This window comes from Mesocricetus auratus, unplaced genomic scaffold (assembly GCF_017639785.1).
Source record: "Mesocricetus auratus isolate SY011 unplaced genomic scaffold, BCM_Maur_2.0 Super-Scaffold_100009, whole genome shotgun sequence".
In the NCBI taxonomy this organism is placed as follows: Eukaryota; Metazoa; Chordata; class Mammalia; order Rodentia; family Cricetidae; genus Mesocricetus; species Mesocricetus auratus.
The window spans coordinates 79477008-79621186 of NW_024429193.1; the positions used below are offsets into that span (position 1 = coordinate 79477008).

A 144179-nucleotide genomic window follows, 5' to 3' on the forward strand; every position below is an offset into this window, starting at 1 on the left:
GAAGCATGCCAAAATGAATTTGCAATTTCATTATAATTTAAAATTGTCATAGTCATAGATTAATGTTATTATGATCAGATTTTCTAGGAATCTATTCTTGAACTTGTCTTACATAAAACAATACTATTATTTTATAATTCTTCTTGTGGTCATTTTATGTGGGAACACCAGACCTTGAGCAGAGACCCACTTCCCCTTCTGCCTGGGAGTAGGCAGCTGTAAGACAATGTTTACTAAAAACATGTTTACTAAAAACGATACAATGCCCGGGGCAATAAGTTCCTGGAAAAGGCCTTCCCACGGAAACCGCCCTGACCTCGACCTTGTCCAAAGACTAACCGCACCTTCAAACCCACACACATCCACCTCTGGTGTCATAGCAGAACCAGCCAGGGGAGAGGAGAGAGCAGAAGCTTCTCTGGTGGGAGCCTTTCTTAGGAAGTTTTCTTGAGCCTTTTTGGGGCCTGCTTAAAGTTTTCTTTACATCATTGAACAAGTCTCTGTGTTGTCAATCCCCGACACCCTCTGCACGTTCTCGGACACAGGCCGCACAGCAGACGTGAAAATTTTATACATGATTCTTTGCTCTTCATAACCCAAACCAATGTAGTACAGTTTAAGTAGCAGGGTGACGATGGGATGGCGTCAAGAAATGATACAGAGACTCTTAGGCTTCCTGCTTTTGTAGAGGATCAGAGTTACATCATCAGTCACCTGGTAATATAGCTCACAACTTCCTGTAATAATTCTAGCCCTAAGGCATTGTAATACCCTCTTCTAGCCTCTGGGGGTACCCATAGTCACACATGTATACAAGCACAGGGAGAGAGAGAGAGAGAGAGAGAGAGAGAGAGAGAGAGAGAGAGAGAGAGAGAGAGAGAACAGAAGAGAATTTAAGAATCTAGGAGTGAATATGAGCAAATCTTTAGGAAAATTTTCCACAAATATCATTCTTTCATTTGTGTTTCCCTCCTTCCCTTCACCTGTACTTACTTTTTTCCCTTTTATCCATTTTTTAAAAAGATCTTTTTAATCTCACTTGTTAGAACATTGCTACCTCAACAATCTCTCCCAGACTCAATTCCACCTTCTCAGAAGAAATAATCTGCATGAAAATCTGAATAGTAGAGTGTGGACACCTATCCAGAAAGCCCTGATGAGGAAGAGTCTGACCACCAAGAGCCAGAGCAGATTGGCTGCCATCTATAGCAGGTTTGTGAGAGTATTGCTGTTCATGGCAACTCATTACAGGTTCTTCAGTGGAAGTAAGAAATGAAAAGCTTATATTACATTTGAGGCTACAATGATCAACAAAGTGTTTCCCTTTGTAGCTGATTTTTCTGAAGATGCTATCATCAGGATTATAGCTTCAAACTGCCTAGATTCATTTACACAAACAATTGAAACAATTGATGCATTCACAAGACTGGCTTAGCGATTCATGCTTTTTATTTTCTTTTTTTCCTTCTGGATCCTTTCTGTGACCACTCAGTGATGCATTTGCTTGTATGCATTGAAAGTATGAGTGACAACTGAGGAGAGTTGAGGATTAAAGTAATGAATTTGTAGCTAAACACGAAAGGTTCTCCTATTTCAGTGCAGAGCTGAAAAGCACAAGCACAGATAAAATAATTGAGACAGGTTTATTACCTGCATCATGCAAAGAAAGAGTAAATACTTCCTTCAGGGAGCCCAAACGTATCCACATAGGAAATACATATCGAGGAAGCACATTAGAGCAAGCTTGGCTCAAAATCACAGAGAACATTTCTGAAAGTGCCCAAGAACCTTCCTAGGTGTGCCTAGTGTTGGAAAGATTGGGAAGTTATGAAGGTGATAGAATGGGAAGCTATGCATATGGTTCAGGTTACTTTATATAAAAATATTTTAGTTTAAACTAAAGAAAAAGTCATGACCATGTACATCAGTATTGGAGTTTGCCATTAGCTTCAATTGCTTCCCCCAGCTGGTAACCCATTAAGCCATACTGTTAGCCATATTTCTGAACGATTTAAAGTAAGGTCTTTAGAAGAAAGACTGGTTTGAAACTAGTGTGTTGAGGTACATGTCTTTCTTAATGACATAACCATATAGTCATTTAATGTTTATACGAGAATTTTAAATCTTCTTTTATCTTCAGTAAGTGTGTGTTGAAGACACTTTAGTGCGTATTGCAAGCCCTCATCATTTTCCAGCTATCTAGACCTATATTTTATTTCTATTACTGCCTATTCATACCACAAAAATAAGTTATGTCAAGGGAAATTAATTCCCCTTCCTCAGTGGGGCCCACTGTATGCAAACTTGTTCATTTTCCTGTGGTCTTTGGATTGGTTGTCAGTACTGTATCCTCAGTTAAGCAAGCTATCAGATTCAGAGACTGGTAGTTTTGGTTGCAGTACCTGGCCAACCACATTTCTTTGATCTTCAAGATTTGCTGAGAGTTTACAGTCTTGGTTATGTGGCCTCTGCCTTCTGCATGGCTTTATTGTGGACTTAGGCCATTTTTACTTTGGACTAATATAAGTATCTTTTAAGCTTTCATGTTGCCCTCTATTTTTGTTTTTATGTATCAGGACATCACCAAACAAAGAAACAATCAAAACCCTCATATGCTTCTGTGAGAATAATGAGGTAAATACCTTTCAGATTTAGGATGACTGGAAGGTTCCATTGCAAATAAGGTGCTTTTGAATTTGATCTAAGTACAGATTGTTGCTGTTATCTATCTGACATATAAACTGATTTTGACTATCCATAAATCCCACTATATGCTACTAATGCTTTTATGTAATCATACAATGCTTCTATGTCTCATAATTGTAAGACTTGATGCACAGCATAGTAAATGTAGATTCTCATTTGAGCTCTTCCAGAGTGTAAATAGTGTCCTTTTCCTTCTTTACATCTATGTTAGGGAGGTGCCTGCAACAGAACAAGTGTTGACTATTACTGCTTAAACAGAAGTGTATATGTTCAAAAGATTCTGTATTTTTTATTCAACTTGGCAAGCATTATATGCACTTCAGAAATTGAACGTATGTTCTAACGTTCCTTCTCCTCTTGTAGAACATCAGTAATAATTGCCTTGTGTTGCAGAAATTTATTTGCTGCAGAATTCTATGCCATGGCTGACATATAGAATTTATAATTTTGAGAACAGTTTTTTTTAAATGAGCCACAAGGTTTTCTTTTTTAATATTTTTATCTTTTTTGAACTTATAATTACATAAACTCTCCCTTGTCTTTCTTCTCTCTGAACCCTCCTGTTCACCATTCCTTGCTCTTTCAAATTCCTGGCTCCTTTTTTTGTTGTTATCCTCAATTGTTTTATAAAAATACATGTTTTAAATAAAATGTATTCCAATTATGGATACCCTCAAATCCAAGCCTTTCTCCCTCCCTCCCTCCCTTCCTCTCTTCCTTCTTCCCTCTCCCCTTTTTTCTTTTTCTTTCTTATTTTGTTATAAAACAAACAGGTATAAAACTAAGCCCTAAATGGATGTTTCCTTCAAATCCCTCCCTTTAGGTCTAGGGAACCCAGGGAAGAAGAAGTGGAAAGAGTGTAAAAGAGAGAAGGGACAGGGGACACTAAGAAAAAACGAGGGCCTCTAAATCAGTATAATCAAAGCTCATACGAAGTCACAGAGACAGAGGCAGCAAGAACAGGTACTTTGCATATAAATTGTGTCTTCCAGCTTAGTGTTTTTGTATTTTGGTACATAGGACAGTAGATAATCAGCAAACATTTGTTGAAGACTTGAATATGTAAACTAGTGAATGAATAATGTTGAAAATAATAATAATAATAATAATAATAATAATAATAATAATAGTAGTAGTAGTAGTGTTGAAAATACCTTTGCTGGTGATTTGAGGAGCATTTGGTTATAGAAAGGACACAGTGAACAAGAAACCTAGAAGTTTTATATGGACACATAATATCCATTGTTTTACCAGGTTTAAAGAAAGGATTTGGTGAAGTCATATTATTGAATCTGCAATAGCAACTACCAATGTGACACTACTATTTTTATTGATTATAAGTACTTACTATGGGTCTATCTTGGATCTACAGACTTAATATGCTTTGTGTTGTTTAGTTTATTTAATACACTACAAGATGTATGGACTAGGGTACTGGTAATTTTTTTTTTGGCTAGTTAGACCAGTTAGTCTCTACCATGTATTAAGGTGAAATAGCAAATAAATTTTATAGGATTATACTTAAAATTCAAGTATATCTAACTCCAAAACCAGTTGCATACCTTCTCTTAGCCAGAATGTTTGTATTTTTACCAAGTTTGCAAATAGAAAACTGAATTCTTTCTCAAATGGAGGCAGGCAGGTACAGGAGAGCAATGGTGCAGAGGTTACCATAGTAACATTAATGGGTAAAACTACTTGTCTAATACTATGATGAATGCAGTATAGCTAAGTGTACATGCTTATATGGAAGCTGACTGCAGACTCAATCACATTTTCTACCTGTAGTCTATCAATACAAGCATTTAATAAAAAAAAGAAAATTATTTAGAAGCCAAAAACAAAATAATATCACTACAGCGCTATCTCTGCTCAGAACAAAAATGTCTGAGTAGTACAGACACTTTGGAAGTAGTCTAGAAGTTTCTCAAACAAAACTAGAAATAGAGCTACCATGTTGCTGAGTCATTCACTCCGGGCTAAAGCAAAGAACGCAAGGTCCGACTGCAGAGATGCTTCTGCATCAGAGTTCGTTTCTGCTCTGTTCACAATAGCTAGATAAGAGAAATAGCCTAGATCTCAATCAATTGATGGGTGGCAGTCCATGTTCATTGTGGGGTTTTACGCAGTTGCAAATAAAAAGTATGCATCAGGACTGGAAAAACATTACACTCAATCAGTTAACCCAGGTCCAGACAGACAAAGGCAGTGTGCTCTCTCATATATTGTTCCTAGGTTCAATCTTCAGTTTCATATGTGTAACTTGGAGTATCTCTGGGAGCCAAGAAAAATGTAAATATAAAAGTTTAAGTATGAAGAAGAGTAGAGAGGACCTGATGGAGAAAAGGAGGCTTATGAGAGTGTTAATCAAAATAAAAGGTATATGAAAAGCAATATGGAAGCCTATTACCTTAGAATCCAATAAAATAATATTAAAATGATTATGATGATTATTAGACCATACAAGTATGCATAATGCTGCTTCTAGTCATCAGTTACCTGGCACAAAACCTGATGGCTGGTATGGGCTGTGTTTTTATGACCATTGCCAGTCAGGGAGATCCCAGATGCCCTCACAAATACATACCCTATTGCTCTTTCTCTTTGTTGATAAGATCCTTGTCTTAGTTTAGTTTTCTGTTACTGTGAAGAGACACTGTGACCATGGAAACTCTTATAAAGGGAAACATGTAATTGGGGCTAAACACATCAGAGGTTTAGTCCAGTATCATCATGGCAGGAAGCATGGTGGCATGTAAGCCAATACGGTGCTGGAGAAGGAGCCAAGCATTCTACATGTGGACCAACAGGCAGCAGGAAGAGAGGAGAGACACTGGGTCTTGTTTGAGCATCTGGAACCTCAACAACAACTCCCAGTTACACACTTCTTCCAACAAAGCCACACCTACTCCAACAAGGCTATACCTCTTAATAGTGCCACTCCCTACATGCCTATGCGGGACATTTTTACTCAAACCAACACAATCCTATTCCTGCAGATATGGCACATCTTGATTGCATGATACAGATATATAGAGAAACAAACTTAGTTGGAAGCTTCCTGCCAGCTGGCTAGCTTTCAGAGTCCTGTCCAGTACTATGAAGGCTAGTGGGAAGAAAAAGCAAGGACAGACTTACTCAGCTCTAAACTCTGTTCCTGACATTATCAACCTGATCATCAAGATATACCTGTCTGTTTAACAGGGATGTGATGGTTACAGGGATAACTAACAACTTTCTGGTTAAATTTGAGACTAGCTTCTCAGGAGGCAACCCATGTCTGGTACTGTAAACCCAATAAAACACATGGCTTGGACCATTGTAGACTTTAGGGGGAACGTAATACTGCCTAGTTAAATTGATGTAGTGCCAGACTTCCTGGTAAATACCCGTTTTATTTTCCTGTAGATGAATGCTCCTCTCAGCCTAAATCTCTTTCCAGTGAACAGCAGTGGATTCCAAGACTCACAGCTGCTCAACCTGCTGGGAGTAAGTGACACAGAAATACTCAGACCTAAAGAAAGTATTTGTGCCACTTCCTGGAAGGCTCAGAGGATGTGGCGGAAGAAAGGACTGGAAGAGTGTAAGATCATAAGAATGGTTTGTAACACCATCTTCTGGGCCTGACAAAGTCCTTCACTGTAATCATCAACACACAACAGCTGTGATTATCTGGATATAGGGCTGCACAAAACTGGCCCTGTCAACAGTCAGTCATGGAGAGAGAAGAGTTCAAGGGCCTTACCCCTCCTACCTTACGCATTAGCTGCTAAGATTCTGGGAGGAAGGCAGTCATTGTCTTTAGTTTTGTGCTCACTGGTGAGCCCACCAAGCACCAAAGGGTAATATCAAACCTATAGACACACAAATAAACTCACTTGTCCAAAAACAACAACAACAAAAAAGCACTTGAATGTAGATAGCAAAAGGGTTCGTAGGAGGCATTGGCAGGGAAAGGAGGGAGATAATTAGACTGTGTTATTCACAGGGTATGAAATTGTCAACTTAAAAACATTTGAATATATGAGTCATCTGTGTGTATACATGTGCTATCTTTATAAATAGGTCTAAAATATACAGACTTATGGATTAAATATTTGGTATCTAGGGAGTTCTGTACTTGCCAAGAGAGCTGGATTCTTGTCCTAATTTCTTGTCATCCTTGTGAAAGCAGTAAAACATTATACATGGTTGAGGGGATTACTGAAATTAAACAGCTAGAGTTAATTTGTGGGTCTATTTGCTAGCTTTGTAATTTGGTGTGAATTACTTAAATTCCCTGTGTCCAATTTTCACACATAAATTGGGGTGTTATGAGGATGAGCTGAGTGGTACATGGAGGAATCTTTGATCTGTACTTGCAGTGCGGTAGCGGGTCAGTGGCTCAGTAATTGTAGCTCAGCCCAGGCTGAGGCCGACTGAGCAATCTCCCCAAGACACACGTGTTGAATTTCCTTGCAGTTTCCTTCCCAGGATCTCACGCATTATGGACTCTCTTCCTCCCTCTGCAGGTGGACAGCGGCAGTACCAAACCCTAGTATTCTTGTTGCTATGGGTACCGATGTAACGCGGTAACCAAGGGGACCAAGGCGGAAGCTCCAGGCGGCGTTGGCAGCACCTGCTGCAGGAAGGGTCGCAGGTGAGTTGGAGGACTAACTAGGCACACAGCGAGTGAAGTGTGAAGGGTCTTGGGGTGTAGAGTCGGGCGATCTAGGCGGTGCAGTCCGTGGAGCAGCAGGTGAGAGAGGAGACCCTGCCAGTTTGGAAGGAAGGCCCATCGGTCCTTCGAGGAGGTATTTGCTGGACCTTTGCCATATCTGACTCCTGATACAGCTTAACTTCCAGACACAGCTTTGATTCAAGAGTTACGTGTTTCAAAATAAAGCACTTTGGTCAATGATGTCAGTGCAGATAAGAACCAAGCATGAGGTCCAGATAGAGAAAACCCAGCCTCCATCCTGTTACAGCATCCCCAAGCTCCCTCTTTTCAAATGCTAGTCTCTTTTGTCCTTTGAAGTCACTGGTGACCTGTGAAACATGTAGCTACAGGGGAAACCATCCCACATTGTTTTTGCTTTCAGCATTCTTTCTGCCTGTCCTTGTTTAGTCACTTCTCTCTTGAAATCCATTCCTCTCCAGTAAAAGTTGGCAGAGTAGGAGTGCCTGGTTCCAGAAATATCTGAGGTAGTGGATGTTTTAGGTTTTTTTTCTTTTTCTTTTATCTTTTAAAACCAAATTAGACAGGAACAGAGACTTTGGCCGGTAATGTTAAAATACTTTTTGTAAGTGAAGCTGTATAGGATTAAAACTGTAAATTCTTTGCCTATGGTAATCGCACCTCCTTTCCTGATCTGGTTGCTTAACCTTACAGGCTACAAAGAAGCTGACCCTGACCCCCATAACACTGGTAGGTGTCTTACACAGGAACGACCTGGAATTACTTTCCCCCTTACCTTCCTTCAGGACACTTCAAATTTCCTGAAGCTGTTTTCTTTGCTTTTTGTGTGTTTTTATTTCCTTCATCAGCACAAATATTCATAGAGGATTCATGTAATACCTGATCGCTTTGTTCTTTTGTACTCCATACTATACATAGAGATATTTCATAGAAATTTGTTGATTGCCATTCCATATTTTGTAGTAGATGTGTAAAAACACAAACATATGTTGTGGGTGAACTTTTTTCCCCTAGATAAGATTGTGTAATAAGTTCAATGTAATAGAGGAATGAAATTTTACAACTTAGTATGTTGTTATCCACACTGTCAGATATGCAGGAACTTTGACAATTGAAGGAGATGCAAAGATTTATGAAAAAATGCCACCCATATATGTTCACAGCTTAGAAAATGGCACATATTTAAGCAATTGTGGAAAATAGAGATAATAATAGTAAGTTAACTTCATACACAGTTTCCAAAGGAGGAGATTTTCTTTTCTTTTCTTTTTTTTGTTTTTATGGAGGAAACAGTAAGAGAGTCGGCCTTCAAACTGCTCCATGAATAGAATAATGGAAAAATAGAACAAGAGACTAGGAAGAAGGAGATGCCTACTAGAAAACCTTAATCTTAAATGCCAGGCAGAATACTTAGGTTCATAATTTTTATGTATAGAGGACTCATTAAAATCTTTATTTGTGTGTGTGTGTGTGTGTGTGTGTGTGTGTGTTTGTATGTGTTGCATGGGAGGCCAGAAAATGAGTGCAGAGAAGGTTTCCTCATTTTACCATGTGGATTCCTAGACTTGGATTTAGACTTTTAAGATTGTTGGCAAGAACTTCTAACTGCCGAGGCATCTTGCTGGCCATAGAGAACTAGAGAAGCAACTGGATACCAGAAAAAGTATTCAGTGGTATTTCAACTGTGTCACTAAAACAGTTTTAAAATATGTAATCTTCTAATGTATGAAGGGTGATGACTGGGAGAGAGGAAATAATATTTACCAAGAAAATCTTGGACTTATTTAGGTATTTAGATTATTATTAATTTGACTCAATTGTGTTGAGTGTATAGAACTGTAACTAGATTTAAAGTCTTAAGAGCAGCTGACAGGTCTAGCATTAGAACAAGGAATAGAAGAGTAGTTCTGATGCCTTTACCATCTTCACATGCTTAAGGTTCTAATGCCTAAAACTTCTTGGGAAAACAGTAACTGTGGATCATATGAAAAAATATTAAAGTTGTAATTTAAAGATGCAACAATTTCATTGTTGCTTATAATTTTTTTCTTCCTTTTTTAAATTTAAGTTAGAAACAAGCTTGCTTCACATGTCAATCCCAGCTCCCTCTCTCTCCCCTCCTCCCGCGCCCTCCCCACCAGGCCCCTCATTCCTCCACCCAATCTCCATTCTGATCCCCAGTGAGGGTGAGGTCCTCCATGGAGGATCTCCGGAGTCTTTCATTTCATCCAGGGCAGGGCCTAGGCCTTCCCCCAAGAGTCAGAGGCTGCTTATAATTATATAAATATTTTATTTGATACTGAATTAATAATTATTGTTTCTTTCCCATTGTGTTTTTCATAGATTTCAAAGGCAGCTAGAGAAGAGCTTATGTCCACAAAGTCCTCATTTTTTAAAAGGGTCTTTTGACTTTGAATCAGGTCTAATGTAAGATTAAGTATCTTAAATTCAGTATTTTTTCTCATCATTTTAAATTTGAAAGTGTCCTAAAAGGCTATCTTACTTCGATATCTAAATACAAACATTCCCAGTTGTTTAGAAAAGAAATGGCATCCAGAATGAAATATTGGGCTAAGTATGATCTGCTTAGAACCACGAAGGCTTGCCTCATCAGATATTCTGAGGGGATAAAAGGCTGCCAAAGGCTTGCAGTTGGACTACCTGACTGATGTCAGGGCCTCTAGTGGGAAAACACGATGTGCATTTACTTAATTTACTGCTCACACACAGGATCTCAGGTTGATGATCATGTATGATCGCTTCATACCGTAAACTTTTTAAAGATTGGACAGACAGAAATTAGGTGTTAACATGAGATATGCTGAAATTGAAATTTAATATTACCTTAGAACTTTGAACCAAGTGTTTTCCCATGCAAGTACTAATCAGGCCCAACCTTGCTTAGCTTCCAAGATCAGGGGGGTGTGACTGTAGAAATTGTTCTCTAATTAACTTAATTTTTATTTAACATTTCTTTCATGAATCTCAGATTTCCATGTACTGTATCACCAAATGACCTAAAAGTCTTTAACGCTCCCCAAAGAATCTAATGGTTAGAAACTTTAAAAAATATGTTCTAAAGTAAAAAAAGAAAGAAAGAAAAATCAACCTCAGTTCTTGGCTCTTAAATTTTAGGATATATGGTTATCTGAGTCATTAGGGGAATGAACTAACCCCCATAACAGTCTCAGTTATGGCAGGCTGTGTTCACTCTTGCTCTTCTGGCCATATACAGTCAAGGACAGCTATGGGCATAGTCACAAACTGTAAGCTTACTTTAACCATTATGAGTTTTTGAGTTTCACCGTTATTGAGTGTTAACTTTTTGGGTTATGACATCATCTCTCAAGTTCAAAAGTCTGACAAATCTGATATAGTTTTTCTCAAATTTCTCATTCTACCATTGAAACAGTGCTAAGTTCCTTGGAAACTTGGGCTAACTCTTAGTACCTTTTTTTAAAGCTTCATAGGTCCTCATACATTCCTTTCTTCCATTCTGTGGTAGCGAAGTAATTGGATTTCTTTCCTAAAATGGCAATGTTTGTAGAAACAATATTAGATTGTAGTAGTAAGTCTGGCACCATATTGGATGCATATATGTTAGTGAAAATTGTTCTAGAAGACAGAAAATTATGTAAACAATCAACTGGGTAAACAAAATAATGTGAGGTAGCTTATAATCACCTGTAACTTCAGGTCAAGGATATTTGAACATATGTGGTGCACATACATAAATACATACACTCAGACACATATATAAAATAAATGCACAAGTAAACAAATATTTAGGAAAAAAGAAGTTATTTGTATCATATAATTTAATTTGTGCCTCAAGCTTTATGTTTTGCTACTTATGATTCAGACATTGCTGTAGTTTTGCCGTCTTGAGAAAGATGACTAATTCTCTGTTGGCTTTACCCAAAGAAAAAGGGAGAATAGCATGACTCACCATCATAATCTTTCATTTTTATGCATACAATAAATTGGCTTACGTGCATGACTTGATAAACATTTAATTGAAAAGGAGCTTCACTAACTACATTCAGTAAAGTGGAGTGCCCTCTGAATAAGACTGTTTATTGGCTAAATCGCATTATCCTCAGAGCTATAAATCTGAATCACCTCATTCTAATGAGATTTACAGGCCTTTCTTTCATCCTTTGTATGGATAGAATCAATCCTTGTGTAGAAGTCAACCTTCCTGTGTATGCACATGCATGGAGAGCCACATCACATAAAGATCCAAATGTGCAAAGGAAGTTTGGACAATGGATAATTTTTGATTAACTGGGAATATTAACTCTGGAGATCCTCTCTGTTCTCTTTTGGATGGTAATTATGAAAGTTTAGGCTTTTATGAAGTTATCAAGTGAGGAGAGGGGGCCAGGAGTCTGGTTTCCTGATTAATATCAGAAGCAGAGATGAACTTTATCTTACTATTTGGGAATATTTCTGAAAGAATGTTTTACACCTCCCACCCCGTGTGTGTGTGTGTGTGTGTGTGTGTGTGTGTGTGTGTGTGTGTGTGTGTGTGTGCACTCACTCATGTCGATTATAATTCACTATCACTTCCCACCTTGAAGAAACAACTCTCACTGAACTTGCAGCTCAGCCAGTGATACTCCAGCATCCTGTCTCAGCCCCATCCTGAGCCCCAGCATTGGTGTAACAGATATCTGCCACTGTCATTTACATGGGTACTGGAGAATGAAAAGGAGGGCCTCATGCTTACTCAGCAAATACTTTATGGGATGAGCCATCTCTCCAGTGTCCCCTGGAGATACTTAAAAGTTAGCTTTTGTAGCCTATACTTGATAAAAATTGACAAAGCTACTTCCCAAAGAGCTGTTTCTTAAAGGTGGAAGAGTAGATAAGCATTCCAATTGCAAATGCTGTGTCTTTTTCCTCAAAAGCAACCCAGATATTTGTTTTTCATTGCTGAGATACCTTTAGATACATGACCCTTACTTTATCTTTGAGAGACAAGACTTTTGGTGCCTGAGTGGGAGTCAGGTGCTTTTACTAGAAGCTTTCTTTGGTCAGAATGTCCCATAGTCCCTCAATATTGTAATCGTTCTGTGGGCTTTCCCTAGTCAGAGTCTCTCAGATGTAGACACCATGTTTGTTTTGTTTTGGCCAGTGCAGTTTTGTTACACAGGGGCTATGTGGAACAGCTAGAATTATTTCTGTTCATTGAAATTATAAATATACTCACTATGTAGTATAACAGCCAAAATTTTGTGATTTTATCTCTGTACTGAAACGTTCAAATTATTTCCTTCACACTTAGTGACTTTTTCTTATGTATTTGTTGGCTATTTGTATGTCTTATTTTCAGAGTGTTCAGATATTTCTCATTTTAAAATTGGATATAATTGTTATCTTTTGAGTGGTGGGATTTCCTTGTATATTTTGAACACTGATCCCTAATCAGGTAGTTGCAGGTACTCTCTTCCGTTATGTATTTATGTTTCAAGTTAAATTTATTCATGTTTTACACCCTGACCACAGTTTCCCCACCCATCTCTCTTCCCCTTCCCTCCCTCCACTTCCTGTCTGCCTCACCCGCCCAATCCACTCCTCTGCTTCTGTTCAGAAAGGGGCAGGCCTCCTGTGGCTTTCCACAAAGCATGGCAATACCAAGTCGAGGTAGGACAAGCTCCTCCTCTTGTATTAAGGCTGGAGAAGACAAGCCAGCTAGGTAGCCGGAATTAGCCATCTTCTATAATCAGATTGCTAACTACTCTTAGTTGTCGTAAGAGAGCTTTTACCTGGTGACTGATGGAAGCAGATGCAGAGATCCTCCACCAAGCACTGGACCGAGCTCAGAGAATCCTGTTGAAGAGAGGGAGGAAGGATTGTCTATGCCTGCCATAGTGGTGGTGGTGGTGAAGGTCATCACAAGGGAACCCACATAAACAACTAACCTCGGCTCCTAGGAGCTCCCAGACTCTGGAGAATTTCTTGTTTTTAACTGAGATAGAATCAAATAGACCTTTGGGGTTGTTGGGTGTGCGACTTACTCTGTAGACAGTTTTAAGAGAAACTTCTTTGTCATGAGTAGTCATACTATTGAGATTCCAAGACAGTTTTGTAGAGGCAGAAGCTGACAAATTGACTTGTGTGGATTTCCATGTGTGAATGAAAATTTCTGTATTGGTACCATCCATAACTTTTGAGCAAACTTTCCAGATTTATCTTCTCTATTCCTCTTAAAAATTTTCATCAATTCTTTCTGGCTGAAGATTCAATTCTCCTTGCTTGAACCAGGCATTGAATTCTACTCACTGAGCTGGGGTTGAAATTCAGTGCTAAGACTCATTTTCTCACACACCCAAGTCCTATAAAACATAGATTTCTGACTCTGAAAAACAAGCTCCTAAGCTTCGGCCTCTCTCTGCAGCCAAGCTGACACTCTCTCCCCACACTCTGCTCATTATTCGAATTGGACCTGTCAATAGTCTCATTCAAGAACTTAGTCTCTTTTCCTCTGATCTACAAGCCCTTCTGCTTCAAAGCTTCACTTAAATGCTAGCCAGCCTGAATTCTTTCCTGTATCACATCTATAAGGTTTGTAGCCCTTACTATTTCTCCTTTGTTATATGGCTTTTATATGCAAGTTTATATGCTGTTTTTGACTTTAAACTATTCTAGCTCAGAAACAAATCTCCTCAGGCCTTGACTCTTTTTACCTCTCAGTACAATGCCATGAATATATTAGAATCCTAGTACATATTTACTGGTGTACAGGGCACACAGCACTAAATAATTTGGACATTTAGGACTATGGCCACTTCGATATTTTTAAAAGAGCTTCTGAGATTTAAAGTAATTTTTTAAAAGATTTTTTAAAATGTAAATTGGGAACAAGCTTACTTCACATGTCAATCCCAGCTCCCTCTCCCTCTCCTCCTCCCCCTCGTCCCCCATCAGTCACCCTAGCCCTCCACCCAATCCCCACTCTGTTCCCCAGGGAGAGTGAGGCTCTCCATGGGGCATCTCCAGAGTCTGTCATTTCATTCAGGGCAGGGCCTAGGCCCTCCACCAATAATCCAGGCTGAGAGAGCATCCCTCATTGTGGGATTTTTTTTATGATAGGATCTTATAGCACTCTTTGGCTTTGAACTCACTGTATAACTTTTGATGGCCTTGAAGTTCTGATTTTCTTGCTCCCACCTTCTGAATGTATACAAAACACACCTGTTAAATGTCATGCGTGGGCACAAATCCAGAGCTTTATGCATGACAGGCAACAGTTTTTCATTGAGATACATCTGTAGTCTTAGATTCGACAATTTTTATTGATATGAAATATAGCAGTGGTGCATATGATTATGTAGTTCAGTATTGCAGAGTAAGATGTTTTAAAATCACGAATAATTTACTTTTGTCATTAACTCTGAGTTAATGAAAATATCTTTGAATTTATTTTTCATTGGAAACTTGTTTTTGAAATATTCTTATTTTCAGTTTCACCCAAAGACTATCATTAAAGTTTCTTACGTATGTGAGACTATCAGAATATCTCTAGGCAATTATTACACACCTTAATTCTTGTGTTACATAATTATATATATACATATATATATATATTTGAGCTGTGACTAAATGGTTCTTTTCATTCTTTAGTATATTAAGCATGTTTATTATTTTAAAATAGGACTAAATATTTGAAAAGGAGTTATGCTTTAGGTTGGAGAGAGCACTGACTTCACTTCTAAAGGTCCTGAGTTCAATTCTGAGCAACCACAAGGTAGCTCACACCATCTGTAATGATGGCTTGCAAGCATACAAGCAGGGAGAACACTGTGTACATAATAAATAAATAAATGAGTCAATAAATCTTTTTTAAAAAGGTGAGAACTATTTAGACACTCTGAATATGGGCAAGAGTTATGTGACTTGATCTGTTGGGGCAGGAGGGGCATGTGGGCAGTGGCACCAGGACCTACCCCAGGGCCATGGATTGGCCTTTTGGAACCCATTCCCTATGGTGGAATACCTTGCTCAGCCTTGATACAGGGGGGAGGGGCTTAGTCCTGCCTCAACTTGGTGTGTCAGACTTTGTTGACTCCCCAAGGAAGGCCTTACTCCCTCTGAGGAGTGGGAGGGGGGATGAAAGGGTAAGAGCTGGTGGGGCAGGGAAGGAAGGGGAAACTGTAGTTGGTGCGTAAAATAAAAAATAAACTTTTTAAAATAAAAAATGAAAGGAAAAAGAGTTATGTATTGTGAAAATGCAAATACATTTCAAGAAATGCTTATGTAAGTGATTGATCACTGTGGAAACATTGTATACAAACTAATGTAACCATGGCATCACTAAATGATATTGTTTTAAGGCACTGTGATCAAATACAATTTCTGTTCTTGAACAAATGCTGGAATGAGATACATTACTTTTTCAACCTTTGTAACCTCTTTACCATATAAACAACCAGAATACATGCTTACTTGTTGCAAGGACTAGATTTTTTACTTTCAATTAAATATTTTTCAATTTTCTCTTTTTCAAATGCAGGGACTTTCGATGCTGCCTAGTCTGACAGAGTTCCTATGTACTCTAGGCTGACTTTGAAGTTGATTTCAGATGTTTGCCATCATGCTTGTCTTAGTCTGTTATTTACAGAGATATCAGTAAAAATGTTATATGTATTTGTCGTATATATAAGCACACATATATCTAATGTGCACAAATGTTTGTGTTAGGTGGTCAGGCTTTGGTGCTTTTTCATCCTGAAGATGTTGATTTGGGAAGTTTTCCTGAGAGTTGGGCTCCTGGCTCAGAAAGCATGTGCTTTGCATTTCTGAAGCATGAGCATGGATCTCCAGCACTGTCCAAACAAAGCAAAATGACAAAGACATTTTCCTGAATTACGTGTGACTTAGAATTTGTAACTGCTTTAACTCTGGGGTTACTGTTTCTGTCATTTTTCAGAAGTCTTCTGAAGCGGTGATAATCTTAAGACAACATTCAGAGACAAACAATCATGAACACCAAAGATTTTGTAGTTATACCCTGGGGAAAACCTGGAAATTCTGTAAAATTAAAATATAAGTAAGTACAGACATATTTTTAAAGTAAAATAGTTGCTAAAGTTTTACATGCTGTAATTTTTTTAAACAAGAGAAGGGTAAAAGTCAAATTTTATAAATTTTCATTTCCATTTTCTCACATTGATGTGTTTTCGTATTATAGACAGCAAGTTTATAAACTATTTTCATATTATGGAACTTAAATTTATAAACTATTATATTATTAAAATGATAGTCATTTTATCACTTTAATGATAAAGTCATTTTAATGATACAGTTTGCAAATTTGAAGTGTATAATAATTTTCAAAATTAGAACTAAAACTACTATTGTTAACAAAAATTGAATGTAAAGTTATAAATGAAAGTTGGCTATTGAAGCAGCATAAGGGAAGGTTAAATTTTGTGACATTTCTTCAGGGTTACAGATTTCAAAAGAAGTTGAATTGAAGGGTCAGTTTGGGTCAGAGATCTTTGAACATGGACACTATGCTCAACATTCCAGGAATGGCAAGGAATCTTCTAAATAAGCTTGGAAATCCATTCTGGTATTATGGGCGTCAATTCTGAGCATCCTCAGTATTTTATGACATTCCACGAGTGTTCAAAGCATGTGCTCAGAGTTCCCCTTGGAGATCACCTAGTCATTGGAAATCTTCTTCAATACTACTAATAGTCAGCCAGGATGTGCTTGGACCATGCCACCCATTTAAAATGTTAGTTTCCGCATTTCTTAGTTCAAATCAATGGTCCTATAATTATTTGGTACCTTCAGAGCTTTTCATGAATTACACTTTCTTCACTTCAAAGGCCTTGGATATGAAAATTATTATAGAAACTGAAACAATGTTATGTGAGCACAGGATGGTACCATATTTAGATCTATTGCTTTGGTGGTTATGAAAGCTGCCAAATTGTGAGTGTTGCTTTTTTGACTTCTTGAAACAAAAAAAGGATGTGTGTATTTTGTTGCATGTTTCATCTCTGTGTCTATACCTGCAAACCATTTGTTGAACCACTGTCTTATCAGTGGCATACATACTCTGAGAGCAATTTGTGGCTACAAAGGGAAGAAACCAGAAGCTTTCTCTTACGGTAACTTGCTGTGGAGACGGTTTATAATTACACTGACAGCCTAGTGTGGTATGTGATGTGGCATGTAAGCCAGGGGCCTGGGAGAACATCATCTAAGTGGGCAGAAATGTGCAGATACTCAAGTGCTATAGCAATGATACAGATCCTTTGGTAGTCATTGGATGAAACCATAGCACTGTAACCCTGGCTGTTCAAGTCACTAGTCTAGGGTTGTTTTAGAGTTCTCTTTTGTACCCTCCTTGGTTAGTCCTCTATTTCCCATCAGCCTATGAATTCAATTAATTCTATTTTCTTATTTTTATCAAATGCTCCAGTTTTGCTTGACATTGTCTCTCCTTAGATAATCGTAGTCACCACAGTTTGGCTTATTGGTGCCGTGTCTTAGCTGTCTGTCCTGCTTCTAAGCCTTCCTCCTTCTAATGTGAGTTTTCCTTGTGCAACAGAATGATCTTTCTAAACACAAGTGTGGTCAAGTGTCTTGAAATCCTGAAGTGATGCTCATTGTTCATAGAAGACAACTCCCAAGTGCTGATCACACTTTCAGGGGTCTTTATGATCTGACCACCAGCCACTCACTCAGCAGGCCCACTTCTCTTTTCTTATCTTACACTAAGTGAGTTGGAGTAGAGAGCTTGTAGCTCCTTGACTCACATGCTGTCTTCTCTTTCCTCTGTCCACACTTTTCTTTCTTCTTGGACTTCTGTTCCTACCACCTTCCGTTCATTAGACAAATGCTCTAATCCTTTATCTCTTAGCTCCTTTAACCCAAGAAATGTCCTTAGTCTGAAGTCAAGGGTGTATGTACTCTCTGTCCTTAGGCTTGGGCAGTCCAGCTGTTCCTTCCCTCAGTAACAGCATAGTGATAGCATGCCTCTACGAATTTGCTGCTTGTCTGTATCCCTTCTGAATTGCAGGATGCATGTGTCTTGCTGTTTGCCATTCCTCACAGTTCCTGTGTGGCATAGGGTGAACCTTACCTTTTGGATGTAGTTAAAGTAACAAGTCATTCCCTCTATACTTAAGTCAGTTCCTCTGGACCCTTTGCCAGTTACTTTGAGATATTGCCCTTGGTTGTTGCCACCTGTGGACAAAAGTTTGGTGCATTTGCTTTTTACTGAAGGATTTTCAACACTGTACACTAAATCTCCATTATTCCTTAGTTTGGGTCAGAGCATAATATTCACAATGATGTAGGGAAAGTTTTAAATTTGAAATAAATAATGAAATCTAGACATTTGTGTTGGCTTCTGGCTGTAGAAACAGAAGAAAGACAATAAATAAGTAAATAAACAAATAAGCAAATAAATAAATAAGAAAACGGAGAGATATGGATGGTGCCTGAGGAATGATAGTCAGGTTATCCTCTGACCTCCACATGCAGGCAGAAAGATGTGCATGTACATTCTTTGTCTCCTCCCACAAACAAATACACACACACACACAAACACACACACACACACACAAACACACACACACACCTTTTGTAGGTAGTCTTCTGCAGCAAAATATTAATAGGTGTTTTATTCCAAAGACATATAAATCTGCCCTGATGTTCACTTTCAGAGCTTTTTATATATGGCATAAAGAGATGCTTACTGAAGGTTTCAAGGTGCTGGTTCAACAGAATGAGCTTATGTAGGAAGAAAACACTTGTTTTAGTCTGAGGATATGATTCAGTGATAAAGTGCTTATCTAGCAGGTACAAGGTCCCAGGCTTAATCTCCCTGCGTTAAATGGATGACTGGAAGAGTGATGATAATTTTAAGTACTATTCTGTGAACCATGTGATACAGTAAAAGTGGGTGTAAAAATTATGATTTTCTTCTATTTGTCACAGATAATTCTGTATATATACGGCATGGCTCATGTGTAAAGCAAACGATGCCTTTAAGCATTCAGATTTGAAGAGACACATTGTTTAAAGACAATATTAAGAACAGAAAAATACTTTAAAAACATGCTTCAAGAAGTGCATGGAAAGCCTATGAACTAAGTTGTTGGTTAAGCCTTACTGTTAGCAACAATCTAAGAGCAGAGCTTTCTCTGACATTTGCTTGGTGCGAGGTTTATTTGTTTGATCTAAATGACCGTTCAAATTTTGTATCTTTAGACATGCTCAGGAACTTCAAATGGAGAAAATCCAGCTAGAGCTAGAGAACCAAAAGATGGAACAGATGTTACGAGATTTCCAGTCCACATGGAAAAAGGGAAAGGAAGAAATTAAGTGAGTGAACACTTCAGAGAATTTAGTGTAAGCATAATATTCCGTAACATTATACTGATTTAATTGTGCAATCAGTTGAACCGAATTATATAAAAGCTGTTGTGTGTGACTTTGTTATTTTAGTAAAAACATTTGGTGGACTGATGATCCTTAGCTGTCCCTGAGGAATAAGGAATATTAATTTCCCTTTACTTTTGTTTTCAGTGTCGCTTACATGAAGCACACCACTTTTTAAAATTACCAGGGCTTCTCTTTCCTCTAGTTTACTAGCTTTTTTTTTTTTGCTTTTCCTAGTTCCTTATTAAGGTCCCCAGTGATGTATGGCCTGGAATGTACAGGAAAGCAATGAAAACTTGATTCTTTGCTATGAAACAATTGCAATCAAGACACCAGAAAAGCAATCTGATGTTTAGGGCATTTCTGTGTGGTGTAATTTTTAAGGGAGCAAGTGGGTCCTTGCACTATATCAGAATTCTTTAAAATATTTTTTAGCAAAAATAGATAATAATTTTATTATGTTGATGAAATCTTAATATTATGCTCATACATTGTCCTATGCTAATCTAATGTACTTATTAGAACACTAACAAATCAGGTGCTTCAAGAGGAACTGATAATTACATGATAAAAATCCAGTCCATTTCCTTACACCATTTAATGATTAAAACTCTTTTTTTTCTGGGCGTTGGTGGCACACACTTTTAATCCCAGCACTCAGGAGGCAGAGCCAGGTAGATTTCTGTGAGTTGAAGGCCAGCCTGGTCTACAGAGCAAGTTCCAGGACAGCCTCCAAAACAATACAGAGAAAACCCCCAAAACAAAAAAAAACCTCTTTTTTCCTGTAAATGTCTCATTTTTCTACAAATCTTTGTAGGAATATGTGGGTGTATTTGGTGTCCTTATAAATGGTATAATCTATAAGTTATGAAAAATAATTCACAACATAAAATTTTGGTCAGTGCTCCAGCCACATGGATACATACAGATTATTCCATTTTTCTTAGTGGCTTAAGTTTTCAGTATTTTGTGGCTATAGATGCCACCGTGGACCTGTGTACTTCAACATGTACTTTTGCTTTTATACCATCTTTGAATAAATTCCTCTCTCTGTCATTTTAGGTTCAGAAGCATGTTTATTTTAGATTGTCCTTAATATGGGCAAATTGCCTTACAGATGGATATCAGAAGTTTACAGTCCCCTAGCAAGCATTATACTACACATTTTGTATGTGTTTGGTTATTTTAAATACTACCATAATATTCATATAGTAAATTTAGCTCTGCTTGGTCTTCAAAGTGGTAACCATGCAATCTCCATGAAGTACTTCATCAATCATTGATGAAATTTCCAGTATATTTATTATAGTCTCAATTTATTCATTTTTAGAGTTCAATTCTTTAAGAAATTTATATGGCATCTATACATACTTCCTTTAATAGGTGGGGCACTGGTTTCATCAAAAGTTTTCAAATGTTTGTCATGAAGATGACTAGGTGTGTCTTGCTGTGTTTAATATTAATGACCAGTAGCAATTGCTTTCCCTTTCACTGATGTTTCCTTTTCCTTTACATTTTTATGTGGCTGTTAGTATATGCATGTGTGAGTGGACTCATGTTTGTGTGTGTATGTATGTGCATATATGTTTGTGTTCACCCATGTGGAAGTCAAAGGACAACCTTGGTGTCATTTCTCAAGAAAGGCTCATTTGTTCCTTTTGAGACACAGACTTGGATCTCACTAAGTCTACAGAGAGCTCTCCCAGAGATCCACCTGTCTCCACCTCCCTAGTATTGGTGCTGGAGATATACACCACCATGCCTGACCTGGTTTTAAAACTCTGTGCATGCCGGGCGGTAGTGGCGCACGCCTTTAATCCCAGCACTCGGGAGGCAGAGGCAGGAGGATTGCTGTGAGTTCGAGGCCAGGCTGGACCGACAGCCTCCAAAACAATACAGAGAAACCCTGTCTCATAAAAACAAAAAAAATATAAAATAAAACTCTGTGCATTAAACTCAAGCCCTCATGTTTATAAATCAATAGCCCCACTAACCAAACTACCTCACCAGTTCTAATTTTGCCTTTTTAATGAATGATAATTTTCATTTGAAAATCAGAGTTCTTGCAAGTGAGTTTTCTTTAGCTGATTTGCTGGATGGTCTTTTAGAACATTCTTCAACTTGAGTAAGATTGAAAAGAGGTAATATTCTCTTCTAAGGTTTCACAGATAGTGTCACAAACAAAAATGAAGACTTGATACTCATTGACCAGTAAAAGGGAGGTTCATGGTTCTAGTTTGGGGTTTATTATTTGTTATTTCTTTGACATTGGGAAAATTTTCTTTTTTTTTTAATTTTAATTTTAAATAGCTTGTTTTACATGTCAATCCCAGTTCCCTCTCTCTCCCCTCCTCCCGCACTCCCCTTCCACCCTCCCTCCCACCCTATTGCCAAATCCTTCCACATAGGGGATGTCTAGAGTCTATCATTTTACTCTTGGTAGGGTCAAGGCACTCCCCTAAGAGTCCAGGCTGAGAGAGCATCTCTCTTTGTGCTATAGGCACATGAAGACATTGGGAAAATTTTCTAATGGAACATGATTCATTAGTTTTGCACCCATAAAAATTTTTATTTTGTGAGGTTCAATGAACCCTACTTTGAAAACTGTAAAATTTATACTTGCCTTCTTTGTTCCGTGTTATTTACAATGTGTGAGTTTGTTTGAAATCTTTAGAAATCAATCATTTGACAGACCTAAAGTATATTAGGTGGTATTGATTGTTCTCTTTTATCCATCTTCATTTGTGAATACCTAATTTCAAAATTTTATGATCATCTGCAATATTTTCTAAAATTAGTTAAAGTCAGTTACTATAAAATGCTAGCAATGGGATTCTTCTTCTGTGTTTGAACATTTCACTTTCAGTCATCACTACACAAAACTATCAAATATGGAGAAGCGATATTTTAACCGATATACTGGTGATAAGCTAGGACATCATTGACATTTTATTTGCAGTTTGTAGTAGTTCATCATTCTAACACCCAAATTTCCATTTCCTGAATATAGAGAAATGTATTTGTTTTTGATTAAAAGAAGGGATGTTTTCAGTGTTTGCATTTTGTTTTATATCTATTGAAGGCCAAGTGGATATCACTGGAAATCTGGAAGTGTGGGCAAATTGGGTAACAAGTCACATATAACATCACAAAGCAAAGGGAATGGTACTAAGGTAAGAAAGAAGCCATTTTCTGAACAAGAGGACATGCATTATGTTTCAGGTTTTGCATTCTCTCTCATACTTAAGGATCCACTATTCTTGCATTAGTAACTTCTTTTTAGGTTCACCTAAAATGTTATTATGTGAGCCGGGAGGTGGTGGCACATGCCTTTAATCCCAGCACTCAAGAGGAAGAGGCAGGCAGATCTCTGTGAGTTTGAGACTGGGCTGGACCGACAGCCTCCAAAACAATACAGAGAAACCCTGTCTCGTAAAAACCAAAAAAAAATGTTATTTTGTGGTTGCGATTATTCAGATATGCTTTGTTTTTCATTCAGAATAATTTTTTAAATAAAATATTTCAGAAGGTTTTTTTGTTTGTGTTTTTTTCTGAAACAGAATTTCTGTCTGTAGCTTTTGAAGCCTGTCCTGAACTTGCTCTGTATATCAGGCTGGTCTTGAAACTCACAGAGATCCACCTGCCTCTGCCTCTGAAGTGCTTGGATTAAAGGTGTGTGTCACCACTGCTAGGCAAGAAGTTCCTTAAAAACTACTTCCCTGGTAAAGTTTGCATTTTGTCTGCCTCCAAACTCAAAACACATTTTCTCAATTCATTTGAAGTTTAAAGGATATAAAAATACAATTACCTAGTCCTATATTATGGTGAACATTAATAATATATGACAGAACAGTTGATGGGCTTTTGTCTTTACTTCATATTATTTCTTATTTCCTTAATACTGTTGTATTCTTCTTGAATAATAATTACTCATACACTCTTAGTCTCATGAATAATGACGTCCAAGAGAAAATCTGCATGGCAATCCCCAAGCTCAGATTTACTTTATCATTACTGTGCACTGTAAAGTCTAACATTGCATCATGTTTTTGATTGCAAGTAGGTAAGTGATTTTATGTAAGGAAAAGGTTTTCTCTGGATTTCTTTAGTGTAACATTCGTGACTTGGTGAATTTTAACTTGCACAGCATTTTATTTTTATATACCGACCATTAAACTTTCATCGGGTCATTTGGCACCAACAAATATCTTACTCGGCACTCCTGTACTTTTCAGCTAAAGAAAAAGCATTTCGTTGTGTAGTGCCGTCCCTTTGTGAGTCAGGTTTCTTTCATTTGGGGTTAAAAATTTATAAGCCACTTTTAAGTGATCATTATCTTCCCACAGTGCTGTCCTGTGATGCATTTTAGATGTCTGTAAATATGTTAAACATTTTGGCTGTGAGCCATCATGGAAGCTCACTCTTGTCTTCCCAGCACTCAAGAAGTTGAAGCAGGGGGATTGCTATGAGGCTGAGGTCAGCCTGAATAACGGTGCGAAACCCCAAGTCGAAAAGAAAAGAACAAAATGAAACAAAAAAAAATGCTAGCTGTGATCACCAAATTTGTGGTCATGAACTTGTATGCAATGGCATTTTTAAAGTGCAGTCTTGGACTTTTAGTGATTTACTCCTTGTTTCCAAGGAAATCCTAGTCTAATGTAAAAAAAATTAATGAAATATTTCTAGTAAAATCAATCTAAAATATTTTCAATAAACATTTTGTATATGAATATGAGTACTTGAGAAATGGCAGCTTACCTAGTGAGTTTATATAAGGACGTATTTGAAGAATAAATCAAAATCCTTACTTTCACAAACATCATAATTTTAAAAGAGGGTGGAAGGCATCTACCATATGAAAGACTAGGAGGGAGGTAGAGGCTTCCCAGTCTAGTCTCAGGTATTCTAATGCATTTCTCTTGAGCAGTCTTCTCTTCCCTTACAGAGCTTGCCCAGTGGGTTTGCAAAATTAAGAAGAATGATTTATGATGGTTTTTCTTTTCCAACTGACCATTTGTTTGTTACTAACAGAGTATTAAGGAAATAGGATGTACATATTAAATACAGCACAAATGAATAAATTTTGAACATGGATTTCCTATGTATATACTTATATTTATTTATGTGCATTCAAATTTATAGTACAAACATTATAATATTAACTGTGGAAATTGAAGGAATGATAAACTAAAGTGCAAATAGGTGGTTCTTTTCTACTTCCTAGTCACTTTGTGAGATGTGCTTGCTACTCTGGAGATCAGTGGGCACAAAAACATAGAAAGTTGCAGAGGTATAGAAGCCAGAGAAGGCTATAAAACTACCACAGAGGTCATATGGAAGAAGTCTGAATGAAAATGGTAACAGAAGAAATGTAAAGAGAAACACTGCACCAAAATACATGGGGAAAGAAAGAGGAAGACAAATGCACAATGGATACAACAGGATTTATAGAATAAGAGAGACTGAAGGAAGAAAGAAGAAATGCCTGTGGTATAAGTTTAGGATTTTGTTTAAAGTCTTATGTAATAGGTAAAGCTAAGTAAATGTATCCCTAAGAATTTGCATAAACAAGAGAGATGTGAAGACTAAAATGCTAGGAAAGCCTGTGTGTGGTGTACAGGAGCTCTCAAAATTTAATATTTACTCAGTATATTTTATGCCAGCCAACAGCTTATCTTAGTTGGCTTTTTATCTCATCAAGCACTTCTATCCTTCCCAAGAGTCAGTTTCTAATTGTGGTTTCACAGATGAAGTAATTTCACATCAGAGAAGTAAACTGATTTGCTCATTGTCAAGCACGAGGACCACAATTCTGCATGCACACTGTTAGCCTGGTTCTAAAATAATTTTCCTGTTTTCCAGTGAAGAGAGCCTGAGAATAAAAGAAGGGCAGGCGTGGAGCCAAAGACTTAGGATTTCTTAGAAGATTAAATGGAAGGAAAACCTTTTCAGAACACATATTGGATGCTAATGCCATCCAATGTGTTGTTGCCTTAAGAGACTTCACTTTAGAACAGTGATTATCAATAAGGCAATTTTGTTTCCCTGGAGACCTTTGGCAATAGCTGAAGATTTTTGCACTTGTTACCATCAAGGGAGTTTTCTTCTTGATTTTGGTGGAGACGTTGGGACCAAGGTTGCTGGTGAACTTTCTAGAGTGCAATGTACAACCTCTTGGTGTTAGTTTTGCTGTGACTGAGGGAACTCTATATTGGCCTTATAAATTAAAAATCTCACTTACATTATTTAGCTATCTCTTCAGTCTTAGGAAAGCCAACCACTTTGATGCTCTGCTATACATACATAAGACATTTATAACTTTTAGAGTTCTAAGAAAGGTAAGAGATGTTACATAAACCCAGTTTGAATTGTTACAATGTCTATATACAGAATATAATATTAAGAGGCTGGAGTTTAATTATTGAGCTACCATTAGATCAATGAAAAAGTATATTTCAAGGATTTAAAAATGAAAGAATGGGAGACAATGAGCACAAACTACTGTAGTGAACACAAGAGCAAGAACACATAAAGGTTCATTGGCATAAAGGAGGAGTTAAGTAGTTTGGGGTTTGGTGGACTCAAGTCAGCCAGTTATAGGCTAAGGAGTGGGAATGCAAGTAGGAGAGAAATTGAAGAAACAGATGACATAGTACCAGTGGTTGGGGCTGCGGTCGTTGAGAGGTGGTTCATTAAAGAAACCTTCATGAGGGACACATACACACACACGCACACACACACACACACACACACGCACATGCACGCACGCACGCAAGCACACACGCACACATACACATGCCAAATAACATGGGTGTAAATACATGCAAATTGTAGAGATCAGATTTGACAGGTGATACAGTACAATACTGCATACAACTGTCATGAGACATCAACACTCATGTGGAATGTGATGGCACCTGCTCAGGGGAAAGACTGGAAACAGCACTACCATGGCTTCTTGAGAGTGGAGGTTTGGAATAGCAGCTGTGGGAATCTTGACTGGGGTTCAGCAGTAAATGATTGAACTTACTGTTAAGAAGTCCTATGTGACCATGGGGCTGATTTGGGCATTTCAGGAAGCCCCTTAGCATTGTTTCATCACAATGGTAGGAAGAATGGGAAGACTGAGAGTAGAAGGAAAAGTGATCATATTTATCAGTGAGAACCTCTGTGTTTGGAATTTGGAAGATGTGGACATTTAGAATGATGTGTAGCTGCAAGGTTTGGTCAAAATGGTTGGACAGCTAGAGGCATTTAGATGTTCACAGCTGCCAGAGTGTTGGAAGATCTTCAGTGCTGAAATGGCATGAATTGAAGTATGGAGTAGATTCTGCTGTTTAGGTGGAAGAGGAACCTGGGCATTGATAAAGACAATACATCGGCAGTGGAGATCTTCAGTGGATGTGAATTTACTGAGTGATGATGATGGAATATCATTCTGGGTATAAGATGCAGATTTGCCTCCCTCTATGCCAGTGAGTAAGAGGGAAACAGTAACTGGTTGGTCTGGGGAAGTGGCTCAGTTGGAAAGTGCTTACTTAGCATGCAGGAGGCCCTGAGTTTAATCTCAGCACCTCATAAATGACATGATGGCTATCCATCACTTGGGAAATGGACTAAATGTTAGATCAGAAACTCAAGGTCATTTTCAGCTAAATTGTGAGTTGGAGATCAGTCTGCCCCAAACAAAAGAAAACAAAACAACAAACCCAGACCCTTAAAAAGGAACTCGTTTCTGTACATATTATTTTCGAGAAACTTTGACCCCCAAAGTGGGTTTCAGTTAATATGAACTTTGGGGTGACCACATTTAGGATAGACAGGAAGTACCATTAGTTAAGTTTTTATGGACCATAAGGAACTGATAGCAGAGATGGAATACTTCAGGAGTTGGGAATCACTGAAACAGTGCCCCTGGGGAACTTTGGACACTTGAAGGCACTGGTGGAAGGTTTCAGGTATTTGTTGTGTCTGAGGGACTTAGTCCACACCAGTTGTTCATACGTCAAGGATGGCAGAGCCAATTAAACCACCCTGGCATTGAGAAGCTCTTGTTCAATGCCTTCTGTCACAGCAATAATACAGTGGCTTTAGCATGTTAAATTATTGTTTCTGACACTCAGAATTGTGTAAACATGAGTGTGTACATTTGTATCCATTGTCTAACCCTACTTTATCTCTCAATCATTTTTTCAAACATAAAAATAAGATTTAAATGCAAAATTCAATTAAGCTGAAATTAGTAGCTTGTTTACTCAAATATTTTATGCAATTTGGATAACTTGAAGTAAATATGGATACATTTGTAGAACAAACTAATGTAACTCATAGTAATGAAAATTATAACTTCTCCTTAATATCTACTTTGTTTTCCTGACATACCTACTCATAAGGAACTCATAGCCAGGCTGATCACATTGCAGTTCAGAATTCAGTTGTGTCATTAAGGTAATCATACTGGAAAATTAAGTTACAGAAGGTGAGGTTAAATTATACTTAACTTGTATAACACTTCCAACTTAAAAAATAAAAGTGTGATTCTTATAAAAGTTGATTATTTCAATTCTATTTTCTTTCCTGCTGTGTTTGGTACAGAAACATCTGAGCAGCTATTTCAAAGAATATGAACAATAAGTGCATCTTTGAAGCAAAACCACAGAGAATAATTAGGCCTAAATATTCAAAGATGACTCCAGTTGGTACAGCCGTAGATATAGAGAAGACCATTGTTCTCATATCTTCACGTACAAATTGGGCAATTGAGCATGCAAATTGCAAATTGAAAGCTGGGCATGAATTGGCATTGTCTATGTAAATGCACACCATCCTCTGGGCTCACTGTGGGCTTTAAATGGTGGTTTTTAATAAGACCCAGGTGGATGTGTTCACTTGGCAGGTCTCTTTTGCTGCCTACAATGTTAAGATCTGAATGTTTCAAGGGATTGTTTACACTGAAAAACTCAGTGTTGCCTCTTCCATTCTCAAGTGTGTTTTAGCAGACACATAGCAAAGTCGGGAATCATAAATAACACATATGATGGGTAAGACCACAATGCTGAAATGTGGTTCTCTAAATTGTACAAATAGGACAATGCCATCGGCTTCTACAGTTATGTGAACAGAGTTGTGCAGTCAGAATTCAGTGTTGATTCAGTTTGCACAAACACCAGACAGTGTGCTTCAGAAGGAGGAAGAGACTTCTAACTCTCGACCGTATTTGAATGTTAGTGTTTCCTTAAAGTCAGTTAATGCTCACATATTGTCATTTTTGTTCTGCTCAAATCATATACTTTCATGAAACTTTGTATTATAAGAAAAATATCCCTGGTATTTTGTGTAAAATGTGCTCTACAAACTGGGCACGGTGCCTCATTCTTTGAATGTCAGCATTTAGAAGGGATACCCAAAGGATCATGAGTTAGAAGTTAGCCTGAGACACATAGTGAAACCCTGTATCAACAATAGAACACAATGGAAAATGGCTTATATTTACAATATTTATTAATTTTTCTTTTTAATGAAATTTAAAGTTTACATATGCATTTAATTATCTTTTAGTTTTATTCTCAAATAATTCATTTTATGCAAAATGCACCCAAAATGGTGCAGCTATCTAACATTTTGTTAATAACTACACTTTCTTTGGATAAGAGAAATAATGTGTATTTCATTAATGCAGCTCCCTGCTGGAAATGTGAAATTAAAGTTACTAAAGGAACAAAGTCAAGGTAAGCAGCATCCAGTATTATATACTAAAGATAAGGCTTTCATATATCATATACATTTGGATAGTGTCTCCACATATTTTAGATGTAAATTTCAGTATTGTGTAGAGTTGAATGTTCGGGTCAAGGGGGTCTAAGCAAAGCCGATAGAAGCGGGTGCATGTTGCCGTTGCTCATGGCATCTAGCATGGTTGCTACGGTTTCTGCAGTGAACTGACAGATCAGACTTCCCCGCATCCACTCACTATGCAGCCAGTGCTCCAGTGCTGTGAGAGCATTTGGAAAGGCTCGTGGTTTCGTTATATTTTTAACCAAGAAAGCAAACACTATGCTTTAAACTGATTATTCTGATTTGTTTTCCTTCTAGAACCAGCAAAACAAACAGTTAATTACAAAATGGCTCATTCTCTTGGAAGTGAAAAACCCAAGAACAAAAAGAAAGTTTGTGGACAGTGTGAGAGCAAAGCTGCTCTCCTTGTAAGTACAGCACAGTGCAAGCAGAATGGACTGATCCGGCCCCTTAGACACACCTCTCCCCACTGCACCTGTTCCCACAGCCACATGCTTACAGCAGGGTTTTTCTATTGGGCCACCCAGCAGCTCCCAATTCATGACAAGGAGACTTAATATTAGTTATAGATGCTAGGCCTTAGTTTAGGCTCTTTTCTTGCTTGCTCTTATAACTTAACCAGTTGGTCTTCATCTAGGTTTTGCCTTGGGCTTTTTATCTTTCTTTCTTTCCTTCTGTCTGTCTTTCATTGCTTCTGTGTCTGTCTCTGGCTGTTTCTTCCTGATTTCTGGGCATGTCTTCCTCTTTCTCCCTCACTCTGTCTTCTTCTCAAGCCTAGATTTCTCCTCCTAATTATTCTCTGTGCACGACAGCCCCACCTATCCCTCTCCTGCCTAGCAAGAAAGTGCCTTAGGCAGGCAAGGTGAAACAAATGAAACTCATCTTTACATAATTAAAGCAATGCAGTATAACCAAATGTAGCATGTTCTCATATCATTAAACAAATGCAGCATAAGCAAATGTAACACATCTTAACATAGATATTCCACAACATATGCTAGTCCTTTTTGTTACTTTTACTCTGTGTGCTGGCAGATAAGTTTAACATCTATACATATTCATGGAACATCAGCACCTCACACTTACTTGCATCATTTACAATCATATCCCCCCTCTTTTCCATCATGCTTGGCATCACACACACACATGCAACAAAACCTTTGTGTAAATACAATGTCCTGTCATGATTTTGAAAGGTTGGACACCTGACACTATTCCCCATATGTTTCTTTTTAGTAGTTTCATATCCTACATTTTGTACAAAACAGGAGTAAGTGGTTTACAATTTGGCTTTTGACGTATCAGCCAAGTTTACTTTTAGTAAATTCCCGAGGTCTGCAAATGACTTCCCACTTGTGGCCTATGCCACAAAGCTATGGATGGTTATAATTTGATGAAGTGCTTGCCATTGCATCTAACATATACAAAGCATACAATATCCAAAAGGTTTTGCCATTAGCTTGTCTCCTTATGATTTTATGCATTTAAAATATCGATAAAACCCAGAACGTCCAACATTTCAAAGGACATTTCAGTGGCTTCAGGCTATTTCTCTATGCTACAAGTAGAGAGGAAAGTTACATATTAATTTGGCATATGTGGATGATTTAATTAGATTGAAATGAGTTCCCCAAAACTAATACAGCTGATCTGGAATTTGCCAAATCAACCAAATAGTTTTAAAAATTGCACCCTGGTGTTTTGTCATTGAGGAAACTATGCAGTAAAATGGAATCCTTATCTGTGGTTTAGTATGTTTCTGCCAGTTGCACAAACTGCCTAAAAAGATTTTCCAGTTGGCAGTCATTTTAACCCAATTTAAATCCAAATATGCTTGTATAACAAAATCTGTGAGCTTACTTGGCAACTGCAGCTTTGATCTTCCAGTCTACAAATATCTGCTGGGCTGCTTTCATTAAACATCTGCTAATAAATACTTGGCTTAGAATTATATGCTGAACCTGATTTTCAGTTCCTTGATTCATGTTATGTGGTAGAAACTACCAATGGTTTATGAAAATTTAGAGATATATTAGCAGGTATGTTCAAGAAAACTGGGCAAAATACATTTTGAAATAGTAGTCAGTATAACTATACTATCATATAGATATGTGAAACTATATCTTTAACATTTATTTGGCACTGAAAATCGTGTAATTAAGGACTTTTTTTGCTATGATTTCTTAGCAAAAAGAGGTGTTTCTTTTTTCTGCTTAAATGAAAATTCCAGTTTCATGTTTTAAAATCACCCTTGAAAATGTATCAAATTAATAACAAACCATGAAGTCATCTGAAATATTTAATTTGTTGAAGAATTTATTAGTTTTTAACAAAGGATTCCTTTGTTATAGCAGACTTGAGGATCTGCCCGAATCTACAAGCTAATGGTGAAGTCACAATAGCATCTACATTGTATGACTCAAAACTCAAGTCTCCAACCATGATAAACATCGATGTTCACTTAACCATTGACCATTGAAAGCAGTATTAATTATTGCTTGACCTAGACCTTCTGACACACTCTCTGTTCTTCCATTATTTCCTTCTTCATGTTTCCAGTTATTGTTCTCATCCTGGGTCAAAGTGAAGGGTCTGAATTTACACTACAGCACACCGTACTGGGAAGGTGTTCAAGTGATGTTACAGCTGCATAATGACAACTTCAATCTTAGCAACGTCTCCAATCCTCTTCTCTTTACTTGCAGTGGTGCCTAACACCATCACGGGTACACGTACATTGCATACCCCGAGTTTGCACAGGTCGGTCACTGCAGTTCTGTACTACCTGGAAGCTTGAAGATAAACCGGGACCATCTGAGTGGCCAGAAGCAGCTCTATTACTTTTGCTTTCCTTTGCACACATTTCTGACAACATTTTCTAAACTCTATTTTAAGAATCACGGAGCAAAGAATACATTCATTAAACTATGTGGGACATTTTGGAAGCGACATTATATATTGTTTTCAATTAGTGTTAATGTGCATAAAGTTAAACCATGTTATAAAATGTGAGTTTTAATTTGTAATGCTTTATTTCCACCAGGTCAAGGAGTTTGACTAGGTGATATTAATTGTTTTATGGTTATTATGAAACAGAGCATGTATATATACATATAATATGTATATCCAACACTACCACAACGATTACACTTAGTTGTTCTGAGAGAAGTATTTCCTCACTGTTAAATGTTAGCATTTTGGCACCTTTCCATTCCAATGACATCTGTGTAATTGGAGGAATAAACACAAGGACATCAGAAAATCTTCATGCGAATTCTTTTCTGAAAGTGGAGTTGTCTTTGTGCTCTGTCATATATACATGTGTGTATCTTTAAAGGTATGCCTGGAATGTGGTGAAGATTATTGCTCAGGGTGCTTTGCTAAAATGCACCAGAAGGGGGCACTGAAGTTCCACAGAACAACTCTTTTACAGGTAGGACTCTTTCAAGAGTTTATTCCTAAAATGTTACAACATACATGCATTTAAACATATCTTATTATCTGAATTTCAGGAAATTTTCCGTTAATTTCTAAAATCTGGTTATATGCAGTCGGTCTTGACATGTCTTTTTAAAATTATTTCACTGAACTTTAATGCAGACTGTATTTTGTAATTAAATTTTTTAAAATATAGTCTCTCAAACACTTAGCTTGATTCCAGTATTCAGATTAGGCAGCTCTCTGTGACCTCACAATATTAAGATTAGATAATATTTTCATCTGTGAAAAATTTAAATTAATTGGTTTATTAAGTACCATTTCTAGCTAGTTTGTGTAAAGAGATTTGTTTTCTTGGGTGCTATGTAAACATTTATTCATCTTCACACATTATCACTTAGATAACCAAATCTCATGGGCCATCCTTTTCTTTCCACATGCTATGACCTTTTTTTTGTTCTATTAAATCTGTTGATTGGTTTGTAAGATGCCCCAGCTTTAGCCCTGATAAGTGCCTTTAAAACTTTTATACTTAAAGAATAAATATGGTTAGAATAGGATTTGGCATCCCACTAGTTACATTTAATGTTGCACTCATATGTCATAAATTTAAATCTTTTTATAGCAATTTATTCAAGGGTAATTTCTGGAGCACATTCAAGGAAGCTAGGTCAATGCTAGTCAGTGACATTACACAGATTAATGCTGCTAACATCTTGCTGGTAAGAACGCAGAAATAAAATTAGAAACAAAGGCCCAATGTAACAGTTAAAGACTTCAAAAGTCAAAGAGAATGTAAAAGACATGATCAAATTTGTGTTTGAAGACATCTTTGTGAGATGCAAATCTTTACATGTCCTCTCAACATAAATAGACTTAACTGCTAAAGATGCTGATCCATAATGATGAGGAATACAAAGCATCTAATAGACCTGCCTCATATCTTCAACATCATTTCTGTGTCTTTGTTTCTCCCGGGAACCCAAGTGCATTGGTTAGCCTATATTTTCTGGCCTAAGAGTCCTAGTGATCTTTTTTTTCTCCACCTCTCCAGTACCCACTTTAGAAATGCATTTCATTATGCCTGGCTTTTTATGTGCACGCTGGAGACTGAACTTAGTTCTGTGGCTTCCAAGGCAAGCATGCTATTCAAAGAGCTATCTCTACATTCCCAGACCATTACTTTTGATTTGCCACCCAGTTTTTAGAGCTTCCAAAGAGAAAAGACAGACGGACCATGGGGAAAAAAGCCACTCCTTTTTTTCTTAGAGTAATTTAATTGAATGCCACTATAAACAAAATTTTATAAAATGGAGTCTAATTGGTAAGATATAACTACTATAGACGGTAAATGTACAATGATCTCACTGTAAGTTCCTACTGGAAAGTTCCTAATGAATGGTTTATTCATTCTTTGTTTTTTTTTAATTTTTATCTTTTTTTAACTTTTTTATCATTTTAATTTTAAATAGCTTGCTTCACTTGTCAATCCCAGTTCCCTCTCCCTCCCCTCCTCCCGCACTCCCCCATCCCCCCATCCTCCCACTATATCCTCACTTCCTTCCACATAGGGGATATCCAGAGTGTGTCATTTCACTCAGGGCAGGGTCCAGGCACTCCCATAAGAGTCCAGGCTGAGAGAGCATCCCTCTTTGTGTTATGGACACACGAAGTTAGTTTGTATGCCAGGAATAAACACTGATCCACTGCCCAGGGCCCCATAGGTTGCCCAGGCCTCCCTCACTGACTCTCACATTCAGGAGTTCTGGGTCAGTCCATGCTGGCCTCCCAGCTGTCAGTCGGGGGCCAAGAGCTCTCCCCTGTTCAGATCAGCTGTCTCTGCTGGTTTTGCCAGCCCATTCTTTGCCAATTTGCTCATTGCTCCTCTCTCTCTGTCACTACGTTCCATGGGTTCAGTTCAGTGTTTAACTATGGGTGTTTGCCTCTGCTTCCCTCAGTCACTGGATGAAGGTTCTAGATGGTATATACTGTAGACGTCAAATTCATTATCAGGAATGGGCATTTAAGGTGGTCTCTCCACTATTGCTTAGCTTGCCAGTTGGTATCATCCCTTTAGATCACTAGAGGTCTCATTGGTGCCAGATCTCTCTTCTAACCTATGACTCCTACTATTATGGTATTTCTCATCCTGTTCTGCAGCTATTCTATGCCCCACTCAACCTTCCTGTTCCCCCATGAGCTACTCTCTCTTCCTCTTCCCCTCTCTCTTCTTCCCAGCTCCCAGTCCTCCCCTGACCTCTCGCCGTGTTCCCAACCTGCTCAAGAGATCTTGCCTCATTCCTCTTCTCTGGGGTACCATGCATATCTCTCTTAGGTTCTTTCCTGTTTCCCAGACTCTCTATCAGTGAAAGTGCAGACTGACACTATCCTGATCCATGTCTAAAATCCATATATGTGTGAGTACATACCATGTTTGTCTTTTTGTGACTAGGTTACCTCACTTGGGATGGTTTCTTTTAGTGCCATCCATTTGACAGCAAATTTCAAGATTCCATTGTTTTTTTCTAACGAGTAGTACTCCATTGTATAAATGTACTACATTTTCTCTGTCAATTCTTCAGTTGAGGGGCATCTAAGTTGCTTCCAGATTCTGGATATTACCAATAATGCTTCTATGAACATAGTGGAACAGATGTCCTTGTTGTATGAATTCACATCTTTTGGATATATGCCTAAGAGTGAAATTGCTGGGTCTTGTGGAAGATCGATTCCCATTTTCCTGAGGAATCTCCATACTGATTTCTAAAGTGGGTGTACGAGTTGGCACTCCAACCAGCAGTGGAGGAGTGGAGTGTCCCACTCTCTCTACATCCTCTCCAGCATAAATTGTTTTTGGTGTTTTTGATTTTAGCTATTCTGACAGGAGTAAGATGGTATCTCAGAGTTTGTTTTTTATTTGAATTTCCCAGATGGCTAAGGATGTTGAGCACTTTCTCAAGTGTCTCTCAGCCATTTTAGACACCGCTATTGATAATTCTCTAATTAGTTCTATAGCCCATTTTTTAATTGGATCCTTTGGTGTTTTGGAGACTTGCTTCTTGAGTTCTTTGTAAATTTTGGAGATCAGCCCTCTGTCAGATGTGGGGTTAGTGAATATATTTTCCCATTCTGTAAACTGCCTTTTTGTCTTGTTGACTGTGTCCTTTGCCTTACAGAAACTTCTTAGTTTTAGGAGGTCCCATTTGTTAATTGTTGATCTCAGTGTCTGTGATACTGGTGTTATGTTCAGGAAGCGGTCTCCTATACCGATTCGTTGAAGAATATCTCCCACTTTATTTTCTAAGAGTTTCAGTGTGGTTGGATTTATGTTGAGGTCTTTGATCCATTTGGACACAAGTTTTGAGCAAGGCAATAGACATGGATCTATCTGCAGTCTTCTGCATGCCAATATTCAGTTATGCCAGCAACATTTGTTGAAGATGCTTTCTTTTTTCCATTGTATAATTTTAGCTTCTTTGTCAAAAATCAAGTGTTCATAGGTGTGTGGCTTAAAATCAGGATTTTCAATTCGGTTCCATTGGTCTACCTGCGTATTTTTGTGCCAATACCAAGCTGTTTTCAGGATTATAGGTCTGTAATAGAGCTTGAAGTCAGATAGGGTGATGCCTCCTGAAGTTCTTTTATTGTGTAGGGTTGTTTTGGCTATCCTGGGCCATTTGTTTTTCTATATAAAGTTGATAATTGTTCTTTCAAGGTCTGTGAAGAATTGTGCCAGAATTTTGATAGGGATTCCATTGAATCTGTAGACTGCTTTTGGCAAGATTGCCATTTTTATCATGTTGACCCTACCAATCCAAGAGCATGGGAGATCTTTCCATTTTCTTGTATCCTCTTTGATTTCTTTCTTTAAAGACTCAAAGTTCTTGATATACAGGTCTTTCACTTCTTTGGTTAACATTATTCACAGATATTTGATGCTGTTTATGGCTATTATAAAGGGTGATGTTTCTCTTATTTCTTTCTCAGCCACTTCATCATATGTATATAATAGGACCATTGATTTTTTGAATTAACCTTGTATCCTGCCACTTCGCTGAAGGTGTTTATTAGCTCTAGGAGTTCCCTTGTGGAATTTTTCAGGAAACTTATGTAAACTATCATATCATCTGCAAATAGTGAAAACTTGACTTCTTCTTTTCCTATTTGTATCCCCTTGATCTCCTTTTGTTGTCTTATTGCTCTAGCTAGAACTTCAAGTACAATTTTGAAGAGATATGGAGAGAGTGGACAGCCTTGTCTTGTTCCTGATTTTAGAGGAATTGCGTTTTCTCTCCATTTAGTTTGATGTTAGCTGTTGGTTTACTGTATATTGCTTTTATTATGTTCAGGTATGTTCCTGTTATCCCTGATCTCTCTAGGACCTTTATCATGAAGGGGTGCTGGATTTTGTCAAAGGCTTTTTCAGCATCTAGTGAGATGATCATGTGGTTTTTCTTTCACAGTTTGTTTATATGGTGGATTACATTGATAGATTTTCTAATGTTGTACCATCCCTGCATTCCTGGGATGACGCCTACTTGATCATGGTGGATGATTTTTCTGATGTGTTCTTGAATCCGGTTTGCTAGTGTTTTATTGAGTATTTTTGCATCCATGGTCATGGGGAAAATTGGTCTATAGTTCTCTTTCTTGTGTCTTTGTGTGGCTTAGGTACCAAGGTAATTGTAGCCTCGTAAAAAGAGTTTGGCAGTGAGCCTTCTCCTTCTACTGTGTGGAATACTTTGAGGAGTATTGGAATTAGCTCTTATTTGAATTTCTCGTAGAATTCTGCACTGAAGCCATCTGGGCCTGGGCTTTTTTTGTTTGGGAGACTTTTGATGACTGCTTCTATTTCATTAAGGGTTATAGGTCTGTTTAGATTGTTTATCTGTTCTTGATTTAGTTTTGGCAAGTGATATATTTCTAGGAAATTGTCCATTTCCTTTAAAGTTTTGAATTTTGTGGAGTACAGATTTCCAAAGTATGCCCTGATGATTGTCTGGATTTCCTCTGTGTCTGTTATTATGTCCCCCTTTTCATTTCTGATTTTGTCAATTCTTTGGTTGACGACTGTATATCCTTTAATGACTCTTCAACACCTGAGATTCTCTCTTCTATCTTTTGTATTCTACTGCTGATATTTTCATCTGTAGTTCCTGATTGTTTACCCAGCTTTTCTATTTCCAGCATCCCCATGTTCTGTGTTTTCTTTATTGTTTCTATTTCAGAGTTCAATCCTTCAACTGTGTGAGTTGTTTCCTTCATTTTTTGGTTGTTTTCTCTTGGTACCATTTAGAGTCTTTGAGAGATTAGTTTATTTCTTGAATTTTTTGGTTCACCTTTTCCTCCAGTTCATGGATATTTTGTTTGTTTTTTCTTCTATTTCCTTAAGAGTTTTCCTCATTTCCTCTTTGAGGGTCTCTATCATCTTCATAAAATAATTTTTAAGGTCTGTCTCTTCTGCTTCATCTATGTAGTGCTTTTCAGGCCTTGCTGGTGTTGGGTCTCTAGATTCTGGTGGAGTCATGTTGGCCCTTCTATTGCTGTGTGAGCTCTTCTTCTGTCTTCTTCCCATCTCTTCTTCCAGTGGCTGCTGGTGGGGTCTTTCTGTCTCCACTGATCTCCTTCTTTCCTGAATCTGAACCCGGGGACACTGGTGGGTGGGGACTGAACATGGGGATGCCAATGGGTGGGGTCTGGAAGGACTGATGTCTTTCCTGTGTGGGCAGGTCCTCTGGGTATCAGGAGTGGGCCCCCAGAAGATTGAGCTGATGGGTGATTGGTGGGGATGGGCATGGCCCCAGGTGGATCCAAGCTCACCTGCAGCTGGAGGTTGGAGTCTGGAAGGACTGATGCCTTTCCTGTGTGGGTGGGTCTTCTGGATGCCAGGAGCAGGCCCAGAAAGATTGAGGGTTGGGCGTGGGCAGGGGGGGTGGTCCCAGGGGGCATTTCTTGTTTGTTGTTAATCACCACTCAGTGACTTGAAACATTCCATTACTTTAGAATGGAGAAAAAAGGGAGAGTGAATCACAGCTTCTCTCTTTAACAGTATCTGAGGTTCTTGGTGTATCCAAACTGACTTTTCTTTTCCTTTGTCTTCTCTTCTCACTTCTCCTCTGTTCCCTCCCCCTCCCACATCCTCCATAAGGCTTTGATATAACTTTCTGTGGATATGTGAATATAATGTAGGTCAAATCATACTTGCCAAAACCAACTCAAACTCGAGGGTAATTTCTGGACATTGAGTCTCTTTCTATTTCATATTAAGCTATAAAAATAACTGAAATGGATTCCATCATTTGATCTTTTTAGATTAGAATCGTATGAAATTCTAAATGTAGAATTCATCAATGAAGCATTTACTATGCACATATAAGGTATTATACATTTTTTAACTAGAATATACTTATTTTGAAATGTAAATTTCCTGTGGGCTCTATATTGCCTTTGTGGATAGTATTTGTAGCAATATGCAGGCTATTTTTCTCATTTTATTAATACATAATTTATAGACACCAGTAGCATATATTCAAGCTCATTTGATGTCTCTGTGTACTTGTGACTTGAGAAATACTGTTCAAATCAATCCAATAAATATATCAATCACTTCATCCACCATGTTTTTTCTTTTCCTTTTCTTTTTTTGTGATTCAAAAACACTTGAAATACTGCTGGCATTGCACTCTCTAGATTTGATTGTAGAGAAGGAAAGGTTGTCAAGCCACAAATAGTAAAATGATATTTAAACTCTTTGGGAATTTGAAATTTGAAGGTGACACATTTGTTTCTAAAGTTAGCACTGATAAATTTTATGTTGTATACAAATCAAGGAGTGTGAGACACAACCCCAACTTCTTGGAGGGTTTTGATGTATATAGAAGTACTGACAAATGACTACTGAGATCACATCCTTTTCTGAGTTCATGGCTTATCATTCCTATTACTCTTAAGTCTATTGTTATTGATTATGGCATGAGATGAGTCCTGAGAAGCCTTCTGGCTGGCTTACCTTCTGCATGCCTTCCTTCCTGCCTCCCTCCCTCCCTCCCTTCCTCCCTCCCTCCCTCCCTCTCCCTTTCTGACCCTCCTCCCTCTCTCTCCTGTCCTCCCTCCTTCCCTCCATCCATCCTTCCCTCCTTCCTTCTTTCTTTCTCTCTCCCTGTGTCTTCTCCCCTGTTGTTTCCTCTGCATTCATACTCCCCCCTTCTTTTTTCTGGGCCTTGACTCGCAATTGGTAAGTAATTTGAATATTTTTTCCTTTGTAGACCTTATTAATCAGAAATATTGTTTTATTTTTGGTATTCATCTATTTTTATAATGAACCCTTTCATGAGATTTCATTGACCACTGAATTTATATCTAATCTGAGAACTGGAGTAGACAGTTGATGAGAAAGAATTAAGTAGCATTATAGAAATAACATTGTTATCTAAGAAGAACACATTCCAGGCTAATGGCTATTTACCTTATTTTATATTATTTATTATGTGATAATTTTTTGTAGTTTTTATAGTATGTCACTAAATTTGATACCTTTAATCCATGTAAATCCTTGGTCTATAGACTAATGAGTCTTATGATTCGGTCATTACATACATTTTAAAAGACATTATCTAGTTTTACTTAAGAAAATCCCTACAATATAGAAATCAAGCTGGTTATTGCCATTTTCATGCTAACACAATTTTAAAAGGCACTCCATTTGATTTATAATTGATTTATGCTTGACAATGGTTGAAACATTTGGGGTTTCCATTCCTCTTTCAAGCCCTGTTAGTCTTGTGTAGAATAAAGTGTAAAGGCAGAGGAGCAATTGGAAACCATAAAAGTTCTATTTCTTTAATGAGAAAAATTGTCAATACCAAGACTTGAAGGTTTTTTTTTTCTAGATGAGAAATATGGTCTTAATATATCAAGCACTCATATTTTTTCTTAACAAAATATCCTCAGACACAGGAGAACACTAATCAGAGAGAATAGAAGGCTGCAAAAACACACAGAAGGCATTCTGCTGTGAAGTAAGCCATGCACAGGGGAGGGTGGATTAAGCAAATCATTAATAGATAGATTATAGTAGGTATCTTCTTTTAATTGGAATGGAGATTCTCTTAACTACAGAGTTGAAACCTCAGAAGCGGCGAGGTTGCAAATGAAAGAAGAGTCTATCCAGGCATAGTTTCAAATTGTCTTGTATGAGGCCTTCTCTCTCCAAGGGAAGGTGTGTTTCATAAGCATGGGTGTAATTAGTAATATATGCTTGTGTGAATGAACTTATGGGGAAATAACTGCTGAGTACATGAATCTCAGTACCAGAATACCACTTATGCTCGTTAACTTCACTATATTTTTGGTTATATATTTAAGTTGACAATGTCCATTATCAGATTTTTGGTTCATATTGTTACCATTCCATGATTGTTTAAATTATATATTTTGATATCATGATTAGTCATTTTGGCAAATATCATAATTACTTGAGTGGTCTTACCATGGCCATTTGCCATCCACTGCATATTATGAGTGTGCTGTGCGTGTCCACAGATTTTCTTATTTACAGCATAGGTGGTCTGTTCCCTGACTGCTGGAACACTGCTGCAGATAAGGGCATCACTGCGACCCTCTCCAGCAATTTTTCCTTCCCATAGTGTCTACCCCTTCTAACATTACTTCTAAGAGGTAGCCTGGTTTATTTGTATTCTGTTGATATCACAAGACACGACAGATGAGATAATTTATAGGGAATAAATATTAATTCAGATCAGAGTTTTGGAGACTGGAAGGCCCATAGTTGAGGGCCCGCATTTAGAAAGGGGGTCTTGCGGCAGGGAAGATACTGCAGAGATTTGAGGTTGTATAGACCATCACATGGTTAACAGGAACAGAAACAGACTTCCAAGATAAACCATTGATGCACCATTTGGTTAGTTATAATCATCAGGTAACGATCTCATTTGGTACCACATCTCAACATCTCACAAATAGGGTTTGCATTTCAGTGAATACTGAAAGGAGGTCTGCAGAACATGGCACATCACCCCCGAACCACAAATGTTCAAACAGCCTCCTTGTTTAACTCTGGTGGCCGTTACAAACACCACCCCCTTTTTCTTGTCCCAAATGCTCTTCCTAAAAGGAAAGTGGGAGGCGAATTAGCACAGAGGCCTGGAGCGAGGAGAGACTGCCATTCCTAGTCCTTTTCCCAGTCTGCCACGTATCACGTCATACCGAGCAAGTCGCTTTTTGTAGCTGGCATTGACATCAGCATTTTTCTTGCCCTGCTCTTCTTCCTTCCTTTGCCTAGAGTTAGTGTTTCCCGAGCACTACACTAAATCTCTGGAAGACAAATTTCATAATTATTTTTGGGGAAAACTTGGTTCATGACAATGTGAAATGCAGAGTAAACTCAGCCTGTTACTGGCTGAGTTTTAGGCAATGACAGAATTGTTAAAGGTCAGCGCATAGAAACCGAGAAGTCGGTATTGAAGTGCGAAGGTGTAAATAGGAACTGCAACTGTATTTCTGACAGAGTAAAAATTGCCATTGTGCCAAGGATGTTAAGACAAATTAACTTATTGCTGCTTCCTGGAATCCTTTGGAGGGTAGAAATTTCTCCGAGGGTTGAGGCATGAATTTCTAAATTGTAATGCATTCCGATCTGGACCCAAAATGGAACAGAGTTCAGGTCGGTCAGAGTCTTCACTTAAAGCAGCGGTTCCTAACTTTCCTAATGCTGCGACCCTTTAACACAGGTCCTCTTGCTGTGGGGACTCCCCAACCATAAAATTATTTCATTTCTACTTCCTAACTGTAATTTTGCTACTGATATGAGTCATGATATAAATACCTGATATGTAGGATATCTGATATGTGCCCCACAAAGGGGTCATGACCCACAGGTTGAGAATCACTGTTCTAAAGTCATCACTCAGGAAGAATGATGTAGATACGAGAAATTGCCCCTCAAAGGGAATCATCACATGTTCACTTGATCTTACAGTCAAATTACAAAATTATCCTGGAAATAACATAAATTGACTACTTATGAATATTAATGCTGTAATTCAGGGAAAAGTAAAACACTTAAAATATATGTAACAACTGAGTACCACCATATTTTCCTATTTCTTAGATATGAATAATGTTTATTCCTATACTGTAGTACTAAGTTCATTGCCCTTTAATATAATTATTGCTTTTACCAACTCAGTTAATGGTCTTTTAAAAATCATATTACTATTAGCCACTCGCTCTTCATGTCTTCTGATAAAACTCCTTCTCCGATAAGAAATATATCAGATTTCTTCATGCCTGCATTCCCAGTACCTGTATCTGGCCTTTCTAATTCAATTTTTAAGAGAATGAAAATGTAAATGGATCTGCAATGATATGATTAAATTCCCCAAATAATGTAAGCCTGTATTTTATGTGACAAACTTTTATGTTTCTCCATGTTATGAAAGCTAAAGAATTTATTAGCTAAAATTGGATAAAGAATATAACTTATGATAAAACTTTCCCTCTTATGTGTCAAATTTGGCCTTTGGTTAACTATGTAGTTCTTTCTTGGAAAAGTAGAAAACAGTGTCTATGAAGTGTATTTGCAGCAAATAGGAGCTCTCACAGGCAAGCTGTATTTTATCAGGAGAAACTGCAGATGACAGGTAAATGAGAGCTCCCTGCCTGCAGAGAGCTTTGTAACTGGCACATCCTCTGTGGGGTCTGCAGAGAGCTTTGTAACTGGTACATCCTCTGTGGGGTTTTACCACCCCTGGAGTGCAGATTCACTCCATGGAAAATAAGAACTGTAAGCCAGACATCTTATTCATATACTGTGTCTGGACCCCTACCAGGGCTCCTCCCAGAACAAATGCTAACACTGTCCCTCTGGCAAGCCAATATACCTGTTTCTGACTGGCTTGTTGTCTACAGAAGCTCATTCATAGTGTTGGAAGTCCGGCAGTCCATCTCAGGAAGAATGCTTGGTCAATATTCCACTTAAGTGTTTGATCATACATTCAGGAATTCAAAAATAGACTGAAGACCAATAAAATAATTTTTTTCTGGGAACAACTGATAGGATTGTTTTTCATAGAGAAGTCATAATTCATATACTTAGATGTGTTCATATAAGATATATGGCGCAGTGAATTTTAATGTTCTTGCTGATATGTGTAATTGTCGGTCTAATTAATGTTGAATATGAGTATCAGCCCAAAGTGTTTCTTTGTTGCTACAGTCATTCTCATGATATTTCTACTCATTCCCTATCTACTTTCTGTCTCTTACAGATTGGCCTCTTCTGCAACAGTATATAATTAGGGGTCAGTTTACCTTGCTTGTGTGATGTTTTAAGCATTAATTGTTGTTGTGTCAGTATTTTATTTGTTTATATGGTCAAGCAGCAGTGTTGTGTAACATGGCTGTAGCAGATTTTATTAATCCATTTATCATTGATGGGGTACCTGTGTTGCCTTCACATTTGGGGTTGTTAAGAATAATGTCATGAAATCTATTGAGTGCTTTTTAAATTTTTTTTGTTTGTTGGTTCTGTTTTACTTTTGTGTATATGTGTGTGTGGGCATGGGATGGCAGGGTACCTCTATACAGCTAAGTCTGGCCTTGAGCATGCAATTTTGCTGACTCAATGCCCTGTTTACGAGACTCACACATACGCACTTTATTGTCCAACTGTATGCAAGGTATTGCCTATATAGGTCTTTCTTTTTTTCCCTTGATTAGATCCCTACTACTGGAATTACTGGGTCATATGTGTCTGCATTTCTAATTGTTTCTACGGGTCCAGAGTGTTTGCCACTGTGGGTACAACATATTTCATTCCTATCAGCCACAGATTTAAGATCTGATTTTTCTATGGGGTAGACAAACTTGTCATTGATCTTTTAGTTGTAGCATCCTAGTGAGCATGATCCCACTCATGAGAACGATCCTAATAAGCAATATCTCCATTGTAGTTTTGCCTTGCACTTGCATGCCGCAAAAGGACCATGACTCTTTTCCAAGTGTGGTAATTGTCCTTTGTATATATTTCTTAAGGAAATGGAAATATGGGAAAACTCAAAACCATATAGGTCAGTGAAGTTACGTCTGTGATGACCTTCTCTGTGTGTATGTAATTTGTGTGTTGGTGTTTTGCTGTGGGTGTCTGCATGCACAGCACACATGTAGAGTTCATTGGACAGCCTTGCTTGTCAGTCCTCAAGAGGCATCCAACTTTTTTGAGACAGGGTCTCTCACTGGTTATGAAATTCATTACTCAGGCCACACTAGGTAATTCATGACCTCACAGGGATCCTTCTGTTTGCTCCCCTAGAGTTGGAACTACAATTGTACACCACTGCACCCCGCATCTACTCAGATTAGATGTGAGATGACTTTTGATCTTTGTTCTAAGAAAAGCTCTGGAAACTGGACACATAGGAAGAAGATTAAGTAGAGAAGACTTCACTTATCACTCAAGAGCATTAGAGGCTTAGAGAGTTTACTATGAAAAGAGTGAGGAAGCAACCAGTGTGGTATAAGAGGAGCCCTGCAGTTAAGCATAATGTAGAGAAGTCACAAACAAATTTCAGAAGGAGAAGAGAATGTTCCTTCATGCTTGTGCTGAGAGGATTTAAAAAAAATTTTTTTCAGGACAGGGTTTCTCTGTGCAGCCTTGGCTGTCCTGGAACTCACTCTTTAAGGATAGTCTAGCCTCAGACTGATAGAGACCTGTCTGCCTCTGCATCTTAAGTCTGAGATTAAAGACATGCATCATTAACACCTGGCTTAAGATAAAATCATATAAGCCAGCTAAATGACAGCACAAATATTTTTCTGCTCATAGACTGGGATATGTGCGTTAATCTTTATCTGTGCATATTAATTGCTTCTACAGTTTCAAACTTATCCTTATGCCTTTTATATTTAAAGCTTACAAAACAGTAATATTAATTATGAATTCAAAGAATTCTTTAAAACTATCTTTGTTTAGTAATATTTTTCATAGCTTTCTTGAGGTATAATTGTAATACAAAGTCTTCATGTATTTAGTGCATATATTTTGATGGATTTTGACATAATTATGTGACAATTATCATCACCTTAATTATGACAATAAACATATATATTACTTGTAAAAGTGTCTGATTCCCTTAATTTGTGTGTATTGGAGAAGATATTTAAATGGAGTTAAAGAAAAACGTGTTAGTGAATAAATTCATGGAACATATATTAGTCATGGTTCTCCAGATTCATAGAAGTTATGGAATGGATCAGACTCCCATATATGTGTGATTTACTGGAATGACTTACAGGCTACTGCAGTTCAACTAGTACAACAATGGCTAACTGTGAATGGAAAGTCAAAGTATCTGTTATTTTCTCAGTCTCACAAGGCTAGGTGTCTCAGCTGGTCTTTTGCATGCTGGAATCCAGAAGAAGTAGGTTCCAATTCCAGTGAGGGTGTGGATGCAGTAGCAAGCTGAGGAGAAGCAGGCAAAGAGCAATAGCTTCCTTCTTCTGTTTTCTTATATAGACTTCCAGCAGAAGGTATGGGCCAGAATAAGGTGTGTCTTACCACCTCAAAATTTGGATTAGAGGCATCTGTCTTCCTACGTCAAGATCCTAGTGCAACGGAAATTCCCAGGAATCTACTGGGGTGACCCTAGTGAATACTACTAGTGATGGGGTATATGGAATCTGAAACTAGCCATCTACTATAACCAGGCAAGGCTTCCAGTGGTGGGGCATCAACAGAACCACAGACCTTTGACCTACCATTTGTCCTTTCTGGAAGATGTGGCACATAACTTGCAGGAGGGTCCTACCAGTGACTTGTTCAACCTGCAGCCCATTCCATGAGAGTAAGTTCATATCTGATGCTGTCAGGATGGTCAGGGACCAGAAGCCAGATAGCCCAGACACCAAGATTAGAACCTAATATGACAGATCTCACATAAACATACCAAATCAGGTCAATGAAATGATTCCTACTGATACTTCGCTGTACTGACAGACCAGAGTCTAGCCCAGTTTTCATCAGAGAGGTTTTATCCTGCCACTGATGGGAACAGATGAAGAGACCCATAGCTCGACATTAGATGGAGTCCAGGGAATTCCATGGAAGAGAGGGAAGATTTGTAGGAGTCAGATGGGTGGGGGACCACAAGGTCATTGCCAATTGAATCAACTAAATCAGGGCTCACAGAGACTGGAGAGACAATCAGGGAGACTGTATGGGTCTGAGCTAGGATCTCTGTGTATGTTACAGTTTTGCAGCTTGGTTTTCTTGTGGGAGTCCCATCAGTGGCAGTGGAGAGTTGTTTCTCCTTTAACTGCTTTTGAGATCCTTCTTCTACTGGGTTGCCATGTTTATCCTTGATATGAAGGTATGCATCTACTCTTATTGTAACTCACTTTGCCGTATTTGATTAGTATCTGTGGGAGGCTTGCTTTTTCTCTGAAGGGAAACAGGAGTGGAGCTTGACAGAGGAGAGGGGGAGGACCAGGGAGGAGTGGAGGGAGAGGAAATTGTGTTTGAGATGTATGTATAAGAGAATAAAAAGTATGCACCTCCCAAAAGAAACGTAATTAAAAACCTGTGCCTTAAGAGGTGGATTAAAGGTGTGTGTCTTCATACTTCAAAGGACCAGACTAGGTGTGGGTTCACTCACTTCAAACCAAGTGGAAAATCTCTCACAGGTGTGCCCTCCATTTTTGGATTGTAGTTTATTCCAGATAAAATCAAGCAAACAACTAAGAATAGTCATCACAGAAGGTAAAATGTTACATAACTCTATTAATATGTGACAACTAAAATACACATATAGTTAGAATACAATAATAATTGCTAATGAGTAGACAGAGAAGGAAATCAGAGGTGGAGTTCAATTGAGTTCATAGATGAATGATTCTTGACACTGGATAGATAACTCAGCCATTAAGGATATTGGCAATACTATCAGATGACCCAGATTTAATTCTCAATACCCATAAGACAGCTCATAACTAATTGTAACTTCAGTTCTATGCAATATGACACCTTCTTCTGGCCTCTGATGGCAACAGGCAAACATGTTGTACAGACACATACACAGATAAAACCCCCCAAACACACAAAAGCGTAGTTAAAAATATTTTAAAACAATAGTAAGTTCTATTGTTCTAATGTTCATAAAAGTGTCTGTAGTAACAATAGAGCATTGTATACTGAGGCTTGTTTCTACAAGAATATAGCAACACATTTTGGACGACTTTTATAAAATAGTGAATGGAAGTTTCAGATTTTGATTTATTACATATTTAACAATATATACTCTTTCCTTGTTTGAAATTTTGGATAATAAACTATTATTTGGGAAATCTTCAATACCTAACCAAATATCTAACTTTTATTTGATGGCATAGTACTGACTATTCCAGGATCCTTTATAATTAGCAATTGCTAAGTACATTGTCTCCTGATTTTTCATGAGGTTTGACAAACTTTGCAGTTTCTTTGGATGAATTAGTTTATGCTCACTGCTTTTTACAGAAAAAAATTTCAGTGGTGATGCAAGTTTAATACTATATTTAAAACCCAAATATGACAGATTTCTTGATCATTCTTTGCTGGTGAATTTATTCTGCTTCGTCTGAAAAATCTGTTATTCAAATAATTGAATATGAAATCATTTGTTCTTCATGTAGCTCAAATATGAGTAATTACTGAAAGCAGCTAACTCAGCTGAATGCATTCATTATACATGTAATATTATCTGAAAACAACACTAAGTACTTGCTAAGATAATTGATATAGTGCATAATTATATGGCATCAAGACTGTAAATAGGTAGCAAGATTGCAGGTGTGAATTTCCTGCATTGCTTTCTTTTGGTTATCCTGGCTCACTTTAATGATTGCTCCTTCAGAAGAAATTCTTGATGCAATAAAAATTGAAAGGTACAATTATTTGGACACAAATCATGCTTTTTGTTTTCCTGAGACTGGCTGCTTTCATTCTTAGTAATACATTATATTTTGAGAATAACATTGACATGCCATATTTTCTTTTGCTAAAAAATTATTTTAAGTTGATGAGATGTGTTTCATTTAATATGTACTGTTATTTTAAGAGAGTATTATGTATCGAATCTGCATTAGATTCATTTGGCATTATTTACATGTTGTGTGGTGGATTACCAGACTCTTGATCATTTTGATTATCTCCTTAGTATATAGGAAAAATACTAATGCCTAAATCAACAATTAATAAAACCTGATAGTAACCAGGCAACCCTTTACAGGAAAGGAACATGTAAAAGTTTATGTTACTGGAAACTTCAGGCACATGATTTTTGTATTTCCAGAATTTGATTCCTATCTGGTTTATGGTTGGTGCAGAAAAGTTTTTCCATATTGGACTGTTCCATGCCTTATGCAGTTACCACATACTTTTTAGGAATATGATGAGTAGACAGCTTTTAAATGCAGTCTTTTATCTGTTTCTCTGCGTGTGTGTGTGTGTGTGTGTGTGAGAGAGAGAGAGAGAGAGAGAGAGAGAGAGGAGTGTGTTGTCTGAGTGAACTATGTGTTGTATGCTTATGCCTGTCCTCACGTGCAGAGGATGGAGAAGGATCCTGGGGGTGCAGCTCTATAACTGTTTTGACTCATTCTCAGGGTATCTCCCTGAATTCTGGACTAGGTGGGTGGGTGGTAACCTCCACCACTCATACTGTCACTGCCCTTCTGCAGTGCAAGGTTTATTGCAGGCATGCCTGTGAGGACACCTGTGTTTTTCTAAAGGTTTGAAGGACTTGGTCTTAAGATCTTCATGCTTATATAACATGAACTCTTTCTCCGCTGAGCTCTCTTTTTTGTCCCCCACAAATACAGATTGTGCAGTGGGTCCCTTCATTGCAACGTGCTTCAATCTAAATACTTGTCTTTCTTTGCATTTGTACATGAACATGTAGAAACTTTGGTATAGATTCTGTTGTTTGTTTGTGTGTTTCTAATTGGAAAATATGCTGCTGTTTGGAAATTTTGACCTTTTCTTCCTAGTTGGCACTTAACTTTTGGTTTTGGTTTGTCTTACTGTTTTTGATTTTTTTTGTAGCAGCAGTAGATGAAACTTTTTGGCAAATCATTTATTGATCACCTCCCTAAATTCTGATAAAGAATTAGTTAAAGTAAAGCCTACTATATCATAGGGAATTCTTTCTTTATTATTTTTCAAACAATCTTATTTTACATACCTATCCAGTTTCCTCTTCCTCCTATCCTCCTGTTTTCCCTACCTCTTCCCCACCCCACCACCCATTCACCCCACAGAGAGTTTGAGACCTCCCATGGGGTATCAACAAAGTTTGTCACATCATTGGGGCAGTACTAAGTCTCTCCTCATCCCCGTATCTAGGCTGAGCAAGTTATCATCCTTTCGTGGGGAATGGACTCCAAAAAGCCCATTTGTGCACTAAGGATAAATACAGGTTGCACTGCTAGGGGCCCCATAGACTGTCCAAGTCATGCAACTGACACCCGCATTGAGAGGACCTAGTTCAATCTAGTTCCCCAGCTGTCCGACTGGAGTCAGTGAGTTCCCACTAACTCACGTCAGCTGTTTCTGTGGGTTTCCCCATCGTGGCCTTGACTCCAGGGTTTGGTGCAGTGTTTAGCTGTGGATCTCTGTGTCTGCTTCAATCAGTTACTGGATAAATGTTCTAATGGTGAAAATTAAGGTAGTCATCAATCTCATTATAAGGGAAGGGTAGTTAAGGTACCCTTTTTGTTATTTTTCAGAGTTTTAGATGGAAAATTTTCTAATACATTGATTTGTAAGGGCAAATTCATCAGAAGAGCAAACTGCTTTGCTCTATGAACAGAAGCATATTTTATAATGAAAAATTGGAGCTAATGCTTATGTTTTCCAAAAATTTTTAGTTATTTAAGATGTATAGAGCTATGCATTTTAAAATAATTTTAGGTTCAAAAAATTAAGTTAAAATTTTAAGTCTTTTCAAGATGTTACTTTTAATTGATATGTACATAGGCTATCACACACACACACACACACACACACACACACACACACACACGGATAAATTTAGTATAAAACTTGTTCTTCCAGAAAAGTTGTATAGTTAATACTAATTCCAAATGATCAATATATATTAACTATTGAAATGAATGGATTTGTAGTATACTTTGGGCTTTTTTTTTATAATAAACTTTGTCTCTGTCTGTGTATTGCCTTATCTCTTTATCTTTATGGATAGCAGAATCCTTCTGCCATGTTTATAATGTTCAATACATAATGAAACTTTGGTTTACAATGGATAATTTCTAAAAATTTGCAAGTGGAAATCCAGAAGAGGTTAACACTATAGAGGGAGAGTTAGTGTGGATGTGGTGGTGTGTGACATTCAGGAAACAGGGACATAAGGATCACAAGCTCAAGACATCATCACAGTGATTACTTAGTGACACTCTTGTAACTAAATAAAACCATACCAAAATATCAAGAATGGAATCATACCAATTTCTGTTTTCAAGAAACTTACAAAGTAAGATGGTGTGAGCAGTACATTAACTTTTTTGAGCTTGAACTTAGGGAACTGTGGCTGCATCAGTGGGATCATTAGTATTTATTATCGAACTCTGAAAGATTTAGTTGAGAATGGAAGGTACTGTTCTGTAGCACTGAACCTGCCATTAAGCAAGCCATGTTTTTTTAAACTAAAACTTTTACTCTTGGACCTCAGCTTTTACAACATGCCTGCCATCCACTCCAAAATACTACAAAATATCAGTTCTCTTCACTTTGATTAATGTTGCATTGTCAGAGTGATGAATTCTTCTTGAGTGTAATTTGAAAGATAATATCACTCTAAGGGGAAGAAACGTTGTGGTGAGAATTTAGAATAGTTACAAGATGAAATCTGACCATCACACCATGGCATGAAGGTGCGGGGGAACACAGAAATGCTGGCAGTAAATCGTATTCTTTGGCTCCAGTGAAATACCTGATTTACCATGCTCTTAAAAATGTTTTTATTGAAATTTAAAGATTCTAAACATGGAGTATTGTTGCACAGGCAAATTTATACAATCATAGTCTCTTTATTTTGTTCTTACCTGTTGGCAGTGCTGTACTTAAATCTTTATGTTTAGAAGATATAAAAATTATCTTTGAGTTGTTTCTCAACTTCAAAACAATTTATTAATACATGGTACAATACTATAATACTATGACTAATAGACATATGAATGCATTATAACCACAATCATCTTTATATTATTATTCATTGGCAATTTAGTATCTAAGATGGTGTATCACTGAATGAAAGAAAATGTGATTTGCAACACAAGTTTAAATATGTACCTCTAAATAGAACAAAAATTTTCAGGAATATGTTTTCATCATATATATTATATGTATTATATGATGGGATGGTAATTTGATAATTTATATTTGCATGCTTAACCAAATACCAAAAACCAAACAGGTTAATATAAATTAAAAGCAAAATTAACTATTTTTTCTCAATTAGGTGACAATAACTGAGATGGAGTCAAGCAGAGATCTGTGGTGAACAAGTCACCTTTGTCTCTCAGTAATCCTTACTATCTTCTCAAACTGGATTTTCAATAACATACATATTAATTGAATTTATTGATTTTGCATTCTGACCTTAGTTTGTCCTCCCTTCTCTCTGGCCATTCCCCTTCTTCCATATGCTCTACCCCTACCCCCAATCCATTCCTTCTTTGTTTCTGTTCAGAAGGTTGAAGGCCTTGGATGGATATATTAACAAAACATGGCATATGGAATGGTGATAAGACGTAGCACCTCCCTTTGTATTAAGACTGGACAAGGAAACCCAGTGCAATAAAGAGGGTTCCAATATCCAGCCAAACCTTAAGAACAGCGTCTGATGCCATTTTTAGAAGTCCCACAAGTAGACCAAGACAAACTACTGTCACATACATGGAGGGAGGGCCTAGATTGGTCCCATGCAGGCTTCTGGGTTGGTTTAGACTCTGCAAGGTCCTATGGGCCTAGTTAGTTGTATCTGAGGGGTTTCTTGTGATGTCTTTGTGTTGTCTTCTGACTCAGACAATCCATCCTACCTCTCTTCAGTAGGATACCTCAAGCTCATTCTAATGCTTGGCTGTGGGTCTCTGCATCTGTTTCCATCTGTGATGACAATTGATTGGAATAGTCACAAGTTTGATTACAGAAGATGAACAATTCAGATTACATGTCCATTTTGCAAGGAAACTTAGCTGGGGTCATTCTTGTAGATTAGTGGGAGTTTCCCTTAAATCAGGTTTCTGCCTGACCCAGAAATGTCCCCACTTCCAGTCATCTCTTTCAATATTCTCCCTCTCCATGCATCTCTCAACCCCATCCCTCAAGTTTCCATCCTGACCCATGACCAGTTAACCCAGGATCTCTCTTCCAGTTTTATTTCCCAAGGAAATCCATGTATCCTTTAGTTCTCCTTGTTACCTAGCCTCTCTGAGTTTGTGGACAAGTATGATTATCCTTTACTTTACAGCTAATATTCACTTATGAGCTACAGCTATGTTCACTTATGTTTGTCTCTCTGGGTCTGGGTTACCACACTCAGATTGTGTTTTTTCTAGTTCTATCCATTTGTGATGCAATTTCCTGATGTCATTGTTTTTAACAGCTGAATAATACTCCATTTTGTAAAGGTACATTTTCTTTATCTATTCTTCAGTTGCAGGGCATTTAAGCTGTTTCCAGGTTCTGGCTATTACCAATAAAACTGCTATGAACATAGTTGAGAAAGTATCCTTATGGTACAATTTAATATCCTTTGTGTATATGCCTAAGAGTAGTAGAACAGGGTCTTGAAGTGAGTGATTCTGAATTTCCTGAAAAAAATGCCAGAGTGATTTCCAAAGTGACTGTCCATGTTTTCACTACCATCAGAAATGGATGAGTACTCCCTCTCTAAACATCATCTTTGACATAAGCTGTCATTAGTGTTTTTGATATTAAACATTCTGACAGGTATAAGATGGAACCACAGTGTCATTTTTATTTTCCTTTCCCTCATGACAAAAGGTGTTGAATATTTCCCATGTTTCTATGCCTTTTGAGGTTCTTCTGTTGAGAATTCTCAATTTATTTTTGTACCATCTTTTAAATTAGATTATTTGTTTTTCCAAGTCTAATTTCTTTAGATATTTTCCCATTCTGTAGGCTACTGTTTTGACCTATTGTTTCTCAGTTTCAGGAGGTCCCAGTTCTTAATTGTTGCTCTTTGTCTCTGTGCTATTGGTATTCTATTCAGGAAGTTATCTCCTATGCCAATACATTCAAGGATATTTCCCACTTTCTCTTCTATCAGTTTCAGTGTAACTGAATTTACGTTGATGTCTTTGACTCACTTGAACATGAGATTTGTACAAGGTGTGATAGATTTAGATGTATTTGAATTCTTCTACATATCGACATCCAGTTCAGCCAGCACCATTTGTTGACGACACTTTCTTTTTACCATTCTTAGTCAAAAATCAAGTGTCCATAGGTGTGTTGAGTTTTGTCTGGGTTTTCAGTATTATCCCATTGATACGCTTGTCTATTTTTATGCCAATACTGTGATGGTTTTATTACTAGAGTTGTGCAGTAGAGCTTGAGATCAGGGGTGGTGATGACCCTAGCAGGTATTTTATTATACGGTAGTATTTTAGCAGTCCTAGGTTTTGTTTTTTGTTGTTGTTTTTCCACCTGAAGATGAGTATTGTACTTTCAACATCTATAAAAATTTCAGTTGGGATTCCCATGGTGATTGTATATTTTTTGCCACCATTTGCATGAAATAATATGACATTCTTTTTATTATTTTAATTTTAATTGCTTCACATGTCAATCCCAGTTCACTCTCCCTCCCCTCCTCCTGCACCCCCCACCATCCCCCCCCCAGCCTCCCAACCTATCACTACTTCCTTCCACATAGGGGATATCCAGAGTCTGTCATTTCACTCAGGGCAGGGTCCAGGCAGTCCCCTAAGAGTTCAGGCTGAGAGAGCATCCCTCTTTGTGTTATGGACACACGAAGTCCATTTGTATGCCAGGGTTAAACACTGATCCACTGCCCAGGGCCCCATAGGTTGCCCAAGCCTCCTCACTTACTCTCACACTCAGGGGGTCTGGATCAGTCCCATGCTGGCCTCCCAGCTGTCGGTCTGGGCTCCAAGAGCTCTCCCCCTGTTCAGCTCAGTTGTCTCTGCTGATTTTGCCAGCCCATTCTTTGGAATTTGCTCATCGCTCCTTATGACATTCTATTTGAAGGCAGCATAAGTGGAGAGGCTGTGAGTCTTTAGATTTACACACCTCTCTGCTCTGTTCCCACTGGCTGTGTGACCAAAGGCTAGTTATTTCAACTTTCTAACTTCAATTACTTCATCCCTAAAACAACGACAAAAAGCCTGCCTTTTAGAGTTTCCTTGAGGACTAAATAGCATAATCTTTTAAACATGCTTAGAATTGTTTGCATCCCAAACCCTGCCATCAGACGGCTGCCACTGTTGCTGTGGTTGATATGAGAAGGAACGATGCAAGTTTCCAAAGGAGGAAAGTAGACAGCAGTTCTTCTCAGCTCTGGTGTCCATGAACCATAACTATCGTGACTCAACATGACGCAATACGCGGTAGTGCCACCCAAGTACTGGCAGTCACAGCAGCTCTTTTATTGGACATATGACCGGACCAAAAAAAAAAAGGGGGGGGGGAAATCATGCCTAGTACTAGAATACTACCTAACTACTCAGGGCTAGTGAACCTATGGATCCTGGAGGGGAACCCACAATTATCATGTTACTAAGCCTGAATTTTCCCTAACTACATTTTAAGTATTTGTTTACTACCCTTTACCTACAGGTAAGTGTAGTCTTCACACTGAAATAAGGAAACTATTCTTTGGGAACAGAGAGGGACCATTACAAAAATAGCAACTAATCAAAATGTACAATTATGAATTTCAGTTCCCATGAATACACCTATAAAAACAACTTCTAGCCCTGCGGAATTGGGGCCAGAAAGAACGCAAGAGCAAAGGGTTCCAGAAGTTTGCTGTGGGATTGTTTCTCCTATTAAGGCTAAAATCTGTAACCATAAAGTCTCACAAACATGAATGCCTTAAATAGTTGAACAAAGAAAATAACAATAGACATGTCAAAGTTCATGGGGAACAAGCTTATTAGGCCTCAATCATGTACAAAGAAATCCAGGCAAGTAAGGAAGAAATTACCTTCCCCAGGAAAGAGCACACCAGCTGTTCATCTAATACCAAACTGGGAGTCTGGAAAACACGTATCCCAGTGTCCCTATACAGACTGACCAAGGTGCATTTAGGAAAAGAAATGTATGTGCACATCATTGTATTCAGGTAACAACATTAAATGAAAAAATGACATGTATTTGAACAACTTAATAATAACTCACAACCTTTGCATCAACTGAAAAAATGATGTATATTTGAAAGAGAGTAAGGAGTGAAAGTGAAGATTTGAAAGTAGAAAGGGAGGGGGAAAATAATATATTATGATCTCAAATAATAAAAAACTAAAATGCCAGTTTTTCATTGTAAATATCAATTAAATTTTATTGAATTTAATGAGTCATTCAACACTGAAAACTTGATCTATTGTTTGTAAACTACTTAGGCTCCCATATTAAGCTTCTTGACACCACTTTTCCTTTTTTAATAGGCAAAGTCTCAAATCTTATCCAATGTGTTAGATGTTGCTCATCGATTTATAAAAGAAGCAAATCCACCCAATGAAGGGAATACTTCTGCTGAAACAGCCACTGAAAGTCATCAGAAACCCAAAGCCCCACTTCTTCAGGAGAAGAGCTCTGAGGTAAATTGATGTGGACAAAGTAATATATTTCCTGTCCTACGTATGGTGACTACCATTCATATTCATTACCAGAGATGCACATTTGGGGATGTAACTTTACAATAATGTTAGGTATTGCTTAATTGCTTTAGTAATTGAATATATTCAGACTATAAATATAATCTTAAGATTACGTAACTCCTTTGAAAATTGTTCTTTTAAATGAAAAAATTGAAAATAAGGCTTTCTGAGCATTTTGACCATGTCAGGGGTAATATGAATGTTTGAGAGAAATATTACAATAAAAGCTAGGATATAATGTAACAATTAGAATCTCCACCAAGGTGACAGGCACTTTCATCAGAGTGTAAAGGGATGTGAATGCCAGAGTTTGGCACTTATTCAGATTAAATACTGATCACACAGGGTGCTACATGTACTTTTATCTTCACATTTCTCTCTATGTAAATGGATAGATATGTGTAGTAGATTCCTATCATTTTGAACAATAGATTGAATGTAGTATGTTTATTGAGGAAAAGTGGAAAAAAAACCTCCCCAAAATGGGGTATTTCCAGGGGAAAAAATCCCTTTCAAGTGCATCTTTAACAAGAAACAAACTATACTGTGACTGACAGTATAATCATCTTTCCACTACATAGTACTAATTTTTTCCAGTAGCTCACAAACTGTGGCTTACTTGCCTAGTCACAGTGGTTGGCTACTTGATGACTATGTTTGGGTCGAACTAAAGTCTGTTGAGTTTCAAATTCATGTGCATAAGTGTTCTATTTCAGCATGACCTCTTTCCTAAGCAGGAGCTGTGTGTGAACTTTTCCAGAAAGTGGACACATTTTCATGTGTTACTTTTTCTCATAGACCTGTCAAATATGTACTGTGAACCATCACTGGATGAGTTGAAGTCTTTTTTTTTATATGAGACAGGATTTCTTTGTATTGTTTTGGAGGCTATCGGTCCAGCCTGGCCTCGAACTCACAGAGATCTGCCTGCCTCTGCCTCCCGAGTGCTGGGATTAAAGGCGTGCGCCACCACCGCCCGGCCCAGAGTTTCAGTCTTATAATTGTAATGTGATATATGGGAAAAATTATACTATTTTATCGAGATCATAACCATAACTTTTTTCTTTTCTTTTTTCATACAGTATATTCTTATCTGTTTCCCCACTGTCATTTCCTGCCAGAGCCTCTACACCCACTACCATATGCAATTCCAAGTCTTCATTCTCCTTAGAATATATACAGGAAAATAAAACAAAAAAGTAAATCATAAATAAGACAGCAAACAGACAAACAGAAAAGGAAAACTTTAAGAGTTCTGTGACAATAATGTGTTTTTGCAAATGAAAATCTGATGGAAATGTCTGACAGAAGTTTGTGTAGAGCTACCAATCCACTTGGCACTAGCCCGTGTTAATCAGGAGTTTCCATGACACTCTTTTATCATACAACCCAATTAGATATAATCACTGGAAGTTTCACTTGGTGGCAAAAGAGATCTAGTTGGGTTTTGCTTCCCCATTATTTGGTGTTCCATTTAGACTTCAATGATGTGTGTATATATTTTAAGATGCTTCTAATATAGTAGGTTTCCATATATCTCCTCAATTTATTCTTAGTGTTAACTGGTTCTCCCCTTATTCCCCACCCCCTCCACTTAATTTTCCATTTCTAGTCCATCCCTGTTTCTATTTCCCATATCTTATAATTTCCTTCCCTATCCCCTAGTCCTTTACTCAATGTCTAGCCTCTGTGGTTGTACAGACAGTAGCATGTTTATTGAAGGCTTCAAAGACAGTAACCACATGTAAGAGTTTCACATCATACCTGTCTTTTTTGGGGTATGGGTTACTTAACTCAGAATGATTTTTTTCTAACATTCATTTACCTACAAATTTCCTGATTCTTTTTTTAAACAAATGAGTCACAGTCCATTGCGTTAATATTGATGTACCATATTTTCATTATTCATTCATTTATTGATGGACATCTGCACTGCTTCCAACTTCTTACTGTTATGAACAGTGCAGCAATGAACATGGTTGAACAAGTGTTTCTGTATTAGGATGAAGCATATTTTAGATGTATGTCCAGGGGTGCTAGAGATGGAACTTGAGGTCAATTAGCTACCAGCTTCCTGAGGAAATACCACACTGATTTCCAAAGTGGCTGTACAAGTTTTCACTCTCACTGGTAAAGGATGAGTGTTTGCCTTTGGCAGAATACCCCTCAGCACAAACTGTCATTTGCTTTATTGTCGCCATTCTGGTTTTTGTAAAATGAGATCTCAAAGTAGTTTGCATTCACATTTCCTTGATGACTAAGGGTGTTGAACATTTAAGATTTTATCAGTCGTTTTTGTTTTATCTTCTAAGAGCTCTCTATTAAGCAGAACCCTACTAATATTAGAACCATATTTTTCTCTGTGTAGCTTTTAGAACCTGTCCTGAAACTTACTCTGTAGACCAGGCTGGCCCTAAACTCACAGAGATCTGCTTGCTTCTGACTTCCCAAGTGCTGGGATTAAAGGCATGTGCTACCACTGCCAAACTAGAACCCTATTTCTTAATTGGGTTATCATTTTTCTTGGTGTTCAAATTTTTAGTACTTAATATATTTTAGATATTGACTTCCTATAGTCTGGTGATTGATAAAAACCTTTACTATTCTGCAGCCTTCCTACTTGTCTGAATGGTGTTAGGTGTTTTGTTTGTTTGTTTTGCCATACAGAAAGTTTTCTTTTTCATGAAGTTCCATTTACTAATTCTTGATGTTAGTGTCTGTGTTATTTATTGATTCTTGATCTTAGTACCTGTGCTATTAATTAGTGTCTTGTTCAGAGAGTCTTGTTTTGTTCTAATGAACACAATATTGCCCTTATTTTGAGGCCCTTGATCCATTTGGAGTTAATTTTTCTGAATAGTAATGAATATGGATCTATTTGGATTCTTATACATTCAGCCATCCAGTTTGACCAGCACCATTTGTAAAGATTCTGTTTTTACTTCAGTGCATGTAGCTTCTTCATTAAAAATGTGCCATCTGTTTAATTCTATTAATTAACTTGTCCGTTTTATGCCATTACCATGCTTCTTTTATTACTATAGTTCAGTAGTGCAATTTGAGATCTTGGGTAGTAGTACCTATAGCCTATAGCAGTTCTTTTATTATTCAGAGTTGTTTTGGTATTCTTGTGTGTGTTGCCATATAGAGCTTGAAAAATTCCTTTCAAGTTCCGTGAACAATTGTGTCATTTCACTTTTGGTAGAATGGCCATTTTTACTAAATAACTTATTTATCCACGAAAAGTGGGGACCTTTCTGTCTTCTGATATCTTCTTTAGCGTCTTAAAAATTTTTACTATAGAAGTCTTTCAATAGCTTTTTTAGAATTTCCACACAATCTTTCTTCCTTTCTTTCTTTCTTTCTTTCTTTCTTGAGGTTATAGTTTGAGTTGTTGTTTCTGTGATTTCATTCTTTGTTTGCTTGTGATTTGTATATTGGAAGACAAAGATTTTCATATGACAATTATTTAACCTTGCTACTTTGGTAAAAGTGCTTGTCTGTTATAGATCTTTCTTTTTAAATAAAAGAAATTTGTTTATTTTTACTAGAAACAATCTAGAGTATCCCTCTATGGTGAATGGGCTACCAAAGTCCGTTCATATGCTAGGGATAAATACTGATCCACCATTAGAGGCCCCATAGACTGTCCAGGTCTCGTAACTGACACCCACATTCAGTGGGCCTGGTTTGGCCCTATGCTGGTGTCACAGCTGTCAGTCTGGGGACTATGAGCTCCCTCTTGTTCAGGTCAGCTGTTTCTATGGTTTTCCCCAGCCTAGTCTTGACTCCTTTGCTCATCACTCTTCCCTCTCTACAACTGGATTCCAGTAGTTTGGCTCAGTTCTTAGATTTGGGTCTCTGCTTCTGCTCCCATCAACTACTGGATGAAGGCTCTAACATGGAATATGAGGTAGTCATCAATCTCATTATAGTGGAAGGACATTTAAGATGGCTTCTATACTATTGCTTAGATTGTTAGTTGGCGTCATTCTTGTGGATCTCTGGACATTTTCCTAGTGCCAGATTTCTCTTTAAACATATAAGTGCTCCCTCTTTTAAGGTATCTCTTTTGTGGCTCTCCTCTATCATCCCCTCAACTTAATCTTCCTGCTCCCTCATATCCTCCTTCCCTCTCCTCTTCTCCCCTTTTCTTTCTCCTAACTCCATCTCCCTGCCCTCCCTATGCTCCCAATTTTCTCAGGAGATCCTGTCCCTTTCCCCTTCTCCAGGGGACCATGTATGTCTCTCTTAGGATTCTTGTTGTTTCCCACTATTTCTGGAGGTTTGGATTGTAGGTTGATAATCCTTTACTCTATGTCTAATATCCATATATGTGAGTGAATATATACCATGTTTGTCTTTTTATGACTGGGTTACCTCAATCTAGACAGTTTCTTCTAGTGCCATTCAATTGCCTGTGAATTTCAAGATTCCATTTTTTTTTCACTGAGCAGTACTCCATTGTGTACCACATTTTCTTTATCCATTCTTCAATTGAGGGACATTTAGATTGCTTCCAATTTCAGGCTATTACAAATAATGCTACTTTGAACATAGTTGAAAAGATGTCCTTCTTGTATGGTTATGCAAGGAAAAAGTTACCATAATAGAGGGAGCCATTATAGGTTTTGGGTATATGCCTAAGAGTGGAATTACTGGATCTGTTATAGAATTTTATGGGACATTTTTAGGATATTTTTTATATAATTAATATCATACTACAGTGGGTAGTGGAGGTGTACAGCCTTTGATCCCAGAACTTGAGAGGCAGTAGTAGGCAATCTCTGAGTTTGAGGCCAGCCTGGTCTACATACAGTGTGATTTCCAAGAGAGTTCAAGTACTATATTGAATAAATGTGGAAAGAGTGGATAATCTTTTTTTGGCTGGATTTTAGTGGAAATGCTTCAAGTTTTCCTTTTGGGTTGACATTGGTTTTGACTTGCTGTAAATTACCTTTATTATGCTGAGGTATGTCCTTACTATTCCTCTTCTCTCCAGGCTTACTCTTGTGAAGGGCTGTTGGATTTTTTCAGACCTTTTTTCCTAAATCTAATGTGATGAGGAGGGTATTATTATTTTTCAGTCTTTTAACTTAGTAGACTGCATTGATCAATTTACCTAGGTTGAACCATCCCATTCCTGAATCTCTGCGATGAAGATTACTTGATCATGGTGGATGATTATTTTCTTGGGCTCTTGCATTTAGTTTGCAAAATTTTGTGTATGTGTTCATAAGGGAAATTGGTCTGTGATTCTTTTTCTTTTTCTGTTTTTAATGTGTTTTTTTGGAATTGATTTTTTATTTTTTAAATTTAAATTACAAACAAGGTTGCTTCACATGTCAATCCTAGGTCCTTCTCCCTCTCCCTTCCCTCCCACCAGCCTGCTCATCCCCACCCCTGTCCCCATTCCTTTCACAAGGGAGGGGGGTATCCTCCATGGGGGTATCCATAGTCTGTCATTTTATACAGGTCAGTTCCTAGCCCCCCCACAAGAATCCAGGCTGAGAGAGCATCTCTCATTGTGGGATGGGCACCCAAAGTCCATTTGTATGCCAGGGATGAATACTGATCTACTACCCAAGGCCCCATATATCGTGTAGGTCTCCTTATGGACACCCACATTCAGGGGGTCTGGATCAGTCCTATAATGGATTCCCAGCTATCAGTCTGGGGCTCAAGATCTCCCCCTTGTTCAGGTCAGCTGGATTAAACAAGCTCAGTCTTGACCCCTTTGCTCATCAGTCCTCCCTCTCTGTCACTGGATTTCTTGAGTTCAGCTCAATGTTTAGCTGTGGGAGTCTGCCTCTGCTTGCATCAGTCATTGGTTGAAGGCACTATTTCCAAGACTCTCTGGTAGTGGGATTGTAAACTGGCACTCCCCTGATCCATGTCTAAATTCCATATATGTGAGTACATACCTTGTTTGTCCTTTTGTGACTTAGTTACCTCACTCAGGCTGGTTTCTTCTAGTGTCGTTCATTTGCCTGCAAATTTCAAGATTCCATTGTTTTTTCCTGCTGAATAGTACTCCATTGTGTAAATGTACCACATTTTCTCTATCCACTCTTCAGTCAAGAGGCATTTAAGTTTCTTCCAGGTTCTGGCTATTACAAATAATGCTGCTATGAACATAGTGGAACAGACATCCTTATTGTTTGAATATGCATTTTTGGGTACATGTCTAAGAGTGGAATTGCTGGGTCTTGTGGTAGTTTGATTCCCATTTTCCTGAGGAATCTCCCTACTGATTTCCAGAGTGGCTGTACGAGTTGGCATTCCAGCCAGCAGTGGAGGAGTGTTCCCCTTTCGCCACATCCCCTCCAACATAAACTGTCATTGCTGTTGTTTATTTTAGCCATTGTGACAGGAGTAAGAAGGTATCTCAGAGTTGTTTTGATTTGCATTTCCATGATGGCTAGGGATATTGAGGACTTTCTTAAGTGTCTCTCGGCCATTTTAGACTCCTCTATTGAGAATTCTCTATTTAGTTCTGTAGCCCACTTTTTAATTGGATCCTTTGGTGTTTTGCAGACTTGCTTCTTGAGGTCTTGTAAATTTTAGAGATCAGCCCTCTGTCAGATATGGGGTTAGTGAATATCTTTTTCCATTCTGTGGGCTGTCTTTTTGTCTTGTTGACTGTGTCCTTTGCCTTACAGAAGCTTCTCAGTTTCAGGAGGTCCCATGTATTAATTGTCGACCTCAGTGTGGGTACTATTGTTGTTATGTTCAGAAAGCAGTCTCCTGTACCAAATCGTCCAAGGGTACCTACCACTTTCTCTTCTAAGGGATTCATCATGGCTGGATTTATGTTGAGATCTTTGATCCATTTGGACTTAAGTTTTGTGCACAGCAATAGACATGGGTCTATCTGCAGTCATCTACATGTCAATATCCAGTTATGCCATCCCCATTTGTTGAATGTGCTTTCTTTTTCCATTGTATATTTTTAGCTTCTTTGCTGAAGATCAGATGTTCATATATGTATGGGTTATCATCAGGATGTTCAATTCAATTCCATTGGTCTACCTGTCTTTTTTGTGCTATTACCAAGGTGTTTTCAGGACTATAGCTCTATAATAGAGCTTGAAATCAGGGATGGTGATGCCTCCAGATATTGCTTTGTTGATTAAGGTTGTTTTGGTTATCGTTGTTCATTTGTTTTTCCACATAAGGTTGAGTATTGTTCTTTCAAGGTCTGTGAAGAATTGTGCTGGGACTCTAATGGGGATCGCACTGAATTTGTAGATTGTTTTTGGCTGGATTGCCATTTTTACTATATAGATTCTACCTATCCAAGAGCATGAGAGATTTTTTTCCATTTGTCTTTCAAGTAGGCTTCATTCCAGGGATACAGGAATGGTTCAACATGCAAAAATCCATCAATTTAATCCACCATATAAACAAGCTGAGAAACAAAAATCACATGATCATCTCACTAGATGCTGAAAAAGCCTTTGACAAAGTCCAACACCACTTCATGATAAAGGCCTTGGAGAGATCCGGGATAACAGTAACATACCTAAACATAATAAAAGCTATATACAGCAAACCAAAAGCCAACATCAAACTAAATGGACAGAAACTTGAGGTGATTCCTCTAAGATCATTAACAAGATAAGGCTGTCCACTCTCTCCATACCTCTTCAATATTGTTCTTGAATTTCTAGCTAGAGCAATAAGACAAAAAAAGAGGTCAGGGGGGCACAAATTGGAAAGAAAGAAGTCAAACTTTCACTATTTACAGATGATATGATAGTTTACATGAGTAACCCAAAATACTCTACCAGGGAACTCCTACAGCTAATAAATACTTTCAGCAAAGTGGCAGGATACAAGATGAACTCAAGAAAATCAGTAACCCTAATATATACAGCTGATAAAATGACTAAGAAAGTAATCAGAGAAACATCACCCTTCATAATTGCCACAAACAATACAAACTACCTCGGGGTAACACTAACCAAACAAGTGAAAGGCCTGTATTGCAAGAACTTTGAGTCTGTGATTTTTTTTCTTTGTTGGGTGATTTAAGTATCAGAGAAGTTGTGGTCTCATCAGAGTTAGACAGTTTTCACTCTGTTTATATATTGTGAAATAATTTGAGTAGTATTAGCATTAATTGCTCTTTCAAAGTCAGGTAGAATTCTGTTCTGAATCTGTTTTGCCCTGGGCTTCTAATGGTTGGGAAACTTTTAAGTACTTCATATGTTTCACTTGGGGATTTGGTCCTGGTTAAGTCACTTATTTCATCTTTATTTGACTTTGTGAAGTTGTATATATCAAGAAAATTATCTGTTTCTTTTATATTGTCCAAGTTGGTGAAGTGGAGGTTTTCAAAGTGTGTCCTTACCTCTGGGTTTCCTTAGAGATCTCTGTTGTTATATCTCCCTTTTCATCACTAATTTTATTAATTTTGCTAAGAGTTCATCAATGTTATTTGTTTTCTCAAAGAAACCCCAGCACTTTGGGTAGCATTGCTTCCTACACATTGGTGTACTTGATTGATCTTTCTACTTACTTGTTAGGGTGACCTACTATGTTTTAACTTTGTACTATATTTTGTTTAATAAAAAGACAAAACAATATGCCCACCTGATTTATTCTCACAGGGTGTGTAGAATAAATTGCATGAGAAATAAACTATAGGAGAGAAAAACAAATAAAAAAGAGGGTGCAGAGGAGTTAGGCATCTTCACTCTCCCCTGGAGAGAACTCTCCAGGAAGGTGACCTTTGAGAAACTGAACGGCATGAGGAAAATGTCTGGGTAAACTACGGGGAGGCACCACGATTATACAGGTTCCTGAAGAAAAAATTTACCTGATGTTTCTCACTTCTTCAAGATTGTAAGTATAGGTGGAATAGGTGAATGATAGAAAAACGAGGAGATGACTGTATAGGACAAGAGAGGAGAAAGTACTTCGGGCACTTTTCAAGTTCCGGGAGAAACTTTGAATTCCAGAGTATCAAAAGGCTTTAAACACACTGGGAACATGAGATTAATATTAGAACACACAAAACCACACAACCATATATCTATACTCACATTACTGTTATAATTGCATGCCTGTAATTATAATTCCATAACTCAGGAGGAATATTCCAAATTTGAGACCAGTCTTGGCTACATAAAGAACTAGACACAAAAGCTGCTCTAATGTGGGAAGGTTGTAATTAGAAGAGGACTGGGAAACGAGAAAGCATGGATAATCTGTACATAACTGGAACAGTTATAAAGAGGGAAGAGCAGAGATAATATGGAGAAAGTTATCAGTTTTGTATGCTCTAACATTATTAATTTCTGAGAAGGCCATTCATAACTACCAATAGGGTTTTAAAAAACATTAAAGCCTTTAGATGAATTAAATACATCTGATTTTCATGTCTTTCTTTTAAGATTCAGGACCTTTAATAAGCACTCTTTGCTACATTTCTAACTGGTAGGTAGAAACGACAGCCCCAGAAGGAGAAGAAGGTACAACTCCAAGGTGCAAGCCCTTGTGTGAAATGCCTTTTGATGAAGAAGCATCTGCCCAGTCCTTCCAGGAAGCCTTAATTCAATGGCGAGCTGGACACCAGGAGGAAAACACACAGCAGAACTCACATGGGACAAAGCCAGGTTTGGTCATTGTTCAAATATTCATATAACAAAATAAAGGAATCTCATTTCTTTCCACTCCTGGCAACACAAAGGCAATGCTTAAAAACAATAAAGAGCAATTTGCTACAGCTTCTCAAGGGAGATTTGGGTACACACTAGGCAGTCAGTGGTGAGTTGTTTAATATTTATAAAGCATGAATTGATCATGGGGATGTTTACCTTGGATTTCTATGTAAATTCAGATCATGAGCTGAATGGAGCACCATAGTCTTAGCTTTCCTTTTCCTGCAAGGAAAACAGTCATTAGAAAACAATTCCATTTTATATCTTCTGCTGCAATATATCGGGTGAGGGAGTGTTTGGGTCATGGAATCAAATGATTCTCTATATGCACTAGATCAGTAACTTTTCTTTTCAGTGTAACCAAATCTCTGACAAAGCAACCTAAAAGAGGAACAATTTATTTTGGCTCACAGTTGGAGATGATTTAGCTTATCAAGACAGAGAAAGACAGCAGCAGGTGGCTTCAAGGCCACAGAAGAAGGTGGTTGGACTCCTTATTTCTTCCACCACTGTAGAACAGGCAACAGAGACAAAGCAGGAAGCAGAATGCTGCTGCCTGTCTCATAGAACGCCTCCAGGAGATTCACTTCTTCCAGTGAGGTCTCAGCCTCCCCCAAATTTCACAGCCTCCAAACCAGCATTGGAGTTGAAAGGGTGGGAGGGCAAATGTCTGCATGGAAACCATAAACCATATCTTGCAGGCTGAATACACGACCATGGTGAACTCACAGAAAGAACAGATTTTTTTTGTTTTGCTTGTAGTATTTTTTCTTTCCTTTAAAATTTTCTTTTCAGAGTATTTTAATTTCATTTTTTGGTTCACATTTAAAATAATGGATTTATTTAGAACATATTCATACAAACTGTACCGGCTACATTTTGTGTCAACTTGACACAAACTAGAATTATTTGAGAGAAATGAGCCTCACATGAACAAATGCCTACATTACATTGGCATGTAAGGCAAGGGACTTTTCCAAATTAGTTATTGATGTAGGAAGGCCAGCCCATTGTGAGGGGGGCCATCTATAAGCTGCTTCTATAAGACAGAAGGCTAAGATAGCCAGAAGGAGCAAACCACTAAGCAGACTTATTCATGGTCTGAACATCAGTTCCTGCCTTCAGGTTCCTGCCCTGTTTGAGTTCATGTCCTGACTTCCTTCAGTGATGAACATTACAGTGTAAGTGCAATAAACTCTTTCATCTCCAACTTGCTTCATCACAGCAATGGGAACCCTAAGACAATCTCTGATTAGTGGAATGTAACCAGGATATGCAATGAAGAAAAGGCAATGCCAAGAACTTCAGACACATATTTAAACTCCAACTTTGAGTTTATAATGGCTTATTGCACACGAAGTGAAAGATGCAGCCTTGTTTCGATTCTTTTTCATTTGGGGTACATTGGAAATATTTACTCATTTCCTTAGACATAAATATTGAAAGAAGGTTATATTGCAAGCCTTAGAGGTTATATAAAAGTTCATACATTAGTACATAAGGAGATGTTCCTAGAATTTCTTCTCCCTTTCCCAAGTTTTTGTATGCTAAGATGAAATGCCTGAAGCAGCTAAGTTTTTGAGGATTATGAACAATTTTGTCATTATGCTTATTCAGCACAAAGGATAATGTTCAGAGGATGACTAAACACCATAAAGTTTATCATACTAACCACAGTTGCTTTTTAGATTCTATCTCTACTGGAAAAGGCACCACAGTATTTGTAACTAGAGAAACTCTTGACCTACTATAGAACTTGATAATCATTTACTGTAAACAAGTTCAGCTAGTCAACCTTCTGGATAGGGCATGAAAAAGGTCAAAGACAAAACATGAATGAATGAGAATACTGTTTTGCAATAAAACCTTGTACTTATGAACATAGAAATTCAGTCATAGGAAAACAATAGGTCATGTTTGGACTACAAGCTCTAGTGTAGTGATTCTTGACTTACAAAATACATTTTTTTCTACGTCTGTCACTATATAGAATCAGAAATAGTGGTGTAATTCATGAGGCAAGCTTAGGATCTTCCTTCATTGTCTAATTCAAGATTTACATTATCTCTCTTAGCCTTTGCAGAATTGTGTAGTCTGCAGCACCTTTACTTTCTTGAATCTACCCATAGACATTGATTGGCCATTAGATGGTTGTCACGAGACTAACTTGGTGAGCAAGGAACAATGGTCTCACAGTAAGGATGTTTATACTGAACACTGTCTAACATGAAAGCTACAGTATTTTGTCTTAATCAGAAAATTCACATTTCAGATACAGATTTGCTTACTGTATCTGTTTATGTGGCATGTAAGCCATACTTATCACCATAGTACCTTCAGGAACTGCCTCATGTCAAGGCATTAAATTCATTGTGAGGAAAACACACCTACATCCATGGAATTCAATGTCCTTACCATGCCTGAAAATGTGTATGGTAGGAATTTACCTATTTTCAATGTTTACTCATCTATTATTATGTGAATGTGCCTCTATTTCTCAATTTAAATGTTGATTATTGTTTAGGGCATTTCTCATTTTGGCTGTGCCATACAATACTTATATACATTTTATTGTACGGGTCTTGAAGTCTAACCTGAACACATGCACAAGGATATGAATAGTTGAAAAGAGAACAACTGTCTTATCAGTAATTTGTGTCATTCACTAAACTAGACAAGCACGGATTAGCCAGAAAAAGTACTTACAACAATTTGTTTTCCATCCTAAGTATAGGAGAGATTTTGTTGTTCCCCTTATGACCATCATGTAATATTTTCAGATATTTATAATTTTGCTCCAATCATAGAGATAAGTACTATGCTTATGTATAGCTTTTATTACAAATTGCATTAGGAACCCTTGTGTTTAATCAGTGTGCTTTAAACTTTCAGGTTCACCAACTGTTCCAGTCACTGACTTCTACCTTGATTCATTTTAGTCATGCTCAGATGCCTTTAGGCACTTTCCTGGCCCGGGGCTTTGATGTGAGCTCAGGCCCTTTTCTCTCTGACCTCCTTTGCACTGTTCCCACTGACTTATTTGGTCTCCTCTACTCTGTTCTCTTGAGTGTTCCTCAAATGCTTCAGGCATCCATTTGCTTTAGGATTTTTTGCACTGTTTATTAAGGAAAATTCCCGTGATCTGTGTTAGATGAGCATTAGATAAATTCCTAGAAAAGAAGGCTACTGAGCCAGAAACAAAGTAAGCAAAGCCCAGGTGAACTTAAGAGATTTTTCTTTGAGTAAGCCACCCCTTGTGCACCGGCATGCCCCTCAATTGACTAGCATGCATGATTTTAAATAATGTATATGGCTGAATAGTTACTTAGCTGAAGATTCTTCTCCTAGAAAATATGTGTTTGTCATTAGTCACAGTTTTCAAAGATACTGGCAAGCACACGAAGCCAAGTTGGATCTCATCTTTATTTCCTGAGATTGTGCCACTGGTGGATGGAGAAAAGTGAACCACAGGCCACTTGTTTCAACCCCCTACTCCTTACCACTTTTTCCAGATATGGGAGTTATTTCTCAAGCATATTGGTTCTTGTTTCTGAAAAGAACCAACTTAAGTGTTCCTTTCCTTCTTCCTCGCTTCAGATTTTCTGCCTCAATTCTATTACTTTCAGTAAGGTACATGCACAAATATGTACACACACACCTCCTTCATCTCCCATCGTATCTTCATATTCATAATTTACATTCTTAATTCTTTTTCTTCTTTCATTTACTAGATTCTAATTGTTGCTCTCAGAATTTCTTCTCTCTTTTCCTTAATACTACACTACTCTCGGGAGGATAGCAATTGAGTAACTCCATTCTTTTGACTTATTTAACTCCTGTTCGTGGATGCTAACCTCTGCACTCTGAAATTAGGATCAGCTTAGCCTTAGAATACCTAAAAATGTTGTTTTTAATCTTTACCGCTTGCTTTTCATATTTTTTCCACAGGATTTTCTTCTGGGAGATATTGCAAGCTATAGAGTGGGACAGTATCTGGAGAGTAGAGAAGCTACCAGTCCCAGAATTATCGGCTTTCTTTCCTAAGAGCTTCGTCACTTTCAAATAGTTCTGAGTAATTTTGTAGTGGTTCAGAAATAAGAGCATTTGGGTGTATGTGACTTCAAAGGCAAACGTTTCTGGGGATTGAAGATCCCTTCATTCTGAATAAGATATAATTCACTATGAATTATTAATTTTTTATTACCCTTTATGTGTAAATATTATTAGAAGTGGTTGTAATATACACCTTTGTTTCTACATGTATGGGCTGTGCATGGAATGTACAGCAACTGTATTTACCTTTATCCTTTAAGAGAATGATGCTTCTGAAACCTTTTGATTCATAAGATGTTTTTTGTTTCAAGAGATTTTGAGGACATTGTCCACAGTCTCATTTATCAAAATCAATGCTTTAGAAAGCCTTTAGGATTATTTATATTTTAGACTTGATATTACATTAATACCGTAGGCCATAATATAATAATGGCAAATATAAGGATAGGTACAAATGAACTGATTGCCATACAAAATTGATTCACTATCTAAGAAAAGACATGATAAATTATAGGCATGGCTACATTAATTATGTGCAGTGTTCATTTTTATAGACTCGGTGGAAGAATGTGAAGTACAAACTAATTTGAAAATTTGGTCTGAACCAATTAATATTGAGTTTACAGAAGATAGTCTATCATACATGGAAAAATTATGGCTTAAAAAATACAGAAGGTATGTTTTAGAATTTTAATATTGCTATTTGTTTGTAAGTAGAAATTATTTGTGTTTCTTGTGGGAAATCACTTTTGGAAGTAATTTGTTTATATTTGTTTATGCTTATATTAAATTTAAGTATGTATTTATATTTAATCTAGGAATCTTTGACTTTATTTGCAACAAATTTAAATACTAATATTTATATACAAATACATATATGCTATATTTTAACCTTGATAAATGTAAATAGATATGTATCTGGAGGAAGGCAGCAATAAAAGCATGGAATTTAAGAATAATAGCGGAATCACTCAATAAATAAAAATTGACTTTAAAAAGACTTTGCTGGCCAGGCAGTAGTGGTGCAATCCTTTAATCCCAGCACTTGTGAGGAATTGGCAGGCAGAGCTGTAGAGTGTAGTTTTTTCCTTGCCAGTCACCTGGGCCCTGCCGCATAGTCTGAACCCCCAAATAACTCACAGGACACTATATTAATTATAAAGCGGTTGGCTTTTTGCTTGTTTTTTTACTGGCTCTTTCTGACTTAAGTATTTAACCCATAATTGTTAATCTATGTATTTCTCTTACTGGAGAAAGAGTCCGGACGTCTTACTCCTCTGAAGGCTACATGATATCTCTTTCTGCCTCTCTTTTCCAGAATACTCCTTGACTCCTAGTCCCACCTGTCTTACTTCCCTAATAGCCAACAGTGCTTTATTCAGCATTTGGACTTAATGATTTTGGCATGGCGATAGACATGGATCTATCCGCATTCTTCTACATGCCAGCATCGTTATGCCAGCACCATTTGTTGAAGATGCTTTCTTTTTTCCATTGTATATTTTAGTTTTGTTGAAAATCAGATGTTCATACACGTATGGTTAATATCAGAGTGTTCAATTCGATTCCATTGGTATACCTTCTATTTTTGTGCCAATACCAAACTGTTTTCAGGACTATAGCTCTATAATAGAGCTTGAGGTCAAGGATTGTGATGCTTCCAGATGTTGCTTTGTTGAGTAAGGTTGTTTTGGCTATCCTGGGTCTTTTGTTTTTCCATAAAAATTTGATTATTGTTCTTTTAAGGTCTGTGAAGAACTGTGCTGGTATTTTTAAAGGGGATTGCACTGAGTCTGTAGATTGCTTTTGGCAGGATTGCCATTTTTACTACATTGATCCTACCTATCCAAGAGTATGGGAGATCTTTCCATTTTCTGAGGGCTTCTTTAATTTCTTTCTTTAAAGACTCAAATTTCTTGGGATACAGGTCTTTCACTTGTTTGGTTAGCATTACCCCAAGGAATTTTATGTTGTTTGTGGCAACTGTAAAAGATGATATTTCTCTGATTTCTTTTTCAGCCCTTTTATCATCTGTATATAGTAGAGCTACTGATTTCTTGAGTTGATCTTTTAGCCTGCCACTTTGCTGAAGATGTTAATCAGCTGTGAGGGTTCCCTGGTAGAGTTCTTTGGGTCATTTATGTCAACTATCATATCATCTGCAAATAGTGAAAGTTTGACCTCTTCCTTTCCAATTTGTAACCCCTTGATCTTCTTTTGTTGTCATATGGCTCTAGCTGGAACTTAAAGTACAATACTGAAAAGGTATTGAGAGGGTGGACAGCCTTGTGTTGTTCCTGTTAGAGGAATTGCATTGAGTTTCTGTCCATTTAGTTTGATGCTCACTGTTGGTTTGCTGTATATAGCTTTTATTATGTTTAGGTATGTTCCTGTTATCCCATATTTCTCCAAGACCTTTAACATGAAGGGATGTTGTATTTTGTTAAAGGCTTTTTCTGCATCTAGTGAGATGCTCATGTGATATTTGTTTTTCAGCTTGTTTATATGGTGGATTACACTGATGGATTTTCATATGTTGTAACATCCCTGCATCCCTGGGATGAAACCCTGGGTGAATGATTGTTTTGATTTGTTCTTGGATCCAATTTTCTAGTATTTTATTGAGGATTGTTGCATCAATGTTCATGAGGGATATTGGTCTGAAGTTCTCTTTTTTGTGTCTTTTTGTGGCTTGGGAGTCAAGGTTATTGAAGCCTCGTAGAAAGAGTTTGGCAAAGACCCTTCTGCTTCTATTGCATGGAATACTTTGAGAAGAATTGGTATAAGCTCCTCTTTGAATTTCTGGTAGAATTCAGCACTGAGGCCATCTGGACCTCAGCTTTTTTTTGGTTGGGAGACTTTGATGACTACTTCTATTTTCATAGGGCTTACAGGTCTATTTAAATTGCTTATCTGTTCTATATTTTATTTTGCCAAGTAATAGCTATCTAGAAATTTGTCCATTTCTTTAAATTTTTGAATTTTGTGGACTACAGGTTTCAAAGTATGACCTGATGATTCTCTGAATTTCCTCAGAGTCTGTTGTTATGTCCCTGTTTTCATTTCTGATTTTGTTAATTTGCATGTTCACTATCTGTTGTTTGGTAAGTTTGCACAAAGATTTGTCTATCTTGTTGATTTTCTCAAAGAACCAACTCTTTGTTTCATTGATTCTTTGTATTGTTTTTCTAGTTTCTACTTTATTGATCTCAGCCCTCAGTTTGATTATTTCCTTTGTCTTCTCCTCCTGGGGGAGTTTGCGTCTTTTTGTTTTAGAGCTTTCAGCTGTGCTGTTAATTCTCTAGTATAACTATTCTCAGGTTTCTTCATGTGGGCACTTAGTGCTATTAACTTCCCCCATAGCACTCCTTTCAAAGTGTCCCATAGGTTTGGGTATGTTGTGTCTTCATTCTCATTGAATTCTAGGAAGTCTTTAATTTCTTTTTTTCATTTCTTCTTTTACGCAGGAATGGTGCAATTGTCCATTATTCAATTTCCATGTTTGTAGGGTTTCTGCAATTTGTGTTGTTGAATTCTAATTTTAACGCTTGGTGGTCTGATAAGGTGCATGGAATTATTCCAATTTTTTGTAGCTGTTGAGGTTTGATATGTTGCCAAGTATGTGGTCGATTTTTGTGAAGGTTCCATGTGGTGGTGAGAAGACAGTATATTCTTTTTTATGTGGATGAAATGCTCTACAGATGTCTGTTATTCCCAGTTGAGTCAATACTTCTATTTTTCCCTTTGCTTCTTTGTTGAGTTTCTGCCTGGTATTCCTGTCTAGTGGTGTGTTGAAGTCTCCCAGTGTAAGTGTGTGGGGATTTAAATGTGATTTGAGTTTTAGCAATGTTTCTTTTACGAACGTGGATATCTTCGTATTTGGTGCATAGATGTTCAGAATTGAAACTTCATATTGGTGGATTTCTCTTGTGATGAGTATGTAATGACCTCCTTTATCTTTTTTGATTGCTTTAATTTTAAAGTCTAATTTGTTAGATATTAGGATTGCTACCCCCGCTTGTTTCTTAGGTCCATTTTATTGGAAAATCTTTTCCCAACCTTTAACTCTGAGGTAATGTCTGTCTTTGAGGGTGAGGTGTGTTTCTTGTATGCAGCAGAAGGATGGGTTCTGTCTTCAAATCAATTCTGTTAGCCTGTGTCTTTTTATGGATGAGTTAAGGCCATTAATATTAAGGGATATTAGTGACCACTGATTGCTCATTTTTCTTTGATTTTGAATGGTTGTTGTTCATGGAATTATGTGTGGAATTCCACCCCTTTTTTCTTTTGGTTGTTGATAAAGTAGGATTCTCTAATGCCTATGTTTTTCTGGTTGTAGTTAACTTCCTTGTTTTGGAGTTTTCCTTCCAGAACTTTCTGTAAGGTTGGGTTAGTGGATATGTATTGCTTGAAGCTAGTTTTGTCATGGAATATCTTGCTTTCTACATCTATAGTAACTGATAGCTTTGCCAGGTATAGTAGTCTGTGCTGACATCCATGGTCTCATAGTGTTGGTAGAATATCTATCCATGACCTTGTGGCTTTCATAGTTTCCATGGAGAAGTCAGGTGTAATTCTGATAGCTTTGCCTTTATATGTTATTTGGCATTTTTCTTTAGTTGATTTTAATGTTCTTTCTTTATCCTGTATAGTTGGGGTCTTGATTATTGTGTGGCGAGGGGACTTTTATTGTGGTCCACTCTGTTTGGTGTTGTGTAAGCTTCTTGTACCTTCATTGGCATGCCTTTCTTTAGGTTGGGAAAGTTTTCTTCAATAATTTTGTTGAATATGTATCCTGCCCCTTTGATGTGGTTTTCTTCACCTTCTTCTATACCTGTTATTTTAGGTTTGGTCTTTTCATGGTGTCCCATATTTCTGGATGTTTTATGTTAGGGATTTGTTGGGCTTTAGATTTTCTTTGTTTGATTAATCAATTTCTCCTAGTGTATCTTCAATACCTGAGATTCTCTCTTCCATTTCTTGTATTCTGTTGGTAATGACTGTATCTGTAGTACCTAACTGTTTGCCCAGTTTTTCTATTTCCAGCTTTCCTTCAGATTTTGGTTTTTTTATTGTCTCTATTTCAGTTTTCAACCCTTGCACTGTTTGAATTGTTTCTTGCAATTTTCGGTTTATCTTTTCATCCATTTGTTGCATTTTATGAATTTTTTGATTTGTTTATTCTTCCATTTCTTGCATTTTTTGGTTTGTTTTTTTCTTCCATTTCTTTGAGGGTTATTCCTATATCCTCTTTTAGGGCCTCTATCATTTTCATGAAGTTGTTTTTAAGGTCATTCTTTTCTGCTTCATTTGCATTGGAATGTTGAAGTCTTGCTGGTGTGGATTCTCTAGAATCTGGCAGTGTCATGTTTGTTTTTCTGTTGCTGAGTGTGTTTTTGTATTGTCTCTTTTCCATGTCTTCTTCTAGTTGGTGGTGAAAGAGCCCCTTACTGGTCTGGTTGTTAGGGGACCAGAGTTCCCTTTTGTTGGGTGCAAGCAAGTACAATACTCTGATAGTTCTTCTCTTCCTGGTCCTAGTTCCCTGGACCCGTGGGTGGTGAAGAAGCCCAAGAAACTGGGGTGCATAATCTCCCACCTCGTCCCCTGGTCCCTTTGTTGGAAGAAAAGACCTGGGATCCAGGGTGCATGGCTCCTGCCTGGATTGGAGGCTCTCTGTCAGTCCCAAGGCACTGGTCCCCTGGACCTGCTGGTCCCCTGGTCTGGTCCAGCTTGTCCTGTGGGACCTGCTGGTCCCACTGGTCCCCTGGACTTGCTGGTCCTGCTGGTCCCCTGGTCCGCACCCGCTGGTTCCCTGGTCTCACTGGGAGATGAGAAGCTCTTTGGCAGTCCCCAGGCAATCCCCAGGCACTGGATTGCAGGCCCGGATGCAGGGCCTCCTTTACCTGCTCCTGCTGGTCCCGCTGGACCTGATGGTTCTGCTGGTCCCCTGCACCTGCTGATCCCCTGGTCTCATTGGTGGAAGAGAAGACCTGGGATCTGGGGTGCTTGGCTCCTGCTGGGATGGGAGGCTCTGTGGTAGTCCTTTTGCCAGTATTTTTTTTTTTTTTTGGTTTTTTGAGACAAGGTTTCTCTGTATTGTTTTGGAGGCTGTCCTGGAACTCACTCTGTAGACCAGGCTGGCCTCGAACTCACAGAGATCCACCTGCCTCTGCCTCCCGAGTGCTGTGATTAAAAGCGTGTGCCACCAACGCCCGGCCCTTTTGCCAGTATTTTATTGAGTGTGTTTGCATAAATTTTCATGAGGAATATTGGTCTGTAGTTCTCTTTCTTACTTATGTCTTTGTGGAGTTCAGGTACCAAGGTAATTGTAATCTCATAAAAAGAGTTTGCAATGTCCCTTCTGCTTTTATTGTGTGGAACAGTTTGAGTAGTACTGGTATTATCTCTTCATTGATTTTCTGGTAAAACTGAAACCATCTGGCCCTGGACTTTTTTTGGTTGGGAGAATTTGATGACTGCTTCTATTTCATTAGAAGTTATAAGTCTGTTTAAATTGCTGACCCGTTCTTGTTTCAATTTTGGTAACTGATAGCTATCTAGAAAATTGTCCGTTTTCTTTAAATTTTTAATTATGTTGAGTACAGTTTTTCAAAGTATGACCTGAAGATTCTCTGGATTTCCTCATTGCCTGTTGCTATGTTCCACGTTTCATTCCTGATTTTGTTAATTTGCATAATCTCTTTCTGCCTTTTTGTTAGTTTAGATAGAGGTTTTTCTATCTTGTAGATTTTCTTGAAGAACCAACTCATTATTTCATTGATTGTTTATAATGTTTTCCTGGTTTCTACTTTATTGAATTCACTCTTCAATTTGATTACTTCCTGCTGCCTATTCCTCTGGGGTGAGTTTGCTTCTTTGTGTTCTAGAGCTTTCAGGTGTGCTGTTAATTCTCTAGTGTGACTATTCTCCAGTTTCTTCATGCGGTCATTTAGTGTTATGAACTGCTTTCAAAGTGTCCCACAATTTTGGGTATGTTGTGTCTTCATCTTCATTAAATTCCAGGAAGTCTTTAATTTCTTGTTTTATTTCTTTCTTGACCCAGGAATGGTGCAGTTGTGCATTGTTAATTTCCATGTGTTTGTTGGATCTGAAATTTGTGTTGTTGTTGAATTCTAAATTTAATGCATAGTTATTCCATTTTTTTCTATCTGTGGAGGTTTGCCCTGTTGCCAAATATGTGCACGATTTTATGGAAGGTTCCATGTGGAGCTTGATTCTTCAAATTCTTTCTTCAAAGACTTGAAATTCTTGTCATGCATGCCTTTCACTGGCTTTGTTAGAATTGCCTTAATATAATTTGCATTATTTGTGGCAATATGAATGGTGTTGTTTCCAGGATTTCTTCCTCGGTTCATTTATCATTCATATCTTATAGGGCTGCTGATTTTTTTTTGAGTTAATTTTGTATTCCGCCACTTCATTAAAATGTTTATCAGCTGTAGGAGTTCCCTGCAGAATTTTTTGGTTGCTTAAGAATACTATTATACAATCTGAAAATATAAATCACTTAGCTAAACTCTAGTTGTGAGTCTCTCAAAGAAATTATAAAACAATTCTCAGTCATACAAAATATTTTGTACCTGTGCAATTTGTACAATAGATGAGAAAATACTGCTGGTGTATTTATAAGTAGGAAATGAGCACTGTAAAATGAGAACTCAGGTAGTAATGTGTGCTTGAGAAGGCAAGTTGCTCAGATTGCTCTTCTTGCTGTGTTCTCTGCCTAAGTGGCTTAAAAAGTTCTCCACTTTCTCCCTTCAATTTCATCTTTTAACATGCCCATCATAATAGATACAATTTAATCTAATGACTGATAACACTACTGACTGTGCCAAAAGTAGTTAGGATAAAAATGGACAAATCTTAACACTTACCGCTAACAATACCGGTAAGACAGCCTCTGTTTTACATGGCAAACATGTGAGCTTGCATGATTTATGAGTCTGGTAAAGTTATTTATATTTGACTCAAAATGAGCTCTCTCCTCACCCTATCTCTCATAAGTCTCTGAACATCCTCCAGAATTAAACACACACTTGAACTCTTAAATTCCCAGTCTTCACATGTTCCACATGAAGCAGGCTGAATCCATCCTAGATGTTAATTATGTAATAGATGCACATACATTACATCTCACATTCTTACAATAGGACCCCATTTTACCACTCTACTGGTGTCCTTAAAGTTTAGATAAATGCCCCCTGGATGCTTCAGAACTCATTTACATAGTGTCATATGTGTGAGATAAAACATATACTTGCAAATTACCTTTGTCAACAGCATGTATGATTTTGGACTCCATGTGGCTTTTGAGAGAATACTAACTTGTCTGATGTTTTTGGTCTTCATCTTAAACAAAACACAGTATGTAATTGAAAAACTCCTTGGGTGATTTGGAATTGTTTGTAGAACTTTCAATATATTGAAATATGTTAATCATAATAATCTGTGGATTATTGTCATAGTCAAAATTTCATCATTAGTTTTGAATTCTCACTCACTTTACAAGTATATATCTTGTTTGGGTAATTCTACTGATGTTTTTCTCTTTTAATTGCAACTTTCTTGTTTTGTAGAACTCCACAGGAGCAACTTCGGAACATACTATCAAATACGGTCCCACATTCCTGTGAAGCTACTATGGAGGAACAGTGCTCTCACAATGAAAGTGATGCTGATAGTGATGGTCAGTTGAGCTTTAACTAGATCATTCAACAATTATTTTTAAAATGATATAAGCAAGCAATAATTAACACCTGCTTTGAGCTTTTGTCTATGTATCATTCTGATCTAGAATATGAAGCCTCATCTCCTTTTATTTACTATAGTATCTTGCTCTCAATGAAATACCTTCATGTAAAAGAGAATGGAAGAAAATTTGTGTTTTACTTGAGCTGAAGAAATTGATAGTTTCCATCTTTGTGTTAATTAATGAAAGACTATTATTTTATTGTTGACAGTAGTATTTCTAGACAGCAAATTATCAGGCCTGTTCTTTGGTAATATTATTCTCTAATTTTACTTCCTAGTTGAAGAGATTAAAGTACAATGTCCACCTCTTTTTATGCCAGTAGAAAAAGTGAATATAGAGAGACCTCCGCCATCTCTAACAATAGTTGAATTGGATGGTGTAAGTATATAACATTCATACAAATACTTAAACATAGAAAATGTAAAATGATGTCTTCTTAGCATTATAAGCAAGAGTTTATTAAAAATTATCAGAGTTTAAGAAGACTTTCATGTTACAGATTCCAGCTTATTGATAAATTTAATACTATTTGTTTTATTATAGAGCATAGATGCACATGCTAATTTAACATTGTAGCTTTTTTGGAGGCAAGAATCATGGGATGTGAACAAATGTTGTGATATGCTGGTTTATAACCTATGTGCTATTTAATAGAGCACAGTTTTTTGTGTCTCTTTTGCTCTTTATTTTCTCAGGCTTTCACAAAAAGGTCAGTTTAATTACATGGAATCTTATTTACAGCTACTTAAGTATAAATGTAGTTCCTAGAATATCATTGATATAATTTCCCTTTAAGGGAAAAGATGTTATTTATGGTTTAATAGAGTTTTAATAATAATGTCATCATCTCCTTGGAAGTTACAATGGAACTAGTAACAGCCAAGCAGAGCTCAAACCAAATGACTCAGATGTAGTCTGGTCCCTGCACTTTGACTCCCTAGTTATCTAATAGGTGAATTACCTATTTCTCCAAAACATTCTGACTTTTTGGATCTCTGTTTCAGAAAAATCAATTGAAGATAGGTCCTACATCTTGGTTCTTTTATGACCTCTTTGTTCTATTAATGCTGTATTTATTCTCTAAGTAAGTGGGAACTTTTAGTAAAACAAAACACACACACACACACACACACACCATTCATTAAAATTTTGATTCTTTGACTAAGTTGGAGTAAGAAAATTGGAAAAGTGGTAACCAATAATCTCCTGGGATTGACAGTTGTTACATACATTGCTATTATTGGCCCCAAATGTGACAACAGTAAAAAATTGAATAAAACATTTAGTATCCTCTAGGAACTATTTCCCTGGAACATGTATGATATAGCTAGAGAGTCATTTGTGGGAAGAAATATTATACGTATCACTGACAATTAACTGGCTAGTGAATTTATTGTGTATGCTAATATTATATAACATGTAATTAATAAGACTCACGAAGCAGAATTGGAAGAACCAGGGAATGCTGTGCCTTACAAAGTTCAACTAGCTAATGCAGAGAGTCAATTAAGGTAAGATTTTTCTTCTTCATTTTGGTTACTCTTTAAACACAAGTCACAAAAGGCCGGGTCATGGTAGAGTGGTAGAGTGTTTGCTTAGCATGCAGCAGGCCATAGGGTTGATCTGATCTACAGCATAGCAAAAAGTAATAACAACCAAAATAGAGCCATGAAAATATCATCCATCTCTCTAATTGGGAAATTCATGGTGCTTACATGTTTATTGTTTAATTTATGAATTTTGGGAACTCATTCCAAATAGAGGGATGCTCTCTCAGCCTGGACACCTGGGGAAGGGCATAGATCCTGCTCTGGATGAAATGACAGACTCTGGAGATTCCCCCCAAGGAGGGCCTCACCCTCACTGGGGAATGATTTGGGGATTGGGTGGGGGGCTGTGGGGGTGGGTGGAGGTATAAGGGAGGAGGGGTGGGAGAGGGGCTGGGATTGACATGTGAAGCATTCGTGTTTCTCTTTTAAATAAAAACATATATTGAGGAAAAAATAAATCCCCTATTGTAAATTGGAAAACATATTTTTTACATATTTTACATATTTATAAATTACATAAATTTTACATATTTATAAAATGATAAAGTTGCATTTTTTGTCTCACATTTGTATTACTTTATATATTCTTTTGAATGTAGTGACTATCATTTGAAGTAGTTTCCCTTCTCAGATACAGTTTATATGAACCTTCTTTTCTCTGAAGATCCTATTTGACCATACTTTCTTTTGAACTCTAAAACAGGAAATTGTATAAATGACCAGTTTCAGGAGCCCCTCTAGTATAACACTGCTCTCTGGGCACAGCCTAATGTGTGATTGGCAAAAGAAGTATAGTAGTTCACATTAGTAGCTCCATGCTATCTTGCCATTCCCATGTTAGAAAGTTGAATATTATCCACTTTTTGTGAACCCTAGAGTATCCTAGGTGTGTAATCCCAAATACTCTACGTGCCTCAACAGTGGGGTGGATCTCCTGTTATGTACCTCCTCTACTGTTGCTTCATTAAAGTCTGCTCTTCCCTTCCCAGTGCATGACAGCAGGACTGAAACCAAGTGACACCCTGGAGCTCCAGGCATCTCTTTGTCTGAAGATAGGGTCTCACATATTGAACAGCAGAGGTGCAGTCAGTAGGGAGCTTTTGAGAGGAGACAGCTTTCTGACCAGTAGCTGAGTGGCTAATATTTGCTACTGTGTTTCCTTAAGGAAATGATAGTCATTTCTTCTTGATACTTCAAAAAATCTAGTAATTTATTTATTAGTTGTCCTCTGTATCTAAGTGACTGTGTACTGTACATGTATATGTTGGCATATCCTTGCATGTGAAGATCAGAGAACTGAATTCAAATCATATGACTGGGTAACAAGTCTCCTCACACACTGAATCATCTTACTGGCCCCTATTTTTTCCTTTAATATACTTTTCTCCATATCTTCTTTGAGTCCGGTGTTAGATGTGGGGAAGAAAACTACCCATTATAGTTGACATTAGAATTACAGTGTTGGTTTGAAGGCACCAATAGAACTCTGTATCTCTTTTTCTAAGAAGACATTTTGGTTAACTATAGTCTGAGTTTTATGATTATAGAGTTTACATAAAAACCAGACATTGCTCAGTCCGTAGTGAGTGTGACAGTACAGCTCTGTGTATAGATAGTATCCGTTGTTGCCAAGTGTAATGCAGCACTACAACCTCCTTTACCTTTAAGCACTGATGGGCACAGATGTATTCACGACATACCGTGATTGTAATTCTACCAAGTTTCAATGTCCTTTAAAGATGCCCTAAATCTAACATTATCAATATATTATTAAGTAGGAAATTTCTACTAAAGTTTTGCAATTTAAATGCTGTTGATTTGTCATATATTTCTTGTGTGTAATACAATTTAGCTTGTATTGTGTAGAATTTGTCTATAGCAAAACTAAAACAAGTACTATAATCATATGCAGTTAATAAACCAGAATGTTCAGAGATTATTTCTTTCAACTCATTCTCTGTGTTTGTCCTTAAACATGAAAGTTCTACACTTCCTGATTATCAGAATAGTTTTCCATGTGAAAATGGCATCCATCAACATCTTGTTTTCAGCAAGGGAAAAACAGACCTCTTAAATCTCTGTTTGACAACTCCTTCTACATACCACATCGATGAATTAAAAGGTAATATTCTATGATTTGTTAACTATATCAATAATGAATGTTGATAATTTAACAAGAACAATGGATATAGTGGTTTAGGAACATATTGCTTATTATTATGACCATTAAAAATCAAGAAAATTGATACTTAGAAGAAAATTCATTGAGAGCATATAATTATCTTTCAAATAATACCTTTAATCAATAGATAGCAATGTTGTATTTACAAGCAAGTAACATCAATGTGGGCTCTATAAAAGTTATTATGGGGTAAATTAGCATTTTAAAGTTTGCATAGAGGAAGTTTTCATGATGAAAAGTCTGATTAGTGTCTCATTGCCTTTATATACAATTAAATAACTTGCTATAATCATGTGTGGTGTGAAGTTTATGTGAGATAAATCTTTAGCCCAATAAATCACTCAGTTTTTATTTCTGTGGTATCATTCTTTTTAGTTCTTTTGAACTTTGTAGATGTGAATGCTGTATAGAAAATTTGGGGCTTTCCTGGTTTAAGATGTAAGATCACTGTATAACGGAGACAAATTAACAGCCCTGAATTTTCATATCTGCCCCTCAGCCTGTGTCACCTGGAAACGCCATCGTCTTTTCCTGACTTTCTTTTACTAATCTACAATTTATTTACTGAATGATTTTTAATCTTCTTTCACATACTATATTTTATAAACCTAAGATTGTCAGGAACCCAGGTGTGTATTTCTGAAGAATTTGAGTGATATCCAAGGGCTTTGTTTAAAATAACTGATTTAAACCTGATGGCAACCTGATTGGCCAGCAGAATGGAAAGAACTGATGGTTTCCTACCAACCCTACCTGTTCCAACGCTTTTCAGCTGGCTTGGCCCATATGAACTACATAAATGCATTGCCACTTGGTGCTGTGGACCCACATTTGATTGTTGTGGTCCTACTATGATAGAGTCACCTTCCAGTTGTCTTTGAGAAAACTATGAACATAAGCTTCAAAGACATCTAGACATGTTTATTGCTTAGAGATGCTTTTTATTTACATCAGAGAAATTACACAGCACTACAGTATTTCCTTTGCACTCGCATATACACAGCTTTCCATCAACATTCCACACCAAAGGCTCAATGATATGAGTGCTAAATATTATTCCACTGTAGCAATGAACTTCATTTTAGTTTTCTGACTAACTATGGAAGAACAGCTTTGTTTCCTATGTTAGGCAATTATGAGTATAGTTTCCACTAGAACCCATGTATGAGTTATCTGTCTGTTGCCAAGATAAAATACCTTGGCTGAAAGATGCCTGGGAATTCAGGGGTTGTTTTAGATTACAGTTACAGAAAGCATGCAGTGCATTGTGTCAAGAAAGACATGACATTAGGATCCCCAGCTGGCAGTGATGTAGAATCATCATATTTCACCTATATACAGGGAGCAGAGATGAAAACAAAACATGAAGCCAGACTATAAAACCTGGAATTCCATCCCTAGCAATGTCCTTCCTCCAATAATGCTCCAACTTCCTCAAGTTTTGTAACGTTCCAAATAAATTGGAAACAAAGTATCCAAATGCATGAGCTTGTGGATACCAATTCACATTCAACCCAAAACCTTGCTACCAAAGCAACTGAGAGATTTTGCATTTCTACAGGAAAAGAAAATTCCTTTTGTTCTAGTATTAACTAATTCTTGATGTTGTTTCGATTTCCAGCTCCCTAGTGAATTCTGATATCTAATATTTTTGATATACTTATTTACCATCTTTATATGATTTTGCTTGTATGTGTGCTCACATGTGCACACATGAGTGTGTGTGTGTGTGTGTGCATGTGATGCTTTGTATAAACTAGGTAAGCAATCTCATTCATCCTTTGTGTTATTTTGGTAAGATTTTTGTTCACATTTTGCCCATTTGCATTGTTTGCTTTACTATTATAGACTTTTAAGAGTTCTTTCTATATTTTTGATGATACTGTTTGTCAGGTATATTTTCCCAAATGTTTTCTGTCACTGCCTGACTTCTGTTCTTGTTCGCCCAACAGTATTTATTACAGAGCATTGTGGAAAGTTTCAGCAGTAGTATTTTTCAGTCTTATAGTACGTTATTGAAATTATCTGTATACTTTTCAAGACACAACACTTCTTTTATTCTAACAAACTAGATAATTTTATATTTGGATCATTCTAAGAGATAAGCATAGCGTTGTTATTGAACTTTTATTGTTTCTAAAGCCTTCCTGACTTTCTTTTAGAAGTAGATATCTTATTTATTATGAAGTGATTTATTTCATTTCTCATAATATTAATGATTTTATTAATTGCAGGATTTTGAAGGGGAATTTCCATATACTGTGTGTAATTACCAAATTATATAAATATTTGGTAGTAACAAGCAACATTTTGGGGCTATAAGTTAGAATTTACACCAGAGAATATATCACCATAATTCCCTGTTTTATACTGCACACTCCTTCTAGGTCTATCACCAGTTTTTACAGGTGTTGACCTCCGCATTCTGGAATATTAATGAATGCTCCTTGTTTTTGCATATTATTTGATTCTGGAGTCTTCATTCAGAATTTCCTTGGACCCCTACAATATACAGGTTTTGATGGGAGGGAATAGAGAATGCTGTTCTCTGAGTTTCACTTCTCTGTCTGTGGAGGGTGTGCTATCTGCTGACAGTTTCAAAGAGTGATAAATCCAGTCTTCATCCCAGTGAAAACCAAGGTTCTAAATGAGGACACTCAGGGCAGTCATAGCAAGGTGATGACGAATACTGTCTTGCTCATTTCTTGTCTTGGTACAGCAGATGTCCCTGCCACACTCTCTGCCCCTCACTGCTGCAGTTTTAAATCTAGTTGACTTCTTTTTCCATGTACTTCCATAATTTGGAACAAATAACTTAAATACTAAGAAATGTAAATTTTGATAAAATGAGATTTACAGATTAAAATATAAACACTGGACTTTTAGTTTGTGAACAATTTATTTTTAACATATTAATATCCTTCTTAAATATGTGTTTTCAACAACAGGCTCTTCAAATACAGATTTTGGCAATAGTGTGGAGTCTGATATTTATTCTCATGGATTCAAACAGATAGGAGAAACCAGCTCTTTTGAACAAAATATAAGAGAAAAAAATATAGATCCAGGAAACAACCAAAATTCTGGTGATTACTGTGTGTCACTGTGGAGCAAGGGTTCCTTGCCAACTGCAGATTTAGATACATCTTTCCTGAAGGAGAATTCATCTCAAGACACCAGCACGTCCTTGGAATGCAGCAATCCAAATGAGAGACCACACTTGGAAGATTCAAAAACTACAAAGTCACCTCTGGTAAATTTCTAGTACGTTTATTACATCAACAGTTTATAATGATGGTCTTGAGACAATGATGTTTTGACATAGTACATACTAAAATGTTATTTTCTGCTAAATTTAAATGTGTTGTCTTATACCATGATGTCAAAACATGGCTCATATGGAAACAGACCTTAGGGGCTAATATAGGACAAATTCTTATCAGATGAATGTCATTTTCACAAGCACTTTTCTGTAAAAAAATGGTACTAAATAACTGTCATATATACGTATCAAGAATAATGGTACTTTTGAAAATAAAATTCATGCTGGGCGGTGGTGGCACATGCCTTTAATCCCAGCACTCGGGAGGCAGAGGCAGGCAGATCTCTGTGAGTTTGAGGCCGGGCTGGACCGACAGCCTCCAAAACAATACAGAGAAACCCCGTCTCATAAAACCAAAAAATAAAAAAAAGAAAATTCACTTATGAAGTATAGCGTATAATGCATTCTATAAGACATATATAAATATACACACATATACATTGTATATGTATATGCACATATATGCATCAATCTATTGCTGGAAATAATAGCATTTCAGGTGCGTAAAAAAGGACTGCTTTCTATGATATAGGTAAACAAAGTCATGATTTCAGGAAAATGGATAAAGAAGAAACATTGGAACAAACAAAGTGTTTCAGAATCTCTGTTCAAAATATTAGAAATCTACTGTAGTTGTTATTATGTAGCAAACGTCTTGCAAACTAGCTTAGGCAAACATTTTATAACCCTTAAATTTTATTTAAAGTAAATTCATACAGCCTCAATAGAAACAATAATCAAAATATGTGGAGGACTGAAACTTGAGTTCTTGCTAATTCTGTTTGGCACAGACTGGATTTTTTGCACTGTCCTATCAAATTGGTAGTGCCTTTGAAATATGAAATGAGAACAGAGACTTCTTCAGAATCAGCATTCATCACACCATAAATGGTTCAAAGAAGGCTGAAACCTTAGTTGACTACACTTTCTTTCTTTGTATCCGTTTCTCAGGATCCTTTGTCTTCTAAAAAGGATCTCATATGTAAATTTGGAAAATGAATTACTAGAAAATATATACAGATGATCTTTTACCATGGTCATGCTTACAAATTATTTATTATTCTGTCAAAAACAACACACATTTACTAGAGCCATACTACAATTGTAAAGTTTAAATTTTGTTGTCTTTGAATATTTAGTAAGATTCACAGTGGCTTCCAGTTGCTGTTGATACCTAGATAAAATATAATTTTGAGGGTTCAGGTGTATGAAGCACATTTTCAACATTAATTACTTTTAAATTTAAGGATAAGTTTATTAAGGTGTAAAGCCACTGTGTGCAAAAGAATATAAGTAATTAATGAATGAAAGAAACAGTAAAAATCAAATAATCATTTACCTGACACAAAAGTAACAAAACTCATATTTAGAAAAAAACAGTGATAATAAGAAAGAAATGTTATAACAACACTAGAAGATATTATTAATATAAAAACCTTAAAAAGACACCATTCTGGATGTACAGGCTGGAAGAAAAAGTACAAAAATGTTTATAGTGGATTTAAAGTGAGATGTAATTTTAAACCACTACTACATTGACATATTATTCAAATAATGCAAGACTTTGAAACATGGCATAGAATTTCTGTAAATATCACTTATGAAAATTTAGTGTGAATGAATTTAATAATCTAATGAGTCAGATGTCATTTTCCATGGTTTGTTTGTTTCTTCCAAAGAAAGCTCCCATGTTGGAAACTTAATCCCCAGTGCAAGAAGTATTAAAGTCAAGAGGTAGAGTATATAAGCATTGGCCAAATCCTGTGTACATTTTCTTAGGAATGTCTGGAGGATGTTATTATGGAAATAGTTTTGGTATTTGACAGGATTTGCCACAACAGTAAGTTTGGCCTTCTCTAATTCTTCTCCTTCACCTTCCTCCATGGGATGGTAGACCCAGAAGACTCTCAACAGACAGGGACCCTAGATCTTACTCTATCTGACATTCAAATTCTTTTCAAATTGCCTTGCATGTGATATTCTATTTTTAAAATACATTTTTTAAATTCTTTATTTCATTTTACATTCCAACCACAGTTGTCCCTCCATCCACTGTCCACCACCTCTCACCTCCCCCCAGCTCACTCCCAATCCACTCCTCACAGGTAAGGGCTCCCTTGAAGAGTCATCAGAGTCTGGCTTATTAGGTTGGATCAGGGCCTGGTCCCTCTATCATGCATTAAAACTGAGCATGGCATCCCACCATAAGGAATGGGATCCAACAATCTAGCTCATATACTGAGAGTGTATCATGGTCCTACTGCCACTAAGCATGGCTTCTCACCCTAAGGAATGGGCTCCAACAAGCTAACACATGTACCAGACTTGTATCGTGGTCCTACTGCCAGAGGCCTCTCTGATAGTCCAAGCTTCACAAGTGTCTCCCACAAATGGAGGGCCTATTTTGGTCCCCTGGAATCTCCACAGTTGTAGGTGGAGAGTTCATGAGTTTCCCTGAGCTAGGTTCAGCTGTCCTTGTCGATTTCATCTTGGCCTTCCTTGCTCATGTGTCCTCTCCTGCCTCTCTTTGTCTGGAATCCTGGAGCTCAGCCTGATTCTTGCTTGTACATCTCTGTGTCTGGTCCTGTCAATTACTGGATGAGGGCTCTGTGATGATAGGCAACAGAATAATAAGGCACAGTTACAGCATTTGAACTAACAGTAAATCCATCTGTTCTCTGCAGTTTTCCCCTCATGAAACAAGCAAGGGAAAAAGACATGAAAATTGTGAGTGCCAATGTTAATAAATCCTTAAATATTTATAATCTAATCAATCTCTTTTGCAAACAAAAAGAGATAAAGTTCCTTAATTACCTTCCTAAGCCCAGTATACTTTTGATGGAAAAACACTATTTTTTCAGAATATAAACTCACAAATCAGAAAATAAATACTGAACCAACTCCAGTCACTTATTTATAAAAAGCCAATCAGAGAAGAAGCCAGATATTCAATAGACATAATAAAGAGAAATTTAAAGTACTTTCATTAAGCAATTAACAAAGTATATTTTTCATTATACTAATAAAGGGCATTTTGAAAAAAAACACAAAGTTTGTGGAAACTCTCATTAAAATAATATAGTAGGTAAGATGAAATAAAACTATATTAATATAATCATAACTCAAATTATAGTGCTGAAATATAATTAAGAATTCATAGAGGAAAAATGACTTTTTGCAAACATTTAAGATCTGTATTAAATACATGAAATACATGCAGATGCATCACAAGAAGAATAAATAGCGGGCGTTGGTGGTGCACGTCTTTAATCCCAGCACTCGGGAGGCAGAGGCAGGCAGATCTCTGTGAGTTCGAGGCCAGACTGGTCTACCGAGCGAGTTCCAGGACAGCCTCCAAAACAATACAGAGAAACCCTGTCTTGAAAAAACCAAAAAAAGAAGAATAAATAATAATAAAAGCATGCATTATAGAGTATATTAATACCAAAAATATGACATTATTGTCTCAAGCTACAAGGTCTCAATAAAGTTTTTGGTGTTTCTCCCATTCTTCAATGTTTAACTAAATTGCTGGCATTAACTTGTATGACCAAGTTAGGATATATATTTATATAATATAATGTTAAATTAAACTTTAAATGTTATAAACCTTTCAATGTTATGAATTACACTTTTGGATTCCTCTTGTTGCTACTCTTTAGAATGTGTGTTCTTTCTAAAGTGGTTACATTTGTCATCACTGAGCAAAATTGCCTTATTACTAGGTTCTCACCATATTTTATAAAAATATGCTCAATACATGGATCTCTGAGAGTTCTTTTAGTGTTATCCATCTGATTGTTTCTAAAGATTTGCTACCCTGTTAATTTGATTTGGTGCCAGTATAGTCTAATCATCCATCCCTTAGCTATTTTCAAGTAGGCAGAGACTATCCATAATATTCTAGGAAATAGTCTAAGCCAATGTCATGAACAATACAGTGCTCATCTGTGGAGGACTATGTTTTTGACATCATATTCTCAAGGTGAGAGAAACAACTTTAATTCCTAGGAGTTTGTCAGTTAGGTAAACAGCATGGAATGCATTTCAGTGTAATCACTGAGAACTAAATGAGTGCAAATTATTTCACAGAAAATGTCTTCTGCTAGAGCTAGTTTCAACCTGAGAGGCCAGGAGATTGAATGATCACCTTCATTCAGGAACTGACTAGGATAGTCTGGGGTGAGTTGCATTATAAGTACAAAGGACTTGAGTAACAGAAAGGCACCACCAGGAGCCTAGACATTCAAGAATGAGAGTGTTCAGAAGAGTTGATGCTTCACAGTTGAAGAATGAATTGTTGCTTTCAGACACTGAGAAGGCTGAATTCACTCTCTTCATCCCTAATGCATATATCTGACCTGCGTATAAGCTCCCCTTTGGCAAAGTGAAACTATGCCCTTTCCTCTTGCCTCAGTTTCTTGTATGTTTTAGACTGTGTGTATTGATAACTTAGATTTCTTTTATGTTCATAAACACATCATATCTACTCATTGGAATTTTACTTCATCTTTGAAACTATTATTTATAAACAGAAGCACTAGTTCAGAGTTGTATGTAAGAGTCTCCCCATCCCAGCAGAATTTATGGGAAAATCTAAGAAAGTGATTCTTAACCTGTATGTGTCAAGAACCCCCTGGGGATTGAATGACCTTTTAACAGGGAGAGCATCTGAGAAATTTACATTCATAATAGTAGTAAAAAAAAGATAATTACATAATTATAGTTATGAGGTAGCAACAGTGATAATTTTTTAGTTGGGGTCACCACAATATGAAGAACTGTGCTAAAGGGTCACAACATCAGGAAGATGGAAAAACCGTCATAGTTAGGGAAGAAAATAAAAGAATGAGGACAGAAAGAAAAACGTAACTTTATTTTGTAAACTTTCAAACTTCTTTGATTAATGATAAGTTCCAGCTTATGTTTCTTGCATCCAATAGGATCTAAATATTGTATTATTTTGTCTGTCTATTATAGTTTAGAAGTTATTACAGCAAAACTGGCATCAAGGTCATAGAAAGCTACCCAATGAATGAATGGATGATTTTGTTTTAATATGCTAGTAAACAGTCTGTCAAATGTTTTTCTCTAGCTGTTACAAGACATAACCCTCAAAAAAAGACCTGTAAATGAACGGTATCAAGGACTAGAGAAGTTCTTTACCCTTGATAAGAATGAAAGACTCAACTCTGCTCCATCACCAAACCTAGGAGGCAGCCATTCCTGTTCCAGGATAACATTCACAGGTAAATTCTGATCAGGCATCACATGAACTTTGGGCCACCCTAGTCATATCCTAACTCAGTTTTTAAAAATGCCACCATTTAAAAGACAAGGGGAAATTCTATTCAGTTACTAAAAGTTTCTCTTTATCTGAAAGTATTAAAGATGTGTGAGCTGCCATATTTGAGAATACCAGGAAGTAATGAAACAACAATAATCATATTGGAGGAAGATCGTGCTAAGAATTTAAGAGCACTGCTCATTGTAATGTCACAAAATGTTTAAATATCTGAATCACTTTACCAGCTAAGCATTATATGATGGTAATTTAAATTTTGTCTTAAAAATAAATCACAAAAATATTAAGATCTATGGATTGTAGACATAGATCTGGGGAGTGCCGGCCTACAATCCCATTGCCAGAGAGTCTGGGAAACAGAACCTTCATTCAGTGGCTTATGGAAGCAGAGGCAGACTCCCATGGCTAAGCTCTGAGCTGAACTCAAGAAAGTAACAGAGAGGGAGGACTGATGACCAAAGGGCTTAAGACTGGGCTGGTTTAGCCCGCAGAAACAGCTGACCTGACAAGGGTTAGCTCTTGAATCCCAGACTGATGCCTGGGAATCCAGCATGGGACTGATCAAGACCCTCTGAATGTGGGTGTTAATGAGGAGGCCTAGGCAATCTATGGGGCCTTGGGTAGTAGATCAGTATTTATCCCAGGTATACAAATGGACTTTGGGCTCCCATCCAACAATGAGCGATGCACTCTCACTCTGGACTCTTGGGGGAGGGTCTAGGCCATGCCTTGGATGAAATGACAGACTATGGACACCCCCATGGAGGGCCTCACCCTCCCTGGGGAAATGAGGGGATATTGGGGGGGATTGGTAGGAGGGTGTGGGAGGAGGGGAAGGGAAGGGAGAGGGACCTGGAATTGACATGTGAAGCAACCTCGTTTTTTAATTTAAATTTAAAAATAAAAAGATTAAATTAAAAATATTAAGATCTAAATTTTTAAGAGTTTTCTGTAATTTCAGTTTCTTTCCAAAATCTTTGTATTATCCTGTATTGTGCAAGTAACTTAAATTTACTTTCTGACTGTTGTTAAGTGTACAACTCAGTGGTTATATTTACTTTCATAATGATATGTAACATCGGTGCCATTTGTCTCTAGAACACATCTTGTTAGATCAAAATGCTATTCTCATTAAACATAGCTCATTATCCCATTATCCCCTCATTAACCTCCAGCTAGTACCATTCTTCTGTGTTCTTATATTATTTTCCTTATTTCAGTTAACTCATTCATATACATGAACCAGCACATTTCATTTAGCCCAGTTTCCCAAGTTTTATCCTGTGTAAAAACATTTGGTGTTTTAAAAATAAAGTGCAAAAAATAAGACTAGAATATGTGAGTCACTTTGTGTTTATCTTCTTTTTTCATGTCCCAAACTTCTAAAACTCTAGGGGACGTAGTTGGAAAATCACTTTTAAAATACTGTGTCTATACAGGAAACCAATGCTTTTCTATTAAGGACCTTAATATGCCATTGAATAGAATTATCATCACTGAATATCCCATCCTAAAATGTGTGATTACCTTCAAAAGCTGGATCCCGGGAACTTTCTTATCATTCAGGCGTATCAACAATCTGGGAATATCCTCTTGGATTCTTGACCTTTCTGGGTCCTCCTGAAGTAGTCTACTGCTTTTATAACCTTGGGGAAGAGCCCTCTGGAATCTTGGAAATTTCAGCTTTCTCAAACATGGGGAGTTTTTTCTTTGCTTGTTTTTTTAATGTTTTTAAGCTTCCTATTTGTTGTGAGATCCCCCAATCCTTCCTCGAGGGAATATTTCAATTAAGAGGTATTTGCTATACAGTACTAGGCATCAGATAACGAGTTAACTAGTGTTCCCTGAGCTTTGGGGAAGGTTTTGAGAGGTATTTGTATTGATTATACTTTTTAACTTTCCATTTTATTTATGTGTGTGTTCATGTGTGTGTGTGTGTGTGTGTGTGTGTGTGTGTGTGTGTGTGTATACGTGCAAGCATGTGCAGGCATGTGCAGGCATCTGTGTACATGTGAAAGCCTAGGTCAACATTAGGTATTTCCTTTATTGCCCATCTTTTGATTTTGCACCAAGTCTCTCATTGAATCGGGAGCTTGCTGATTCACTAAAGTGGCTTCTGGCCCCCCAGGGATCATCCTGTTTCTACCTCTGAGTGATGGCTTTAGGGTTTTAGGTGGCACACATGGTGTTTTATACAAGTGCTAGGGATACAAACTCTGATCTCTCACCATTTAGTGCTATCAAATCTTCATAGGCCTGATACTAATGTTCCTTAAATGATTCATAAAACTCATCAGGCTCGGGAATTTTCACTGTAGATAGAATATTTTTTTCCTGATTCAGTTATTTTACCTTATATCAGATGGACTATTTGAGTTTTCTTTTATTTGTAAGACTAAGTCTTGACCTCACTAAAGGGTGAGGATCTGAGTTTGGAACCCTAGCACTTGTGGAAAATTGGAGGTGTATCACAGGCCACTAAAACCATCACTCAGAGTTAGAGACAGGAGGACCCCTGGGGTTCGGGGCCACCTAGTCTAGGGGAAACTCTTTACATGTTTAAATGCATTTATTTGGGCCTTGAAATATTCTGTAGCACATGCGAAACCCTGGGGTCTACCCCAGTGGCTCAGATACAAAATGTCTTTGTTCATAAATTATCGTATCTTAATGTACATTGTTATATAATTTTAAAGTAATTTTTTATTTTTGTAAACATTGGTGTATATCTTTGGCATTTATAATAGTTTTTTTATATAGTCAAGACATAAGATCTTAATGGACTTTATTTTAGAATTGAGAGAATTTAATAATATATCTCTTTGCTGTAAATGTTACTTAATTCAGATTAATATTGTTTGGGAACATAGTAGAAATAATGAGCAATGGATTTACATGATTTTTAGTATGTTGAGATAAAATTAAATTTAACCATTAACAATATCATATATGTATTCTGATTACTCTACCATGTACTACATAATATCATTTTTCTACTCCTACTGATCTTTAAAAAACGAGTAATGAATTTACATGATTTTTTTCTAATTTGTTGAGATAAAAATTAAATTTAACCATTAGCAATATCATATCTCTATTGTGATTACTCTTACAACATACTATATGTTATATTTTCTCTACCCTTACTGATCTTCCTTGTCTTAGATAAAACTTCATGGCTACAAGCAATTTAGGGAGGAAAATATTTCATTTCATACTTCCATATCAGACTCCATCACTGGGAGAAATCTAGAAGGAACTCAAGACATAACCTGGAGACAGGAACTGAAGTGGAAGTCATGCAGGAACACTGGCTTATTCCTCATGGCTTGATTGGCCTGCTTCCTTATATAACGCTGGACCAGCAGCACAGGTTGGGCACCACCTATCAGTGGGTTGGGCCTGCCTATATCAATCATTAATTGAGAAAATACTTGAAGATAGGACTCTAGGCCCATCTTATAAATGTATTTTCTCAATTAAGAGTACTTATTCCTAAATGAGTTTAGATTGTCAGGTTGACATAAAACTAACAATGACTTCCTTGTTCTCTACAGTTTTTTTTTCAAATTCACCTATTTTCATTTTGTTTTGTGAACAGCTGAATTTAACAGAACTAACTATATCTGTGACTGTTGGTTAGGCCCATTGTCTGAAGGATGACTCTCACTATCCTGGCATCTATCAGTAGATTTCAAGGAAGGGATAGGAATGCCTGAGCACCTCTTTCATGCATGACTCACTGTTGACCTGAGAAGTCTTGTGGAGGCCTAGTGGAGGCAACTAGCTACAGGCAACTGCAACCTCATGCAGCTCTTGTGAGTTCATGATTGTCATGGCTGCATCATATGAAGAAGAGAGTTTTACAGTCTGTGTTCCCTGAACATTAAGTTTGTGGAATGTACCTTATTTTATCCTGTATATTATGTTATCATTTTCTGTTTCAGAAGACGAAGTCGGGATCTCAGGCAGCAGCTTAAGTGAGCATGCCGGTAGTGAAGTTGCCTTGTGCAATCTGCAGAGTGCTGAAAATCCACTTCCAAATAGGCAGCAGCAAAAGACAAGTACAGCCAAGGGGAAGACAGCAGTATCATGTTGCTGGCTTCCTTTGTTGAGTTGTTTGATTCTTAACAAATTATTAGTCATCTGAAATTCCTTTTCACAGTTATAACACACTCAAAAATCTAAAGGCCTAACATCAAGCCATCAAATGAACTAGTTATTTCTCTCAAAGATAAACTATATTGTTAGCCATTTTCCTTAGCAACATATTAATGAATTATATTAAAAATATAGCTCAGAATATGGTATGTTTTGAGTATCCCTCAAAGAATACTCATACAAGTCCTTCACCTTTTGTTATGTTTTATGCTCTATTCCATGTGTTTTCCTTGAGAAATACATTTAACTGAAAATATATTCTTCTTTCACACTCCTGTCAGATCCCACCCTCAGCTCCCCAGATTCACTCCCCCTCTGTTTCCCTTCAGAAAAGAATAGGCCTCCAAGAGCCAACAACCAAATAGATAAAACAAGATGCAATAAGACAAGGTGAAAGTTCTCACCAAATCTGCCTGGACAAAGCATTCCGGCAGTAAGAAATGAGATCCAAAAGCAGGCAAAAGAGTCAACAATTCACTTGCTCCCACAGGTAGAAGTCCTATAAAATACCAAGCTAGCCACCATAACCTATGTGCAGAGGATCAGGCACAGAACATTTCATGCCCTGGGCTTGCCACGTCTTTGTGAGCCCCTGTGTGCCCTGCTTTTCGTTGATTCAGTGGCATGTGTTCTCCTGGTGTCTGCCATCTCCTCTGACTTCTGCAGTCCATCTGCCTCCTCTTTCACAGGATTCTCTCAGCTCTGAGGGCAAGAACTCCATGGAGACCTACAGATCTCATTATGATTATCTGTACCTGTTTGTAAAATTGAACTATGTTGGGGTTGCATCTTAAAACCAAGATCGATATCATTTGGTCTTAAATCCTTTATTTTAAAGGTTATGATTGTGTTAAGTTATTCAATGTGGTATGTGCACACAACTAAACAGATGTTGGCTGTCTATCATAGTTATTTTTCTGATGGATTTACCATCAGTGTGGGTAGCATCTTACTCTTATTCCATCATACATACAAAAGTGTATCTACTTTTTTCCCCACGTATTTTGTATGAAGTTGCAGCATATAGCTAAAAGAAACAAATGAATCAGTTCTGCACAGTTGTGTATAGCATGCTAACACCATGTGAGGGTTTGGGGAAAAAAAGGATTCATGAACATTTTTACTATCTAAGGAAGAATTTATGTTGATTTTCTGTCAGATATAAAAATTTTAGTATCAAGCCATCAATTTAAGACAAAATTTTTGGAGCTCTATAATTAGATACCTATTGTCACATCAAATTCAAAAGCAGCCTCAAATCTTCTGCTTCCTGCCTTCTGGGAAGGTTGAAGGAATTGCATTTTAAGTCACTGTGTATTGTTGAAAATAAATTTAAACACATGCTGTGAGAAATCTGTTACAAAGACTAATTTTCCTAAGTAAATAGCCAAGTGCATTTAAGTATCTATTTGGGACAGATCCATAAGTGACTAATTTACTATGAAAAAACTTCTGTTGGAGTGTGTTTCCTAGACCAGTCACTGCTAGCCACAGCAGATAAAAGTGAAATGAGGCTCAGGGTATTAGAGTGCATCCCAAGGTTCTCAGATGTCAGTGTTAACATCAAATAGAAAGCATGTTATAATGCAAGATTGTTGATCTCATTATTAAAGATGTTTAGTTATACAGAATTAAGTAAGACAACTGAAGATATTCATTTGTCAGTCATTCTCTGTTGTGTTACTGTAGATTCTTCAAAAGTCATATTTTGAGAAAACTACTATATAAGAATGCACAACTTAAATTACAGTATGCCAACTGTAATGGAGGAGTGTGTGTGTTTGTGTGTGTGCATTGCTGTTTTTTGGATCAGAGATGATAAAATAGATAAATGACATTTTAGTTGAGTCTTTAAATAGTAATAACAGTGACCAGTTTGGGAGTTGGGAAATGGGTTCTGGACAGAGGTAATGGCCAAAAATAAAATTAAATGTTCTTGGCAGTGAAGCAAGCTACAGAGATTTTATATTCTGAACTAATGCCAGTGTATGTTGGAATGTAAAGTATAGAATGCATATGTTAACAGGCAAGTCTCTTCTCACTCATCCTTCTTTAAAACTCCCTGTGTCTGTATGCAACATTGTAGGACATCTTCAGCAGGACACAGAAGTCAAGCTGACTGGAACTAGCTACAAACCATTCATTTGTAAATTCTGCTTCTCCTCACCAGATGCATCCCAAATTTATCCACTTAAACTTTCCCTTCTCCAGATGAACCCTTGATAGGTGTCTTCTGTCTTAGGGTTTCTATTGCAGCAACCAAACACTGTGACCAAAAAGCAAGTTTGAGAGGAAAGGGTTTATTTGGCTTGCACTTCAACATTGTTTTCTTCTCTGAAGAAAGGGAGGATAGGAGCTCAAATGGGGCAGGAACCTGGAGACAGGAGCTGATGCAGAGGCCATGGTGGGTGCTGCTCACTGGTTTGCTTCCCTCGGTTTTCTCTGCTTGCTTTCTTTTTTTTAAATTTTTTTTAAATTTTATTTTTTTATTATCACTTTTGATTTTAATTTTAAATAGCTTGTTTTACATGTCAATCCCAGTTCCCTCTCCCTCCCCTCCTCCCACACTCCCCATTCCCCCCAGCCTCCCACCCTATTGTTAATTCCTTCCACATAGGGGATATCTAGAGTCTGTCATTTCCCTCAGGGTATGGTCCAGGCACTCCCTTAAGAGTCCAGGCTGAGAGAGCATCCCTCTTTGTGCTATGGGCACACGATGACTGTTTGTATTCCAGGGATAAACACTGATCCACTGCCCAGGGCCCCATAGGTTGCTCAGGCCTTCTCACTGACACTCACATTAGGAGGTCTGGATCGGTCCCATGCTGGCCTCCCTGCTGTTGGTCTGGGGTCCAAGAGCTCTCCCCTATTCAGATCAGCTGTCTCTGCTGTTTTTGCCAGCCCATTCTTTGCCAATTTGCTCATCGCTCCTCTTTCTCTGACGCTGGGTTCCTTGGGTTCTGTTCAGTATTTAATTGTGGGTGTTTGCCTCTGCTTCCATCAGTCACTGGATGAAGGCTCCCGGATGGTTATAGGCATCAAGTTCATTATCAGGAATGGGCATTAGAGGTGGTCCCTCCACTATTGCTTATCTTGCCAATTAGTGTTATCCCTTTAGATCACTAGAGGTCACTCTGGTGCCTGATCTGTCTTCTAACCTATGATTCCCTCTTCCCCCTATTCTACCACCACCCACTCAGACTTCCTGTTCCCCTATGACCTACTGTCTCTTCCTCTTCTCCCCCTCTCTATTTCCCAGCTCCCTCTCCCCCCGACCCCTCGCCATGTTCCCCATCTGTTCAGAGGATCTTGCCTCATTTCTCTTCTCTTGGGTACCATGCATATCTTTTATGTTCTTTCCTGTTTCCCAGACTCTCAGTCATTGGAAGTGCAGAGTGGCACTCTCCTGATCCATGTCTAAAATCCATATATGAGTGAGTACATACCATGTTTGTCTTTTTGTGACTGGATTACCTCACTCAGGATGGTTTCTTCCAGTGCTATCCGTTTACCTGCGAATTTCAAAATTCCATTGTGTTTTTTTTTTTCTGCTGAGTAACACTCTATTGTGTAAATGTACCACATTTTCTCTATCCACTCTTCAGTTGAGGGGCATCTAGGTTGTTTCCAGGTTCTGGCTATTACAAATAATGCTGCTATGAACATAGTGGAGCAGATGCCCTTGTTGTATGAATTTGCCTCCTTTGGATATATGCGTAAGAGTTGAATTGCTGGGTCTTGTGGTAGATTGATTCCCATTTTCCTGAGGAATCTCCATACTGCTTTCCAAAGTGGCTGTATGAGTTGTCACTCCCACCAGCAGTGGAGGAGTGTTCCCCTCTCTCCACATCCTCTCCAGCATAAATTGTCTTCGGTGTTTTTGATTTTAGCCATTCTGACAGGAGTAAGATGGTATACAACCCAGGACCAGCATTTCAGGAATGGTACCACCTCCCATGGGTTGGGCCCTCCCACACTGATCACTAACTGAAAAAAAGCCTGCAACTGGAACTCATTCAGGAATTTCCTCAGCTGAGGCGTCTTCCCCTTTGATGACTCCAGTTTGTGTCAAGTTGGCACACAAAACCAGTCAGTAAAATGCCCAATTTTGGCTGGTGCTCCAATTTCTGTCTTACTCTTTGCAAAACTCTCCTGCCGTGGTTATTTATGAGTGAGTAGATTGCTTATATTTTCAGTCAGAAATTTATTTATGTATTTTATAGCTTATGAGCTTTCTATTTTAACATGAGCAAAGATCTTGGCATTTAATTGCCTAAAAGCATGCTATAGCTACCCTTAGAAGGGGACGGGGCGGGAGGAGGGGAGGCAGAGGGAGCTGGGATTGACATGTGAAACAATATTGTTTCTAACCTAAATAAAAAAATAAATAAAAAAGATGACACACACACACACACACACAGGAATACACGTGCGCATGCACACACACACACACACACGCACACACACATGCACATATACACACTCACACACACCCCTCTTCCTTTTGGTGAATAACTCTTACCTGAAGTGCTTCCTCATCTCCCCTCACTGTATCTCCTCCCAACCTGTTCTTTCACTGATTCCTCTCTGCTCTAAGGCAGATCAGACGATTATTTTTAGCCTAGGAATGTGTTTCTCTCTTTCGTACTGGATGCTTTGCAAACTCCCACTCCATACTCAGATCATTCTGGGGTTGCTTTCAATCTCAGATCAGAGGCCACCCTACATACTACTGGTCCCCAAGTCCTTTACCCACTTTCTCTCTCCATTTAGAAGTCATTGTATAACACCACTTATATTTCTCATGTGTTCTACTTTGGTCAAAAACCAATTAGTAGCCTGTTTACTCTTTGGTGAACCCTCAGTGCTGCAAATGAGTTCTGGAATTTTTGTGCAAACTGACATCAGAGACAATGCCTGATTCATTTTACAGTACCTTGATTTTGACAGGAAATGGCAGATTTAGAAGTTAATACAAGATTTTTATCATTGAATTGGATTAAGTATTAATTCACAGGCTGTCATAGTTGGATGGAATTAAGACATTACATCACCTAATTCTATATTTTGAAGGCGACATGTGGGTTATCATACGTCACATAACAAGCTGATGTCTAATTCTGTGAGGTAAAATAAGTTTCTTAGAAACCTAGCTAAGAATTTCCTCACTAAACCATGCTGTTTAATTAGAGTTCTTTATATTCCTGGAAATCTTAGAAAACACATTTCTATTTTTAATAGTAATATTTAGAAGTATGTAGAGTAACATGTGCTACAATTTTACAGACTTAGTTCATTATTAAAGTATTAGCTCCTTTGATAAAAATATTGTCACTAAGATGCTACCCAAGGAGGCTGGAGAAGTGTTCAGTTGAGAAATTTATTTCTATGCTTACAAGAAGACATGAATTTAATGCTAGAGCTCATATAAAAGCCAGGAACAATGCAGCATGCTTATAATCCAGGCACTAGAGAAGTAGAGACAAGGTGATCCCTGGAACTACGATGGTCAGCCAGTCTAAGCTGAATTACTGTGAGAAATACTGTCTCAAAAATATTAATGACTGAAGAGGGAATTCTGTATTGACCCTTAACCCCTGTACACGCAAAGACAGAAAAATGCTACCCCCCCAAGCACATGCTATAATTGTTTCATCAAATTCTATGTCATGTATAAACTAACAGCAGCAATTACATTAAGCATTATTTGGTGGCTGATTTATGTGTCATGACCTCATGAATAGTTTTGTGTTCATTCATATTATCATGTTTTGTCTTTTCAATATTTAGTGTAGTTTCACTACTAAGCGCAGAGTAGATATATTAAGCTCTCACCAAAGGGAACTTGTTATTTCCAGAATCTGACTGGAATCAATCAATATTAACCATTTCCTGATACAACATTGCCAGTGATGGCATCAGTTAGTCCAAAAGTCAGTCTCTCTCTCTCTCTCTCTCTCTCTCTCTCTCTCTCTCTCTCTCTCTCTCTCTCTCTCTGTGTGTGTGTGTGTGTGTGTGTGTGCGCGCGCACATTTTTAGTAGGGGATGAGAACTTCAACTGGCATTTTTTTATCAGCTGCATCTTCCATGTAGTGTTGAATCTTAACCTTAACAATGATATTAATATGCTCACAAATTAAACTCCAAAGTGAATGATGTGTGTACCTGAAGGAATACAAAATAAATAAAATCTCTGTGTTTTTGGTGACTTCAAACTATAGTGGAACATGTTTCCAGCAGGGAAGATTGTCTGTCCTTTTTCTCTGTGTTAAGCATATGTGATCTACCCCCTGGTACATTTTCTTTCAGTTGGTATCAGTTAGCTTGAAATTCAGTGGTAACCAGATGCTGCTGAAGCCCCAGCCAGTGCAGTCCTCTCCTGACTTTCCTGAGGGACAGCCATGTTTTCTGAGATTTTTTTTTCACTTCATTGTGTTGTTGTTGTCACTGTTTTCAGGTCCAGGCCTTAGTAATAACTCCATTCTTTTATTTGATGCATTTGAATAAGGAATATAAATTGCTTTAAATTTTGCATTTGATGAGACATCATGATCCAGAAAAAAAAGAACATTGTATCCTGGACATTTGATTTCTGTAAAGAATTACTGCTGTAGCTGCTTTTCTGTTGGGGCATGGCACAATTCTGGGGAGGGGGGCCGCTTTTTCTTACTGTCCACAAACAACATATTGAATCATTCCACATTCTATAAAGGGGAGACCACAATTGTGCTCATCAAAATAATTCTTGAAGGAATTTAAACAAGAATCAATATATAGACATATGCCTGTTGATTACCTTTCTTCAGAACTTTTTTTTTTGCACACAGTCACAAAAGGGTCAGAGACTTGATTTATTTATACTTGCATGTAGTAAAGTAATTTTTAAAGTTGGTTTCTTCAGTGTTCATTAAAATCATTACCCTCAGTGTGTTACCTTAGTGAGGTTTAATTAGCTGTTTACATGTTGCATCCAAAGGTTTATGAGGGTATTCTCTATACTCAATATAGAACAAAAAGGTGAGTAACTAGGGAAGACAAACTCATTATTTTATACAGGGTGACTTCCGTAGTTGCTTTCTTTTAACTTGTAAATTTCCTTTTGATTCTGTATGACATGTTGCTGGGATCTGTTCAGTCAATCATGATTTATATGACAATGTAAGTTGCATATCTCAAAGATGTATGGAAAGCTCATTTGTTTCAAGAGGTTACAAACTTACATTTTATATTATTTATGTTTGATTTGAAGACACTTCAATAAATTCAAAGGTACCCAAAAGCAATGCACCTGTCCTGTGAATCTTTGAGTCTATTCCTTGAAAATTCCCATGGCTTTTATTAAAGAATCTTTTATGAAAAACAGAAAATTAGGAATTACTTATACTCTATAGAATTTAAAGCATCACCTGTCTTCCTGAGACAAAATGTTCACATGTTGAAGAAAGCAACTGAGCTACCTCTAAAGTGAATCAAGAGAAAACTCTGGTTCACCAGTGGGAGACAGTAGTCACTTGACTGGGTCTGTCTTTCTGGGACCACTGCACTGAAGGGTCAGTAGGTAGTATCATTGAAGGTATTCCGATTTACAAAACTTGCATGCTCTCTCATTTGCTTTTTAACATACTTTTTCACATACTATACTGTCCTGGACCAGCAGGTTGTTTTTCAGTGACAAGCTCCTAAGGGGGAGAAACAGGGATATGATGATAAAGGAGATGAGAAATGGGGGACTAGAAGGTCTTGCTCAAACTCATTACTTACAGCATCACACAGTTTTCATGCAAAGCAAAAATTGGGACAAAGTCTGCAAAAGACCATAATAAAATGTGAAGAGCTATGTTCTCAGGATCCAAAGCTATAGCTCCACGAATGGCTAGAAATGGCATTACTGAACATGTACCTAGTTTTAGAGAAGGAACTAAGTTCCTTCTCCATATACCAGGACCTCAGGGTAAGTCCTGGACTAGCTTAGCCCTTAACACTAGCCTGTTTGTCTCCATATTTAAAAATAAGTAATAAAATTATGATAAGTTAGTTCTATAGGAGTAAACCCTGCTTATTCTGTTTCCCTTTTTAAAGGTACAGTGTGGTATTTTTCTAGAACTCAAGGAACATATAAGGGTGGCAGGCTATTGAACAGATTAGAAAGGAGAGAGTGTGCTATAGTGTTCTGTAGCTGGCTGGACAGATGCATATTTTCCTTTAGTTGCTATTAAAATTAGGTTCTCCTTTTCCTGAGTGCTGAAAAATCACTCAGGGGAGTTTTGCAAGTCACTGTGAATGTAATTTGAGATTAATTAATTACAGATAGCTCAAATAAATGGCAGGTCAAAGCCACCAGTATTATTGGATGCTTTGTGTTCAGGAGGTTAGTAATTAGTATTGTTAATACACACTGGGAGGTGGTGTACAGTCGATGGTTCAGTCAGTAAAGTGCTTGTCTTCTAAGCACAAGATCCTTAGTTTGATGTCTAGAACCCATCTAAAACCATCAGGCATGATGGTGTGTGTGCCTGTTTCCCCAGGCCTGGGAGCTGGGATCCTGGCTATGAGCACAACACTGGGTCTCACTGGTCAAACACCGGACCTTAACTACTTAACTTAAACCTAAGCCAATGGGAGAATTTCTCTCAAATGAGGCAGATGGTGTTCCTGATAGTGAGAAATCCAGTCTCCCTCAACATGTGTGCATGTTTGTGTGCGTTTGCACATACCCATGCATGAACACACTAAATTCAACCAACAAAAACACACATGGTATGGGTTTTTTCTTTTTTTTTTAATTTAAATTAGAAACAAGCTTGTTTTACATGTCAATCCCAGTTCCCTCTCCTTCCCCTCTTCCCCTGTCCCCCACCAACTGGCTATCCCATTCCATTTCTGCTCCCCAGGGAGGGTGAGGCCTTCCATGTGATATTGTCAAACTGTGTCCTATCATTTGGAGCAGGTCTCAGGCCCTCCCCTGTTTGTCTAGGCTGAGAGAGTATCCCTCCATGTTAGATGGGCTCTTAAAGCCCATTTGTACACTAGGGATACATACTGATCCACTACCAGAGGCCCCATAGATTGCCCAGGCCTCCTAAATAATGCTTGGGATCTTAAAGCAGTTGATTGCTTCCTTTTTTTCTTGTAGGCCAGAAATCACAGAGACCTTCAACAGCGAACTTCCCTGTGTCCAGCTCTGCTCGAAGAGGCTCCAGCTGCCCTTTGTCCTCTTCTCCCCGGTCAAGGAGTGCAGCTGCTCATTCCCTATCCAGAGCTGCTTCCGAAATCTCAGAAATTGAGTACATTGATGTCACTTACCAGAACGAGCCTCTCTTAGATTACACGGCAGATCAACAGGCTTTAGACAGTTTGGAGAAAGAATTGAATGTGCTAAGAAAACTCTCAGGTAAATGATTACTTACAAAATGCCAGCTCTGTTCTCTGCTTCAAGGTCTGTGCATTGCCCTCTACAACAAGCAAATGAAAAAGGCATCCCATTCCTGTGTGTCTGTTCCCTTAGATATCACCAACGCCACACAAAAATACGCATAAAATATACGGTTTCTGAACCCACAGAAAAGCTGATCCTCCTCAGCATAAAAAACACCCAAATATTTGACATGAGAAAATTCTTATTTGAGGCCAGCTTGTCTCCATGTATAAAGCCACTTGGGTAAGACTGACAAACAGAATTTGGTCCCAGGGACACACATGGTGGAGTCCCTCAAGTTTCTCTCTGACCTCCTAACCTATGTATGCCATGGTATGTGCATATGTATATTAACACATACAAACAAAATGCAATGAAAAACTAGTTCAAGAATGAAAACGTTTTTTTAAAATCTTTGAGTGCAATGAAGGATTAATGTCTTCATCTTTCTGAAATCCTCTCTCCAGCATCCTTGTGGGAAAGTTGAGCTGTTAGGGTTCTTAAAGCACGCCATGCCAACCTTCAACATATAGAATGCCCTCTCTGGGGTCTTCTTCAGATACACACTGATTCAGTGTGTCTTTGCATATAACAAGTACTGAGCCAGTACCAAGATGGTAACAACAGTCGGGAAAGGAATCCTACCTGCTCATTCTATTTTCAACCTCAATTGCTGCAAGACTGGGACAAAGGGCCACCCTATTCTTTAACTTTGCAAGTGTCTAGCAGTAAGGAAACATCAGGGAGTCAATCCTCTTAAAGTCGTTCACAGCTGGAAACCCGCTGTAGATGCAGAGGCCAGAAAATTATGTGGGCTTTTTGTGTATTTCATGCTCCTCTGAACCCTGCAATTCTGGCATGTTGTGTTAGTAGCCTTCTTTCTTCCTTACTAAGTTTAGACAACTTTGTTACTTTTCTAAAAAAAACTAACTCAGTTTTGAAAAATTCAGGCAATAAGAGGAAAATGTAAGCCATAAAGCAGAAAGAAAAGAAAAAAAGCCTGTAACATCACAAAATCTTATTATTCTTAAAAAGCCACTATTAACTACATTGAATGTCATTTTAAATATGTGTGTATCATAAGTATACAGATAAGATTGAATGCTTGTAAGGATGTTGCATCACTCTGACTAGGGAGTTTATTTGTATTCACCCCAGAGAGAGGAGCAAGTGACAGACTATATAAGTGGTACTATCCACATACTGCTAAAACGTGAGGTTAATTGGGACTTGAGGCATAAGGGTGACTTCAGTAATTGAAATATGGTAAAGCGTGAATATTTACCCGCATTCTCTCACTGTAATTCACTGCTCAGCCTGCAGGCAGCTTCACTGAGAAGTCTTCTGCTCCCAGGCACGTCCCATCACTGACATTCTTTACTGCTTGTATAAAGTTTGGAGAGACCTTGTGAGTCTTTGAGATTTTGATCTTCTTGAGTCTTGTAGCTTTCTCCTTGGTTTTGAGATTTCCTTTTCCTTCCAAAAGGGTAGGTTTGAAACCAGAGATAAAACCTTTACAGAGATGTATGGACAGGTTGAAAGGAACAAGTTAATAGTACAATTTCATAAAAAACAGATTCCCAATACTTTATACTTTAAACCTATATGCCTGCAGTTAGACAGGCATATAGATTTAAGAGCTTAACAGGATGGAAATGTTCATGTCAGAGAAGTATTGTCACCAGAATACTGCCTAGTTATCTATATACAATTATTCTCTTGATACAAGAAACAGTGGAATATTTACAGTTTGTTTTTAAATTTTTGTGCATGTTTCTTAATATTTAAGAAAACTAGAGAAAAACCTAGGCAACTGTTTCTTTTTGCTTTCGTTACTTTGACTTTAATTCACCTCTGAAATATAAGATAAAGAATCATTTATTTGTTTGCTTTATTAAATCACATGCTATTCAAAATGGCAGTGAGTTGTAATTTCTTATCTTGTCAAGATTCCCCTCTGGCTTATTTTCTTGGTCAAACTTCCTGTGGATTAAGTTCCCTGTCCTAACCCAAAGGCCTATCATTTATCTTGAGAAAGTTCTATAAAGATTGTCTAGAAAATTTCTGTCTTTAGAATGTTTTCAATGTTTCTTTATATATTGTGTGTTCTTGGGCATATGCGTGATGTGGAGAGAATGGGGAGGGCGAGTATGTCATGCCAATTGTGTAGGTCAGAGGACAACCTTGCAAAGTCACCTTCCTCATTACAACTTTACCTAGGTTCTCCAGCTCAACCCAACTCAGATTTCCCAACTTGCCGTGCAAGAGAGTCAGCTTGCTGTGCTGCATAGTCTGTCTGTCATGCTTACTCACTTAAATGTATGGAACGGATGGATCTGAATTTTCTCTCCTTTACACAGTCACAGGCATCTCTCCACAGTCTTCTGTCCTTGTTTCTCCACTGAGGTTTTGTTTTTTTGAAACTAATAGTTCTGTTGTTTCTCCCTGCAGAGAAAGCTATATTGCTGTTACCTGAAGTGGCTCCAGTTTAGAATTCCCTGAGAGCTTTATATTTGAAACACTTATCATCCTAGAATAGTAGCCTGGTGCCTTTTCTTTTAAACCTTCCACAGGGATTTTCTTGACTCCGGATTCCGGTGTGACATAATCTGATGCAACTTCACCATTTCTTTCTTACTCTTCATTCCTGTTTAACATGAATAATAAAAACCCAGTGACAGATTTTGGAGGTTCAAGCTGAAGATCAGAGAAGCAAAACAGCCAGGCCACTGGCTCTTACCTCTACCACAGACCAAAATGTGTGATCCTGTCTCTACGAATCCTCAGAGTACAGTGCTCTCCATCAAACCTCAGACTGTAATCCTCTGAGTTCCTGTCTCCTCCTGATATATATTCCTTTCTCTGCTCAGCCATGTCACTCCTGTCTCCACCTCTCTGGTGCTGGGAGTAAAGGCGTATGATCCCAAGTGCTGAGATCACCTTTGTGTGAGCTGTCTTTCTTTTAGACTGGATCTATTTCGTGTAGCTCAGTGTGGCCTTGCGAAAAAAGAGATCCATCTGCCTTTGTCTCCTGAATCCTGGGATTAAAGGTGTGCATTACCACTACCTGATTCTATGGCTGTGGCTAGCTTTGGGTTTTGATCTCCATTTGCTTTGTTAGACCATTAACAATATATTACCACATTCCTTGAAGAGTATGTTAGACTTTCTTTGTTTAGCTGTTTTTTCTTCATAGACTGTATTCTAATCACATTTCTGCTAGGCCCGTGGCCTATCTCATCTCATGTTCATGGCCACTTAGTGACAGGGCCAGAATGATTCCATTTCAGCGACAGCCTTTCTTTCAGACTATAAAATAAATTATAAATTCCTCATTTTCAGAAAAATATTCTGCTTTTGTATCTTTGAATTGTTTTTCTGTTACCATCTGCTTTCTCCTGCTGGGAACGTATTTTCTTTAGTTAAGTCTTCAAAAGTGTGTTTCCAATATTTTCTTCAGGTACTGTATTAGCTAGCCTTCCCCCAGTGGCTATCTTCCCACAGAAATCCAAGACTCTGACTATTGTTCAGTCCACAAGACTGAATGTAGCAAGCTGGTCTGCAAAATATGCAAGCATCCCAAAGAAGTAGGCTCTAATGCCAGTGAAGGAATGGACTTCTTATTGAGAGTGAGGGCTAGCAGGGAAAGGACGAGAACTTTCTTCTTCTATATCCTTTAAGTGGACAGCCACCAAAAGGTGTGGCCTAGGCTTAAATATGGTGGATATTCCTATTGCAAATTATCCAATCAAGGAAAATCTCTCATAGTTGTTTTGGATAAATCCAGATATGGGCAAGGTAAGAGCCAAGAACAGCCATCATGGTTGCTTTACATTTTTTTTATTTCCACTTGCATTTGCTGTGCTTTTCTTAAAGATTATATTCTATCAGGATTTTAGAAACCAGTTCTCTAATAATATTACTTTCACTTTTTCTTTGATATTATTGATAAAATGACAGAAGTAACTTCAGACTTTTAGAAAATTTGTAAAATAATAGAAGAAAAAAGCAAAAAGCTTCTGTATATGTGTATGTTCGCAGACAGAGAGGAAGACAAGAAGAGGAAGCAAAAGAAGAAAGACAGAGGACAGAAAGATAGACTTTATTAAAAATCATTGTCAGTATGTACCTCCATGAACAAGAACACCTCTTATACATGTGTGCTCCATGATCAGAGACAGTCAGTTACCATGATGAAGATGATCCTACATTCCTCAGGACATGTTTAACTTACACTTGTATTGAAGCTCACTAATTTTATGGTATAAGATGCAATTAAGTAACAAGTGGTCATTTAATTTGCTTTGTTATGTTAGATTATTGAGATTAGTTTTGCTGTTGTTAATGATTTTTCAGGCTGGGTGGTGGCGACACAAGTGTTTAATCCCAGCACTCAGGAGACAGAGGCTGATGGATCTCTGTGAGTTCCAGGCCAGCCTGGTCTACAGAGCGAGTTCCAGGACAGACTCCAAAGCTACACTGGGAAACCCTGATTTGAAAAACCATAAAAAAGTTTGTTTTCATTATTTCTTTTAAACAAGGAATTTGTGTGGAATTTTTTATGATCTTAATGTATGTTTATGTCAAGTTAAATTTAGTTATTAATAATACTATTGGCACAAGGTCTTTCCATATAGCTCCCTCTGGTCTGAAGATTTCTAGGTAGTCCAGTCTTTTTTGTACCTAAGTATATTTACCGCCTCTTCCTTCAATTCCCCAGTGTTGGGATTTCAGGCATATAGTGCTTACAGTTAATCTTTCATTTATAATTTCATCATAGCACTGATTCTTGGGTTCTTCTGTATTCCCACAGCCAGTCTTAATGCCCCATCTTTTATATGTGACTTTCTGCTTTTCTTGATCATCTGGAGATGAAGGATATCTGAAGCCATCTGCTTTGCAGTGATATCAGTCTTTTGTTTGGTACTGCTGTCTCGAGTTGGGTGTTGTCCTTTCAGCTCAAAGGCAGACTGGGGAGAACAGAACAGTTCAAATCTAATAATTAAATATTGTAGCATCGACACTTGAGTTAAAGGAACTTAGGTCTAGGACCAATTTTCATTGTATAATGAAGGACTATTTTTCTGTGGGTCTTCATTTTTCTAATCTAATAAGTGAGAGTGGTGGTATTTCTTTTTTAATATAACCCAAACTTTAAGGAGTTCTGTTTCATAGTAAATCTTATCAACAGTCCTCAAATATAAATGAGATTAGGTGACTCTGTCTGATTGCTTTGGGATTGTGGGGGAAGAACTTCATCTCGGACTTAATTTATCTAAGTGTATCATAATTTGAAAATCACTGAGCTAAATAATTTTTAGGAAGTTTCAATCTGTAAATATATTGAGGTCTGTCTTTCAGTGGGAACAATGCAAATTAGTTTTAGTGGGGAATTCTGCTTGCTCAAAAACTCAAAGTTACTATTGACCATCAAAAACTAAATAATTTTAACTCTAGTGTAAGAATACTGTGTGTTTAGTGTTTATTCACTCCAACTAGGAGGTTAACTGTTTGACATGTTTGTAAAAGGAAAAGCACCCAATGATGGTAACAGCCAGAGTAGTCATAATACTATGTTTTAATATCTTAGAAGGCTTAAAGGGCTGGGAATGTGGTTCAGTTGGTAGAGGGTAAAAATAATTAATAATGACCCAGAGACTGATAGTGGTGTTCAAACTTCAAGCTGAAGATCAGAAAAGCAAAGCACCTGGCTACTAGCTCTTGCCTTTACCTCAGGCTGAATGGACTGGTCCTGTCTCCAGGAGCTATCACCAAGCCTCATATTGTAACCTTTGCTCAGCATGGTTGGAAAATGAATGCCTCTTTGACACTTTGCTTCTGTCTTATATACTTCCCTAATGTTGGGATTTAAGGTGTGAGCTATAATTCTCTTTTAGACTGATTCACTCTTGTGTAGATCTACATGGCCTTGAACTCACAGAGATCCTTCCATCTCTTAATCCTGAGTCCAAGGATTAAAGGAGTGTACTACTACCTCCTGGCTTCTGGCTGGTGGGATTAGTGTTTGCCTGGCTTCTATTGCTTGTGGCTTATTTTGCTTTTCTGAATTCTCAGTAAAGCATTAATAAATCATAAATAATATATCACTAAAATAGAGTGATAACATACACAAAACTCTGTATTCTAACTCTAATACCGCATAAACAGGACATAATAACTCACATCTGTAATGATCACATTCAACTGGTAGTGTTAAGGGCAGGTGAAGTTCAAGGTAATCCCTTACTACAAATAGAGTCAAGTTAGGGTATGTAGAAACTGTATTTAAAAAGACAGTTGCATCAGTGTCAGAAAGAACACATTGAGATCTCTCATACAAATATTTATTTCCCTACTTGGCTTTAGAATAATTTTCATATAGATAAATTTGTTTAACAATCATGGTTTTTGTTTGCTTCTTTATTTTGTTTCTTTTTTCATGCAGTATTTGTCTACACGTAGGCCATCAAACCACAGGTCAGCAGTATGAAAAGGGAGAAGACTTAAGGCTTACCTGCCTCTCTCCTTTCTTCAAATACAAATGACAATTTTCCCAAAACAAAGAAGCCAGGAAAGGAAGAAAGAACACTGCAGAACAAACAAGCACACAATAAAGTATCTAACGTGCAGGCAAATTGAGAACTGAATATTAATCTAGCACTACAGAGAATTACTCATTTCATTTTGAATTTTGTGAATTTTCACAAGTAGAATGGATATTTCAAAAATCAGTATGATTATGGTGATTTTACACTGTGCCTTTGTTTATTTCCCTTTTTTCCCACTTTGTTTTTGTCTTCTTTCCTTTTGGTGCTAGTGATTGGACCCAGGTCTTTGCACCTGTTAACCATGCCCTGTATCCCTTAACCTATGCTTCATGGAATTTCACACCATGCGTCACCATCCCTCAAGCATTCAGGAATTTTTGGGTGGTGACACATCTGTGTTGAACATCTTTGTGTTGTTTGTCATTCATTCTTGGCAAATTCCAGCACCGTATGATGTTCACATGTTTCTTGAATGTATGTGCTAGTGATACATGGATTAACATGTTTCAGAACCTTCAGAAAAACTTCAGAGTCTACCCTCAGAAGAGTTATGGACCTTCACCCACCATTCTCTGAATGTCTGTCAGATGTCTGAAGACCTGGAGATGTCTTGTGATAGTGAACCCTGTGAAATTGAGATCAGGTAATTTAAACCTACAGCTTCCCACAGAAAAATGGCACATAGAAGAATTAGATGAGTTCCAATCAATTTTCTTCAATATGTAAGAAAATTTGCCCATGTGTTTGAAATTTTTGACCATTTTTATTTTTGTACAATATTTGTATCTTTCACTGACCTATTATTGTGAGTCAATAAAAGGCTTATAAAATTTTTACATTAATTTGAAGACATTGCTCTGCTATATAGTATGTGATTAGAAGGGGACAAAGGAAATAACAGTCACCGAATATAATACTGAAATGCACTTCTCTTATTTGAATTAGTTAATATATTACATTTCTGCTATTCACATTAATAGACCCTTACCCAATGTAAAAATTAAAGACTAGATTATTGGAAAGATTTTCCACTTAGAATTGATTCTAGACATTTACCCATATTTTAATTTGCACAATTTTACTCTTCTTTGCAAATAGTAAGAGATATAGAGGCCAAATGGACACATGTTCAACCAAGCAGTCAATTTGTCTATTGGTGATCCTGGCAGTTTTAAAGGACGATCCCTCCTTTTGAAATAAGAAAATAAATTAAGAATAAAACTCTGATTAAAAGTCCCTAGCATTGGCTTGACGTCTAAAGCTCAACTCAAAGGGAATTAAGAGTTTTTAACTCAATCTTTCTGAAAGTGAAAAACTTTGCCTACATTCTTGAATTTTTTTGTATTTCAATACAAATTCTATTCTCCTCAGCTATGTTTATTTCTAAGCCACAGACACCCACGTTGTTACACTTTTTGGCAGTCCATGCCCACTTACAGATAAAATACAAAACAAAACAAATCACACAAGAACAAAAACCAGGCAAGTAATTAGTGTCATTGAACTTTAGCTTTGGTTTGCCTCAAGTGACTATCCATATAGTCCTAATTTACTGTACAGAATGGAGTGATTTATCTGAATGTCTATTTATTGGGATTCTTTTAAGCAGCCAATATCATGATGGATGTTCTTAATGACGACCCTGAAGCTCTGCAGGTTTTAGAAGTTCCTTCTAAATCATCAGGGAAGGACAGTATTGTAGCCCATAAATATCCTCTCCCTTTGGTACAATTGTAGCTTTTTTTTTCTTGGAAGGGGGAAGGTGATGAGACTTTGTCATTATGAGGAGACTTAGTATATCCTAGCTGCATGAAAATTTACTCCCCCATTCAGCCTGCTTCCAATGACTTCAACATATACAGTATTGATCATAAGACAAATGAAAGAGGAAACATGGTGCCATATGCTGTGTATTGATCTTCTAATGCTTTTTCAGCTCTTCTGGGAGAAATACTGAAATGCAGTCTTTGCTGTCACTTGGTGATTACAGTACGGATGAAGAAGAGGAAGATTTTCTTGACAAGCAACATGTCTCTTCATTGCCATGGGCAAAGAATGTATAGCAGTTCATTACTTCTCCAGTTTGCACCCGGAATAAAAAAAACACTGAGTGATTAACTTTTCCAGTTGGTGCAGATTATTAGTGTCTCTGGTGTTTGAAAACTAGTAAGGGTTAGTAATGTTAAGAGCTTATGATCCATTTCTTCCAAGATGTCATATTGTACTTCAAATACTCATCTATATTATAGATGACACTGTAATGGATAAATTTATGTCAGTGAAACTTATCATAGCATAGAACACTATTATGTTTAAGCTAATTAATGATTGGCATTTAATTATATTTGATAATTATCTCAAAAAGTATATTCTCTATGTTTATGTTGTCACAGCATTATCCATTGAGATGAAAATTACGGTGCTTTTATTTGTGATTTTTTTGACACTAAATAATGGCAATTTCTAAACGCCCTTTAAATGGATACTTATAAAGTTGATGCAAAGGGGAAAAATAAGATCTAAAATAAAGTGGCTATAATATTTGTTTTTGTTACAGTATATTTTTAAAATGATAACTCAGAGCATCTTAGTTAGAGATGATCAATGAACTTAAAGATTTGATGTGTCAGTTTGGCTAGACTGCAGTGCTCAGACATTATTACAGATGTTTCTGGGAGGCCATTTTTTTGTTTTTACGAGAGAGGGTTTCTTTGTATTTTTTTGGAGGCTGTGGTACCAGCCAGGCCTCGAACTCACAGAGATCCGCCTGCCTCTGCCTCCCAAGTGCTGGGATTAAAGGCATGCACCACCACCACCCGGCTCTGGGAGGTCATTTTTGATGAGAATAATAGTTCATCACTAAGATATGTGTAAAGCATATTATTCTGGATAATGTGGGTGGGTCTTAAACATATTTCTTTAAGAATAAACAATTTTCTCTAATAGAGATGAAATTCTGCCTTCAGGCAAAAGCCTTGCTAGTTCTTCTCTAGTTCTCCAACCTTGTCACCTGCAATTTGGAGTTCACAGCGCAACTATATGAACTGATTCCCCCACCCCCTTGCAGACTCACACAGGAAGTTTCACCACCACCTATATGGTTCTGCTATTTGTAGGGTGGTTCTGCTAGGATGTTTGCTTAAGAGAGCAGAGCAGCTGTACCAACTTTCTCTTGGAGAGGAGCAGAATTGCAAGGAGACAATCCCCACAACCCCCAGTTTCAGATATCTCCTGACTTCCGGATGACTCAGGATATCTTTCCCTTCAGAGCTGGCTCTTCACAGCTTCAGGTATCACATGACTTCCTGACTTCTCTCCAGATCTGTCACACTATGTCTCTAGACAACCCTAATGTAGCCTGCAACCTATTATCTATTTCTTGCTAGTGTTCTAGTTCTAGATGTTGAGCTTTGCGGCTCTTGGAGATTTTATATAATATTTCAGTCAACATATTGAAGAAATGGCAAGTAAATACATGGAAGGTAGTATAGTGCCTGACACTTTTCATCCTTTTACCCTTGTTACAGCTGTTTCTCTTGATTTTTGAAATTTATTGACTTAAGAAAAAGTATCATTGCTATTTGGTTATATTTCTACTAAATATATCTAGATGTTCATTTTTGTTCATCTTTTTGATGTGTTATTGGATTGAGCTTTTATTTTGAAAATACTTTATTAAGAATTTATCTATATTTATCAGAGAAATTGGTATATAATTCCCTACTTTGCTTGGACTTTATGAAGTGTAGTGATCAGGGTAACTGTGGCCTCAAAAAACAAATTGGGCAATATTTCTTCTGTTGTGATTTTTGGTATAATTTGAGGAGTATTGACATTAACCCATCTCTGAATGTCTGGTAGAATCAGTCCTAAAATCATCTAGTCCTGGAATTTTCTTGGTTGATAGATTTTAATTATTCCTAGAGGTTATAAGTCTGTTTAAATTGCTTACCTCATATTGACTTAACTTTGGTAGGTGATATGTATCAAGAAAATTTCCATTTCTTTTAGATTTTCAATTTGGTAGAGTACAGATTTTTAGAGGATGTCCTTATGATTCATTGGGTTAACTCAGTGTCTATAGCTAGGTCCCCCTTTGAATTTTCATCTCCAATTTTTCTAATTTAGAAATTTAGAGGATGTCCTTATGATTCAATGGACTTCCTCAGTGTCTATAGTTATATCCTTATGTTATTGATTTTATCAAATAAGTAACTGTTTAATTATTCTTTTCATTGTATTGTTTTGCTTCTTTGTTTTTATCTTACTCACTTCAGCTCTGAGTTTATTTCTTGCCACCAACTTCTTTTTGGTATTATTTCTTCTTTGTGTTCTAGAGCTTTGAGTTGTGATGTTACTTTTCTAGTATAAGGTCTCCCCAGATTTTATAATATAGATACTTAGTACTACAAACTTGCCCCTTTGGATTACCCTCATTATGTCCCTTAAATTTAGATATGTTATTTTTCATTTTTATTGTGTTCTAGAAAGTCTTTAATTTTTTGTCTTAACTACTTTTTCATTCAGGAGTGAGTTGTTCAATTTCTATGAGTTGGTCACCTTTCTGTTGTTGCTGATATCCAGCTTTAACCTATAGTTGTGGTGGTCATATATTGTTTATGCCTTGTTAAAACCACTGGAGATCAAAACAGCAAAGCAGCCTTACTAGGTATCTATAGAAGCCAGGCAGTGCTGGCACACACCTTTAATCTCAAGACTCATGTGACAAAGGCAGATGGATATTTTTGAGTTCTAGACTACTCAGGGATACACAGGATTGAATCAGTCTAAAAGAGCAACAGAGGTGGAGAAAGAAATAAAAGGAGAAGGAGATGATCTGAGAGCTTTTGCCACTAAGGATTAGTGGAGAGAGAATTGCTGTTTCAGCTTGGTAGAGTTACGATCTACTAATCTTCCTGCTTTGCATCTCTGATTTTCAGCTTGAAGCTTGAACCCTAATATCTCTCTCTGGATCATTATTATTCATGCAACACATAGTGGTCAGATAGGATATACAGTATTATCCCTAGGATTTTTCTGTTCAATTTTTGTTTGGATGACGTGCTTGTCAGTGCAAGTGGTTTGTTAAGGTGTTCTGCTATCAATGTTCAGTTTAAGCTGTAATAGTGTTTCTTCTATAGGTGACCTGGTGTTAGAGATGCAGAGATGTTAAGAATTACAATATTGTCTTGGAAGAATTTTCCTTTAATGAAAGTGTAGTATCCTTCCCTATGTCTTACGAACTTTAGTGTGAAGTCTATGTTTTTCAGATATTAAGTTGTTACACTGACTTGTTTCTTGTGTCCATTTGCTTGGATTACATTTTCCCTTCAGGTGATGTCTATCCTTGATGTTAAGGTGTACTTTTTAGATGCACCAGAAGGATAGATACTGTTTTTACATCTTTCCTTGTATCTTTTTATTCAGAGTCTATTTAACATTTGTCTAGGCCCTCTGGATTTTAGGGTCTCCCTTGAAAAGTCAGGTGTTATTCTCATTAGTTTGCCTTTATGTGAGTTGATATTTTTCCTTTGAGGCTATTAATGCTCTTCTTTGTTCTGTAAGTTTAGTGCTTAGATTATTATGTGCTGAGGGAATTTCTTTTCTGATCTAGCCTATTAGGTTTCTGTTCTGCTTCTTGTACCTGGACAAATATCTTACTTTTTAGGTTAGAAAATTTTTCATCTACATTTTCTGTTGAAAATGTTGCCTTTGCCTTTAATCTCGTTTTCTTCTCTTTTCTTTTCTCCTGTTATTTATAGATTTCATATTTTTGTAGTGTTCTAGATTTCGTGGACGTTTTGTGTCTGGAAGTTCTTATATTTAACATTTTCTTTGAGAGAGTTACATATTCTTCTGTATTTTCCTCGATGCCTGAGATTCTTTCTTCTGTCTCTTATATTCTCTTTGATGCTTGCATCTGATAATCTTGTTGAAATTCCTAAAATTTTCATTTCTATATTTCCTTCAGTTTGTTTTTTTCGTATTGATTTTATTTCTACTTTCAGATATTGAACTCTTTTATTTATTTCCTTCCACTGTGTGTTTTTCTTTTCATAGATTTATTCAAGGAATTTATTAATTCTTCTTTGAGGACCTCAGTCATGCTGCATTTCTCAGTGCTCACTTTAGAAGGATTGCGGGGCTCTCGAGAAGACATATTTTCCTGGCTGTTATTATGTTTTTAATGCTGGAATCTTGGGGTATGGCTTTAGGATCATTGTCATTCTGTGTGTTAATATCTGGTCTGGTCTTTGTTGGGTTGATGTTTTATTCATTGGTTTCTGCTGCCTTCTGTCATTCTTAGGAGAGTTTGTTCACTGTGCATTGCCTGGAAGCATATTCTTCTGAGTTCATGTTAGGTGTGGCTATTGGGATTTCTAGTTAGAATGCGTATTGAGAACTAGTTTTTAAGATTGGAGATTGGCTGAAAGCTGGAGTGGGATTGAGGTGGCCCATGATTTTCCAGAAAAGGAAGCAATGCAGGATGTTTCAGTGGGATGGGGGTATAGAGTGAGGAGAGCGTAGAGGATGAGGTCTGCTACAGATCTGGAGATGAAACTGCTGGGATTTCATTTGGAGGAGAGAGGGAAAGTGAAGATCCGAAGCTTGCCTTCCAGCTTAGCTAGCCTGCTTGCTTGTCTGGCAGGGTTGTCTGGGAATTTGTAGGGTTTATTAACAAGTGATATGGGGCTCGGGCAACTGGATGAGTATTAGGGAAGGTTGGAGAAGATCTTCTGGATATGAAAACAAAAGGGAGGGGAGGTCTCACCAGGTGATCTGCTATGGAACTGGGGGAAAGTCAGTGGTCTTGGTGTGTACTCTATTTTGGAGAAGCTGAGGAAAATGTGAATATTTGCTAGAAGTCTATATCCTTGAGCAGTATTTTTTCTTCTTTTAACGTGTCTGCTTTCACAATTCCACAGACACAGCAATGAGTCATCCCTCAAATAATCATAGTTTATTTGATCCCATTTGGCATCTCTCCTGCTGCCATTGGTTATCTGAGGTTTAGTATCTGTAGTCAAAATATGTTTTTACCTTCATCTTTTAACATAGAAAAACACCCTCTTTTAGCATGTTATCTCAGGCTTAAGGATTTTTTACAGTTCTTTCCAGGCTTTGCAAAAAAATATAATTTTTAATGAATTAAAAATTGACCCTCCATATATGATTTGTAAAACTCCATGGTTTCCTCAGGAAATGTAAAGTGGGTTCTTATTTATGTTGGAGAGTTGTATCACTACTATACCTTTCATGTAGTCAGCTATGGTGTTAATCTTTTACGTACTGCTTTTGAAGATGCTGCATTAGATTTTCCTGGAGATACATGAACAGATGTCTGTATTCCTTCATGAAGTCCTGATGTCAAGACAAGAATATTTAGTAAATATAAGCAATACTTAGTGAACAAATAAGTTTAATGTCATTAACTGAAGATCCGGGATGAGGCTTTACTTATACAGTTCTGGTGATCTGAAAGGTTCTGCATCAAAGCAAAGCCCCACACCTTGTGGAACCTGCATCATGGAGTTCTTCATTTTGTCTCATTTTCCATGTTCAATTGTTGTAGAGTTCAAGACCACTGGAAAGAGTCCCCATGACTCTCATTTTTATCTCACACATTTCATTTAAGCTACATCTGATCACTAACTGTTGCTCAGATCCAGGACTGTAGGAACTATGGCCTGACAGAAGCCAGAACAGGGTTTTCAAAGGCAAAAGCCACAATTACTTCATTCCTGAGGACATGCACTTCTGCAGATGTGAGATAGCATCACAGGTCATTTGTAGGCAGTCATTAAGCAACTGTACAGAAGCCAGAAGCTAACCATTATGTAACACTTACACATTCCTGGGAAAGGGCAACGGGTTGTTTTTGTTTGTTTTTCTGGTCAGCATTTATATGAAAAGTTTAACAGACTTCACTTCCTGCAATTGTCTTAACAGACCCATATTGCTGACAGAGTTGCTCTCAAGCCTCTAAGATGGTCAAAATGGAGTTATGTCAGCTGCTACACTGTATACTTTAACATGTCTCAAGATCTTTTGCAGCTGGGATAGAACAAGAGGAAGAAAGGGTTTCAATCCCAGGTGAAGGTCCTAAAAGTTACCCCTCCCTCTTTCTACAATACCTATTGCCATTGTTATACACCTAGATAACACTGCATTGCTCTGCTTAGTTATTTACCATGGTTCCTTAAACCAGACCAAGGTAATTGTAATCTCTCTTTCAAGAAAGTGACTGTGTTATATCTGTAGGTTAAAAAAAAAACCACACCATAATGGGTTTTGTATAATACACTACCTTTATTACATAATATTTGTTGATCAGCATATGCTCCATACTAAGTCACAGGCTACCTTGGTCTACAGAGTGTTATTCTGTCTTAAAACAAAACATAAATCAAAATAAAAATCAAGCTAATATCTATCATAAATGTAGCCATGATCAAAATTTGAAATATGGAATGTTAAACCCAGAGATTACAGTTTGACTTCTGACTGATTTATTTCTGGTCAAAGTTCCTGACAGAAACAACTTAAGACAGAACAGGTTTATTTTGGTTCACAGTTTCAAAGGACACTGTCGTGACAGAAAATTCATGTTGGACTTCATAGTGCCAGGAATGTATGAGGGATCTGCACTGTTTACAGTAGCAGATAGGAATAGATAGGCATGATATGTTTCAAAACCCATTCCAAGCTTTCTGTGTCTTCCATGGAGAACCTCCATCCTAAAAGTTTTATCATCCGTTGTCATCAGTTGGTGACTGAGTGTTTTACCCCATGACACTTCACAGGCAAACATGACAAGGGTTCTCAGTGTGAGAGACTTCTTATACTCCATTAGTTCCCCGTAACACACACTTAGACACGGTCCTTAATTCTCCAGCTATTAGACTAATGAGGATATAAAAAGTAATAAAAGGACTACCCCTAGTTCTGACTGTAGAACTGAGCGAATTCTGAATATTACAGAGGAATATAAACCATAACAGAGATATTAAATTTAGAATAGTATGTCTTCAGTGCCTGTTTTAAACACTGACCTGTGATTTCACAGGTGCTGGCCTTTGGCACTTTACTACCAGGGGTATCTGTTAGAGAACACCAGCCTTAAGCAGAGAAGGCTTCAGGTGAGGCACCAATACACCTAATATCCATGTACCTCTGCCTCCTGGGGATGGGGATCATTGGCTGCCTTAAATCCATCACAGCCTAGAGATCGTGTTAATTACTTTTCTGTTGATTTGGTAAAACACCATGGCCAAGGTAACTTATGAAGGAAAGAGTTTATATGAGCTTATGAGATTGCAGAGAGACAGCGGCCATGTTGGTGGGACATGGTCAGATATGAAAGGCAGAGTTGCAGCTGAGAGCTTCCTTTTTGAACCGCAAGCAGAATGAGAGAGACAAAACTGTAAATGGTATGAGTCTTTAAAATCTCAAAGCCTGCCTCCTGCAAATAGTTCCTCTGACAAGACTGCATTTAGGCTGCTCTAAATAGTGTCAACAGCTGGGGATGAGACATTCACAAGCAAAGGCTATGGAGGTCTTCTTACTCAAAGCATCACCATAGCAAGCTTTAGCCAGGCTCCACTCCCAGCCACAAAGGGTGATCCCTGTCACAAAGCCTAACTCAGCAGCTCCTATCTTCCTACTTCAGTCACATACTAACTAAACCTGCTTCTTATTGGTAAAAGGCCACATCTACCCAGGGAAACCGTGAAAGTAAACATTTTTCTCCTACTATCAACCTGAGATCCATCATCACTCTATGGCCATCATTATCTATCTATCTATCTATCTATCTATCTATCTATCTATCTATCTATCTATTTTTGCCTAAAAGTACAGCTTGGCTCAGCATCTTTTTATTTTTATTTTTCAGGTACTAAAACCTAACAGTATAGAGCTGTAATACTCAGGTGAAACACAATTACTTTACCTCACTGGGCATCAACCTAATGGGAAAAATTGATATTAAATTGTATTAAAGAGTTTTATTCTGATGAGGCTGCTGATGTGCACTGCACTTACTGTCCTATACAGAGCACAGGCCAGTGGTATGTAAAAACATGGAGGTGGCTTAACACTGCAAAATATGAGATGTATACAGAAAGATTTGTGCATGAAAGAATGAATTAGCTTTATAAAGGGCGGTTCAATATACTAAGTAATTCACTCATTCAGAAACACCAATTATCTGGCTCTGGTCAGGCTTTCAAAAACCCCTTAAGCCATGCTTATCTCATGTAGGCTTGGGAATATGTTTGTTTTCATTAGTTCTCATCATAGATCTCAAAGCACCATATTTAATTCCTATCATATTTCCTTGACTCCTTCTTTATGATTTCTCATTAAAAGAAGTGGTAACCCCTTTGTAGCCATTAATAAATCCACATGATTTTGAAGATATGCTTTTTTAAAGTACCATATCCATTTCAATTGCTATAGTAGAACATGTTGATTGAGCGTGTATTATGTTTGTTTTGCTCATCGCTGTTCACTCAAAGCAGGAGACGCCCTTAGAGGGCATCAGAGAATGAAAGATTGTAGAGAACTCAAGTGATAAGCCAACTAAGCCCTTAATTTCTCCTGAGGAGAAAGAGCAAAATATGTGTATAGTATATTTAGAGAAAAACATAACTGTGATTAAATATTAAAAATAATGTATATAGAGAGAAACATAGGTTACTACATCAGGTCATCAAGTGTACTGTGAAAGTAAATTAAAATAATCTTTAAATGCTTTAAATACTTTGGAAGTTGAAAAGAGCTCTGCCCTGGTTATTACCACCTTCAAGGAGTTCTCAACTCAAAAATTTATATTTATCAAAGAAGTGGTGGATCAGTGTTATACCTTCATTTCTTTTCCTGTGATAAAATATCTTAACAAAACTACATTATGCAGGAAAACAGGTTTATTTCAATGAACATTTCTGTAATTCAGTCAATCATCACAGGGAACTCGGAGCAGAAACTTCAGCTAGTCAAATCACATTTGTAATCACGAGCAGAGAGAGATGTTTGCGCATGTACGTGCCCATTTGCTTGATTATCAGCTTGAAGCTCACTTTTCTACTCTTAGCAGAAGCCCCGTCTAGGGAATGTTGCTGTTCACAGTGGTCTAGATGCTTACCTGCTTAAGACAACCGCTCACAGGTATGCCTACATGTCAACATGATGAAGACAGTCCATCACTGAGACTGCCTTTCCAGGTAATTCATGATCGTGTCAGTTCCATAAATTGGAGAGTAAATCTAGGGCCAAATTGGCATGAATAAGCCATGCAAATCAATGTCAAAACTACTCTCATCAAGTATGGCTATTAGATTAAATGATACACGATGCCAGTTTTACTTTTATTTTACAGAAAAAAATGAACCATTGTTCTATATATTAACATGTTTTTATCATCTATATGTTAACATTTTTAAACACTGAAGTCATTCCAGATGTTTATAAACATTTTGTGTATCATACTTTCAGAAAAGAAAAAATTTAAACCATCACTTTCACACTTCCCTGTTCCTGTTTTTACAGAATATTCTTTTTCATCATAATTTCCATCCCTAGTTATTTTACCAGCCACATTTGCATGAAAACAACATTTATTTCCTCAGAGTTCATCTGTGCCTGTACTTTATCCTTTACCTAAAGTCATAATTCTTTGTTAGTGACACACTGATTGTTCACTAGGTAAATGATTATGATGTTGCAAACGAGATTATGACTTTAGCAGGGGAATAACCAGCAGGCATAGATGAAGCCTGAGGAAATAAAGAACCTCCTCATTGAATGCAAATGTCTTCCATAGTTATGGCAAAGGAGACGATATTCTTAACAGTCTCCATTAGGTGACAGTTATCTTTAAAATGAAAAGAATTAATTGGCTGATAAATCCTCTTTCTCAAATGCATAGACTATACAATCACAGTGAAGCAAACAGTTGTGAAAGGTGTTAAGCTCTTGTTTGTGGCAGAGGGAAGAGACATGTGCATGCCTTTTATCCAGGATGATATACATGTATTATTTTATGTACAAATTCTTTGAAGAATTTTCTTTAAAGAATGACCTTTTCCTTTAGCTCCAATTAACAGCCATATACATTCAGATAAATGTGAAAGAGATGTTTAAGGTTAATGTCCCACTATTTCACATTTAACTGTTTTGTGTGTGTGTGTGTGTGTGCGCGTGTGAATGTGTGTGTGTGTGTGTGTGAATGCATGAATGCACATCATGCTGAGGCTAGAGGAGGATGCTGAGCATCCTGACTGCCCCTCTCCACCTTATTCTCTTGAGACAGTCTTAATGAATCTGGTTCTCACCATTTCAAGGAGGCTGGATGGCCAATGAGCGCTAGGTACTGACCTGTCTCTATCCCTCATAGTGCTGAGGTTATAGATGCAATGGAAGCTGAGCCTGCTTTTTACTGGCGATTGAAATTCAGATATTCATGCTTGCACGGCAACTGCTCTTACCCAGTGAGCCACCATTCCATTCTTGCGTTGTTTATTCTTAATAACTCTGCAATTTAAATCTGAACATAAGCATCACAGACAGTAAGTGAGCTTCCCATATAATTTTTTCAGAAACATTTATCACATTTGCTTTCTTTGACCTGTGCCACAACCGTGGAAGAGTATCTTGCAGCTGGATAAGTTGAAATTGGATGTAACATCATAAGAATAACCAAATTACAAAGTAATACGTCTGTATAATATTGCTTAACATAGAAATTAAGTTTAGTAATAGGTAGTCAGGTACTGCTATGGCAACAATTTTTTTCAATTTTTTTTTATTTTAGAAGCACTCTTATTTACATATCAATGCCCCCATTCCCTTGCTTTCCTATCCTCCCATGCTCTGGTGCTCTCCACCGGCCCCAACCCACTCCCACCCCTTCCCAGGGATAGTGAAGCCCTTCACTGGAGGCCATTAAAGTCTGTCACATTATTTGGGGGAGGGTCCAGGCACTCCTTCCTGTGTCTGGGCTGCAATAATATCCCTCCTTAGGGAATGGGCTTCCAAAATTCATTTGTATTCCAGGGATAAACACTGGCTCCACTGTAAGAGGTCCCCATAGGCTTCCCAGGCTACCCAGCTGGCACCCTGATTCAGAGTGCTTGGTTCGGGCCAATGTTATGACTAGGCTCTCCGTGCTCCCAATAGGTCAGGTCAACTGTTTCTCTGGGTTTCTCCAGCACTGTCTTGGCTCCTTTGCTCACCCATCCTCCCTCTCTGCAACTGGATTCCAGGAGTATGGCTCAGTGTTTAGCTGTGGGTTCCTGTTTCTGCTTTGATCAGCTACTGGATGAAGACTCTAGGAGTGGCAACCTAGGCAGTCATCAATCTCATTATAGATGGTAGAGCGGCACATGCCGGTGGGATTTGCTGAAGGAGACAGAGGCAGGAGGATCGAGAGTTCGAGGCCAGTCTGGGCAACAACATCTTACATGGTGCTTTCAATCAGAAGGTCATTTTATCATCCAAGACGGTGTAGATTTCCGTCCATCACTATCTCAGTCTCAAGCTTCAGAAAAAGGTCAATTAAAATACCCGATTAGGCACCCGTTGGCTTTCATTGCTCTTTGCTTACAAGACTTAAATGCTGACATCTTATTAGAAAAACTTAACTACAACTAGATGCAAAGGAAACAGACTCGGAGCTTAATACACTGATGTAGCTCCCCAAACAGCTAAGCTTGTGTTACTAGGGAAGACAAGAAGGTCGTAAGGGCGTGTGGTGTCTTCTACTTGTGACACTGTCCCCATTACTTCTCTGTAGCCGGGTGTTTTCTGAACATGTGGATATTGCAGCTAGTGAAGACTGACACAAGTAATAAAATCCAGTCTTTACACAGTCACATTTTGAGGCACTACTATGCATTAATCAACCTGTTATTATCTAAGCCATCCCTCCATTATTTGGATGTGTATACAAAGGCACACAATACACAGGAAAGCCTAATCATTATCCTAATTAAATTTATCATCTTCAACCTGGAAATACATTCCACATATTTTAAAAATTTAGATTTTGGGCTAATGCACAAATCCAAGCTGCCTTGGCAAAGACTTCCAGTGCACAGTGTAAGAAACACTGTGATGTGAAATATTTGTTTTGAATGAGTTTTAAAATATTAAGGTATTTTGCAACTCATGATGTTAGAAATGTTCAGACGTGCACACCGAGAAGAAATATAAAATAATATCGCACAGAAATGTCATCTATTAGTGTAGGAGAGTCAAGATTTCCAGATGGTTCTAGACATAGTGTCATTGTATGTCCCCATAAGCAAAGCTTAAATCCGTCCCATCACATGTATAAAATGGAAGATTGTGTTTAAGGTGACTTCCGGAAAACTCCTCTCTTTGGTGAGATGTCTAAATAAAAACCGATTTCTCAAGAAACACATACGCTCCTGGATTTGGTTTATATGGAAGGAACTCTTGAAAGATTGAAGAGAAAAACTTCTATCTTCAAATGTGAGATTCATTCCTAGGACCCCCAGATCCCTGAATCTCATTCTAATGCTGGCATTCTGGCATCCACACTGCCTGGAGTTGTTAAGACAAGCAGCTGGGCTTACACTTTTTACTGTATTTTCAGATTCCATAGAAGAACAGATAGACGACAGTTCATCTGGAATTCACTGAAATCTAATTTTTTCTCAGCTTCAGGATGGTGCCTGTATGACTGATTTTTAGATTATATACAATTTCTTTAAGCACAGATGTTACCTGAAGATACTAAAAAATAATAGGAATGTATATTGACAATGGAATTGCATGGAAACCTGAGAAAAAGAACTACAGAAAAACAGGCAGGTTTCAAGGGGGTTCTGGAGATTCCTGGGGTATGAGGCATCTCTGTCATAGGACTGCCGTGGCCATGGGCACGTGGCCATCCAGGAGTGGTTTCTTGATTCAGTGGATATGTTTTTCAGCTTCTCTTCACTTCTAGTTTCTGCTTATGACTAAGGGTTTAATTTATTTGGACTCATTCTAACTTATAGCCTTCCTCTCATCCAAATATGACAACTTTGTCCTTCAATATTAGGCTTCAATTGTAAATCAAAAGGGAGAAATTGTAACCCTAACCAAAATAAAAAAAATGTTTTGCTTAGTGTAATAAGGAGCCATTAGGAGAGGGAAGAACAATTTTCGATAAAGCATGGCCTGTATCTATCAACAGTCCCAGAGCTATGCTTTAAGAGAGCTCTTAAACAGTGATGTCTAGTATATTGTAGCCTTCTCTGATAGACTCAGGGAAAGGGTTCAGTAGCAAAGGAGAAGTTTAACAAGACACAGTCCTGAGTGCTCTAGTAGGTGTGAAGAATGGAACAGTAAAAATACTGAAGGTAGTTGGTAAGTCAGTGGAGTACAACGCAGGTAATGCTATTTGTATTAAACCACCACCAAACGAAGAACATAGTGTTTGTTACTCTCCTCATCATCACTCCCTCTCTTATGTGGGAGTTGGTATGGTTTTCACTCTATTCTCATGAACCGTGGCTGAAAATAAGTTAGCAGTAGGTTCATTTTTAATTTCTTTAGCATGTCTTCATCCAGAAGCATCTCAATATCTAGAGATGAGTTTCTTTGTAGGCCATGAACTCAAACTTAACATGTAATTCTTCTCTGGGCAAAGAATTCTTTGCAAGTTCCAGCAGATTTGTCAAAGACTTTGTGGCCAAAATAGCAAGTGTTGCAACCTCTGCTTGCTTGGTATCAGGGCCAGATGGTTCTGGAGGAAGCTAAATCCAATCTCACACAGATACCCTCTTACTCGTTTTTGAAATGGCCCTATTTCCTTCTAGATGGAGGAGGAACTATTCCATAAGCAGATGCTGCTGATTAAACTAAGAGCTGGTGGTAAGAGAACTTTCTATCATGGTTGTGTCTCTTCTACTCCCACACCATGAATACCAATATGAAAACGAGCCATTGGTCAGCCAAGAAGCATTGCATTTGATGTAAATGGTTTATGTTCTAAGTTTGAAATAGTTATATTTTGACAGCATCACACTTCTCTCAAAATTTTAGGTTTATTATAAGATCATTAAAAATACATTTACTTGTTATTAGGGATATGCAGTTCACTGCTATGCAGGAGGCAATTCTGCCACACAGCTAGTAAAAAGGCCTTCTCAGCTTAATTTTGATTAATCTCACAAAAGACATCCCGTAGCTTTTTGACAATTAATACATACGGTTTTCTGAAGCCTCAGAATGAATGAAACTTTTTTCTGTTAACAAAAGTTCGTGGCTACAGTCATGCTAATGGCAGAGTCTCCAACAGGTAGTACTTGTTGCTCTGGAATGTAGGAATAAAACTCATTCAGATTTTAAAATGATGCCTAGGAAAATAGTCTTAGTTTGTTTTTCTACACTGCTGGTCAAACTAAAATGCTATTTGTGTCATTTTATTTCTGTCTTAACTATAGGAAGTTGAAAAGCAGGTTTGAAAAGTCATGTATCTTAACACAATGGTGCTTTGCCTTATCCTTCACAGAAGCAGAGTGTTTGTGTATGAGTGAGGCTTACTGTATGTTGCAAATGCCCTTCCTAGACAAGGGAGAGAACACTGTTCTGCCCAGCATTGCAAGTACTTTACAGTTCATATTATCTTTATCCCTTTCCCAATATACTTGCTTTTCTGCTTTCACTAATTAGTAAAATGCTTCTATAGTATGTCTAGACAAAAGATGTCCTATTGTCTCATCTTACACATTATTTTTGACCTACACAAGTTAGTTGCTTGTCTTCACCACTTGAGTCTAACCTTCCCCTCAGTCACCTCTGTGTCTTTCAGGAATACTTTCAGGTTTCCAGCTCATCTGATATGCATAATCCCTTTGTTATTGATTTGTGTTTTTCACAGGCTTGTGGATACCACACTATCCTGATTGTATTTTAACCTCTCTTGCATGGTTTTTGAAAGTGTCCCATGAAATTTCATCTCCTTTTCCAACCACTTAATGTTGATATGCTCTGATTACACAATATTTGTTTCTGGTATAGTTATGCTTTATACTTTTTTTCTAGGTGATTCCATTTAACTGCAGATATGGAATTTTAAAACAGCAGTGTTTGACTCCATATTAGTTTGCTAGGATAATGAAAACCAGATCATAGATTTTGATTTTCAAAGTGTCTATTTCTTAGGCTTCCATTTTATAAAAGATAGTAACATTTGCACATTATTCGAATCAACTAACCTAGGTATCATCTTTGAATTATACTGCCCGTAGGACCAGACATATTCTAATTGCTAACATATACTGTGAAAATTGCCATTAACACCTCCATTTAATCAATTTTATCCTTCAAACACCTGGCCAAACAACTTTTCCTCAAAAGGCATCATGTTACTTTTCAAATATGGAATTAAATCCCATATGTCCCAGTCTGGTGTGGTCACCCTTCTTTGGGGTCACATACTTTGCAAACCTTTCAGGAAACTATCCTCATTTGGAAATGATGACCTGCTGCTACATTTTAGGTCAAAATTATTTACTGTTCAGAACTTTGTTTTCATTCCTATTACTTTTACGTTCTCCCCTGTTCTATAGCATGTCTTATCTGCAACATATTTCAGAGATCTCCACTGGCTACTATCTATGGAGTAATAGACCTCTACTTTATACTCTTATATGTTAATAACATATTTTAAAACTTTGCTTTGGAAATCATTTGTCCACTTTTTAAGAACATTACCTCTTAGAATATGAACCTCATGGTGGCACAGGCTGTCTTACTCATAACCATCTCATTAGTGTACATCTGGCATAGAGAGAGTGTTCAGTGAATACTAAATGAATAAAAGAATTTTATGAAGACCTATTTGGACAGAGGTTGACAGAAAACCTTTCCTCTATAATTTTCTAACACATTAGACATCTATAATGTATTGTAAGTATTTTTCATGGGCCTTGGAAGTGTCTGGCTTGGATGTTCTGCATTGCTAGGTTCCACAGGATATCTGAGGAAATTCAGGAATCAAATGATTAAAGAATATATTCAGGGTTACTAAGACATCAAGCAGAAATAATGTGTTAAAAATACAGGCATTCAAACTCCAGAGTTTATACTTAAACTATGCTATCTTTTCTTCCCACATCAAAGGAACTGTAGCGATAGTTTACTAAACAGTAATAGACTTGATCTTAACTTTATGTTCTGTGACTGAACTTACAGGTTTCCTAGTAAATTATCTAAAATAAACTTTATTACCCATCATGGATTACATTAATTTTTGAAAATGTGGTTCCTTGGGAAAGAATGAAAAAGTAATCTTTTTCATACCTTGGGCCTCAAATCTAGTCAACAAATTTTTGGTTAAACAAGATAATGTTTTATATTTTTAGCTTCACAGTAACCCTCTGTCTTTCAAAAGTAGAATGGGTGGAATTCTAGCTGGTGAGGAAATGTCTGTGGAGCAGCCTTTGTGTCTTTGACAGTAGGTCAGGTAGCTTTTGATCATCAAATATTCTTAGTATGCCTACCTACAAGGCCATCCTAGGAAGTACTTCATTTAGAGCTACTGTCATTGTTCTCTATTTTTGACAACATATTATGTGATAAGGCCTGAAGTAGGCTTTGGTGGCATAAATGAATAAAATATGAATTCTGCCTTCAGTACTCTGTGGTCAAATAGAGAGAGTGAACATACAAATATGTTAATTAAAATAGAATGCCTTCATATTTGTGCCGTTTGTGTTAAAAAAAAAGCTTTATAGAATGTATGATGTTTACTTAGGTCTTAAAATGAGTTAGGTTTTGTATATTTAGTGGACAGTTGGGTGGGGATACACAGCATTCCTAATAGAATGTACATGTAGAAATAACCAAAATACAGAGGGGGACAACTGTCTCTCAAACCTTTATATCAATGTGACTTGTGCTGATCATTTAGCTTGGATTTAGTCCATTTGTGGGCTGAGGATGAAAATATTTTGAATTTTCACATTTGAAGATTATCTGAAGATGTTCTAGCAGGTGTGTGTGTGTGTGTGTGTGTGTGTGTGTGTGTGTGTGTGTGTTCGGCTAGCTCAAGAGATTTGATATTTCTTCCTAGAGAGGCAGAAAGTATCAATTTCAAGCTAAGTCTTAAGGTAACTATATAAAAAAAAGAGCAGATAAGGTTTCTAATGTCACACTGGCAAAAGCTACAGTCAGTCATATGTGACAGGTATATGTCATTCACCATAACAGAAATGAGTTTATTTGCAAAAGCAGTTGTTACCAGGAACCAGAAAAATGAGTGATGGGGTCATGATCTAAGGCATCAGCTGAACAGTTACTGAGATATTTACTTTTTGCATTGTGATATGATATGCAACTTGGAGTTCAACACAGAACGAAATTCATCATGCCAAAGCTTTTCAAACAATGCTGCACAGAGCTGGAGTTCCAAAACCTCTTAGGATGCAGGGCAGCAGGGAGAAGCCTTGCACCCAATTTTCAGTCAGAAGATTTCTTACTTTTTAATGTCACTGTTTTGGGTAAGATTTCTTCCCGATAAAGATTTATCAACTAGCAATGGCACTCTTCTAAGTCCAGGCTAATGTGAAATGGGACCTTCTTATGGCTATGATTTTAGTTGAATGGAATTTTACTGTGCACGTGCTTAGCGTAGCACAATGTGCGGATGCCTCAAGCAGGCCGGAGAGCTCTTTGTGTGGGAAGGAACTTAGCTTGAATCACAGCTGACTCACTGTTCCGATGATATGCTTCCATCAGTTGAAGAAGCACTTTAACTCTTCAGGGCCTGCCGGGAAACACTTCAGTGTCTGAAGTTACTCTATAATCTATTTTCATTCACTCACAAGAAACTGAAAAAATCAGGAAAATTTAAAAATATTCTTGTGTCTGAAGGTAATTTGGGGTGAAGCTGAAGAGGGAAAGATGATCCAGTTTTCACGCAGTGTAGGGAAGGAGGAGGTGACCCTCAGAGGTGATACACTGAAATTGATGGGGGAAGAGTTAGTGGAGTCACCTCACCCAGGATCAGCATTCCATTGCCTTGGCAATTCCATCGTTTAAATTTTCTTTACAGTTAAATATAATTTCATTGTGTATAGGTATCACATTTTCATTACGCATTCACCAATTCAAACATCTAGGCAGTTTCCATTTTCTAATTATTGTGACTATAGCAGTGATAAACTTAGATGTGCATATTGCTCTGTGATAGAAAATAAAATCTCCTGGGTGTAAGCTCAGGAGTGGTCCAGCTGTGTCATGAACTCTTATCAGCTGTGGTTGTCAGCAAAAGACATGTGGCAGATTAGGTCAGTCAACATTTCTTGATTAGGGAGCAAAGATGTAAATCTTCATCTATAACTGAGGAGCTATTGACAGCTGGGGGCTGCTAGGGCAGGGAGGTCTGTTTTGTTTGGTCTTGTGGACCCTAGAAGGTTGACGATGCTTCAGTGAATTGTTTAATATCCATGCTGTCACAGAACAACAACATTGCACTTAGCAATTTCGGTGCATGGTTTCTCATCCATGCTGTTAAAGGGCAATATCACTGGGACACAGTGAGTTGTTAAAAAAGAGGATATGAAGTTGGGAATGTCTATTCCTCAAAAAAATATGCCTTTTCCTTATTCAAAGCCGAAATTATGTTCATGGGGATTTACTGTATTGTAGCACTATGCTTATAATTTTACACATACCTGATCATTGGTGTGTCATCTATGGGTTCAGAGTGAAGGTTTCTTAGAAACACATAAATATTTAGCGGCATGGATATACTAATCCAGAGCAGATATAGCCAAGGATTCTGAATCCTGCCATAGAGACACCTTGACATCCCTTCCTATTTATTTTCTATTCTATATGTCTACAACAAATGAAAGAATAAAAGCAAATGTGATATAGGCCCACAATGAAACCTGATAGAGCAATAAATAAGACAGAAATGATGACATTTTAAAAAAAGAGGTGAGAGTGAAAAATCATATTTAATGAAATGACTCATACTTTAAAAGACAAATAACATTCTTTAACTTGGGATCCTCAGTCCTATTTTTATGTATGTTTATTATTTATTCATTAGAGGATATGATAGGTTCATGAAACCAGGGGTCCTTTAGAAAAGGGTCACTAAGAGAGAGGGATAAAAGTGGGCAATACTATCCCTGTGCCACTAAAGCAGACAGGACGGCACTAACAGAGAAGAACCAGATGAATCTGGGCAGTTGGAAGAGGAAGACCAACAAAACAAGGCAGGTGAAAAATGCTGCTTTGAAATCCATCTTTTTATGTGCTTGTTTACAAAAGAACAAGTAAGTGACAGAACAAATGATCCCTGGAATTTAAGAGGGTCCAGTAAAATAAGGCTGTGTGGCGTGTATAAAGCATGGCTCAAGCAGGGTGACAGCATCGGGGGAGGGTGATGAGCTTGAGGGCAAGAGAAGGCTCAGAGATGGCGGAGCCAGAGGGAATCTCAGCATAAGTAAGGAAATAGAGAGAAACTCAGGACATGTTACAAAATTTTAAGAAGCACAAGACTTAAATAGGTCTTCCCTTTGAATAGTTATAGTCACATGGGTTGGTATCAAGGACAAAGGAAAGGGACCGGCTTTCTTTTGAAACCATTCTCTGATTTTAATGTTTTTACCAGATACAGACTAATTAAGGAAACACATTTGGAAATAATATAACCTTCCATTCTATCTCAGAGGTTAATAGTTACCTAAGAAGTGTCTTTTTTTTTTTTCACTTTAATCGGGCCATTCTTTTTCTCCTTGATTTGTTGGAATTAACATAACAGATATATCTCCCAGTGTTTTCTCCCTGCCATAGGCTGTTTGTTTATTTCTTTGCTTGGTGGCAAATGGCTGTAATTTCAGCACTCAGGCATCAGGGCCAGTATGATCATCAGTCCAAGGCTAAACTCTATGGCATAACAAGACTTGTATTGAAAAAAGAAAAGAGAAACTTTTAAGTGTAAAGTTTGGTGTAATATCAGGTCTAATGCTATCACTTTGCATGTGGTTTTCCAGTTCACTGAAAATCATTTAAAGGCATCTTCTTTTTTTTGGATTTTCATCTCAATAGTATTACACAAAATAGGCTTAGTGAATGTACTTGGATGTGTTTCTAGTATGGGTAGTGTACTTCATAAGTCTGTGTGTTCAACTCTCTGTTCATCCCACGATGTTTGGACAACCAAACACCGTGCACGAAGTCTCCAAGTTAGTTTTTTCATTCTCAAGATCACTTAGCAATTCAGAGTACTTTGTGGAACCATTTGATTTTCAAAAATCTTTTCCTGCTTTTGTGAGAAAATGCCATTGATAAAGATTTCATTGAATATACGATATTGTTTTAGATAGTGGGGACATTTTACCATTAATTTTTGAAATTCCCCTCTATTTATTTGCTTCTCCTTCTGTTTTTAAAAATTGAAATATATAAATCACTACCTTGAAGAGATAACTCTGCTCTTAGACTAGTTGCAGAATTATGTATAATTGTCAGTGAATAAATTTTCAAATATATATGTGTGTGTTTAAATGGTAAGATCTCCTGCTTTTGAAAGGCTAAATAACATTCAATTACATGATAGTACATCACATAAATAAGTAATTATATAGAATATTATAAATATATAAAATACAATTATGATTGAGTTGAGGGTTAATTATTTTCTCCTAACTATTTTATCATCATTGACTTTCCCAAAGGTAAATCTCTCCTTGGACCTGGATCAAGTATTAAGAAATTTGATTTTTTCCCCATCTTGGCATTATAAGTACATGATTAAATCCAATGCAGAGAACTTACTTAGAGCTAAAACAGGTACCTGAACTTAAACCCAGTGTACTCTCTGCTGTCCTCTTGCTGAGGGAGGACTTAGAGGTATTTTAGTATTTTGCCTTTGACACAGTTTTTGAGCATGTGTTCAGTAAAGGCAATATGCCAGAGATTACATTTCAAAGATGATTAAGTCATAGTCTCCTCCCAGCTGGAAATTTACCTCTGGGATATCTGAATTCCTGCAAGTTAGAAGGCAAATAATCTTATATCATCTATAACAGTGCTGATCTTGCTGTTATTTTGGGCTATGTTACGAAAGTTTTGCTGACATACTTTATGGTCAGGAAAGCAAAAATGAAAAGATAATAATTGATACATATTATTAAATAATTCCTTTTATTGTATTTCATCAACTTTTATTGAAATTTCATGGCTGTAAATGTTACTACTTTTAAAAAATATTATTTAATGTATTCTATGAGTATACATGTGTGTCAGAGGTTATTATTGTTTATGTTAAAAAATTTAATTTCATTATTTATTTGTTAACATCATTTCATGATCTCTCTTTTTATATATTGCCAGAGAAATATCTGCCTTCATATTATTGTCACAATGAACTAAACTATTCCATGTCACATTTATATGTGGACAGTATGAATTTGACACAAGATATACTTGATAGGCTGAAATCTCCCCTGAGGAATTGCATCCATTAGACAGGTCTTTGGGACATGGTCTTGAATGCTAACTGTTATAGCCAGGACCAGATCACTGTTGATGGTACCATCCTTAGTCAGGTAGGCCTGGTCTATGTGAGAAAGATAGCTGAGAAAGTCATGTAGGCATACTAGTAAGCAGCTTTGCTCTACAGCATTTGCTGTAGTGCCGCTATCCAGGTCCCTGCTCGAGGTCCCGCCCTGACTTCTTTGATGCTACACTATAACCCATAAGCCAAATACAGCCTTTCTTCCAAGGCTGTTTTTAGTCAGGATTTTTAATCAGGGAGACAAAAAGGAAGCCAGGACAGACTATTAAGGCAGAATCCTTCTTTTACTTGACTGGTCTCTGTCTAGAATGGACAGAGTCCACTGATGCACAGTAACTAGGAGGCAACCATCCACAAGTTAGCGAGACCTGAACATAAAGCAGATTCCACTGAGGCATATATATTGAATTTCTACTCTCCCCAAATGTGAAACCCCATCTACCATTATTTTCTCTGACAGCCTTAGAAAATTAATGCAATTCCCACCATATTTTCCCCCACGTTCCATTTCAGATCAAGAGCATATTTCCATATTAATCTAATTCTTCCATAAGCTAATATACCACTACAGAGAAACATCCTAATTTAGTTAACTATCCTCTATTTTAAGACATTCAGCTTTCATTTTTATTTGTAGAGGCACATTTGAAATTGAGAGTTAAGGATTCTGTGGGCTTCATATAACATTGGAATCAGGAAGATCGGGAAAGTTTATTTGGGGTAAAAGCATGCTCACAATTGATTTAAACTAATACAGGCATAACATTTCCCATGACAACCAATACCGTTTTTCATAGTGGCACTTCAATAGTGCTATGACAGATTAAGGCCTGTCAACTTGTCCATTAGGAACAACCCTTCTCAAGATTTTAATATAGCTATTAAGATATAATACATAATGAAACTCCAAAGAATCCATTTTCATTTTTCTTACTTTCACTTCTGAACTTTCCTTGTGAACTGACTTGAGTTTCATTACGGTGATGATGAAGATCTCTAATAGGTGCCTACTAGCTTCTAATTTTGACTTTGGATTCTTCAATATTGGCAACTTATATTTAAATAGAATACAATAGACCATTACTTGGTCATGCCAATGAGTTCAACCTTCTAAGTTATTTGAAAAACAGAAATAGACAGATATTAAATCTTCAAAGTGGTTGCCTATTTCTGTAGTTTTACTTTTCTCTTTGGGACCACCAGTCCACAAATACTGACTTCTTTTTTTTTCTTTTTTGCTTTTTATTGTATTATTTTATTATTTAAAATAAAATTTAAATTTAAAAAATTTTCTTTTTTATTTAAATTAGAAACAAGCTTGCTTCACTTGTCAATCCCACATCCCTCTCCCTCCCCTCCTCCTCTGCCCCCTACCATCTTCCTCAATCCCCCACCCAATCCCCACTCCACTCTCCAGGGAGGGGAATTTTCTTCATGGGGCATCTCCAAAATCTGTTATATCATCTGGGGAAGGGCCTAGGCCCTCCCCCTTGTGTCCAGGCTGAGAGAGCATCCCTCCATGCAGAATGGGTTCCCAAAGTGTATTTGTATGCCAGGGATAAATACTGATCTATTACCTGAGGCCCCAAAGATTGTCTCCTCACTGACACCCAGATTCAGGGGGTCTGGATCAATCCCATGCTGGCCTCTCAGCCATCAGTCTGGGGTCCATGACCTCCTCTTTGTTCAGGTCAGCTGTGGTTTTCATTCACCGGGTCTTGACCCCTTTGTTCATCACTCCTCCCTCTCCACAACTGGTTTCCAGGAGTTCAGTTCAGTGTTTAGCTGTGGGTGTCTGACTCTGCTTCCATCAGCCACTGAATGAAGGCTCTAGGATGGCATACAAGGTAGTCTTTAATCTCATTATCGGGGAAGGGCACTTAAGGTAGCCTCTCTACTATTGCTTAGAATACCATACTAACTTCTTCTTAATTATGAAATTTCAGCCATTAGCTTAGACTTACACCACTAGCTCTTATAAACTATTTTGTTAATCTGCATTCTAACAAGTGGCTTTTACAACTCTCCCATCCTTGTATCTGACTTATTCTGCATCTCAATGGCATCCCTGAGCCTAGATTCATCTCCTATTTCCTTTCTCTTTCCCTGAAACTCCCAGCTATACCTCCTGCCTAGCTATTGAACATTCATCTCTGTATTAAACCAATCACAACAATGTATCTTCAAACAGTATACAAAAATCCATAACATATCTTCAATGATATTTTCAACTAGTTAAACCCATATCTTGAGAACACCTCACAAATCTGTGAAGACTTACCAAAATTTTGGTCTGGTGTAGCATTTTGTGAGAATGCATTTTTACTGAGACTAACAAATTTCATGATGTGTTAGGATCGTGGATTTCCTACCAGAAATTTTACTCACTCTCTTGTCTGAAGCTTAGCTTCAGTGGACTTTGGATTTCTCCAGTAACACGATTGATCTTGATAATTAGAATTGTAAGGTATTGCTGATTCCAGCCCATGTCACTCCTAAAACTACTCCAGGGGCACTTATCTAGGAAGAGCAGGAAGAACTGTGTTGGCCTTTGCAACAGTTTATGCACATGTCACTACTTCTCTCTCTCATGAGCATATGTTGTCAAAATTTTGAGTTATCTCCCCTCAGGTATGGAGGACAAGAGTGTTTCCTGTTAAATAGCACTTTCCATGTGTCATAGAACTGTTGGGAGCGCCTCAGGTACCTTGATCCTTTGGAGCCAAACCTGTGCTTTCTAAAGTCTAAAGAATTATATATTGGCCTTTAGCCTTAACAAAGGAGCCTTCTGTGGGTACTCAGAAGAGAAACAGCATAGTTAGAACATAGGAACGCCATGACCCAGAGAGTTTTCCAAACTCAGCCAGCCCTACCCATCACCTAGACAACGGCCTTTAGCCCACCCATTCCTCTCCCTCCTGAACTTTTTACCTAGCCAAATTCCGGCTCTGTGTGCTTAAACAATACCCTGCTACGTGCACACCTGCTACACAAAGCAACCCTCTCACCCCTCACCCCCGTCCTGTTTTCCTGCTCTACCAAGTATATTAACTGCCTTGAGAAAAAATAAAATTGCCTCTTGATCAGCTGTTTGTCGTGTGGTCATTCCTTCGTGTCTTCTTGTCCCCATCCCCGGTCTTTAGGTCTCTTGCTCCAGGTTGACGTCCTGCAGGTCGGGAAAATAGAACATCTCTCAAAAAAGTTCACATTGCTGTTTCATCTATTTTGTGAAATCTTTTTTTTCCTTTCATTATTTGATATGCAGAGACACAACAAGCGGCAATCTAAATCAACATTTCCTGGAACTTGACTCACACTGTTATTTTTAGTCATTCAAAGTGTTATTTTTAGACACCATTTTGAGGCAATTTACATGAAAAGTGAGGCAATTCCTCTAGGTTAGTGCAATTTACCTCATGTGTTCATGACTTACTTGTATTAGTAACCTAAAATAAGGAGTGTAGATTTGGTCATCTTTTAGAACATGGGATATTCAATCTTTTTTTTTTTGCTTTACTAATTGGAAATATATCAGTCCGTAAAGGAGCATGTGCAAATTAGTTTGGACAACGAAATTCCTCCCTAACTTTTTAACTGTTCAATAAGAAATTATTAGCAAGAAAGACACTTTGGTATTTGTAGAATGGAGACTAAAAGGGATTTGTATTAATGAAAAACCTCTCTGATACACAATTCTCAGATAGGAATATAGCCAAAGATTACTTGTGATATACAATCACAAGGCTGATTTCCTTTATCTGCCTACTTTTTACTGCAATCCTAGTCTAACTCATCACCTTTGGTCTGTTATATGAAGGCACATAGAATTAAGCTGTATTTGAATCACTGTACATTTGAGTTAATGTATTGATTTGCCATACATGGTAGAGCCTTTACAAACAATCAATCAACAAAGAAACAAAAATAACAAAATAAACATTCTTGAGCCACTGGACCTTTTGGAAATAAACATGCAGCAGAATACTGTTTGTGTGTGTGTGTGAGATAGAGAGAGAGAGAGAGAGAGAGAGAGAGAGAGAGAGAGAGAGAGAGAGAGAGACAGACAGACAGAGACAGAGAGAGAAAGAGATAGACAGAGAGACAGAGACAGAGACTGAGAGAAAGAGAGAGAGAGAGAGAGAGAGAGAGAGAGAGAGAGAGAGAGCCAGAGCCTGAGCCTGAGCCAGAGCCAGAGCCAGAACCATGATATAAAACTTTCCTCCTTTTAAATGAAACAGATTTTTCACAGAATATATTCTGATTATGATTCCTCTTCCTTTACATCTTCCAATTGCCCCAACTTCCCCCTCCTGTCTTGATCTACCCTTTTCTGACTCTTTTAAGAAACCAAAACAAACAGGCATTTAAGGGATACTAATAAAATGAAATATAACATAACATAATAAAGCAACACAAAACAAACGAATAAGAATAGAACAAAATAAACATAAGGAAAAGAGCTCAATAAAAGGCACAAGAAATGATTATAGAAGCAGATACCCACTCATTCTCACATTCAGGAATGCCATAAAAATACAAAATTGGAAACCTTAATATACTTGGAAGACCAATGGGATAGAAAACAGAATAAAAACCCAAATAAATAAGCAAATAAATTCATGAAATAAAAGTTAAAATAACAGTAAACTTAAAAGAAAGAAACCCTGACGCGAAATTCTGAGACAAGAAACCTCCAAAGGCACTGTTGGATTTTGCTGTTGGCTGTTTATTGTTGGACTTGCAGACTACATACACATAATGGTTGTTTGTTTCCTCAGTGTGACTCTCTTAGACACAACTAATTATTATTCGCAAGTGATTAGCAATTGTCAGTGAGAGATAGCTTCTAGGTTAGGGATAAGGGCATGTGTCTGCATATCCTTTCATCTCTAGTATTCCTATTGGTGCATTTCTTTGGCATGCTGCTTGAGTCTCTGTAACTCTGTATGTGCCTTGGCTCTTCTGTCTTATAAAGGCCTTGTTTCCTTGGTGTCCTTGACTCCCTCTGGCTTCCAGCTCTTTCTCATGTGGTTTATTGAGCCAGGTGGGAAGGGATTTGATGGAAACATCCCCCATAAACCTGAGTCTTCTAAGGTCTCTTACCCTCTGCATATCTGGCTGCAAGTCTCTGTGCTTGTTCTCATCTGCTACTGGAGGGAGAAGCTACTTTGATACAAAGCATTGAACTAAGACTATAGCCGAATTTCAGTAGGAGCCATTGTATTGCTGTGTTCCTTTTGTAAAACAGTAGTATTTGCTCTTCTACTGGGTCCCTGGGCTATCTAGTCTCAAGCTCTTGGTCAACCAAGCAATGTTGCATATGGGTTCTCTCTCATGTAGTGGGCCTTAAATCAAATCAGATACAGGATTGTCACTCTCACAGCTTTGTGCCACCATTTCACTAGCAGGTCTTGTGAGCAGGACACCACTGTAGAAGAAAGGGTTTGGAGACGGTTTGGTGTTTACTCTTCTCCTTTGGCTATCTGTACAGGAGCCAGTAGTAATGAAGGCTATATGTAGGCACTGGCTTGAGCTGTGCAGCTGTTTTGTTAACAATACAGCCTTGCTGTCAGTTTGTAGAGAACAGCCTATAGCCTTTATAACAGCCTAGGTTGTTTGGGGTTTCCCATGGGAATCCTTTTGGTCAACAACTCAATTAGATGTATGTTGGCAGAGTTTTTCTGTGTCCCAGAAGCTGCTCTCAAACAGCCATTTGGAGACTTATTATTAATTATAAAAGTTTGGCTGATAGCTCAGGCTTATTACTATCTAACTCTTATCTTTTAAATTAACCCATATATCTCATCCACCCTTTGCCACATGGCCATACCTTCTTTCAACATGGCATGTTCATCTTATTTCTTTGCATCTGCCTGTGACTCCCAAGAGTCCACCCTTCTTCCTTCCAGTGACCTTAGTATAGTTTGTCCATCTAACTGTTCAACTATTGACCAGTCAGTATGGTGATATATATTTACACAGTATGAAGGTATATTTACTGTGTAACTCATTCATAGTACAGAAGTGTCATTTTATAAAAGATGTCTACTTGGGGTTGTTTCTTCTCCAATATTTGTTTATTTTATTTAGATTGCCTTCATGTATGTATATAATTTGGGAAAATTTTTCTGTATTAGTATTTCATATGAACCCCCAAATGGCCGATAATTTAGCTGTCTCTCCACACCTCCCCTTCCTTATTCCTTCTTCCTTCCTGCTACACAAATGATCCATTCCATTACCCCATTATCTATCCATACTATGTATCATGTTTTCCTTTCCTAGGGATATCTATTCCTTCCCACTACTTCTTTAATCTACACTTAATCTCTTTGGTTTTATGGATTTTTGTCTTTGATTACACAAGAAGAATACACATACAGGGGAATGCATAACATATTTGTCTTTCTGGAGAGGCTTAACTAATTCAGAATTCTTTGTATTTTAATTTTATCCATTTATGTCATATTTTCCTATTAATAGTGTCCTTTGTCATACAAAAGCATTTCATTTTCATTAGGTCTCATGTGTTAATTATTGATCTTAGTGCCTGTGCTAATGGTGCACTGTTATGAAAGTCTTTTCCTGTGCCTATGGGTTCAAAACTATTTCACACTTGCCCTTCCATCAGGTTCAGTATATCTTGTCATATGTTGTGGTCTTTGTTCCTTTTGCAGTTCAGTTTAGTGCAAGGTGACATGACTCTAGATGAATTATTCCAACATGTCACCATTGACCTTGACCAGCACTATTTCTTGAACATGCTGTCTTTTTTTCCAGTGTGTATTACTGGCTTCTTCATAAAAAATCCAGGTGTCTATATGATGACAGATTCATGTTTGGATCTTCAGTCAGATTCCATTGGTCAACAGATCTGTTTTTACATCAGTACTATGATTTTTTTATTACTATAGGTCCATAGTAAAATTTGAGTTTGGGTGGGATGGAGTTACCTCCAACAATTCTTGGATTATTCATGATTATTTTTGATATCCTGTTTTTTTCTTTTTACTTCAAATTAGAAACAAGCTTGCTTTACATGCCAATCCCAGTTCCCTCTCCCTCTCCTCCCCTGCCTCTCACCATCTCCCCTATCCCATTACCTTTCTGCTTCCCAGGGAGGGTGAGTTCTTCCATGGGGGAGCTTCAAAGTGAAGGGCCTAGGCTCTCTCCTCTGTGTCAAGGCTGAGAGAGTAACCCTTTTTTGTGAAATGGGTTCCCAAAATCCATTTGTATACTAGGGATAAATGCTGATCCACTTCCAGAGGCCCCATAGTTTTTCCAGGCCTCCTAACTATCACCCACATTCAGAGCGGTCTAGAGATGACCTGTGCTGATTTCCCAGCTGTCAGTCTGGTGCCCATGAGCTCCCGCTTATTCTAGTTTGGGTTTGGATGCTTCCATATGAAGTTGAAAATTGTCCTTTCAATTTGGTAAAGAACTGTTTTGTAATTTAATGGCGATTGTATTGACTCTGTAGATTGTTCTTGGAAGGATGGCAGTTTTTACTCTACTGATCCATAAGTATGCATGATCTTTCCCCCTTATAATTTCTTCTTCAATTTCTTTCTGTAATGTCTTAAGATTTTTATCATACAACTCTTTCTTTTGTTTGGATAGAATTTACCCAAGATATGTTATATGTTTTTAGTTATTGAGAAGTGTGTTGTTTCTTTGATTTCTTAGTGTGCTTTTCAATTTCATGTAGGAAGGCTGCTAATTTGGAGAGTTAATTTTCTATCTTGTTACTTTTCTGAATGTGTTTATCAGCTATAGGAGTTTCCCAGTGTAATTCTAGGGACACATGTATAATGTTATATCATCTATGAATAAAGATATGTCTACTTTATCCTTTCCAATTTGTAACCCATTGATCTACTTCAGTAGTTTTATTGTTCTAGCTAAGATGTCAAGTTTTATATTGACCAGGTATGGAGAGAATGAACACACTTGTCCTGTTTCTGATTTTCAGTTTCTCTCCATTTAAGTTTATGTTGGCTAGGAACTTACTTTAAACTGTCTTTATTGTGTCTAGGTATGTTTCTTGTGTCCCTAATTTCTCCAGGACTTTTATTATACATGGGTGTTGTATTTTGTCAAAGGTCTTTTCCACATCTATTGAGATGACCATGTGGATTTTCCTCTCAGATTGTTCATATGGTGTATTACATTTACCTATAAATGTATGTTAAACCATCTCTGAATCTCTGGGATGAAGTATGATTGATCAAGATGGATGGATGATATTCTGGATTATTTCTTGGAATCTGTTTGCAAACATTTTATTGAAAAATTTTGCATATATATTCTATAGGGTAATTAGTATGCAATTTTCTTTCTTATTGGATCTTTATATGGTTTAGATAAGTGTGGTCATGGGCAACGTTCATTATGTTTCTATTTTTTTTGGAATAATTTAAAGATTATTGTCATAAACTCTTCTTTGAAACTGTGTTAGAACTCTGTGCTAAAAGCATCTGGCCCTGTGCTTTCTCTGCTTGGTAGACTTCTAATCACTTCTTTTTTTCACTAGGGGGTCTCATTCTACTTAAATTGTTTATCTGATGTTCATTTAATTTTGGTGAGTGATATATATTGAGAAAATTTTCCATTTCTCTTCAATTTTCAACTTGGTAAATTTCAGATTTTTAGAGTATCTCCTTATGACTCAATGGATTTCCCGGGTTCC

General features: G+C 37.4%; 1 protein-coding gene across 6 annotated transcripts; it reads left to right on the forward strand.

Moving 5' to 3' along the window:
- The first annotated feature begins 7244 nt into the window (after positions 1–7244).
- Zbbx (zinc finger B-box domain containing) lies at positions 7245–114482 on the forward strand. Of its 6 annotated transcripts, none has more exons than XM_040752641.1 (19): positions 7245–7345; positions 16320–16439; positions 19622–19735; positions 22875–22965; positions 29472–29520; positions 29885–29994; positions 32925–33020; positions 56750–56902; positions 66411–66585; positions 71223–71358; positions 79281–79390; positions 79734–79834; positions 80888–80967; positions 82989–83128; positions 86137–86441; positions 91606–91759; positions 105110–105367; positions 112450–112582; positions 113876–114482. In XM_040752641.1, the coding sequence occupies exons 2-19, from the start codon at positions 16372–16374 to the stop codon at positions 114000–114002; spliced, it is 2400 nt and encodes a 799-aa protein (XP_040608575.1). In that variant the 5' UTR covers positions 7245–7345; positions 16320–16371; the 3' UTR covers positions 114003–114482. The 6 variants fall into 6 exon arrangements, with proteins under 6 accessions (XP_040608575.1, XP_021086323.1, XP_040608578.1 ...); XM_021230664.2 differs by having other exon boundaries at positions 7246–7345; positions 71238–71358; XM_040752643.1 differs by lacking the exon at positions 7245–7345 and adding an exon at positions 7484–7499.
- Positions 114483–144179: the final 29697 nt, after the last annotated feature.

Bases quoted from the DNA above. Each gene is read 5' to 3' on its own strand.
- Zbbx (XM_040752641.1), top strand. From the start codon at position 16,372: ATGAACACCAAAGATTTTGTAGTTATACCCTGGGGAAAACCTGGAAAT. The intron at 22,966-29,471 runs GTAAGAAAGAAG...TCATTAATGCAG, and splicing joins GCAAAGGGAATGGTACTAAG to CTCCCTGCTGGAAATGTGAA. The intron at 105,368-112,449 runs GTAAATGATTAC...AACATGTTTCAG, and splicing joins TGTGCTAAGAAAACTCTCAG to AACCTTCAGAAAAACTTCAG.